A 121,896-nucleotide genomic window follows, 5' to 3' on the forward strand; every position below is an offset into this window, starting at 1 on the left:
AGCTGCGCTCCACGGTTCCAACGACCGTCACGGGAAGTAAGAAGGAACTGAGGGGGCGCTGGGTCGGCAGGGGCATATATCCGGCGCCATAAGGGCGCCACTCCAGGGGGCGCCTCAGCCGACCCACCGAGTGTTGCTAGAGTAAAAATCTTCCGACGATCGTGCACGCAGTGCGTGCACACCTAATTGGAATCAATATGAGCAAGCACTCGAAGAAGAATATGCCGTTAGCCTTCTTGGCAACAAGGGCACACTGTTGACTCATATCCAGCTTCTTGTCCACTGTAATTCCCAGGTCCTTTTCTGCAGAACTGCCGCTTAGCCAGCCTGTGCATGGGATTCTTCCATCCAAAGTGCAGGACTCTGCACTTGTCCTTGTTGAACCTCATCAGATTTCTTTTGGCCCAATCCTCTAATTTGTCTAGGTCCCTCTGTATCCTATCCCTACCCTCCAGCGTATCTACCACTCCTCCCAGTTTAGTGTCATCTGCAAACTTGCTGAGGGTGCAATCCATGCCATCCTCTAGATCATTAATGAAGATCCTGAAGAAAACCAACCCCAGGACCAACCCTTGGGGCACTCTGCTTGATACCAGCTGCCAGCTAGACATGGAGCCATTGATCACTACCCGTTGAGCCTGATGATCTAGCCTGCTTTCTATCCACCTTATAGTCCATTCATCCCACCCATACCTCTTTAACTTGCTGGCAAGAATACTGTGGGAGACCGTATCAAAAACTTTGCTAAAGTCAAGGAATAACACGTCCACTGCTTTCCCCTCATCCACAGAGCTAGTTATCTTGTCGTAGAAGGCAATTAGGTTAGTCAGGCATGACTTGCCCTTGGTGAATGAATGCTGACTGTTCCTGATCACTTTCCTCTCCTCTAAGTGCTTCAGAATTGATTCCTTGAGGACCTGCTCCATGATTTTTCCAGGGACTGAGGTGAGACTGACTGGCCTGTAGTTCCCCAGATCCTCCTTTTCCCCTTTTTTAAAGATGGGCACTACATTAGCCTTTTTCCAGTCATCCTAGACCTCCCCCGATCACCATGAGTTTTCAAAGATAAAGACAACTATGAGACAGCTGAACTCAAAGCCATGGTTGGCTGCTGTGGTTACTGAATAGTATCTAAGTTTTGTGTGGACACAATCCATGTTTAGAGTCAACCATGTCACAAACTGGTTACAAACTTGGTTAGAAGTTACAGGACCACATTTTCAAAAGAACTCAGCACTCAACAGCTCTCAGTTAGGAATCCAAATGAAGTGGTTCAATACTGAAGCAGCCCAACAGGAGCTGCTGGATGCTTGAGCATCTTTGAAAATCCAGCCCCAATGATGGGTGTTGAGCACTTGAAAAATCTGGCCCAGCATGCAGAAAGGGCCAAATGAGTAGAATTTAGCCCATGTCTCTTTGTAGGCAGGGGGAGTAAATCAAAGCACACAATGGCTGGAGAAGCAGGAAGATCTGGATCCAGGCTAGAAGACAGCTTTGTATTAGGCAGAGTCAAGGACTAAAGAGTAGTGAAACAGCATGTCAACGCAGGCTGCATTTTTCTTCTAAGAGAAAAGGAGAGTGCTGGAAGGCTTTTTCAGTAGAAGAAAAAAGTCTGTGTCCAACGGTTGTGAAACCCAAACCCCATCCACGCCAGCTCCTGTAAATGATGGGAAGTGATGAGTAATTGTTCCTGGATTGGGAGGAGAAAATAACCAGCTTTTTCAGGGTGACTAAAAAATCCATATGAAAACATGAACTCCCCAAACTAACCTCATCTACAAATGACATTAAATTTGATGACAGGCTTACGCAAAAGGGAGCCACTAGTCATATCCTGCAACCCCTACCCAGGCAATCTTCTAGTGGAGTCAATGGGAAATTGTCCAAGTAAGGATTACAGGATTTGTCCCTAAGGAAGTGAAGGGTAGAAATTAACGGTTTGGGAGGCAGGGCTTGGAAAGACTGTCACAACAGAAAGCACCAACAGAAATCATCAAGTGGTTTAAAGTGATCACTTGAGGTTCATGCCAGAAAAGTGTCAACAAATGGAAAGAAATTCATAGAAAAGCAACAAAATGTGGCAAGAGTTGCAGGGAGGGCGTTATGATGAAAGTTATGACAGAATGAACAGGCAGAAGTTATGAAAATGCAATCAGCAAGCTGGACAATAGGTAAAATTTCATATGAGCAAGATCTGGTAATCCGTGGAAGTGGTGGAAGCTTCAGCGCTTGAGTCACTTAAAACCAATTTTACCAGCATATTGCTGTGGGCTGGGGACCATGCCTTTCTCTACGTAACATTATATACAACACTGAGCACATTGATGGTGGTCAATAATTATAAGTTCTTACATTGGGAAGCGTGATCAGACATTCAAAAAGGCAATCATTGCACTAGTCTTTATAAAGAAATAACTTTTACATGGATTATAAAGTAATCCATTAATTATTAAAAATATCAGTCCCCTTTCCTTTATTAACAGCACTGAATTAGATCAAATCTCCCAAAGCCAGAGAAGCAAAGCAGTTTTAGAATGACAGATCTCTAGATACTATGGTGATGTATGCTTTAGAAATTAAGACATTTGTTTCCATAATACTTTTAATTTACATAGCGACTTAGGATCTCCTAGATCTCAAAGCACTTGTCTTACATTTCTAAGGTGGGATTTTTCAAAAACACTTAATGTTGACCTAACTCTGATCCCATTGAATTGAGGAAACAGAGTTAGGCCAATACCAAGCACTTTTGAAAATCGCAACTTGGAAATTTAAGAAAAAAAGTAGCAGCTAGATGCATGACTCTCTTCAAAGTGCTAGAGAATTTGTCAGAAATTGATTGGATTTCCCACTGTCCCCTGACTCGCTGTGTTATATAAAGGTCAAGTCACTTGCTCTTACTCCCACAATCTCAGCTACAGTCTAAAACCTAGCAGAATCCAAACACATTAAACTGTATGAATGTCAGAACAAAACAAAGTTACATGGCCTTCATTAAACATTTACAGAGTTCTACTGTACAGCATGGTCAAACAAACAAACAAATCCCAGCTTACAGCCAGTCTTGTTTAGTTAGTGTTATTGGGGGAGGAGGGGAAGTAATTTTATTCTGAAAGGAAAGTGAAACTGAGGTCAGCGTCTTTTAAAAAAAAAAAAAAAAAAAAAGGCCCAACTCCATTATCTTGTTTGCTATCCAAGCTTCCACTGAGCAGTTGTTTTCCTTCACCTTAAGCGCTCAGAAACACAAGCGATAGGTGCTATAGAAATCCCTGGCAATGGTGTATGTGCTAAAAAAGCCTTCATACTCTTACAACAGGGACAAGTGCTCAGAGTTCAAACAAGAGTCCTATCCAGCCCTTCATTCTGTCTTTCATTCCCTGACTTGCATCCATTCTGCAGAGAAATCTTCGGTGAGCTTAAACACAGAAAGGAAGCTTACAAGAAGTGGAAACTTGGACAGATGACTAGGGAGTATAAAAATATTGCTTGAGCATGCAGGGGTGTAATCAGGAAGGCCAAAGCACAATTGGAGTTGGAGTTGCAGCTAGCAAGGGATGTGAAGGGTAACAAGAAGGGTTTCTATAGGTATGTTAGCAACAAGAAGAAAGTCAGAGAAAGTGTGGGACCCTTACTGAATGAGGGAAGCAATCTAGTGACAGAGGATGTAGAAAAAGCTGACGTACTCAATGCTTTTTTTGCCTCTGTCTTCACATACAAGGTCAGCTCCCAGACTGCTGCACTGGGCAGCACAGTATGGGGGGAGGTGAGCCGCCCTCAGTGGTGAAAGAACAGGTTAAGGACTATTTAGAAAAGCTTGACATGCACAAGTCCATGGGGCCGAGGGTGCTGAGGGAGTTGGCTGATGTGATTGCAGAGCCATTGGCCATTATCTTTGAAAACTCATGGTGATCGGATGAGGTCCTGGACAATTGGAAAAAGGCAAATATAGTGCCCATCTTTTTAAAAGGGAAGAAGGAGAATGCGGGTAACTACAGACCGGTCAGCCTCACCTCAGTCTCCGGAAAAATCATGGAGCAGGTCCTCAAGAAATCCATTTTGAAGCACTTGGAGGAGAGGAAGGTGATCAGGAACAGTCAACATGGATTCACTAAGGGCAAGTCATGCCTGACCAACCTGATTACCTTCTATGGATGAGATAATTGGCTTTGTGGATATGGGGAAAGCGGTGGAATTGGGATCAAGTCAATTAAGTTATGCCAATGAGAGAGAGCGAACACATTAGGCTCTGCATTTTTTCTTAGTTAATGGAAAGATAGGGCCAAATCCCCAGTGGGTGTAAATCAGCATAACTCCATGGAATTCAGTAGAGTAACACTGATTCAGCTGGAAATCTAGCCCAGTTTCTGATCTCTCACATGGATACAAATCAGGAGTAACTCCTCTGAAACAGATGCAGTTACAATGCCGTAAACTAGCGCAAGTGAGATCACGATTAGGTTTAGAATATCTCAATCTCCCTTTTCAATATCTGTTTGTCTCTCTAGATCACGTGTTAATTCCAACATGCACAACTTCAGCAAGCTCATCTCCAATTCTCTTGACTAATTCATCAGTCTTCTCTGTAACATCTGCAAACCTTTTGTCTCCAGTAGGCTAGTCAATTTTTTAAATAGATACCTATGCACAAAACATCAGGCCTGATTCTGATCATGTGTATAATAGTTTAACATCAATGTATCAATTGATTTCAATGGAGCTACTCCAGATTTACACCAGCGTTAAAGTGAAAGCAGAGTCAGGCTCACTACTGGAGCTTCTAAAACCAGCATATCTTTTCATATTACTTTGTTTAGCACCACAGATTGTCTGCGTTCTGCATTCCCATTCTCTGAATTATCCTCAGTGACATCCAATGCCACAGACCTATCTGTGACTACCATTACTCCATTCATCTCTTCATTACAGTCTCCTTCTTACTCCAACTATCAAATATCCACACAGAGCAATGCAAAAGGCAACAGTCCAAGGCCAAGCTGTAGTGTGATATGCCGTATGAGGTAACTAGACTCAGGACAGCAGCAGAGATGAAAGCAAAGATAACTGTGGAGTAGAAGCCCATCCCAACAGACAAGGACAAGGCCAGGCCCAGAAGGACATAGAATGACCCCCAGCCATCAGCTGGCTTGACCTAGAGTCAGAAGAAACAAGGTACATGAGCAATACAGAGGGCCAACAGGATGTTATCTAGTATAAGGAAGGTAGCAATAGGGTGGAAGCAAGACTGCCACCATTAGTGATAAACAGGAGGCTGGTTAGAAGACAAACACACTTGAAGGAAAGCGAGGCCTAAAAGATCACAATGGGCTGGCAGTAAAGGCCCTGTCCTACGGTGGGCCACGTACTAGTAACCTCTGGCACCAGCAAGTCAGCAAACACTTGCACAAAAGACAACAAAAATTGTTAAGTGGAAAGATGTAGCAACTAAATGGAACTTGTAGGGAGGAGCACAGACTGCTGCTGGGAAGAGTACAGAGTAGGCACCAAGAACTCAGATTGTGTGCACATGGAAAGAATGCATACAGATGCAGCATTTCTGTAAATAGTTCTCTTAGTAAAGTCAATGTAGTTTTACAAGCATGGAGTCTTTTCCCAGCACATGGTACACTAAATAGTTAAGCAGCATACCTGCACTGATTTGATATTCCATGGTCATACAGAAGAGTATAACTTACACTCAGGATGGAACTGCAGGAGACACAACCATCAGGAAGGTGCATGAAAGGTGTAGTTGGTGGCCACTTCTACCTTTCACTGTCCTGTTAGTTCCTTTCCTGTGATGCTCCTTACACCCCCAAGGTGAAATCCTGGCCCCATTGCTGACAACAGGGCCAGGATTTCATCCTCAATGAGCGAGTTACACTCATTTTATGCACTCTCTGAATGTCAACCTAATGTAAGTTACAATTTTACCACTTCCACCCAACATGAAACTTACATTTTGTCACTGTTGACTTTGGCCATCCTTCCAGGCCTTACTTACTTAATGCAGGCCTGTATTTGGCCCACAAAGTGTAGCTTCAGTTAATAGCATTCCTAATGGCTTAATTTTTGCCAGTATACTGCCAGCATTAGTACTGCTTGTTGCCTGCATACAGGCCTGAAGGTACAGCACTAGAAGACTGTTATCAGACACACCAGGATTAGTATTATCCATGCATTAACATCCAGTCACACAGCAGAACCAGCTGGGGGCTGCATAGACCTTCTGGTATCAAAACAGCTCCCACTAGCTCAGCCTTTGATAGCCTCGTATTTAATCCAATAGGGCTTCTTTTCTTTTTTGTTGGTTCACAAAAAAAAGAAAACACTTCCCTCATTCAGTGCAGTATTTACTAATCATTTAATGCCTTTTCTCTGGCACAGCAAGAAACTGACCTTTTCCAAAGCCAGTCTCTGCTGAAATGCTAATGCTCTGCTTGCAGCCAGCTCAGCAAATAAGAACTGAGGGTACAATGACCTCCTGTGGCAATTTCTGCACATAACTGAACAATTAGCTTCACCTTATCACTAGCATGAGACTCCAGGGCAATTTTTTCCATAGGTTTTTATTCCAGTACTGAATTCCTAGTAGCCATTATTTTCTGAAACTGGGTGTTTAGGGAAATGACTGTTCCAAGGGAACTATTCTTCAATGAATGAACCTGGATATAAATGGGGTTTTAATGATTGATTTTAATCCGATTTAAAACAAATAAGTAATCTCTGCTAGCCGTGACATTGGGACATTTGCCATTTCTATGCAAGCACCAAAATGCTGCACTGAAGACACTAAAAACATTGCTTTATTTTTGCCCCTTAAAATATTTAGCAAAGCAGTTTAGATCTACAAATCAGTGCATAAATATTAACTAACTAATCCTCACAACCTTCCTATGAGGTAGGGAGATATCAATATTTTAGAGATGGAAAGAATTAGTCTCAGAGTGACTTACACAAGATCACACAGTGAGTCAGGAGCAGAGTTGGGAAAAGAACCCAGGAGTCCTGATTCCCAGCTGTGCTTTAACCACTTGACCATGTTGTTTCTACAAGATTCCTTTTCATAAGATAGGCATTGATTATGAAAAGGTATACAGAGTAAGTCTGCATTTAACAATTGTGGTGTGCAGTTTTCCTCTGTCGTTTTTATTTAATAAACAGATTTGTTTTTAAAAGGCCTTAATTCTGTATGCAGGAAAGGAACAAAACCAATTCAATACTAATCACATTTTACATACAATTTAATTATTATGAAATCTGCTTAAATAAATGTAGAATAAAGAAAAGTTACCCTATGTGGAATTCAAAAAAAAAAAAAATCAGTAAGCTCCATCACCAAAACAACGTGCTGCACACAGGAAGCTGCAATATACAAAAGCTAGGTATTATTAAAAGAAGTTAGAACCCACATCATTAAAAATGTAACCACAGGGACCACTGTTAAAGTGAGGTAACCTGCATTTCTGAAGTGAGTATCTAATAAATGATTTCGCACAATGATTAAAATGTTACCTGCTATTAATATTTGAAACTGCATCCTAACTGAAAAACTACAATTAATTCTACATGCCAATTTTATTTTCAGGCCCTGTTGAAATGTTCAATATTAAATGAATCAACATCTCCACCCTGGGTCACTATCTCAAGCGAAGGAAGGCAACAGAATAAAACACTCAAGACCTAAAAGGCACCATTTCAACAGCAGGTTCAGTTTCAGAAACTTTCAATGATTCTAAGCGTGGCAAGGAAGACAACGTGGTGACCTGTCAAACTACATTTTATGTCCATGCCAGGAACAGGTTCAATAATGCAAAAGATTGATTAATTTTAAAATCAAAACCACTGGTCACTCTTGGGAATAACTGACAAGGAGATCTCGATTTAAATCTTAATTAAAATGTTTTTAGCTGTGACCACATCATTCCTAATGCCCATTTTTGTCCTCCTCTACTATTTCATTGTGCAGTGTGGTATAACTGTTAGTCCCTGCCTGAGGAAAGTCAATCAGGCTCATACCCTCTGCTATCACGTTCAAGCTTAAAATTTCCCTATAGTTCATGAGGAAAAAATAGAACACTATTTGGTAAAGCCGAGATTTTTAGAAACAGGAGACTAAAGTTAGGCTCCTATATGTCACCGGATTTTCACCCAATAGCTGCCCATGAAATCAAGGTAGTTTCTGATAGTCAAAACACTTGAATGTCAGTTCACTTAGGTGTGTAAATATGTTTTGAAAATCTTGGTGTAAGACTCCAAGGAACAGCCTGATGGAAATCCTTGAAAACATTAAAGGAAAACACACTCTGCAGTCTCTGAAAACCAAAATTTAATACAAATTAGTTGATCCATTTTTTCCACAATACCCTTAAAAAGTAAACCCTTTTTTCACCGACTTTCCCAATTCCACTAACGTGAGGCCAACTGTGTAAATGTAAGAATGCACGTTGTGACATACCAGATTGCTTTTTCCAGCATGAAAGGGTATATTCATTCCATTGTTTAATAACTGTACTACAATAGACTCCATAGCCTCAATCAGGATCTACACCCTGTTATACTAGGTACTGTATGCTCACCTGAATACATACCTCTGCTCTGAAGAGCTCTCAGTAAGGTAAGTGAAACAAAAAGGGGGCAGTTACAAACACACAATTTTTAATCATAAAATCCAGCAGGGCTATAATTGTCAACCTCAGCTGAGACCAAGCATTGATTGGACACAGAGACTGAATCATCCTTGCATTGTTAGAGATGGCCCCTCTAAGGTCAGAGTTCAGGCACAGACAGTACAGCGTAGGCAAATTTGATCTGCTGCTGTTTGTGCCGCATCTATTTTATGCACTAATAACCTCCCTTCCAGTGCTGTCAGTTCAGCTACTACCAAAGCCCTAAAACAGTCTTATGTTCACAGCAATTAAAACTGTTCTTATAAGTTGCAGAGACTTTCTCCTTTGAATTCATACTTGGGTTTCAGTGATTTTGTATTGCATTCTGGAACTGGCTGTATACAATCTCCCCCAGAATTCTGATGTAATCTGTGATGTTTTTGAAAAATATTAATTATAACCTGGACCTGCTGATAACATGAAGAGCTTAATTATCATAAGATTTTGAACAACAATACTCACATGATCACGCCAAAGTATTAAATCCTGGCAGATGAAACCTAACGGATAATTGCAACTTGGTTAAAAATAGGTTGCTAGTGTCTGGTGTAGATTTGGCAAGAATATTTTCAAGGTTTCTGTTGCATGTTTAATTAAATCTAAACTGAATCTTCAATCTCTGACACTGGCTTTAAATGAACTCAGTTTCTGGAGCTAAGATCTTAGAATGTCTTTCCTTTTGCCTCTGCAGTCCTGGACAAGTCTGGAAAAGATATGGAATTAGTAATTCATTTTCCATATTTTCCATGTGTGGGAAATCTGGACTCAGTAATACAATATTTAAAAAAAATTAGTGAATTTATATCCTCCGAGAACTTGACATATATTGACATCAGATCAGCTCTTGTATGAATATTACATAGCTCTTGTATGAATATTACATATTGCCAATCTACGCACAACTGTTACACGATACTGAAAGCCAACAATTTTAATAAGTGCAAAAAAGTTTCTATCCATTTTTATTTTTCCAACATGATTCTAGTCACACAGTATAAGATTCTATCTCAAAATTGACAGGGAACATGAGCACCATTATAATAAAATCCTGTGACATTAGAATATTTGCATTCAAAAGCCAAGTGTATAATTACATATTAAGAAAAAGTATTGAATGCAAAACAATACAGCACAAAATACAGTACATATTTCAAGATGTGTGTACTAAATGGTTGATGGTGTTTTCAGAATTTGAAAGAAAAATCACCATTACAAAGATCAGTGCATTAAAACAGTGGTTGCTCCACAAAGTTCTCCCCTTTTCATTGCAGGAAGACCAACATTTAACCAGAGAAGAAATTAAAACAACAGCAGGAGACTGCTAGTTAAGAACAACGTAACTCCCACCATGACAACATTTAAAAGTCTAAGCACATCACATTTAAAAACACAATTTAAAACCTAAAGCCAGCTTACATAGTTTTACTTTCTATTTCAACATTCAACAAGTGGATGCTGGCCTCTGCAGGGAAAAAAAAGGATTTACTGGCTACCAAAAACAGATTCCTAAATTTCAGATATAAATTATTTTTCATATTGGATAATTCTACAGATCTTATAACTTTGTATAGGAAAAGTTATAAAACAAAAAGAACAAGCGCTAACAGATGGAAACTCTTAAATAGCTTTACAAAATGACACAAAAATGGCAGACACAGAAGTTTGTTGAAGGAGCATTATACTTTAGGTTTGGTTTTTGATCCAACTCATTCAGGGCAAAGCCCCAATATACTGGAATTATCAAAACACGTTTTTGTACTTTGATGTATGGGACTTTATGTAAATTAATTCCCTCACCAGCAGAAATCCCTTCCCCTCAATATCCTCTTCCCCTAATTGGGAAGAAGCTGCTACAGAATGTACAACTTCCCTTGCAGACTCTCAAATTCCACTGAAAAATACAGGAGACCAGTTCTGATAAAACCCCTAACTACATGGGAATTAAATATAAATTAGGGACAAAACAGGAAGAGTGCTCTATGGGAATGTATTACGCTAATCAGAAACAGGAGTAGTAATTAAGGGCTCCTGGGACTCTTTGTAACTCTTGTAAACTGTTCTGTATAACACTGAACAGGCCCACTGGTTTATGAAAATAATCTATACATAAATTTTGTAAAACAAATATTACAAAGTGTATTTGTTCCTCACAATTTGTTAAAGCAACAACACTGAACCCCTCCTCTTCAGACACCTTGTAAGAAAGCCGAATTTGAACCCAAGCTCTGATCTCACAGATGTTTGGAACAGTTTGATTCTGTTTGCTCTTCAAAAGGATTATAAAGTGCTCAAAAATTCCTTGACCTGCAAAAGAAGCAAATATTTTGAATCAAATGAAGTGTATTTATGAAACAGATCTACGAGAACTGTCTTTTCACCTCTTCACTGCCTTATACTGTACAAGGTGTAATTACTGGCTGAAATAAAATCTCATGGCAAAGCATGTGATTTTGTGGCCAGAGTTGCAGAAAACCAAGATTCCTGAAGTTCAGTAGGTGCAGAACCCTAGGTAGCCATAACATTATACGGATGTGGAATTCTTCAGTGCTTCTAAGACATGTGGAAACTGTCCTAAACTGCAACAAGATTCTTTAAGATCACATCTAAAAGTTGTTACAGAAGATGAACGGATTCAACATGTATACAAGTTCAGAAAATAAACATTTCAAATATATGAACACTAAAGAGCTCCTATGCAGCTATTTTAGAATTTGCTCTTCAGGATTAGAGATACAGTAGAACCTCAGATTTATGAACACCAGAGTTACGAAATGACCAGTCAACCACACACCTCATTTGGAACTGGAAGTACACAATCAGGCAGCAGCAGAGACCAAAAAAACAGTACAGTACTGTGTTAAACGTGAACTACTAAAAAATAAAGGGAAAGCAGCATTTTTCTTCTGTAAAGTTTTGTACATCACCTGCACTACATCGGTCACCTCTGTACGCCTTCTGATCTCCTCATTCGGTATGTGATCACGGAGCGATATCTTACACATTCGCCTTTCCATTGCTCTCTGGGTAACAGCGAATTTTTTCTTCCTCCACTTTCGACGTTGACCAGCTTTCTGCTCTGTATAGCATTGCTGGCAGAACAGTGGAATTAAACAGTTCATTCATTTTCTTCATGGGCAGCTCATCATCCGTTAGATACAAACATTAGAGAAGGCGTACAGAAGTGACCGATGTAGTGCAGGCAATGTATGATGCAAAGCGGAGATGGGCCAGTAATGTAGTCCACAGGCAAGACAATAGGTGGACAACCTGCATTAGTGACTGGATCCCCAGAGACCACAAACGACTGCTGGGCAGACCGATCCCATGACAAAAATGTTTGGCCAGAAATGGAAAAAATGTGCTCGCAACAAAATGGAATGGTGGAGTGTTGACTTGCGTTCGTGGAGGGACGGACGAGGACAAGCCGGACAAAGAAAGAAAATTCAGCTTTGAAACTTTACTAAGTCAACGTTCAGTTGTAAACTTTTGACAGAACCACCATAACATTTTGTTCAGAGTTATGAACAACCTCCATTCATGATGTGTTCATAAATCTGAGGCTCTACTGTGTGCAAAAACAAATAAAAGAATATCCCTAGCAAAAGCTTAGCACATTTTAAGATGCGTGTCCAATGGCTTGACTCTGTAGCAGTGTGTCAGTGCTATGCTGGAAATGGGTTGAATTCCAGTTCCTAGTCTCTTTCCCCCTGGGCTGGTGAGGAAGCGTATTCAATCACCACAGTCAGGGTGTAACAAGCTCTAAAGTCATCATAGACCATGCAGGCTATTTTACAGGTAAATGACCGTATTTCCTAATGGATAAACTAAGACCAAGAGGTAAGTCACCTTGTGAGGTAAACAAATCATTTCTCAGAGAAACTGGACAAGCCTTACTGCAGTGTGAAATAAATATTACTAGCAAATTTAAAGACAATATAAAAGTATCTGAGCTATTGAACATTTACTGAAATGACTATGAACTAATTGGCCAACACCACACATGAACAATTAATATCCAAGTGAAAGTTCAACTTGTTGGTCTATAGCAGAAAAATTATCCCTTTAGCATTAGCTAAGAAATGGACCAAATTGATGTAACAAAACCCTTAGCTTAGTTTCTCCCAAACTACTCAAAGAAATATATTTGATCCAAAAATGCAACAGCTCCATATTATATTCCGCATTATTTCCCAAATAAATTGAGAAACTAAATTTGAAAAGCAGCCAACGTGTTTGCACACCTACTAACTGCTTTTCAGTGGCATTTTTGTCTGCTTCTTTAACAAACATTTTTGTAGTTATGTATGACTGTAGTAGAATGGCAGCAACATAAGAACAGTTTCTCTCTGTCAAGAACACACAAGATTATTTAACCAGTGTAACATCAAGCTGGAAAATCATTTACAAAAGAAGAAAACTTGATTGTTTAATGTTTAAGAAACATGCTTAATGTGTAAACAGTGAAGTATGTTTTATGATTTTATATATCTCCTCCCTGCATTAGTAGTTTTATTTTTTAATTACAGTCTTTCAATGGGCTTGTATACTGCCAGTGTCACAAATAAGATTTATATATTTACTCAAAATTTCCCTTTTTCCAAATGGTGAAATCCACAGAGCCTACAATGGGTCTTCTCTCTGCTTGCTGCTTTGGGTCAGAACTCAGACATGTTAGTTACTGACTCAAAGTGGTGATAGTAGTGGGTTGAATGGGGGAGTGATTCGTATTGCTCAGAGACTCTAGGTGCATATATTGTGAATGTACATGCATTCACACACACACAGGCAGTTACCAGTGGTGGTCTCCAATGTGCCTTAAAAAAAGCTTTAGGTTAAATATTGCTCAGAAAAATTATGGTGAGAGACTGTTTTGAAGTTACAGACTGCTGTTCCAAAGTATATAGTTTTCTTTTAACATAAATGTGATCTTGTATTGAATGTATATCAACATGTTTAAATAGCAAAAAGTTGGTATTTCCTGTTAAGTTTTACCTTTTCAATCATATTTTCATACTGGTCTTTGTTGCCTTTGAAATCTTCATTAACATCCAGTGTTAAGATGGGTACTTCTTCCAGGTATTCAAAATCCGTCCTATAAAGAAATAGGGGTGTAGGGATAGGAAAAGGAGAGAAATTATATTAATTGCAAAGTAAAAATAAATCAAGTCTTCATCACAGCAATCTTAACAATTAAAATCTTCCAGATTGGGAGAACTGCGGATCTTAATAAATTATATCCATAATTTTTAAATACAGGACCCTAAAGCTAGATTCCTTGCTTAGGCTCCTAAATAATTAACCTTGAATTTACAGTGTGCTGAGTGACCAGCATCTCTAACTGACTTCAGTAATGTCCAGGCTATGTATCCCAGTGAATTCAGTTCTGCAAACTGCTGAATGCTCTCAGCTCCAGCTGAGGTGAACATGAATTGAAGGGCATCCTGGACCCCCAAATGATGTTCAACACCCTGTGAGACTGAGCCCAATAAGACATTTACAGATATAGTTATAAGAGACCCAAATGCATAAGATACTTGATTTTTAAAAGCCATCATGGTTTGACATATTCAAGGACAACTGAAGTCTTATTTGAAACCTTGTGGAAAGACACTGGCAAACACCTTCACTATCAAATGTTTCCAGGCATGCATTAGTCACAAAAAAAGCCTACCGCAATGTTCTATGCTGAAGCCAGCTTTCATGTTTGTAGTGAAGTTTCTCCAGATATTCAATAGGAATTTCTTGTTCTTCATCTCTTCCACGCAAGTAAATCCTATTTAAGCATTTCTAAAAGCAGAAAGAAAAAAAAGTGGACCAATTTACAAGAGAAGAATTAAAATCCAATTTATTTTCAACCCCCTGAAGCTTTTTTTTTAAAATCCCAATACCCTACACTCTTACCAAAGATTACCACCCTTAAATTAGTGAGTGAGTTTTGGGAGTACAGAAAGACTCTTCCATGTTTAGCTGACGGAGGCCAATGAGGTGGTGTTGGTTAACTGGCAGAAAAATGGTAAAAAAAAAAAAACAATATAAGAGAAACTATGCATCAATTCTTCAACATTGGCACTTAAAAGGTTCACTTGATTATTGAAAACAACATAAAAAGTTTTTTTGTGGAGCCATGTTCCCAGTCAATTATATCCTTTTATTGGGGAATGTGAACAACTATTCTTGAAAATTATTGTTGCCTTTGTGGACACAAAAAGTAAATCTTTCACTTAAAGACAAAATATAAAACAAAAGTTCAAGTTCATCCTGCAACCCCAGTACACTAATAAAAAAAAGTTTATTTTTCTGTACTCCATACAATAAGGAAGTGATGTGTTAAGGGGCAGGTTCAATTAAAAGTTCCAACAACATTTTTTTGATTTTTCAGACCTTGTGATATGTAGAAAAGTTTTACTGCTGACTTATTAAAAAAAGGTATTTACTTATATTACTTTGCACTTCTGGCACCTTTTATCAGAAGATAACAAAGAGTATTGCCCTGAGATTATTTTTATCATCTTTTATAGGTGATGTGCAAAAGAGATGGGTTTGTGCCCTTTATTATGGTTTATGAAGAGAGCCAGAACAGTTAAAATAGAAGGCAGAAGAAAACGGTCTCTATAGCATTAGAAATTCATGTCTTGTCTAGTTTCTGGAGAACTATGATGATGCCATCAGAAGAGCTAAGAGTTGAAGAAAAGGAATTTTTAGTCAGCCTGTTTAAAACTTGTTTTGCTGACATCTACTTAATTCCAAAGGCTCATGAGCCCTTGGGAGAAATGGTGTCTCAGCAACCCCAAACACTCCAATGAACGTGAGAGTTCAGAAAATATCTTTGGAGCCCACCAAGAGGCCCTTTGGCAAAACAGGGGAAGACCAAACTTGAAATTCCCAATTATTGTAAAATAAAAAATACTCTTATTTTTCCAACACACACACCTTTTAGCTCTCTCTATAAATAAAACAGCAAAAAAGGGGCAAAAACTCAAAAAAAAAAACAAAAAAAAAACTTTACTAATTGAGAACCAGGCACAGAGAAATCAAATTTGCTCAATATCACAAATCATCTCTGTGGGAGAGCCAGCAATAGAACCAAGAATTCTTGACTCTTGGTCCAGTGCTTAAGTAGTAGTTTGCCTATCACTCCTACTATGAAGCTTGTCTATAGCTTATCTAAGTATCTACAGGTTTAAAGTAGCATGTTCAAATAATTCAGGCCAAAACCTGAGATTTTCTTAAAATGCTAAGATTGCAAAACTCAGTAAGAATAGAATGCGTCAGTGGCTTGATATTTGGTGGTGGTGATGGGGCAATTCAAACTTTTTATTTAGATATTCCCCTGTAGTGATAGAAACCCAAACACCACAGCATTATGCCAGTACGTTCAGTGCAAGAAGTGCACTTGACTGGTCTAGATACATTGTCCTAGCTGAATGAAATGCAAAAAAAGTCAATAGCATAAATGATGTAAAGCAGGGGTAGACAACCTATGGCACGCGTGCCGAAGGCGGCACACGAGCTGATTTTCAGTGGCATTCACTCTGCCTGGGTCCTGGACACTGGTCCGGGGGGCTCTGCATTTTAATTTAATTTTAAATGAAGCTTCTTAAACATTTTAAAAACCTTATTTACTTTACATACAACAATAGTTTAGTTATATATTAAAGACTTATAGAAAGAGACCTTCTAAAAACGTTAAAATGTATTACCGGCATGCGAAACCTTAAATTAGAGTGAATAAATGAAGACTCGGCACACCACTTCTGAAAGGTTGCCGACCCCTGATGTAAAGTATACTGGATTTTTAAAGTTCTTTTTATTTTAATAATCTAAAGTATTATTTGAAAGGATTTAAACATATGTCTGTCTCTAGTTTACAGTGTTCCTTTCATGTTCTTATATTTTTCACCTGGTTGTGTAATCACTGCAAACTCAGTAATTATGATCAGGAATGACAGTCTGAAAACCTTCTTGTTATCTTTTCACAAGATGTAAATACACAAATTAGTCATACTTTAAAGGAACAACAAATAAAATACAAGGCCAAATATGAAAACATAACAGGGTGTGGGATTCAGAAGAATGAACACAGGGCTCTGCGATGTTGTAACACTAGATGCCAAAAGCTAAGTGCCTTTGATACAACGTGCACAAAGGGAAGGGCACTTATGTATTTCTTTACAATTACACAGGGTGCAATATTTGCAAGAAAGATGCTTACTGTAAACTTATAGTCTGTTTTGTACATACTATAATATTCTTTATTTATACAGGTATACTATTTATGGGGATATTCTAATTTAAATTGAACTTTAAACACTGGAGTTTCCATGATCCTCAATGCTAGTGTAGCCTTATACCCCTCCCCTTCCCCAATCCAGCATTACCTGAACTTAGGAAGAGAGAAAATGTAAGGTGTTTGCCTTGTCACAAAATAGGAGTCAGGAAAATTGAAGTATCCCTTGACACATCAGCACCACCCAGAGCAATCTTTAAACACACAGATGCAGGAAGACTTGCAAAGATGTGAAGAGCAGTCCCTAAGCTTTCCAGGAATACATTAGACACATTAAATCCTGCCTGTACAGGTGACCAATTAGTCACACAATAGCTCCACGTTCTTCTGTTGGCTTTGCTAAGGCCCACAGAAAGCGATCAAGCCAAATCTACACCATACCTTATATGGTGTAGATTACTCTATAAAGTGAGAGTACCCCTCCATTCATACAAATACTTTGACATTGCTCTTATCTACTCTTATCAAGAAATATGTCCCGGACTGGCATAGGATTCCAAAAAAGAGCATTCTTCCCCCTAAGGAATAGTTACAGCAGTAGTAGAAAAATGCAATAAGGAAAGAGCAGCCCAACAGTCTTAACTGTGGTTAAATGTTTATAGCAAAGGGCTGGAAATTAGGACACCTGGGTACTATTCCTGGCTTTGCCTCTGACTGTGACCTTAGACAAGTTGCTTACGGCCATACTTTCCCCTTGTCACAGAACAGATGGGCCTATAATCAAAGTCAAAAAAGTAAACAGCTATATGGCATCATATAGGAGCAAGCAGCCTCGACCATTCTCTCCTTGCCAGGGACAATCACTGAATAAAGTATGCATCCAGGCAAAAGGAAAGGAGTCAGGAACAGGCCACCTTGCACAGTGAATGCCCTTTCTCAAGGCAGCAGTAAAGATATTTGCATTGGAAACGAATACTGACGAGGGCTGGTAATAAAGTGTCAAAACTATACTGACAGAAAATAGGAAAATTTGAAACCCATCCCTCCCCCAGTCCAGGTTTTCCAAACAGCTTTTAACACTGACTATATCAGCAACAGCTACACCTACATATCACATGAACCACATCAGAAAGGACAAGAACCTGAACACCAGAGAACCTATGACAAACAAGGCAAATGAGGCAGCAAGGCTTGCATCGGTATGGGCTTCAGAATGACTGAAAGCCAGAAAGAGGCACTTCTGATACCCATCTGTGACCCCAAAATCCATGGAATTTCCACTGTTTTTCCATTGTAATCTCCATCCAGCGTGTGGATTTTAGTACATTGCTCCCTGCCCACTAGTCCTGTGTTCTTTTGGGCAAAGTGGCTGAGCTCTGAATCCAAGTCATCTTACCTTCTCAGGCAGAACAGCTATATTGTCTCCTTAATCTCTATATGCTTCAGTTTTCTTTATCATCTCACAGGAGCATTGTGAGGCTTTTCTAATGTATGTAAAGCACTTTGAGATTCTTGATGATATAAATAGGAAAAATATTATTTCTAGGCATTTTCCTGGACAGAAGTCCACTTTCTCTTCCCCAGCTTTATTTCCCAGACAGCTGTGTTGCCACTAGGTGACATGCCTGGCGTTGGTGTTTCAACACGAGCAGTCACAAGTTTAAAGATTCTGATACAGACCACTTGGGCTGAAGATTTGCTGGAAAGTAACTGAGATTTCTCAAGAAAACAGTTTTGTGGATACCTTAAAAATACACCACTTTCTATGGAGTATTAGAGAGTGCAACCTGGCAAAATAGTTCTACGCTCATGTAGGCAAAGATTTATAGGCAAGGCTCAGAGCTCAGATTGGTCAATCTGATCGCACTCTCATTCTTGCTAAATTCATAAAGTTTTATTTCTCACCTCAGGAGTGGCTCTGAGATAAATGATTCCATCTAGTTGAAGGCTTTGACCAAACTGTTTATTCATCCATTCATGCCAATCTTGGTAAATTGTCCATTCGGTCTCATTCATGCAATCAGATTCATATAAATTAGATGCAAAAATATACCTAAAACCCAAAAGATTTATTGAACAATGAGGAAATGTAAGTCATGTTATTTAAGTATCCAGTTCAATATGCTCTGCAATATCTAGGAATAAATGGATGAGCTACTTTTGTAGCCTGATTGATGTTTAGATTGCAAAAAACTCAATTGTCCATGAATAGTTTTGCTAAAACCTAACAGTTTTGTTCCACTGGCTCACCTGAAGGAGTCAGGTGACCTTATTACTAGATTGTATTTAACCCTTTGCTCTCTTTCTAGATGGCTGCAGTCTTGCCACCCACCTGGTCCCCTTCCCCGTGCTATTTCAGTTGCAGTTTCCCACAGAGTCATGCATAGCGGACATGTTCAGGGTTCAAACATACGCTCTATTACCTCTCTGCTAGATTCACCACCTTTTGGAGACTGCAACAAGAGCATTTAGGCCAGTACACATAGTTCCTCCACTGAAATCTGTCACACCATGGTAACTGGCTAAGACTATCCTCATGCACTATTAACCCCAAAATTGCTGACATGGGGCTCAATAGTGAAGTTCAACCCCCTGCAGCCAGGGGGTTTCTCCCCTCAACCCTGCCCCCGCTTTTTTAAGAGGACAGAAAATTACATATATTTACTATAATTCAGTTAATAGAACAAAGTTATTGTTTGAGTTGGTAAAATGACCTCATTGTACAATAATACGGAGAGGAAGTGAACAATGGATTCACTGATATCGTAAACTCACCAGAGCCAGTCACAAACCACTGGTTCTGAAATGCTTATGAAAGCTCATCTGCTTTCTAGTCATTACAAGGATTCTCCTACTCAGCCAAGTGTCTTCAAATTAAACATACCTGTCACTATACACAGATCGCTCAAAGAAGACCACAGGGTTCTCCACCTCTCTGATTTTCCCATTAAGGGATTTGAGCTGAGCCCGGATTCTGCTCAGGCAGGCATACGTCTGGAAGGTGAAAGACCACCGGTCCGGTTTCTCATACATCATCTGGAGCACATTCCCCCCACTTTTCTGTGACGTCGTCAGCTCCTATTTTTAACAAAGTAAGTCACTCAATGATTATGGGGTCCAACTTATCTAATTTAGCTCTAAAATGCCCAAAATTGCTTACCATGACAAAATGGTGTAGCCTCTTTTTTCAAGCCTAGAATTGTCTCCACCTACTCTTAATCTCCATTTATAAAAGTGTGTGTGTCATTTGCACACATCTTAACTCCCTTTGTTGTGCTGAGGTGTTGAAACACTACAAATTGCATCCTGCACTTTTCTGAGACCCCCTGCGACATTGGGGCATAGTGTGTGAGAGCAAAACGCAACCGGTTTATATTTGGGAAAACACAATTATTAACTGTGCAGCATTTTACCTTTATACACCTATGGGGAAGATTTCACGCAAGGGTTTGCATGTCATATTCACCTCAGGCATATTGCAAAGCATGAGACACCAAATGTCAAATGCCTCAACACTTGAGTTAAATTCAGCAACCAATTATGTGTTTTGGACAAATAGTGTTCTGTTCCTTTTGTTGCCTTCAGGGCTGTTGTAGCCGTGTTACTCCCAGGATATGAGAGAGACAAGATGTGTGAGGTAATATCTTTTATTCGACCAACAGAAGTGGGTCCAATAAAAGAATTACCTCAGCCACATTGTCTTTCTGTTACTATAACATTTTAGGAACATCTTACTCATTTGACAGTATTTTTCATCTTTTGGAAGCATGGCAAATTGTTTCTTTTGAACAAATATTCCCAGGGCATGTCAGCTTCTCTTTGAGGAACAGCTTCAACCCTTGTCAATTTCAAGAACTACTGTGTCTACATTAGCCTTTTTACTTTGTTGCTATTCCTGGTGGAGCTCCACAGGTTAGTCTCCACTATCTCTTGGCTATCTATGGTGAAGCCATTGTTGGCAACAGCATTTTTTAGGAAGAAAAAAAAAGCCTATGGATATGGCTGAACATGGATACTTTCAGCCTACAGTGTTTAAAATGCTTGGCGGTCTTAGGAGTTTTTAGTCACTATTTACAAACAATCTTTTAAACAAAATGAAGAACTGGCAGTACACAAAAAGCCAATCCCACACTTGCAAGCACTCCTTTTGCTCTGACACAGCAGTGTTAAATTTAATATCCAGCTGGCTTACCACATGCCATCTGTTATAGTTCACTTGATAACAGCTGCAGACATGACATCTAAGCAGATGGCTATATACACTCAACTTGTCATATGAGGACAAGAACATATTCCCCTATACACAGAATTAGAAATCTTCCTCTCTTAGCTGAATGAGTTACCTTTAGATTTTATTTAATTTTATTGTCCTGTATCATCATTAACAGCTGGAATGCCACTGCATGCAAATTTAGAAAACAGAACTTAACTGTGGGACATGAGCACTGCATGCTTTACAGCTTTTCTAGTAAAGATGACCTGACATTCAAACACAAAGCCCTTAGTTTGTACAAATGGATGTGGCAGCAAAAGGACTTAATCCATACTTTCTTGACAAAATTTCAGTGTTTGGACTCTAAGGAAAAAAGCATGGCTTAGGCGCTAATAGCACAGCACTTGGAATGCAGAATACTGGGCTTTAATCTAGACTCTGCCACTGACTTAATGTGTGACCTTTGGCAAGTCACTTAAGCTTTCTATGCCTCGATTTCCCTACATGAAAAATAGAAAATACTTCCCTACCTCATGTGGATGTTTGTAAAATGCTTTGATATCCTTGGAAGGTAGGCATTATATAAACACAAAGTATTGTAGTGAGTCCTGTTAGTGCCTGCTATAGTTAAGGTCACAACACAATTTCTATTAGAACCTTGTGTTTTTATAAACTTAAAAAACCAAACAGCTTTCCAAAACACACACACATTTTGGCCCAATATGCTTTATGCTTAGTCTGTTCCCAAAAGCTCTATTTATGTGGAAATTTTGAATAAAATGCCTTTATCTGTTTGAGTAATAAGACTGTGGAGGGGTGAGAGGAATACACATAGGGCTATATAAAGAAAATTACAAATTTTGTCTGGTCATAATCTTTCTACTGTGTGTGGGGAGCGGGGGTAGAGTGGAAAGGAGTGCCTTTGTTTTATGAAAAAAGTGGCTTTGATTTAACAAAGGTACAATTAAAAATGACTATGTAATGTGGACATCAGAAAACTTACTAATGATGATAATTACTATTTTGCACTTCTGTAATGGCTTGCCTCTAAGGACTTTTATAAAATGAGTACACGGACAATTTTTATAAACAGAGAAATGGGGAGCAGAAACTTCCCAACTCTGCCACTGACCTGTTGTGTGGCCTTGGGTAACAGAATCCAGGTCTGACTCCCATGCTTGTATTCTAACCACTAGAACACACTGCTCCCATCTGTCTTAAGGTGAGCATATAAATATATTTAATGTGCATGTATGCTCACTAGTTACCTAGACTATCCCAGACAAACACTTGTCAGGGATAGTCTAGGCATACTTAATTCTGCCTCCGCACAGGGGGATGAACTAGTGACTTCTTGAGATTCCTTCCAGGGCTAAATTTCTATTATAAATGGAAATATATCTGCTTAAGTTACACAATTAAGCAATATTCACTTTTCCTTTTAAATTTTCATTATTAATTAGCTGTAAAACTATAGTTAGATTGTTGGCATTTCAGTTGTAAATTTCTCAGTCAAAAATGCTATATGTTAAAGCTAAACTCCCCAGGATAATTTTATTATAGGCAGCTGTTTTTTGGCTACAAGTAACATTACCACATCGATGGCCACAGATACCAATCCTTGACTTGAAACAGGCAGTTAGAGGATCTCAACCATTATGAGCATTCATCTCCAAAAACTTGTTCATTGCAACCCAAAAGGGCTGTGAAAAGTTGCTTAGTTTGGATGATCTAGTACAATAACAAGCACATACTCTTCCCCATAAATGGTAGATGAGGCAAATGCCTTCACTGTTTAAAACTTTTGTTTAGTGCGTCAAAATACATTGTACTATTTTTTACATTTGAAAAAGTTCCTTTATGGCTCAGTGATAGCACTACTGTGCACAGATATCATGACTTGTGCCATTAGGTGGAAGCCATGAAGCAAGCTGAAATAGTGATAGATCCAGGTTTAGAATGCAAAAATCAAAATCAAAACCAGATTATATAAACAATTTAGTCAGCAGTTCACATTCTTTTGCCAAAGGTTTCAGAAGATATCTCCTGGGACATCTGAACTATTCTATGTTTTATTCACAGAGCTATATTAACAAATCTGAGTTGTCTCTTTCTAATACTTCCTTGTCGTGTTTTAGGCTATGGCTACACTACACAACTTTTAGCGACATGGCTGTGCCGCTACAGCTGTGATGCTAAAAGGCACACAGGGTAGCTGCTGTTTGTCAGCAGGAGAGAGCTCTCCTTCCAACAAAAAACTTCCACCCCACACGAGCGACAGCAGTTCTCCTGCCGACAAAGCGCTGTTCACACCGGCGCTTTTTGTCGGTAAAACTTTTGTCGTTCGGGGGTGTGTGTTGTGACAAAAGTTTTGCCGATGAAGTGCCAGTATAGACAAAGCCAGTGGTGCACAAGTGGGAGAGGCTGCGCAAGCAAGGACTGGCATTTTTCCATTATCTGTGCTGATTAGGTGTAAATGATGTTTACTCTGTAATACACTTGTAAGTCTCGACAGCCGAAAGGATTACTATACTCCCCATACCTACTCTGTCTTAAACATGCACGAGTGTAAACACACATTCCATTTGAGCATCACAGGCTTGCTTAATAAGGGTCAAAACCTACAAAGGTGAAAGGAAGTCAAATGAATATGATGAGAGTTGATGAAACTGTTACTATCACAGGTATATATACACAGTTCATATTTCTATTACTGTTTGATTAGAGTAGAAGAGGCCTTGATCCCAAAGAAGCAGTTTCTCCTTGCTCAATAATGGGCAAATAATATGAAATACTAATCTCAATAAAAATCAAAGGCTATCATCATACCTCATCATCCTCTTGGCAGCTTTGAACATTGCACCATCTTTCTACAGGCTCAGGAACAACTTCCCATTCCTGGCTAGCTTGTTTGAGAATATTCACAAATGTTGATTTTCCTGCAGCTGTTGGAAAAGAGCACAATAAATACGTCTGTCAGAAAGTAATGGAAATGGTTGTTAGCCACTAGACACAACATTTTCCAGGTTCCATCAAATGCAACCTCCGCTTCCCATGCATCACTGGTTTCATGAGAAGACCTCCCCAGTCCATTCTCCTCCTACAATATTACAGCATCCATATGTAGATTAGGTCTTGGAACAAGGTACAACGCCAATGAGATCAAACAAATCTCTTTTTCCCTTGTCTGTAACAACCATCAGTTGTATAATATTTTCTGTAAAATTTCTGAAAATATAACCTGACCCTGACCTTGTGTGCAGACTATATTCTATAGCAGAGTAGCAGAAGCATGTTAGAACATATTAAAAAGGGAAGCTAATGATTATGGGGTGTTCATTGTGGAGCTAAAACAAGGGGGAAAAGTTTACATTAAATACATCACTATATTCGTCACCTGGAATGAAATGCTATACTTAATGTCACAGAACAATTTTCACAAATAGCTTTTTAATTATTCATAACTTTCTAAGTTATGAACTAACTAAGCAAACATAATAGTTTCAGAAAAAAACAGAAAAATAATTTTCACCATTTTTCTATAAGGGTGAAAAAACTTCTTCTCGCTACTGTCAAACTGCCCCCCCCCCGCAAGAATGGATGAACATTAAACTTAGTACATGAATTATCCTCACTAAGCAAGTATGAAAAACCAGACATTAAGTTATTAATGAATGGAAACTGGCAATTGTGCATGCACTGCAGAAAATTTTAAGTCTGAATGCTTGAATCTAGGAATGAACTGCTCATTGAGTTCTTTTGTAAGTGCCCATGTAATATAAGTTATTAGCAGCTTAAGTTCATATCCTATACAATACTATGTATGGGCAACATAGACAAACTATTGTGGCTGTAGACTTTAAACTTCCGCATTTTCTGATTTATATTTTAACTGTGTGCATTTTTTGTGTGACAATGTTTTTTGTGCATTTGTCAGTGTGACAATGTTTTCTATCAATACACCCAGGTGCCTCAAGATGCTTGGACCTTGTCTTCACTAGAGAAAAAATGTAAACCAAAGGCTTCCCCTAGTTTACTTCGAGTAGCTAATATGGGTTAAAAAAAACTACAAGTGCCTTGTTTTCATTATTTTAACACGGGTTAGTTTAACATGGGTTAAAAATACACCTTTTCCCTAGTAAAGACAATCTTGGTCTATGTTAGTATTCTAGGTGAAGTGACATTTAAGTACTACCGACACATCCTACTTCATCTTTTTGTTTAGTTAATTTTTAAAAGTAAATTTAATTTTTCAGTGTACCACCTAATTTTTCTTCTAAAATATTTTCAGGCAAGTAAGACAGCTTTTAATTAAGAAATGTTAGGGCAACTGGTGGTCTCCCTGGTAAAGTTGCAAAGGCACCATCATGTCATTTGTCCACAAGCAGCATCAGTTACAAAGCCGGGAGATTAGTCTGCCACAAAGCAAAAAAATGGAGTGTTTCAAAACAAAAAAAGGACATTAAAATGAGAATAAATAAGGCTACCAAGAGCTGGCAGAGGAATAGGTGAAGTAGTAGGAACCATAGGAAATTATGATCTCAATTCCTACATGGAGCTCTGAGGCCAAAAAGGTTTAGCTCATCCTGTCACTGAACAACCGGAGGCACTCCCTGGCCTTCAGAGCAAGTTAAACTGGTTTCTCTTCACTAGCATAAAATTCAATCCATGGAAAATCCTGAGAAACAAAAAAGGTCAGGAGACTAACTTGGAGAAGGAGATAGTGATCATTATTTATCAGGATTAAAAAGGAACTAAAGGAATTTGAGCTGATCATATCTACTTGCACAAACATTTCTGATGCCCCAACTCACAAAACAAAAATCTGGCAAGAATACCACAGTAAGAAATATATTTGTTTAAACCAGGAACTTGAATATAGCAAAAGATAACATCTTCAGTTTTGCAATCCAGTACTTGTAACTATTACCAACTTTCCAACTTACTTCCTGCTTTGTTTTCCTGGCGTATATACCTGTAGGATAAGATTTCCTAACCTAAGGGCTTGCCTCAGCGGGGAAACTGACAGGAATAGCTGAGATGAAGCTCTGTGTGAGGTTTTGAAAGCTTGTTGTTCTCACCAGCAGATGTTGGTCCAATAAAAATATTATCTCACCCGCCCTGCCTCTCTAAATATCTTGGGACCAACAGGGCTACAACACCACAGCAGGAACAGCTATTGTGGAGTAAGCTAGTCTGCAAGGGCTCCCCGTGTGGCCACTCTATCGCAGACTGAACATGGCTTTAGTTCAGAACAGTGTGTGGACACGGGGAGCTGTCCCAGTCCATTTCCCCAACGCAGTCACAGCCTGAGGGATGTGGAAAGGGCGAATGTTTGTAACGCGCTGGGCGGACATACAACGGGGTGTTTTAAACGTGCCCGTGAGGAACAGCCAAGGCCAAGGCGTGGAGCGGCTGCAGAAGTCCCCGTCCTACGCGCAGCCCCCACCGTGGCAGATTTGCCCCCACAAGGCTGAGGGCGGTTTGAAGGCAGCACTCGGGTTTGCTGACAGGGAAAGGGACGCTCCGGGCTCGGGGGGCCAGCGGGGACCGGGCCAGCGGCTCCCGGCTGGAGGCCGCCCGGGAGAGGGGGGGGCGCAGACAGAAAGGGACAATGTTACAGGGGGAACCAGAACATCCCGAGGGTTTATTAAAAAAAAAAAAAAGGATTTTAACCGATAAATCAATCAAAAATCCGAGAGGCCCAAAGCCCGGCCCCCGGCTTCGCGCCATGACCCACTCGCTGGCTACCGGGCGGGCTCGGAAGGAGGCGCCCTGGACAGGTGATCCCAGGATGGCAGCGGCTGGCGCAGTAGCCAGGGCAGGCGGCCGGCCCGGCAGGTCCCGGCGCTTCCCGCCAAGGACCGAGGGATGGCGGCGGGTCACCTCAGGGGAGGGCGGCGCGGGACAGGTGAGCAATGGCGGCTCCTCAGTGCTGGGCCAGGGCCGCGCGGCGGGGGGAGGCCGGGACGGGGAGGCGCTGCGGGTTCTCACCGATGTTGCCCTCTATGGCGATCTTCTTGACGCCGCTCTGGGCCCGGCCGCGCTTGGGGGGGGTGGCCATGGAGACGCTGCTGCGGCCGCGCGACTGCTGCCGAGCCTTAGCCTTTGCTCTAGCTCGCGCGCGCTCGCCGGTTGCAGCGTTCGAATTTGGCGCGCGGGGCTCGGGAGGTAGTTATAGATCGCGGTGACGTCACGGGCGCGTCTCACATCGCGTCCCCTCCCTCCGCGGGACGAAAGGTCGGCCAGCTGTTCCCGCGGCGGAACGTCTGGGTGCCCGCCAGGGCCAACGGCTGTCAGCGAGCGAAACGGCCCCGCCTCCGCATTGGCTCGCGGGCTGTTTGGGGGAGGAGGGGCAGGCTAAGCGGCTCCCTCCCTCCTCCAGCCACGGACGGCGTGCGAGCGAAAATCAATCGATTACAGAGCGACGGAGGAAGGGAAGCTGCTGAGTGCCGAGCGTGTCGCTCGCTGAGTGGGCCCTCTCCCGTTTTTCAACTCAGTCCAGCTTCCCTGTAGTCCTTATGGCACACGCCATGGCCAGTGCTTGGGGGTAGAGACATTCACCACTTTGAGTTTAGGGCAAAATTACCTTAAAAGGATGTTTGTTTTCACACTCCAGTCACTCAGAAACCATGGATCAGATTTCCTTCCCTCTTCCCAGAATCATTCACCTTGGGGCTGAGAGCCACTAGGGAAAGGTTTAGTCCTGAAAGAGAATTTTTCAGACTGGAAACAGAGGGTTACAATGGAAGTTTAATTGACAGCTGTAATAATAGCATTCTCCACAGGCAAATACTATAACACCAGGTCAAATTCATCATAACATATATTCAAGATCTTGATTGCCAATTCATTATGCCCCTGTGTGTGGTATGTTTGGTCTTAAAGTGAGGGTTTTTTTAAATTTTGTTTAAGAATATCCCTCTAGGAAGGAAGGAAACAGTCATGTAAGTCTTTCCGTAAAGCATTTACAAATTTCCACTTCAGAACAATGTGACTTTCACTTGTTAATTGCCAAACAGCAGCAAGCAGAGAAAGAAGCAAATAGAAAAGACAGTGAAGAAAAAGTTATCTGGGGGCATATGGTGAAGACAATTTTTAACTTCTTAAGTTCTGATGGTGAAAAATCTTGAATTGCCAAAAACAGAGTGAGAGAATTGGCTAAAGCGTCTTTTGAAACTATAGCAATGTTTTGATCTTTACTTGTGACAAAGTTGCATGATAATTCTTGGGTTCTAATACTGTGCCTAGGAAGAGCCTGCACTGGGTGTTTGGATGGGTTAGATGAGGTACATACTTTGGGTCCAGTCATATCTAGCGTATCCCTGACAGGTGTTTGTCCAACCAGTTCTTAAAAACCTCCAATGACAGAGATTCCACAGTCTCCCTACATACTTTGTTCCAGTGCTTTTACTATACAGTTTCTACTTTGAATATCTAACATTTATAAATAACAAGTGTAATGGCCTCAAATATAAATGTAAATCAAATTTAAATGAACTTTTTTACATGCAGTCAGTCCTTTCTTACTCTGCTTCTTCCCATTGTACCCATGCATATTTCTCTGTGGAATCATAGAATCATAGAATATCTGGGTTGGAAGGGACCTCGGGAGGTCATCTAGTCCAACCCCTTGCTCAAAGCAGGACCAATTCCCAACTAAATCATCCCAGACAGGGCTTTGTCAAGCCTGACCTTAAAAACCTCTAAGGAAGGAGATTCCACCACCTCCCTAGGTAACCCATTCCAGTGCTTCACCACCCTCCTAGTGAAAAAGTTTTTCCTAATATCCAACCTAAACCTCCCCCACTGCAACTTGAGACCATTACTCCTTGTTCTGTCATCAGGTACCACTGAGAACAGTCTAGATCCATCCTCTTTGGAACCCCCTTTCAGGTAGTTGAAAGCAGCTATCAAATCCCCCCTCATTCTTCTCTTCTGCAGACTAAACAATCCCAGTTCCCTCAGCCTCTCCTCATAAGTCATGTGCTCCAGCTCCCTAATCATTTTTGTTGCCCTCCGCTGGACTCTTTCCAATTTTTCCACATCCTTCTTGTAGTGTGGGGCCCAAAACTGGACACAGTACTCCAGATGAGGCCTCACCAATGTCGAATAGAGGGGAACGATCACGTCCCTTGATCTGCTGGCAATGCCTCTACTTATACAGCCCAGAATGCCGTTAGCCTTCTTGGCAACAAGGGCACACTGTTGACTCATATCCAGCTTCTCGTCCACTGTAACCCCTAGGTCCTTTTCTGCAGAACTGCTGCCTAGCCATTAAGTCCCTAGTCTGTAACAGTGCATGGGATTCTTCCATCCTAAGTGCAGGACTCTGCACTTGTCCTTGTTGAACCTCATCAGGTTTCTTTTGGCCCAATCCTCTAATTTGTCTAGGTCCCTCTGTATCCTGTCCCTACCCTCCAGCGTATCTACCACTCCTCCCAGTTTAGTGTCATCTGCAAACTTGCTGAGAGTGCAGTCCACGCCATCCTCCAGATCATTAATGAAGATATTGAACAAAACCGGCTCCAGGACCGACCCCTGGGGCACTCCACTTGAAACCGGCTGCCAACTAGACATGGAGCCATTGATCACTACCCGTTGAGCCCGACGATCTAGCCAGCTTTCTATCCACCTTATAGTCCATTCATCCAGCCCATACTACTTTAACTTGCTGGAGTGTATCTTTCTCAGAGTGGTTGATTGCTCATCAAGTAGCCATGAAAGTCTTTACCAGATATGTACAAGCAGGATCCCTTTCAGCAACTCAACAATCAATACCATGTCATCCTTACTTCTGCACTGCTGCTGGCAATGGCACTGCCTTCAGAGCTGGGCAGTCAGCCAGCAGTCGCCACTCTTCGTCCGCCCAGCTCTGAAAGCAGTGCTGCCACCAGCAGCAGCAGCATAGAAGTAAGGGTAGCAAACCACTAAATGTGCATGCTGTTATTAGGGCATGCCAGAAATTGCAGTTCTACCAGAGTCGATGTTGGAAAAAGGACGAGCAAGGAAAAATCATGGACATTTGTTCATATTTCAAAAATCTGCCCAGCCAGAGATTAGAGGACCCCAAAAGAGGTCACGTCCAGGAAAACCTGGACATATGGTAACCCTACTCCAACCCCAAACCTTCCAAATGAAACTGCTGCAATAACTGAATAGGTCACAACAAAATTAAATTCCTGACGTCAGGACAGACATGAGGTAAGACATGAAATAAGAGCAACAGTTATGTACTACCAGCTAAATTTAGCTTGTACCTGGCTGTAATCAGTCACAATATAATTAGCCTAGAACAACTCAGGTTAACAACTGTGTCTTCAAAAACCCAGCAATGTATGCATACATTGTTAATAAGGGCATCATTTTCAAAAACACCTAGTGATTTAGGAGCCTAGACCACATTTTCAAAAGTGACATAAGTACTTTTGAAAGTCAATGGCACTTTCACTCCTAAATCATTTTTTAAAATATTAAAGTCATTTCTGAAAATTTTTACCTTAGGTGACAAACTATTTAATATTTCAAAATTAGTGTTGCCTTAAATAACAGAATTTAGAGAAGAGGGAAGAAAGAGGGAAACGTAACTTAAGGACTGCAATATCAAACCTAGAACAATAGACTCCTGGTCCATGATTTGGACTCCTCGGTGCTATGGTAATACAAATAATAAACAACAGCAACTACACTAGGCCGGAAGTGACTTTGCTTATGTTAAACCTCCAAACTTGCCCATTGTGAACTAAATGTTTCCAGAAGTCTGATCAAACTGAGATTTGGCCAAGTGCTCAGGTGATTAAATAGAAGTGACTCCTGCTTGCTTATGAAACCATTACAGACACTGGTCACGTTTTCTTTTTCAAATTTGTTCAAGTGTGAAAGTTCTCCATTTACAAATCTAGCAGCAGGACTTAAATCATGTTGTCTGTGTCAAGAACTTTATCTCCAATTTCCAGGGGTGGGGTGGGGGGGTGTTTGTGTCTCAGACCATTTTTTTTAATAATATAAATCTGGCTTTATGTTTGAGGTATCACCTTTGAGCATTTGGAACACAGTAAATGTTGAGTGCTTAGATTCATTCAGGACACAGATTACTTTACCTCATTTGATCTTCTTAGTGTCCCAAAATGCTCCTAGATAGGCCACTTAAAATACAAGTGTGACCTGTTTTGAAATCAATGTCAAAAGTTAAGATGTTATCAGTGAGTTTTTTAATTCTTAGCAAAGAAATGTTGCAGATTTTCTCTCAAAATTTTGTAACATTATTCTCTCTGTTAACTTGGATACATCAGCATGAAGATATAGCATCTAAAAATGGAATAAAATACTTTGGCCTCCTGTACATGCAGTTTTTCAGGAAGGTATTTATTTTTGCAGTTTTTTTGCTGACCCCAATAGTTGGATTTGTTGAGAGATGTATCCAGATGCTGAAGTCTGTAAATTAAATGCTAAAAGCTTATGTGCAATTGGTTCCTACAGAAGGAAGTTTTATGGAAGGGATTACAAAAGCACAGATGGATTAAAATAGCATTATGGTTTTAAGTAGCTCTCTTGTATACTTCCTATGAAAGCTGTATAAATGGTTGCATATTGGCTCCTTTTGAAAAAAAGCTCCATGTAGCCTTTAGTTTAAAGCTTACAGGTTAGGGTTCTTAAGCGTATACAACAATTTAAATTGAGCATCTAACACAATTTGGATTCAAACAAAATGAGATAAAGAAAACTTGTTTAGAATGTCATTGCAGAAAACATTAAAATCCCTAACACGCTGCAGACTTTGTCCTTGAAAATTTTTGTTTCCTAATGAATGACTGTGATGCTGATGTCCACTCTGATCAAAACCGTTGGTTCAGTTGAAAACTGACAAACTCACAGCTGGAAGTTAGGCCAATCCACTTGTGTGTTAGCAGAAGATCAAAAGAGGCTGTTAAATGTGTGTGAATGTGTTTGGCGTTTAAACTTCATAAAATTAATGAGATTTTTGATGCATTATTTTCACTTATCTGTACCTTGTTAATATTTTGCATGTTATATGACCCCCAATATCTAAAATAACCCTCCAAGTATGAAAGAAACCTTGTGTAATGCAAATGAAGTACAGTAACGCCTCACTTAACGTCTTCCCGCTTAACGTTGTTTCAAAGTTACATCGCTGCTCAATTTGGGAACATGCTCGTTAAAAGTTGTTCAATGTTCCCTTATAAGGTTGTTTGGCTGCCTGCTCTGTCAATTGCTTGTAAGATTCAGTGGAAGAGCAGCGACTTTACAAGGGAGCACTGCACAAGTTCCTCTTCTCCGTCTCCTCCCCCTCCCTCCCAGCGCTTCCCTGCCGCCAAACAGCTGTTTGGCGGCGCTTAGGACTTTCTAGGAGGGAGGGGCAGGAGCGGGGAAGCGCAGCTGTTTGGCGGCGCTTAGGACTTTGGGGTGGGGGGAAGGAGCGGGGATGCGGCTGCTTCGGAGAGGAGGTGGAGTGGGGGTAGGAAGAGGTGGGCCTGGAGTGGAGCAGGGACAGAAAGAGGCGGGCCTGGAACATCCCCCGGCAAAGTCGGCGCCTGTTCTTCTCCGGGGAAGCTGCCGCTGCAAAGGTGCTTCCTAGTGTCCTTGCCTGCAGCGGGCTGTGCCTGTGTGGGGTAAGCCAGGGCACTTCCAAACCACAGTACAGTACTGTACAGTATATAATGCCTTTTGTCTGCCCAAAAAAAATTCCTTGGAACCTAACCCCCCGCATTTACATTAAATCTTATGAGGAAATTGGATTCGTTTAACATCGTTTCACTTAAAGTTGCATTTTTCAAAAATATAATTACAACGTTAAGTGAGGAGTTACTGTACTCTTATCAGAAAGGTCACTTCAAAGTGAGTCGTCAGTGTGGAGCATTCAGAGTTCAAAGACTCTAAAGCACCTGTCTCTCACCACCACCAAAGAAAAAACCATGTGATAGCTATAAATATGGATATAAAGGAAAATCCTTCATCTCTGGACTGTTTGGATTCTAATAAGGCAGAATAACTGAATGAGAAGATGGAGATTCTCCAGAATTATTCTGGGTAGCCCTGGGAGACTTTTGGGAAACTGGCAGATTTATATCTCTGCTACCATCTGGGATTAGAGACTGTGACTCACCTGTACATATTTTTACCTGCTTTAACTTCTCAATAATTTTCATTTCTTTTTCTTAGCTAATAAACCTTTAGTTAGTTTACTATAGAATTGGCTACCAGCATTGTCTTGGGTGTGAGATCTAGAATGCAACTCAATCTGGGTGTGTAACTGGTCTCTTGGGAGTGGGAGTAACCTGGAATATTTGTGATTTGTGTGTGTATAAATGACCATTTATCACAGAGTCCATCTTGCCTGGGTGGCAAGGCACACTGGAGTATCTAAGGGGACTGTCTGTGACTCCATTATAAAATTATTGTAAGACTTTAGGAGTTCATATTTGTTACTGTCTTGGGGAAATCTAATTATAGAACGTACCACCAGTTTGGGTGTCTGCCCTGCTTTTGACAGTCTGCCCTGAGGTAGGCACTCATGATTGTGAGCCACTGTAGACAGCGTGACAATGCCATCAAAGCATGGGATGATAAAGGATGTCTTCAAGGGGAAGTCACGTAGTTACCACTCAAGATTCATCAAGACAAATCCTAGAATCCATGAGTCGCATGCAGGCGGTTAGTCGTGAAAATACTCAACTCCTTCTGAAAGCGCAAAATTTGAGAACATTATATAAACCCAGGTGTACAAAAGGAACTACATAAGACAATATATTTGGCTAGCCACTTAAGGTGACCAACTTTCTTGTACAATACCAATACTAGTTAATATATGGGCTGATTTGTCGTTTTCTTGTTTAATTTTTAGTGTCTGTGATTTGTTATTCTGATTCTTTTAAAATTAACTCTAATTTGACAAATATTTATTATTTGTAGTCTGGTAGTGCCTAGAGGCCCCACAGGAGACGGGGGCTTCATTGTGCTAGACAGCATGCGTACATAGTAAAAGGCAATCCCTACCTCAAAGAGTTTACAATGTAAATAGACAATACAAAGGCAGAGGAAGGGAAGCATTCTTGTTAGCTGGGATTACATGGGTGGGTAGGGAAGAGGGGAGTGGTCAGGAGGTTGGAGTACTGCAAGGGGTAGGATGGCTTTGGAACCCCAGACATATGGCTCCTGTCATGCTTAGCTATGGGCAGAGGGGAGGCGATGTGGCTTGCATGGAGTAGAGGTGTTATGAAAAGTAAAATCTTAAATCTCAGATTAGTGCACAAACGGAATACCTCTTGGGAATGTGTATTGTTCTAATTTGTATAAAATGCATGGCTATGATTTAAATGACAATCTGTATGAAATAATCTATGTAACAAAGCTTTCAAAATGACCCCAGTAGAGATGCCAACACTTCAGATAATGGGCGAGTAAGTCTTATCAAGTGGTACTGTGCTGAGTCCAATTTGCATTTCGGGTTTCTCCCACTTTTTCTAAGTTACCATTTCAAACCATGAAATAAGGAAAGGAGAGGACATCAGGTTCTTTTATTGCTATTGGGTCTGCCTGTAATACAAATATTCACAAATTCAAGTGGGGTAATTACAAAAATCTAATTTGTAGGTGGAACGTTCATGTGTGTACAATATGCAGCTATATAACTAACTGAGTTCTATCTACAAATCAGAAATATAAGTTAAACATGTCTGGGAAGAAAAAAGACAATCATGGTCAAACATAGCTATTTATTTTTTTTTCTTATAAACAGCATTCAGTTTCTTACTGAAAAAACCTAGAATTTAAATATTTTTTCATCCCATCACATACAGCAATCTGTATACATTATTTACATCTCTCAAATAAACATGTTGCAGATTTTCAGACATTCAACTTTTTCTTTCTAATCAAAAGCTGTTTTGATCTAAAACTAAAATACCAATCAATAAAGCCTACAAACTGAAGCAATATTGGCACGGTTAGCTTACAGTACGGATTCCCATCTTGCATTTAATATTTTACACCTATTTTTTCTTCCAGCTGCTTTAAGATGTATAAAGAAGTGAATATGAAGGTTACAGTGTCGCTTTTGCAATATCCTTTTGCCTCCAGCAATTAATTTTTATTCAAACCTCATTCACTTTTTTGCATTCTTCTCTCACCTCCATTGCACATCAAGATATTGCTTCCAGTGGTAGTATTTAGCAGTACAACTCCAGCATATAGGAAGAATCAAAACAGCAAAGAATTAAGTGTTCCCTCCAAGATTTGTGTCCCAAAATGTCCCTAGTTGCACAAGTACAAAAATAATGAGTACAGTTTAATGGTTATAAAAATTAATTTCCCCTAAAAATACAGTAATCTATGAAGAACAATTTAAGGAGCGTTCTTAAAACAAAAATGAGCTTTTTGAAATTTAGTCATTTTGCAGTCTTCAATTGTTAAGAGGAAATTATATTTTAAAAGAAGGAGAAAAAATGTGCGTAACACTTTGAATGTCCATGTTAGTTATCTACTACAAAGATAAAACATCAAAACTTTTACACAGTTTTAAAACCTCAACACTAGAGGTGCTAGTGATTCAGTTTGGAAAACTCAAATGAAATTACCAATCAAGAAAACAAGGCTCTAAATAATGGTGGGAATTTTCTGGTGGAAGAAACAGGCAGGTCTATATTCATGCTGCACCTTTAACAGTCCAGCTGAAAACGGTTGTTTTACATACAGTAATATAGCACTCCAGAAAAAAAAAAATCACCAGTGTTGGGTGGCACAAAAAACTCTCTAAATGAAATATTTTTAATAAAACTTTGTATGGTGATTCAGGGAAAGGGGGCTAAGAAAGAAAAAGGAGGAATCTGGAAGGTAAAGAAAGTCAATAGCAGCAAATAGGCATCTTATACCTGTGAAGTGAGTTTCAGAGACAGTGTTCAGTTCCAAAATATTAAATAGACGACAGTACCCCTCTGTTTTCTATCAAGGTAAATGCAAAAGTTCAAAGTTCTACATTGCATAGTAAGCAGTAAAATAAACTAGAGACACTTGCAAACAGGCTATTTGCCCCCTTTTAAAATTTGTTTTCTTTCTCCCCCTCTACCATGTTGGACATCAATTCAGCTACCAGCAAGTCAGATGTGGCACATCTTCTCCACTTGTGCAGTTAACTTGAATCCCTGACTTGACTATGAAAGACTTAAAAATGTCTGTGATTGGAATTTATCTACTATCCTAATTGTGTAAATTCCCTGGACCAAATTCACCTCTGGCATAAGATAGCAGAACAGAACTAGTACAGTATGCCAACAGTGATCTCATCTCAAGGTAGATTACTTCCTGAAGTTACCACCCAAATCGTCAATATGATCAAACACGCTGGTAGCTGAAAAATAGCAAAACCTGTTTAAAACCTTATTAAACTGTAAAGCCTTAACCTATACTGGGAGCATAACCAGGTCAGCTGTGGCTTGCATGGTTCTGCTCCCGGTGTTAACAAGGCCTAACGCTCCAATGTTTAATATCAAAACAATGAAATATCTAACAGAGTATCCCTTTATAACATGGATCTAGACTAGTGTTGTGGTTTGTTAACGTTTTTTAAAAGATACTGTTCTGTTACCAAGTTTACGAGAGTCCAGCTGAGTTTAAAAACCAAGATGACTTTTGCTTAATATTTTGAGGTGCCCAGGCTCTACAAGTGTAAACACACTCAATTCTGGTCCCAAGTCTTTTGCTAAAATATTTGAAAATTAAAGCTGCAAGTATAATACAAAAAGGGATACTCTATCCCTGCACTGCATTAGTATCTTGGATGCTATCTTCAAAGATTAGTATAATTAAAGAATATTCAAACAGCTTTATTTCAGACAGTGATCTCCAGGCTTTTATTACATATCTAGAAGTTAGTGTTAAAAAAGGTTTCCACCAACTATTTTTCACAGTCCACATTTCATACTTTGTGTAAACTACTCATGTCTTAACTTCAAAAGGTTTGTCTTCCCTATTCAAAGATGTAGTTTTAAGAGCCAAAATTATATGAACAGTGACAGAATTAATGGCCTTCTGGATGCCAAGTAACAAACACAGCAGAAGAATAAGATGCCCATGTAAGACTAATATTCTACATATTAAATTCTAATATATGAGAGTGTGAACTGCAGAAGAGTGTCCTGAATTTTTATAGCTGCTGTTTTAAAATTGAGATCAAATATCCAAATTGAGGAGGCAGACCGTCAAAATAAATATAGCTACTGCTCAGCTACAGTCTGCAAATCCCTGCTTTTAAGTTTTGGATTCTTCAGGACATTAAGCTTTCTAATCTATTTCTGATTAGATCATATAAAAACACCTTTTAGTGCTCCATGCATTTTTAAAAAAATATTTACCATGCCTGCAGGCTCTCAATAGAGAATGCTAATCCAAATAATCACAAGTAAACTGTGTTTTGAAGGGGCTTTCTGGTTAACACCGTTCTCATTTAGATATACAGCAAAGCACTGACTATGGCCATGTCTACATTACAAACTTACATCAGCATACAGCTGCTGCAGTTAGTGCATCGCTTGTGTGAGCGCATACGGGGCTTGTTGTGTCAGCAGAGCGTGTACTCACCAGGAGCAGTTGTATCGATGCAGACTGTGGTGCACCATGGATAAGTATCCCACTGTGCAACTCGCCACCATCCGGTGCACTGTCTTTTAGGAAATTTTGACAATGTTTGATACGGCAGAAATGAGTTGGGCAGGGTAATTGGAAGCATGGGGTCAACTTTCCAGTTTGCAACGGTCTCCATCCCATAGCGCCATCTTTATCCCATAATTTTGGAGACTTTTTTTCAAAAGCCCACAAACCCGTGTGGCTCTCCTTGCTGTCTGCCATCTCTGACAAAAGCATGGATCCTGCACACCTCTGCACTATTTTAATGAGTATTGCAAGCACAGGGTGCACGTTCCTGCAGTAACTGCTGAACCACAAGAAGAGATGCGGGGAACAGGACGATTCCTTGAATGACAGATTGCTGTGGGACACAGAGGACCAATTCAAGGTTCTTGTTGGCATTCACGGAGCAGCTGCAAATCGTGGAGCACTGCTTCTGGGCCCAAGAAACAAGCACTGACTGGTGGGATTGCATCATAATGCAGGATTGAAGAAAAGAGAAGAATTGAGGGGGGATTTGAGAGCTGCTTTCAACTACCTGAAAGGGGGTTCCAAAGAGGATGGATCTAGACTGTTCTCAGTGGTGGCAGATGACAGAACAAGGAGTAATGGTTTCAAGTTGCAGTGGAGGAGGTTTAGGTTGGATATTAGGAAAAACTTTTTCACCAGGAGGGTGGTGAAGCACTGGAATGGGTTACCTAGGGAGATGGTGGAATCTCCTTCCTTAGAGGTTTTTAAGGTCAGGCTTGACAAAGCCCTGGCTGGGATGATTTAGTTGGGGATTGGTCCTGCTTTGAGCAGGGGGGTGGACTAGATGACCTCCTGAGGTCCCTTCCAACCCTGATATTCTATGAGGTTTGGGATGACAAGCAGTGGCTGCCAAACTTTCAGATGTGTAAGGCCACATTCCTAGATCTGTGTGCTGAGCTCACCCAAGCCCTCCAGTGCAGGGACGCCAGAATGAGAGCTGCATTGACAGCTTTTGATACAGTCTCCCACAGTATTCTTGCCAGCAAATTAAAGAAGTATGGGCTGGATGAATGGACTATAAGGTGGACAGAAAGCTGTGTACATCATTGGGCTCAACGGGTAGTGATCAATGGCTCCATGTCTAGTTAGCAGCCGGTATCAAGTGGAGTGCTCCAAGGGTCGGTCCTGGGGCCGGTTTTGTTCAGTGTCTTCGTTAATGATCTGGAGGATGGCATGGATTGCACCCTCAGCAAGTTTGCGGATGACACTAAACTGGGAGGAGTGGTAGATACGCTGGAGGAGTGGTAGATACGCTGGAGGATAGGGATGGGATACAGAGGGACCTAGACAAATTAGAGGACTGGGCCAAAAAAAATCTGATGAGGTTCAACAAGGACAAGTGCAGAGTCCTGCACTTAGGACGGAAGAATCCCATGCACTGCTACAGATTAGGGACCGAGCGGCAGCAGTTCTGCAGAAAAGGACCTAGGGGTTACAGTGCATGAGAAGCTGGATATGAGTCAACAGTGTGCCCTTGTTGCCAAGAAGGTTAACGGCATTTTGGGCTGTATAAGTAGAAGCAATGCCAGCAGATCGAGGGACCTGATCATTCCCCTCTATTCGGCATTGGTGAGGCCTCATCTGGAGTACTGTGTCCAGTTTTGGGCCCCACACTACAAGAAGGATGTGGAAAAATTGCAAAGAGTCCAGTGGAGGGCAACAAAAATGATTAGGGGGCTGGAGCACATGACTTATGAGGAGAGGCTGAGGGGACTGGGACTATTTAGTCTGCAGAAGAGAAGAATGTGGGGGGATTTGATAGCTGCTTTCAACTACCTGAAAGGGGGTTCCAAAAAGGATGGATCTAGACTGGTCTCAGTGGTAGCAGATGACAGAACAAGGAGTAATGGTCTCAAGTCTCAAGTTGCAGTGGGGGAGGTTTAGGTTGGATATTAGGAAAAACTTTTTCACTAGGAGGGTGGTGAAGCACTAGAATGGGTTACCTAGGGAGGTGGTGGAATCTCCTTCCTTAGAGGTTTTTAAGGTCAGGCTTGACAAAGCCCTGGGTGGGATGATTTAGTTGGGGATGGGTCCTGCTTTGAGCAGGGGGTTGGACTAGATGACCTCCTGAGGTCCCTTCCAACCCTGATATTCTATGATTCTAGTAGTATAGGGCAATGGCACAGTTGGCACTAAATACCGGCACCATTTTCCACAGGCAGTGGTGATTTTAGCTGATATTTCACTCCTGAGGGTAACAGAGGCAGAGAGAACACAGCTGCTGCTGGTGTCCAGAAGCTGCCCAGGCCCGTATGCTGCTAGCCTGCGTACTGCAGTGGTGCCTGCTAAAGTTATCGCTGACTGGTGTGGGAAAGTGTCCTACCGTGGCTGTAGAAATAAGGCTGCCATCCCTACAAACCATTGGCAGACGATTGCAGAGTTCCTCCACGAAAGTTTCATTGAGATCTCCACAGAGGATTCAAGGGACATCCCTGCGCACATAAACAAACTGTTCTGTATTCCCCCCACCAACTCTAGAGCAACTCTGCCTCTCTTGGCTGTATCACTCCCTCTTCTAGCACAAGTAAATTAATGATAACTCAAAAGATGTGCCCTGCTACTTTGAGGTGGGAGCATCTCTGTTACTGAAAATTAAACTACACACTTATCTGAGCTTTCTTCCCCTGCATCGGGCTCTCCTGTGCTCAACTGGTGGGACTGGCTGGACTGTGCTGGAGTCAAAAACAGGTCCTGGCTTGCTGTGCAGCTGGATCCCCCCAGCATCTGTCCCCCGTACTTCTCGTCCTCTTCCTCGTCCACCACCTCCTCCTCACTGTTCATGGCGGGGGTCTGTGACTCAGGCTCCTCAGAGGTATCCATGGTGCTTTCAGAGAGGGGGGTGGTTTCTCCACCAGATATAGCATGCAGCAATTTGTAAATGTGGCAGGTCTATGGCTTGGCAATGGATTGATTGTTGATGGCCTTCTGGTATGCCTGCCACAGCTCCTTGGCTTTCATGTGACACTGCTGCTGGTCCCTGACGTATCCCTTCTCCTGCATCCCCCGAGCAATCTGCTCATAGATATCCACATTTCTACTGCTAGTTCGGAGCTGTGCCTGCACAGCCTCGTGTCCCCGAAGGCCCAGGAGATCCAATACCTCCTGTGTATTCCAGGCAGGAGCACATCCAGAGCATGGAGGCAGCATCATCAACTGGGCAGTTCCACTGAACAACGGAGAGCTGCTAGGTGTGCTCGCCAAGCCAGAAAAAGGAATTTCAAAAATGAATGGGGCTTTAACAGGTGGGAGTGGGGGAGAGACGCTTCTGGCCTCTGTGCCACCTGAACAGCGGAATTCACAATGGTGACCACAGTGATCAGTGCGGGGCAGCTGCTGGAGGACAGTAACAGTCAACGTAAATAACGTAGTGTCTACACTCACAATGCATCGACCTAATCATCAACCATAGCTCTATGCCGCTCAGGGAGGTGGTGTTATTAAATTGGCATAGCAGGGCACTTATGTCATCGGGAGCCACATTTAAGTGAAGACACTTGCACAACGAGGTCAACATATGATGCCTTTTGTCAACATAACTTTGTAGTGTAGACCAGGCCAACGTCTAGTGCCTTCTAGAGATGCGAGAAGATTACCAATGGTCAAAATCTTTTTCCTCTTGCCAGAAGCATAATCTGCACACTGAACACCCACACTAGCCTGTAAACCAATACTGATTACAGTAAGCTCAGCAAAGCAGTTTTCAGTGGAAATGAAAATTAACGATGCAGATGCTGTTAGCTATTAAAAGCTGCACCATTTATGCCTCCATACGATTAAAAGCCTGTCAGTGTATTTCCATTACAAGCCCCCAATTTTCAGCTACAAAATGTTCTTCAGACTGAAGCGAAGCATAAAAGGCCACAGACCCAAGAGCAATTTAAAAATGTAGTTTTCTTCATGTCTGAAGTGCATTAGAACAGTTTGTTCAGTTTAAGTTTTAGGGGAGGACTCTGCCCTCTGAATAGTCAGATGGATGCCAGCACCATTTAGTCTGTTGAGTAATTATCCAGGAACTAAAGAGACCCTCGGACCATAACAGATCTACAGTTAATTATAGCTAGAGTTCTGAAACTGGATTTAGTATCTGGATCAGTTGTCTACCCCATCCCACACACGTGAATAGCCCCCAAAAGCAAGGAAATAAAAGTATTAAGACCAATACTCAGGCACCGATTTGTGCAGCTCAGCCTAGATAAGTATCAAGTTCCCTGTGATCTTACTTAACATAGGAGACCAAGACCAGCCCCTTTTATGTGCACAGCACAGTTTGCTGGGCGGGACGGGGGGGAGACACACACACAGGGAACCTCTTTCTCCAACACTTGAATGAGAGGTGGGGGGACTGGTTCTTGCACAAGCCAGTACACCGCAGTCTCAGAGTGGGCATGTTCTGACACTAGGGAGTGCATTCAGACGTACAGCCAGCTAGTGCATGCACTGCTGTCTGAAGCACATCCAAGCTGCCCTTGCTGTGGACTCCTGAAGTAAATTACACATTGCTATGCTCTTCCTAGTAGTACTGGCCCAGAGCCTATAAACTCTAGGAACAGTGAGTTAGTAAAACGTTGGGTGTGAATATTCCAGTTATAGGAAAACAAATTGTGTTCGTACCCTTTTTACTTCTTTCTGATGTAGGAAGATCTCAAAGATCTTCTTCCCAAAAGCAGGTAAGGGGTTCTGTTTGTTTTTTTCACATAAGGGAGAGACTGGAACATCAGCAATTGAGAGGAGAGGGGATTTTAGTCTGACTTTTTAAACCTGTTTTTTGTTCAAATACTTGAAAGAAAATCAATCTGTGTGAAAGATTCAAACATCTTGACCCTTTAACTGTGGGCTCAGAAAGCTCCCACTCCGGTTTTTCACGGAGGCTTCCAGAAAAAACAGGAAGCCGAGACCTGACATTTCTAATATGAGAGAGCAAAAGAATGGCAGCTTCTTCTCCTTTTCACCCCATTTTTTGGGAACATCTTTCAGACCTAGATATATCACAAAGAAGGGGAAAAAAAGACAAACCTAATTGCTTCCCCCACTCCTTGGCAGCTTGTCTTTAAGGCCGATAAAATCCTGTGCTGTAATTTGACCTATAAATCCAAGACGTAGATCAGCTAACAGACATGCAAGGGATTTGTATATCTTAAAGAAACATTTTGATGAAGCTGAAGGAACAATGTCTGAATGATAATTATAATTTTAACTTCTCTGCTGCCAACAATTGCTGCCATACTAGTGTAATCAATTGTAAGATACAATGTGAGCTCAGCTTACAAATTAGTAAGGGAAGCTCAGGTAACAGCTATCTAAAACTTGGCCTTTCTATAAAGGAGATGCAATGAACAGACTATCAAGGCAGTTTGCTAGTCCATAGCTGGATTCCCAGAGCTATGCTTAGTTCAAGAAACAAATAAGGTTACGATATTAGTAATCGGTGAAGCAAATAAAAAGTCAGCTAATATCAGCTTTTGCTACACTAGAAATCTTTTGCCCAATTGGAGGATATTTGTTTAGGTAAAAGGTTGTTTTCAAGCTTCAGATGATTTTGCTCAGTAAGTAAGTAATAGTAAAGCAATGGAGTTTCCTATTTCAAGAATGTAGGCCTGACTTCCAAAATTAAGTGTGTATGTAATCTGTTTATGCAAATACCAGTTACATCTGCAGGCACAAATGGCCAGTTACAAATTTTGCAGGCTCTTTGCATGTGTAATTGTGTTTTTCCATACATAATTACCCACTCCTAACTATCAAAGTCAAAAATGTGTGTCAAGCAGGTGTGTGAAATGTTTGCATGGTTTCAGGATATCCTGCAACACTTCTATTGTTCTGTCACAAACTGTAAAAATCTAAAGATCACCAAGGTTCAAGAGCCATGGTAGTGCATAATAATAATAGCTAGTTCTTTTATAGTGCTTTTCATCTTTAGCTCTCAAAGTGCTTTACAAAGGAGGTCAGTATCATGGGTCAATTTACGTCTTTGCATCAAAATCATGTAAAATCTGTGGTTCTGCTAAGTTATGATGCAAGAGCAGGTGAAAACTGGCTACTTTTTCATTTTGAGATTTGGCACCTAGATACTGATGATACTATGGGGATGGCACAATGGCACATTGCAAATGTGTAAGACAAATGTATTTGAAGCCAAAATTGGATAGATACAAAGATACACAGACTGAAAGCAAAGATACATTCCATATGAATTTCTGAGATGGGAACCCCCTGAGTTTCACATAGCTATAACACAGAGATGTCCAAATAGTAGTCTGTGGACCACTTTCAGGTGGTCAATGGAAATGTCTTGTCACATGGTACTGGTTCTCCCAGTTTCCAGTTTGAGAGAAACAGGACCAGAAAGGGAGGGAGATATGAAAAAGGAGATTGTGTGATTGTTTTCTCAAAAAGAACAAAAGCACTTGCCACACTAAAAACAGCTAAAATATACAAATTTTACTTAATATAACTTTCCCTGTGTAAACAATTGCTATAGTTACCACAGACACCTCATACAATTATGAATGAGATGGGCTGTGGGCCTTCTGATTGCAAATGGAAAGTGGTCCACAAGACAATCTTTCTACAAAGAGATGTTCTCTTATGAAAAAGCTTGAGAATCTGAGCTCTAATCTTGAGTTAGCTTTTTACTGTTCACATTTAAATGGCATCACTCTAGTGGATTTAAAACAAGATTTTTCTTAATATTACCTACGTGTCATTTTTGATGATGAATAAATAGATCTTTCCTTCTCACTGAAGACACTTTTGCAAATTGGTTGGCTCATTTGGGAAATACTAGGAACTTTATTAAAGGAAGTAATGTACCTTACAGTACATTAGGCTGGCCTGAGTTGATATTTGTATTAACAAAATAAATATATGTAACAAGCAGTGCAAAATTACAGTGGAATGGAGAGCCAGCCCTCTGCTATCCTGGGTTGTCCATGGTTTTAAAATCGTTATCATTTAGGTCTGGTGACTAGGACATGAGCTGAAGTGTCACCATCACTATAATTTTTTATTTTTACTTTTTTTGGTTTTTTAGAAATACCTAGTTTTGAGAAGCTTTATATTCATCTCTCTTAAAAAATGGTGATGCTGTGTATTAAAAGCTGGAGATCACTGATTTAAGTAAGTTATGGCTTTTGTACTTTAAACATATATATTCTAAACCAAGCATCAGTAAGTGTCCTGGGTAGGTTATATTTTCTGTTTCCAGCAATGTTCAGTATTGTGTGTGCTTTGCACCTCAGAAGTGAGTCTGCCAAGGCACTTAGAGAATGTAAGTTCTTTTAGGGACTTCATGAGAATGGGCTACAATTGACACAAAACAGAACCCATCCATCAGCAGTGTCAAATCTCCCAACAAGCATACTTCCTTTATAAACACTCAAAATCTACTAAAAATCCACAATGAGAAAAAAAAAAGCCATTTACTGCATGTCACTAAAAGACAAAGATTTCCCCTAATAAAAGCACAAAGAATGGATCTTGGCTGCCTGTAAGAACAGAACAAGGTTTTGTTTTGTTTTCAAAACAGAACAAAACAAACAAACAAAACCCCCAGAAATACCACACGCTTGCTATTTCCACAAATCCACTTCCTTTTATCTATCCTTGGAGGTCAGTTTTTCAATCAGTTCTTGAAGTGGAGCCAGTTCTCTTCTGTCAATAAGGTTGAATTCCTGTAGAAGAGGGGGGAAAACACCATTTTACTTGAACAGACAATGTAGTGTTAGTACCAGCTTTACATTTAATTATAAAGTTACCCTGCAGTTTGCAATCGTCCAGGCTTACCTGTTAGCCATTTTCAACATGTAGGTAGCTGGTTCAAATCCAATCTAGGTCACTAATGACTAAACATGGTTACAATCAGAAGGCTATTCAGCAGCCTATGTGAAATGAATTAGTGCACTCAATAAAGTGCCTGGTCGAGCTATATTCCAAAAAAAGATTTTACTTCACACTCAGTAAACTCCCTTCTCAGATCCTGTTCTGCATTAAGGCCATCCAACAATGCAGCTCAGACAGTATTCCCCCTTTTATAACTTCTAAAGGGCCACTTCCTTGATGGAAAAACAGTAGCAGCCAGTAAATGCACTCTCTGCAGCTTGAGTTCAGAGTTTTCTTCTGCTACTGGCTGTGAATTAAGGTTTTCTTTGGTACTTGTCTGTCTTGTGGAAACATGTCATAATCCACTGTTGCAATCTGTTAATACTTATAGCAATAATTATACCCTACAATACCAATAAGGTAGCATCTTGGGCTTAGAGCTGCCCAATTATGTAAAAACACCTGCTTCTATACCAACTGCTAGAAAACTCAAAGAATGGTATTTTTATATATCGACATTTTAATATATGCTGTCTTCAGAGTAGAAGGCAACCATTATCACAGCATTCTTATGCTAATTTACCTGAACAAAAAAAATAAAGTGCTTGAAGGATGTGTTAAGATGTGCCTCTTCTTGTAGCTGGATTACTGGATCAAAGTGCTGGTGGTAAATGTGAGCATAAACTCTAAAGAGACGCTTTAGAATGGTCTTTGCCACTGACATGAAGTTCTTTGGGAAAGGAACACCTAAAAAGAAACAAACGGGTAAGCGCTTTGGGGCAAAAACTGGGTCTTCATAGATTTTAAAGCCAGAGGGACGATTATGCTCACTTAGCACATAACACAGGCCATGGATTTCACCCGTGATTCCTACATCAAGCCCATAACTCCTATCTGAGTTAGAGCATATGTTGAAGAAAGACATCCCATTCTTGCTTTAAAGACTTCAAATGATGGAAAATCCCCCGCGTCTCTGCGTAAATTGTTCCAATGGTTACCCTTGCTGTCAAAAAAATTGCACCTGATTTCTAGTTTGAATTTGTCTAGCTTCAGCTTCCACCCACTTGTTATGCCTTAGTCTGCTAGATTAAAGTGTCCTCTACTATCAGAAATCTTCTCTCCATATAGGTACATAACTATGATCAAGTTACCTCTCAACCTTCTCTTGGATAAACTAAATAGATTGAGCTTCTTTTGTGTCTCACCTTACGACAGACTTCAAATCATTCTTGTAGCTCTTTTCTGAACTCTTTCCAATTTATCAACATACCCTTTACACTGTGGACACCAGAACTGGACGGAGTATGTCAGTAGTGGTCTCACTAATCCCTTATACTGGGGTAATAAAACCTCCTTACTCCTACTCAATATTTCCTTGCTTATACATCTAAGGATTGCATTTGCTCTCTTAAGCTACTGCATCACATTAGCAGTGCATGTTCACTTGGTTATCCACTATGACCCTGTTAGTCATTTTCTGAGTCACTGCTTTCCAAAATATAGTCCCTCATCCTATTAAAAAAAGTCGTCATATATACTTGAACAGGGCCAAACAAAATGGAGATCCGAGCCCTCTGTGCACTGCAGTAAGATCAATATTGAATAATTAAAAAACACTATTAACATTACTGTTAATAATAATAAAAGCAGCTTTCCTCTCCCCCACTCGCTGTGCCCAACAGCTCTGAACTGAAGCACTAAAGCAAATGCCATCTTGCTAACAGGTTCTACGTTGCCACCTACTGAGCAGGATATAGCTGGGAAGAGGGATGACTTAAAAAACAAAACCTATTATAGGTTCATTGCACCTGACTAAAACCATGAACAAGTAAAAGCAAAAGCCATTTGATTTTGACAGATGGTCCATTTTTTAAAATGGGCTGTCATTAGCTGCTTGCTGAATAGTGCTATGCATTTAAAGAAGCCTCCTCAAAACAAAACAATTCCCAATTTATTTGTAAACAATAAGTTCTGTATTCACGATCAAGGGTGCAAAGCTGACCCAGTAGGGGAATGCCTCCTTGGGGCTATGCGTCTTTCCTGCACAGAAATTTATTTTGGTATTTGGGAAAACTCTATATTCTGCAAAAAGATACTGAGGATAGGGTACAGGGGTTGGAATTACTTTTCCTCCTCTCCTATTTCTCTAGAGCAACACCCTGCTTTTTAAAAGGAGATAGCTGAAGAATCAATGAAAATACAGTTGCTTATTAAATAGAAACACCCTTTTTCTACATCCTGAATTTTAACAGGTTTTTATTAAGGATTGCTCTTTTATGTATCATGTCTGATAGCCAGGCACACAAATTGTACCTGCTTAAACAGATGCAAGTACCTTTCAGTGTACTAATAAATTGTTCTTTAACTGTCCTACAGTAGTCACTAATCATTTAAATAACAACTCAACATTCAACAGTTCACTATTTCTATTTATTGCTGAGTTCCCTTTGGGGTTGAATCAATATTTTTTCCTTCCTGTAAATTCAGACACAAAGCTATACACGCTTTTCAATGCCAAGAGATCTTAATAGTCCTGTACAACAGGATGCTGATTTCACTGTTCATTTTTACCTATTTTGGATGGAAATAGTGTTTCGTCATCCAGCTGATCCTGGACCCAAGTCATCAGGTAATCAATGTACTTTGGTGCTGAGCACTTGATTGGTTTCTTTATGTTTGTCCCATCTGCCCAGTGATACTCGTATCTGGGTTGGAACAGAAAGCAAAGACATCTCTTTAACACACAACTGAGTCATTCATACAAAAGCCTTGGAAAGGTTTTTTTGTTTCTGTTTAAGGATTGAACTTGATTTTTATAATGCTTTTAGAGAGACACACTCCTGGTCCTTCCCTGTCACCAAGGGAGTGAATATATTGCCAACCCAGGAATGAAAAGGACTGCTGAGTGCTGCAGTGCTAAAGTCCTCCCAAAGGAACCAATGAGCTATATTATATTCATATATATTCCTATAGTATATTATATTCCTCTAAATACAAAAGAGAATGATACTGCCAGTTTAAAACCATGTGCTTTCAGAGAAAACATCGTTACCTATCCTACAAATCTGATCATAAATTATGAGAACTGAAATAATATAAATAAATCTTATTAACTTTTAAACAGCTTAAGTTTAGGCTTCATTTTTTTCAGCTTGGACTGAAAATAGCCTAGTCACTTTCATTTTCTATTCTTAACACAATAGCAGAATGCTGTGATGTTTGAGTGGCAAACAGCAGGGGAATGTTTGTTTAAAAATGTTTCCTCCAGAATTAAAATTATAAGAACAATTTTATTGGTCATACATCTTTATAAAATATGTTTAAAATATATTTGTTTAAACAAGAGCAAAATTGTGGACACAATTTAATCAGACAGTGCCTGTTTTAAACAATTTAAGGTGTTTTGTCAGTTAAATCAGCAACTAGGAGAACCTTTTCACAATAATTTTTAGAACAGAGATCAGTTACAGCAGTAAACAAGACTAACATTTATTTACACATTTCTCTTGGTTTATCAAATCATGGATAGTTCTTTGAAAACATCTAGTCAATGTATAGCGGCAGTCCAAAAAGCTAACAGAATGTTAGGAACCATTAGGAAAGGGATAGATAGTAAGACATCAATATCATAATGCCTCTATATAAATCCATGGTACGCCCACACTTTGAATACTGTGTGCTGTTCTTGTCTCCCCATCTCAAAAAAGATATATTAGAATTGGAAAAGGTACAGAGAAGGGCAACAAAAATGATTAAGAGTATGGAATAGCTTCCATACAAGGAGAGATTAAAAAGACAAGACTTTTCAGCTTGGAAAACAGATGACTATGGGGAGATATGATAGAGGTCTAAAATATCATGAATAGTGTGGAGAAAATGAATAAGGAAGTATTATTTACTCCTTCACATAACACAAGAACCAGGGCTCACCCAATGAAATTAACAGGCAGCAGGTTTAAAGCAAAAGGAAGTACTTCTTCATACAACGCAGTCGACTTGTCAACTCACTACCAGTGGATGTTGTGCAGGCCAAAACTATTCTGTAACTGGGTTCAAGAAAGAATTAGATAAGTTCATGGAGGATGGGTCCATCAATGGCTTTTAGCCAAGATGGTCAGGGAAGCAACCCCAGGCTCTGAGTGTCCCTTGCCTCCGACTGCCAGAAGCTAGGAGTGGCTCGATAATTACCCTGTTCTGTTCATTCCCTCTGAAGCATCTGGTATTGGTGCTATCGGAAGACATGATACTGGGCTAGATGGACTATTGGTCTGACCCAGTATGGCCGTTCTTAGGTTCTAGCATAGAGAGAAATCAAAGAGTCTACCTGCATGTTAATGAGTTTACCAAGAACTGCCCAGTCCTAACACTGATTCTGGCAGAGCAGACCTTCAGCAACCCCAGCTCTAGGGGAGACCTGGGGTAGTTACCAGCTCATCACAGCTTCAGCTCAGAACATGCACAATCATGACATGTTTACCCTTTCATTTCAAGAGCAGGTAATTAGTAGACAATAGTTTTTTCCCCCAGGCATACATTCAAAAGGGTGTGTCACTTGCATTCCCCAGCTACTTCCTAGGAAATCCAATCCATGGGTATTGTCCTAAAAAGTCCTTTGAACTTCCGCATACCTTCCAGAAATTGCATTAATCCCGTCTTCCTGCTAAAGCACTTCCATACTAATCTCACAATAATACATAAACATTTGCATTTCTAATATAATGTACCCCAAAGATAGCAATCCTAATTCAGAAAGGTTTAACTTAATTCAATGAAGTTCATTCAGGATACTACAGGATACTGTCAGGGTACGTCTATACTTACCTCCGGGTTCGGCGGTAAGCAATCGATCTTCTGGGATCGATTTATCGCATCTTGTCTAGACGCGATAAATCGATCCCAGAAGTGCTCGCCGTCGACGCCGGTACTCCTGCTCCGCGAGAGGAGTACGCGGAGTCGACGGGGGAGCCTGCTTGCCGCGTGTGGACCCGCGGTAAGTACCTTGTAGTTCGAACTAAGGTACTTCGACTTCAGCTACGTTATTCACGTAGCTGAAGTTGCGTATCTTAGTTCGAACTGGGGGGTTAGTGTGGACCAGCCCTCAGTCTGTCATATAGTGACCCACACCATTTCTTGAAGCATCGCCTTGTTCCTCTGAGGTCTTTTGTGCATGTATTGACCCTGCTTAGCTTGTGTGACCTGACAATCTCGGAGTATGAAGTGGTATGACTTCTAAGAAATAGTAAAGATATACTCTCTTCCACAACACATACTATAAGTGGAAATATGCAGAGATAATCTTCAAATACTCTGACAATCCCCACATGTCTGGCTTCATAAAAGAAACTGGACTAAAACTTTGAGATGGTTTGATCTATAGCAGCAATAAAGTGTGGGTACCAGTAAGAATACTGGGTGCTGTATTACATTTGGTACTTCTAGGGGTCACAAAGCTGATAAAAATCAGTGTTTTCCGCATGATTAAATGTATTAATCAAAACATTATTCTGGGACTGAAACTTCTTTAGAGGGTTCCCAAAATATAGAGCAGCAGCATTAGGGCAGTTATGGAAGATTATAACCAGACTCATACATTGACTCAAATGAGTGAGCAAGCACCTACATCTCTAGTAGTAAAACAAACATTCCATGCCATTGCCATCAACTAAAACTCAACCTTATGGTTGGATTGGTCTTGTTTGAAAAAAAGAGAGAAAACCCCCAACACCTCTGTAATGCTCATGGATCATGTTATAATAGAGACAAAATGATATTTAGTGGGTAGAGTAGGAAATATAACACTTACAGTGACTAGCTGTAGGATCAAACAGCCCCAAATGACATTGTTAGGATTTACCAGGATTGAGATAGATTAGTTAATCGTTCTTTCTATTCACATATGCTAATGATTCTACCTAAATGTGAAAATATGCCTACGCACTAAAGATAACAAGACCAACTCCTCCTCCACAGAATTCTTATACGCACATACACTTTTTCTTTCCAATAAAAATACCTTTGAGAAGGCTGTAGAACAAAACTATCACTTTTGCTAAGCAAAGCACCCATGCTAGGTGACTAGGATTAAGATTTTTAAGGGTATTATTATATACATAGGAACTTTATATATAACATCTTTAAATCCCAATAAAGAGATATTAATTTGACACAGTTTAAAATACTGTATTCAGTTTTGACTCTCCCATTTGCCAAGAGACACTGGAGCAAAGGAAGAGGTCAGAAAAAGGTAAGTGGGTTGGCACACTGCTGAGAGAGAGGAGCTATTAAAAGAGGCAGATTCAAAGGAGGATATATAACTGTTCTCACAGCAGACATGTAAGGCAGAGGAACAGAAATTTCATATTTAAGTTTATGAGCTTAGGCCAAAATTGGGATTTGTGTATACTCTTCACTTCTAAAAGCCAGGCCTCTTTTGTGTAGGTGCCTGAATACAGAAGTGCTGAGCACCCACAAATCTAACTGAAGTCAAAGGGATCTTTAAGTGCTCACTCAGAAAAAGAAAAAAAAAAAAAAAAAGGCCACTTTTATGAAGATACCTAAATTTGGACTTGGAAGTCTAACCCTAGACATCCAGATGTGAAAATTGTGGCCTTCATGTTTTTTCCAGTGTGTACGTATTGGCAGACATGAAAACCAATGAGAAAAGGGGAAAATGAAGCAATAACTCAATTTCCCCTCCTTCCTAGTACCTTGTAAACATATTACTTTAACAATATATTTTATACAGACGAATAACTTTTCAATGTGCTTGTTCTGCTTATGGTTCCATGACAGTTGATGTGGCAAATATAGTAATGAGGACTGATGATTGAAAGCAGGTGTAGCTCGTTTTGGTTGGGTTGAGGAAAGAATATGGGTATGAATAGGAGACACTGTTTTAAGACATGAGTAAGTGAAACTTACTATTTTCTTTCCCTCTTTTTATTTTTCTGACAACTAGCCATACAATGGACGACTGGGTAGTGGAAAGCAGAACGTAAGGACTGTTCCTGCTGCTGCTACTGACCTCAATGGGCATGTCTACACTAGAATTTTTACCGGAGTTAATTGATTGCTCGTTGCTCAAGGTACCTAATATGCTTGTAAAGGGCTAGTCTGGTAAAACCTCCAGTGAAGACCCGGAGCCACAGGAACAGGACTGAGCCCATAGTGCATGGTATGTAGATGTGAAGAACATAAATTGACCCTTGGTTAATAACAGAAATCATTCCAGTCTTATACCTGCAAGCAGCTCCCCATCTCCAAGCAAGATCTCAGGCCAGGGAGGTATGCAAAGAACCCTAGTAAATAACTTCCTGTACTTAAAGGTCCCTTCCTAAGGGCATGGCTACACTCGCAGATGTAGAGCGCTCAGAGTTAAACCAGCCTTCGGAGACAGCAGCAGGGAAAGGGCTGCCGTGTGTTTACACTGTCAGCTGCAAGCGCAGTGGTGTGACCACATTAGCAGCTCTTGCAACGCCACAGAGAGCAGTGCACTGTGGTAGCTATCCCAGTGTGCAAGTGGCTGCAGCGTGCTTTTCAAATGGTGGAGGGGGTGGAGTGTGACAGGGAGTGTGTATGTGGTGGGAGAGACAGTGTGTTTTGGGAGGCAGAGTGTGTCAGCATGCTGTCTTGTAAGTTCAGACAGCGGCAGGGGGAAACCCCATCAGCCCCCGCTCCCCCTTCCCCACACACAGCCTGCCTCGGCAGCAGCAGCAGCAGCATTCCACAGTAATGGTTAGCTTTGTCCCGGAGCAGTTAAGCATGCCGGCTGTCAGAAACGGAGCTTTGAAAGGGGATATCCCCATGCCTGCAGCTGAGTTCAAAACAATGACAAGAGTGGCCACTTGACTTCAAGGGATTATGGGACATTTCCGGAGGCCAATCACAGTGCAGTAATGCAACACGTCATCCACACTGACACCTGGGCATTTCAGCCAGGGTGCAGCAAGCTCTATGCTTCTTGTGGAGGTGGATTACCAGGAGTGCTCCAGCTGCAGAGTCCAGGCACTCTAAGTGCCTTGCAGTGTGGACACCTCAGGAGTTAGGGCGCCCAGGGCTGATTTAAGGTGCGCTAACCTGCAAGTGTAGCCAAGGCCTAAGATAGCTGCTGGAAAGAGGTAGTGAGTGTGAGCTGCAGAGACCCCAGACACAGAAGCCCAGAAGCTGCTTGCATTTAAGGCTTGCCCAGAACACAAGGTAGGATTCCGCATGTCAAAAAAGTGCTTTAGCCCAATCTGTCCACTTCCAGGGGGTTACCTCAAATATTTATCTTGGGATTTGCAAAGACTAAACCCTAATAATGTGCAGCAGATGCACAAGACTCCATACCCATGCCAGAGGGAAGGTTATTTTCACACATCAGTGGATCTTCAGTTTGGTTACATATTTCATAAGCTTCTGAAAACAAACCTTTCAGTTTTGCTTTGAAAACTGATAGGATGTCTCAGTGATTTGCAACAGTGAACCATTTATATGCTACATGTTTTGTGCATCACTAATCAGATATTTGTTTCCCATTTAATATAACTAAATAGTGCTACACCCATCTTGTCAAAAATTTATGGCAAAAATCTACATATCTTGCATTTTTCAGTTTTTCTAGAAGGATGTTGCAACCAGAGAGCAGGACACAGGAAGTTAACATATGTATTTTTGTAGTGATTAACTAGAAGGTTGCATATAATCCAAATTAAATAATAAATATCAGTAACAGTAGTAATACATACTTAGCATATATTGTGCTTCACATTTGATGATCTCAGAGTGCTTTACAGTATTGGTAAGTATCATCCCCATTTTAAGTTCTAAGAACTCTCCTTCCTTCCCCCCCCCCTCTCCTCCCCCCCACAAAAAGGTGCCTGGCAAAAGTTTCTCAAATTAGCTCACTTCAGCTTATGAGACTCATGGTCCATGAAGGTCTACTTCTGCTTTATTTATTTTTGTCAATACTCCCTGTTTTCATTGTCACGGCTCAGAGCTAATTGTACCTTTGATTACTGTCTGTCTTCCCGAGTGCAACCCTCTTGCCTTCACCTGTCGCAGGATGGAATCCTGCAATTTTCCCACTCTCAGATTGGGTCTTGTATACCACCTGTGATTCCGCAGCCAGCGAGCCCCACTATTCTTCCCTTCGCGAGCTGTGACCAGTGTGAGAACACAGGAACATAAAACAGCCTTTCCAAAGCAAAGTATTACTTAATCTCATCAATAGGAACAAAGCATAACAAAAGCAAAGGGCTCTTAACACAAAAGCCTACATGCATAACTGTCTTACCTAAAGTGTGGGTAGACCTAGCTGATGTGACACCCCCGTTTCTGGGAATTGCTGGCGGCAGGCAGCTGGGCTCTAGCCACGAAATTGACAAGAGCGCCAACAGCTGATGTAAGTAACGCACACACTGCGTTGCCCTAACTACACTGACATAAGCCTTATACCTCTCGTGGAGGTGCAGTTATTATGTCGGTGTAGTAGGACACTTACATCAGCAGGAGGAAGGCTGTAGTGTAGACACTGCCTTATGTCGACCTTACTGTGTAGTGTAGAGCAGCCCTTTGTTACGGTGTTGGGCGTAGTAACTGTTTATTTTTAGGCCGTGAGGCACGTATAGAGTAATTGTATAAAATACTATCTGGCCTTTGGACTTAATAAAGGAATTTATGGTTATATTAGTGTCTGGTGGTCTCCCACATTAATATTAATAATTTCTAACATTATTAATAATTCCAACATGCTAGAGTACATCCTCCACCCTTTGGAAATATGACAAGCAACACCCTAACGATCAGACAGACATAACATGCACAAAATGTTACAGGCAGCTCTCACATCCTTCACATTATTTTACTTATTTATTAGAAATAGTAGCTCTGACCGTGACTCACCTGAAGGAAAAAATTCAAGACATGGCCTACATAGTTTTTGACTTTTATCATATCACTTTTGATTAGAGGTGGGATTTTTAACCACTATACTTTACTGGTAAAAGTCCTAGTGTGAATGCAATTATACTTGAATAAAGGCGCCTTATACTGGTATATCTTAGGCCATGTCTACACAGCAAACTTTTGCCAACACAAGTTACGTCAGCATAAAGCTGATGCAGTTAGTATACCACTTGTGCACATGCATACTTGGTTCCATGTGTCGGCACTGCGTGCACTCAGGAGTGCGTGTGTTGACGCTCGGTGCGGTGCGGGTATCCCATTGTGGTGGGATGTAGGTGCTTGGTCCCACCATTCGGCGCACTGCCTTCTGGGAAGATTTGGCAATGCAGTGTATGGCAGAAATGAGTCACTCAGGGGTGACCTGGGAGCAAGGGATCACCTTCCAGGCAAGCAACTTTCTCCGTCCCATAAGGTCATCTATATCCCATAATTTTCCTACCTTTTTTAAAAAATCCCACAAGCCTGCGTGGCCCTCCTCGCTGTCTGACATCTCTGACAGAAGCATGGAGCCTGCACAGTTCTGCACTATTGTATTAAGCATTGCAAACACAGAATGCATGATCCTCTGGTATTTGCAGAGCTGCAAGAAGAACCAAATCAGCAGAGAACATGACTATTTCGTAGAGGTCAGATGCTGTGGGACACAGCGAGAACCAATTCAAGATTGTTGGTGGTGTTCAAGGAGTAGCTGCAGATGGTGGAGCACTATTTCTGAGCCAGAGAAATGAGCCTTGATTGGTTGGATTGCATTGTAATGCAGGTTTGGGATGATGAGCGGTGGCTGCAGAACATTTGGATGTGCAATGCCACATTCCTGGATCTGTGTGCTGAGCTTGCCCCAGCCCTCCAGCGCAGGGACACCAGAATGAGAGCTGCACTGACAATGGAGAAGTGAGTGGCAATCACACTGTGGAAACTTACAATGCCTGATTGTTACCGGTCAGTGGGAAATCATTTTGGAGTTGGAAAATCCCCTCTGGGGGCTGATGTCATGTAAGCGTGCAGGGCCATTAATCGCCTCCTGCAGGACTGTGACTCTTGGCAACGTGCAGGACTTAAGTGGATGGATTTGCAGCAGCGGGGTTCCAAAACCGCAGTCGAGTGACCCCTACGCATGTCCTATTTTGACACCAGACCACCTTGCCACAGCGTACATCTACAGAAAGGGCTACTTTTCTATGGTTATGCAAGTACTGCTGGATCACCAGGATGCTTCACCAACACCAAAGTGGGCTGGTCAGGGAAGGTGCACGACACTCGCATCTTAAGAACACAGGAATGTTCAGAAAGCTACAAGCAGGGACCTACTTTCCCGACCAGTGGATCACCATAGGCGATGTTGAAATGCCAACAGTGATCTTGGGGGACCAGCCTACCCTTTGCTCTCCTGGCTCATGAAGCCATAAACCAGCCACCTCGACAGCACCAAAGAAAAATTCAACTACCAGCTCGGCAGGTGCAGAATGACAGTTGAATGTACTTTTGGTAGACTGAAGGGAAGCTGGTGTTGTTTACTCACAAGATTGGATCTTAGTGAGAAAAATATCCCAATGGTTATAGCAGCCTGCTGTGTCCTGCATAATATCTCTGAAGCAAAGGGGGAAAAGTTGCTGCCAGGATGAAGAGCAGAGATAGAGCGGCTGTCTGCTGAGTTTGAACAGCCAGACACAAGGGCTATTAGAAGAGCTCAACATGGAGCTATATGGCTCTGGGAGCCTTTAAAAAACCACTGACAGTAAACCACAGTAATGGGTTGTGATTTACTGTGCTCTACCTGAGCCCGGCTGTCTTGGGGCTTGTTAGGAATTGTGGAGTGCTGTACATTTATGAATATAACAGTGTCAATGCACCTATTTATTTCATGGTGCTTGCTGTACATTTATGACTATTACACTGTTTGTCACTGATCCTGTGAGTTGTGTCAGACCGTACAGCAAGTGGGTGCTTTCACTACCATTAGGCATTCTGCAGCATATGCTGGGAACTAAAAGATTAATTGTTTTCCAAACAATAAAATTTTATTGAGTAAGACAAATATTGTAAAAAAAATTCTGTGCCAATTAAAAGCAAATGCATTAAAGCCTTAATAAATTTATGGAACAGAACTTAAGAAGTGGAAAAAACATTCAGGTCCATGTTAGCTACACCCAGCAACCATGGCTTTCACAGGTCAGTGGATGTGAAGCTGTGGTTCTCCTTAACATTCCTGTAGGGAGGAGTGGTAGGGTTCGGGATGTGGCCCCTGATGCCATGTGGAACATTGAGGGGGATGTAGGGAGGTGTTGTAATGGAGTTTTCCATGGACTGCAAAGGGAGGCGAGCCCGTGATTGTTGAACCTGTAGGTTCACAAGAGTCTGCAGCATCTGTGTTAGTTGCCAGAGAAGCCCCATTATGTCCTGGTGCATCTCCCTCCCTTTCCTTTTCCTGGTGGGACTCCTGTGCCTCTCTCCTGTCAGGTCTTTCCTTCTCCATACAGTCGGCAGTATTCACCCTCCAGGCCCTCTGCTCATGGTCTGATGCAACACTGGCTTCCCAGATCTCACTGAATATGTCATCTCAAGTCCTCTTCTTTCTCCTCCTTCTCTGGCTCAGGTGTTCCGCAGGTGTGGAGGGGAAATCCATCAAGGCTGAAACAGCAGCAACTACAGAAAAACATCCAGAGATACCATTGTCAATATAATGACAACGGAAAGCCAAAGTTAAGATTCAGAACTCCCTTCCCTCGCTCCCCATGAGTTTTAAACAAGACATGCTTATTGACACTGCTGCTTTGGAATGTTTATGCATGGCACCACTCACAGCACCAGTCATGGTGAGTACGGCCCACCAGGGAAATGAGGAGGGAATTGCTCCGTTGCATGGAACTACGAGTAAAGGGCAACGGTATTGAATACTGGCACTGTTTTCCACAGGTGGTGGTGATTTTAGCTGATATCTCACTCCTTAGGGTAACAAAGGCTCGGAGAGCACAGCTGCTACTGGTGTCCCAAAGCCACCCAGGCCAGTATACCGCTAGCCTGTTTCCTGCAACGATGCCTACCAAAGTTATTGCTGACTGGCGTGGGAAAGTCCTACCCGGAGGAAAAAATAAGGCTGCCATCCCTAGAAACCTTTGGGAGAGGATTGCAGAGTACTGCCATGGAAGTTTTATCAAGATCTCAGGAGGATTAAGGAGACATCCTGGTATACACAAACTGCGCTGCATGGCCCTCCTGCCTAATTCTACAGGGGAACGAAAAGCAGGTAACTCTACCTCTTATTGTTGTACTGCTACCTCTTCTGGAGTGAGTAAATTAATGAAAAGTCAATAGGTGTGTCTTGTTAAGCTGGGGGCACATCATTGTAATGGGAAATACTTTGAAACACTTACCCAAGGTTCCTTCCGCTGCATCGGGCTTGCCCATGCTCAACTGCCAAGGCTGACTGGACCTCAAAGTGGAGCCTCAAACAGGTCCTGGCTCGTGTCGTAACTGGACCCCCAGGTCGCATGTCCCCCATCTTCCTGCTCTTCCTTCTCCTCCTCTTCCTCACTGTTCACAGCAGGGGCCTCTGACTTGAGCTCCTCAGAGGTATCCAAAGTAGTCTACAGGGTGGTAGTGGGGTCAAGAATGGCATGCAGCTCTTTGTAAAAGTGGCAGGTCTCCAGCTCGGCACCAGATTGACTGTTGGCCTCCCTGGCCTTCTGATATGCCTGCCACAGCTCCTCTGCTTTCACACAGCACTGCTGCTGATCCCTGTCGTACCACTTCTCTTGAATCACCGATGCAATCTGCTTATAGATGCCCACATTTCTACAGCATCTTCTCCACACAGGTCAAGGAGAGACAATTATCTCCAGGCCAGAGCATGTCTGGAGAGTGTAGCCAGCATGGTCAGCTGGGCAGGTGCACACAACAATGGAGAGCTGGTAGGCATGCTCACCAAACTGGACAATCAGGAAAAGGCATTTCAAAAATATACAGGGCTTTAAAGGAGAGGGCGGCCTTCCAGTCTCAGTGAACCCTGGGCAGTGGAGTTCACAACTGTGACCAGAGCAGTCAGTGTCGAGCATTGTGGGACAGCTGCTGGAGATCTGTTCAGGTTGACACAGGTAATGCAGTGCCTACACTCGCACTATGTCAACCTCAGCACAATGATAGCTCAATGCCACTCGGGGAGGTGCTAATACTGCCTCACTGTAACAGAGCACTTACATCGGCGGGAAACAAATGTAAGTGTAGACACATGTGCAACTAGATTGACGCAAGGCAGCTTATGTCAACCTAACTTTGTTGTCTAGACCAGGCCTTATTTTCGTATGGAAAGGGGAACAAGCTCTGCTAGTAGAAGACACTTTTATATTGGTATAACTGCACCACACTAGGCTGGTTGCATGGGTAGACAAGCACTCTTCTAAATCTTTATCACTAACTTAAGCCCACCAAGTCAACACAGCATGCTTGCTTCTAATCAGATAAACAGTATTGCAGATGAATAATTTCACTGTATTCCTTAACTACATATTACAAATTCAGAGTTCATGTTGCATATGGAAGTAAAAGCAGAGAGAGGGGGAAGATGCACACGTACACTTTGTTATAAAATATTTACGTGTAATATCAAGCTCTTTTCAGTATACAGAAGATTTGTTTCCCAGTTTATTTTACATTAGAATGTCAGGTATTTTCCGCTCTGTAAGACACTGGACAGCTGCAGAACTAGCAGAAGTACAAGATGACATGTATCAAGTAAGTCAAACTTCAGCAATTGAGAGGGGGAGGGATTTCTAGTCAGACTGTTTAAAACTGTGGTTGATTATTTTTGTAATATCTAGTTAACTAAAACACATGAAAAAAAGAAAGCTTTCCGTATCCCCAACCCTTCATTTAGGGGGTTAAATGGATACCAGTCTGCCTTACAGAGACTTTTTTTTGTTAGAGAACTCCCACTGGGAAAGATCAAATTGGACATTCATGATATTTCTAAGATTGGGGGCGGGGGAGAACCTCAGTGTCCCGTCCTCCCCCGCATCCCCACATTGTCAGGTCTTCTTTTTATATCATAAAGCAACAAGAGAGGGCACAACATTTTCTCCATCTTTGTAAGTCACCTTTAATGCAAGAGGAACTGAGCATTATCACACATTTGCAAATAGATCTCAAAAGTTGCACTCTCTCAATAATATATAACAAGTATTCTTACTTTGGGCCAGCTGACATCACTGGGCAGCTCTCTTCTGTACAGAAGTCTGTAATGGTACCATAAAGCATATTGATCTGGTTGAAGAAGTCCACAGCTGTAAAGAATTTAAACAGTCAGTTAGCAGTCTGGTAACAGTCTGCCAACAATGCAAACTTCATGCAGTTCTAATTACAAAATTCCCACTGCTGAACAGGTGTATAGAGTTATGTAATGAAGCTTCCACATTGTTAATTGCTTTGTAAATATTACAAAGGAAATGTGAGGCACAGACAAAATAGACAGTTGCGTGTAAATGTTATATTAAAGTCCATCGCCATACAACGATTTCTGTTCTGCTGGTTATGAGCCAACTATTAAGAATTTATGTTTTAGCCTTTTAATGTATTTAAAAACATTGCACTTCATTTAGCAGTGCATTTCATTGAGTATTTGTTTATTTTGGGGGTATGCTTATTACACATTCTGGGAGAGAGCTGTCTGAAATATTTAATAATATTGCACCTTTCGCAAGGAAGGAAAAGAGTTACCATATATAATCTATCTTGGTCAACATTTTTTAAAATAGAGCCTAAACATTTTTTTTCAAACTTGCTGGGCACCCAAGCAGCAATAGGAGGTGCTCGGTGCTTTTTAAAAATCAGGCCTCTTATTTAGGAGCCTAACTTTAAGCTCTTGTTTTTGAAAGGCTTGGCTTCTGTAATCAATTTATAAAAATAAACCTACTTTTCCCCCCATTGACTGATCATGATTGCAGTTGGCACACTCCTTGTTGCTCCAATGCCACGCAAAGGAATGCTGTAGGAGCATATTTTGTCTCAGTTCAATGTAAATTACAGGCAAAATTAAAACAGGAGAATCAATCACAAGCTGTATTTCATGGAACAAATTTGTGATTGGTAACAGCTAAATACTTCCGGTTCTATGCATAACACTTCATCGGGATAAAGGTTCCATCTGTCTTCCCGCAATTATTCCCATCTGCCTTCCACCCAGGAAGAATCCAGCTACTGTAACAGTCTCTGCTGGCGAGCTCAAGTAAGACAAATCCACAAGAAAAGATGATCTATGATATTTTACATACAAAAACAAACAAACAAAATTGATGTGAAATTTAGACAGATTCAGCTGCAATTTACAAAATCTATTACAGTAACTCCTCACTTAACATTGTAGTTATGTTCCTGAAAAATGCAACTTTAAGTGAAACGATGTTAAACGAATCCAATTTTCCCATAAGATTTAATGTAAATGCAGGGGGTTAGGTTCCAAGGAAATTTTTTGGGGGCAGACAAAAGGCATTATATACTGTACAGTAGTGGGGAGGTGCCCCTGGCTTACCCCTGGGGCTCAGGGCTGGGGGTGCAGGGTCTGGGAGGAAGTTAAGGTGCGGGAGGGTGCTCAGGGTGGGGTGCGGGGTCTGGGAGGGAGTTAGGGTGCGGGAGGGCGCTCATGGAGTGGGTGCAGGAGGAGGCTCAGGCAGGAGGTGCAGAGCACTTACCTGGGGCAGCTCCTGTTTGGTGCAGGGGGTGTGCAGGTGGCTCTGTGCAGCGTGGCACCGCCCCCATGGCCGCGATTCTGGGAGCTGCGATTCTGGGAGCTGCCCCCCCCCCTCCCCTGGCAGGCAGGGCCACCCGGAATGCAGGGGCTTTAGGGGCTGCAGGGCCCTGGGCTAAGGGGGCCCCGGGGCCCTGGCCTGCAGCTCTAAAGCCCCTTTCAGAATGCGGCCCTGCAAGCACAGGCAGGAGGACTCAGGAGGAGCAGGGGCAGCCGCGCAGCCAGCGGCCGGAGAAAAGCAGCGCTTTCCCCTTCAAAGCTTCCCCACTCGCTCGCTCCCTCCCTCCCAGAAAGTCCTAAGCGCCGCCAAACAGCTGTTTGGCGGCGGGGGAAGCGCTGGGAGGGAGGGAGGGAGGAAGGGAGGGGGAGGAGGCAGAGGAACTTGTGCAATGCTCCCTTATAAAGTCAGCCAAACAACGTTATAAGGGAGCATTGCACAACTTTAAACAAGTATGTTCCCTAATGGAGCAGCGACGTAACTTCGAAACAACGTTAAGCGGGAGGACTTTAAGTGAGGAGTTACTGTATTTCATGGTGTCACTGCTAAATGAAGTTTCTAGCCCTTTTGGCTGCATGGCTAGTTTTGACAATGTGAACAGATGCACAATTAGTTTTGTTTCCGTCTGTCTGCAGACTCAACAAAAGCACTGCGGGTACTTCTACACAGCAAACAGCAGCCCATGGCAGCATGTCTCAGAGTCTGGCTCTACAGAATCAGCCTTGTGGGGTTTGCACTTTGGCACTAAAAATAGCAGTGTAGACATTTGAGCTACGGCTGGAGCTCAGGCTCTGATGCCTAGGTACGGGGGTGGGCCTCAGAGCCCAAGCCCAAACATCTATGCAGCTATTTTTAGAGCTTTAGTGCAAGCCTGAGTCTGCAGACCTGGGCTCTGCAATGGGTTGCTGCTTGCTGTGTAGACGTACCCTTAGGGTATGTCTACACAGCCGACATTAAAGTGTTGCTGCAGCAGCTCCAGAGAGAGCTCTCCCAGCGCTGTAAAAAAACCACCTCCGCGAGGGGAATAGCTCCCAGCACTGGGAACGTGGCTCCCAGAGCTATAGCACTGTCTACACTGCCACTTTACAGCGCTGAAACTTGCATCGTTCAGGGGTGTGTTTTTTCATCCCCTGAGCGAGGAAAGTTTCAGTGCTGTAAGTGGCAGTGTAGACAAGCCCTAAGAGACTTAAGACCTTCCACTACTTATCTTAGTTGGGCAAGGTGTGTGAAACTAAATTAGGGCCACTTCTATGCCTGTGTCATGCTGAGATGGATCCCCAAAATACTCAATTAATGCCCTCATTCAGTGAGCTTGACAAACAAATCATGTCTTTAAATGTCATTTGAATGAGTGTTCAGCTAAGAATAAGGCTCTTCGCTCCCAATGCACAGGTAGCTGAATATCCTAGTGACTCATCTTTGGAGCATTCAGATAGACATTTTTGTATTGATAGCCTTCATTAGAAGGTGACATTTACAGAGCTATCAGTTACAAAATGCATCACTCCCACAAGTACAATCTGCAGACCGCTAGGGAGCACTGTGGGTTTTGCAGTCTTTACATGAAACATCATGCTCAGCCATTTCAGTCTCACTGAACCTGTTATCCAAGGCGGGGGTTGAGCTTGGGGCAGGGCACTAAGAAAATAACTTGCACTGCTCAGTAACAAACCCCCAGTGAAAGGTCTGAACTTAAGGGAGTTCTTTTGGGCAATCCCCTCATGGAAAAGGGATCCACACCCAGAACTCAAGGATTGTCAAGGTAAGTATCTGAGGTAGGGGAGAGGACAGGAGAGATCCTTTAGGCTCCATAAATGACACTTAAGGAAAGTTACTTCATAGACTATATGCAGAGCATGCCCAGCAAATTCCTGCCAGTTATTTTAGTTCATCCCACTTTTCAGTTGATGTAGTAAACACAGGCTGTAAACTGCATTGTGCAAGCACAATCACCCAGGAGCAAATCAGCTCAAGACTGGTGGATCATGTGTTTAGTGCACATTCTTTGGAGAATCAGTAGCAGCAAATGGCAAGACATCATTCAGGGAGGGAGGGGGAAGGGGAAGAGGGAGGTAGTCATGGAAAGGGAGGGTTGTTAACACTTCTTGGGGGGAAAAACCACACCATAAATTATTAAAATCTTAATAGGAAATTTTAATATCAAAAGAACTGCAAGCAGATTTTGTATATTGCAGCCAATTTTGAACTTTCCAGTCTTCAAGAGCTGTTAATTAGGTTTCCAATCCTCACTCCCCCAAAACCCCACTAACCCCGATGTCTCCTTAAATGCAGACATGCCCAAATCCACACAGGCTTTGAAAGTATGACTGTTATTGCTTTGAAGCCCACATTCTGAGTTTCAAAAGGGCGTGAAGCATATCTCCCAACCTCCAAATTCATCAGTGTGTGACAAACAAGCACAATGTGGGCCACCCGTTTTTGACGTATGTTATGCAGTGCCTTAGCCTGTTAATTTCCCCTTTTCAGTCACAGAGCTGAAGGTTGTAGTGTTTTTTTTTAAAAGCAGTTTCTCCAGTTATGGAAGTGTGTGTTATCTGCTGATTAAAACAAGTAAAGAACCAAGGTTTGTGGGTTTTATTTCCACATCTGTCACTGTGTCTTTGGGGAAGACATTTAAAATTTTGTACCTCAATTTCTTCCTTCTCTGAAAAAAGGAGAATAGCAGGCTTCTCATAAGGGGTTTTTAAGCTCATATGTTTATTGCACATGTAGGACGTTAAACCCAATAATTTAAAAATATTTTAGTTTTTTTGCCTTTCAACTTCATTGAAAGTTCCCACAATAAAACTATTTCGTAAAATGGATCAACTATTTGACACACATATGTAACCCATTGGCACAAACCATCATAGAGGTCAAGTTCTGGCAAGATTCAAAAAGGGTTAGGCATTTATATGGATAAGAAGAAAATCCACAATTACGTTAAACGATACATAAACCCTCATGCATCAGCCAACCATCCCACCCACTGTTCGGGATAAGGAAGAAACTTATATGGGCAAATAACTCCGTAATTACCCAATTCAGGGATCCTACCATTTTCCTCTGAATTACCAAATATTGGACACGGTCACGAGACATGACATCAGATGAGACATAGCACCAGTCTAATCTGGCAGGGCAATTCCTAAATTCTATTTTTCTCCTCCATTGTTCTTTGCCCAGCAGTTTTGAAACGTTGCCCTCTCTGCTCCCTCAGACTGAGGCACACTGCTTTACTTGTACAGTTGTGCCTGCAGCATGAGGAGAACATACCCTTCTACTAGGGAGGGCACACAATATTAGGCCTTCTTTACATATCCTAAACAGGTAACAAACCCAATGTTTGTCCTTTACAGGCCACCTTTAATAGGCTTTGATGGTGGCAAACTGGAGAGCAACTGAAAGCAGGAGTAGTATAACTGGTATATGAAGCATCCTTGGTAATGTTTAGTCACCAAAATTAGTTTGCTTTTTAGACAGTTTAAAAAAAATCTATTCATGCTAAATTTTGTAAACGACCTATTTCGATGATTTAAATATTCCCTTGTAATGTTGGAAACTCATACCGTAGCATCGTGCGGATGCATAGGAGCTAGAAGGTCAAGCTGGGCAGTATTGCTTTACTGTCCAAGCAGCATAAAATGTGGAAAGGAAACACACTGTTTAAAATATACATTCGTCCAAAGTACTATTTATACTGCACACCCATGTATACAACATTGTGCAACAGGGGAAGCACACCAAACCACCAAGTTCCTGCCCTGAAGAGTCTACAGTCTAAATGCAAAACAGGTAGAATATCAACATTACATGGGGCATCCGATTATTACAGCCAAAACTCTCCATGAAATGTAGGGCTGTAGGAATTTTTGATGGAGGGGGCTGGCTCCCTGAGTGTTTGTTCCAAGATGATGGGGCACCAGGAAAGGCAGTACAAAGGAGATAAAATGAGTGATCAGGAGAGGCATGTGCAAAATATAAAGGATGGGAGTTGTAGGCAGGGATGGTATTCAAGAGAGCTTTGTAAGTGAGGAGAACCTTGAACTTACTACAGAAGAGAGGAAGCCAGTGTAAATATTCAGAGGGGGAGAAAGAAGAAGGGGAAACATGGTTAGAGCAGGCAGAAAGGATGATAATTTGGGCATCTCTTTTGCATAGACTGGATGGGAAGAAAGTGATAGGAGAAACAGCAAGGACAAAGTTATAGTAACCAAGTCAGGAAGTTACCAGAACATAGACTAACATCTTGGCAGGAACAAAAGGAAGATATTAGCTTTGGAAATGTAAAGAAAAAGCTTAGAATTTGGTGAGGGCAGACGAAAGACATTCTATATATACACATTTATAATCTTCACATCCGTTTTAGACTTGATCCTGAGTAGTATTCATCCAAGCAAATGTTTGAAACTCAATGTGGAGAAGCATGTACAGTTGAGAAACACAGCTCTAGCTGGAATCTGAAGGAGTAAATCATCCTAGGATGATACTTAGTTATTTGCTAGAAACAGTGTTGGTGTTTCCCCTTCACTGCTCATCTGATTTGTGAATGAGCATTTAGATTTTAACCACAAAGAGAAGCAATTCGTTTTGGAAAACCCCATAATTTCACCACATGCATCAGAGGGGTTTTTAGCTTGAGCCACTTAGCTGCTGTGAATTCTAACAGACACCACGGTTCTGCTCTTTCAATTACAGTACAACACAGACTGACCAGTGCATTAAGAACCACACACTGTACAAGAGACAGCTATGCAGTTGTCCTTATCCATTATCAGACACATCACTGCCCACCTCATGTAAAAAAGGTCAGTCAACTTACTATTAACTGCAACCCATTCATTTAAATCTTCACCCTCTGGCAGCATAACGGCCATCCGGAGATTACCGCTTCCAAGCGTGGCTTCTGCATGTTTTAACAGCTCATACTGGTGAGACCCCTCCGGAATGTTTTTCTTTGGTTTAAAGGTTTTAGAAGAGCGACTACCACTGTGAAGGGGAGAAGAAAAAAAAGATGTAAAAGAACTTGTAGGAATTGAGGGGAAGGAGCGAGGAGCAGAGAAGTTAAGAATCAGTGTAGCACTAGTGTGAACACCTTCCCCCCCTCCCCGATTTTTATTTAGATCAAGCAGGATCTTTACAAAAATAAAGAGCTACAAATTACAGAACTGACTCATATTTGTTAAACAATTGCTCGGAACTCAGATTACTTCCTATTTCACTGTATTCTCATCTATTAATATTATTTCTGAGCCAGCTGGAAAAAGGGGATACCCATCCTACCATCCATCTCATTGCAAGCTGGGTCAAAGTTAAAACCTTAAAAAGCAGCTTATCAGAATCAAGATTACCACATTTTAAAGCCACAAAAAAGAAATTCTCTCCCACCTCCCAAAGATTAAATGATTAGAGCTGAGCAAATACTAGATTTTTCGGTTCAGGAGCCAAACAAGAAAAACTGAAAAAAATTCCAGTTTGATTTGAACCAACAATTTTTTTCACTGAATCAGAAGACTTGTAAAAATTTGATTTTGAAAAAACTGAAATGTTTTGAGTTGACCCGAAAGGACATTTTTTCAGTTTTTATATTCATTTCGAGTCGACCAAAACATTTCAGTCCAATCAATTTTTTTTTTCCCCAAGTTTTTTGTTTTGATTTCGGCCTTTTGGGGTGTTTTTCACCTTTTGTGTGTGTTTTGTTTTAAACTGGCCAGATTCCAAATTGAAATGTTATTCAAAGTAAAAGTCAAATTGAAACATTTTGACCCTTTGAAATTTCCCCCCTAACTGATGCTATTCCCCCAATTAAGCAAATAGTTTCAGACCCTGAAAAATGCATTTTTTGCTGAAATTTTTTTGCCTAGCTCTACTGAGGAGACAGCTTGGGGGGGTGACAAGGAAGACTGGAGAGACGGTAAACCCATTACATTTAAAATACTTTCTTTCACTGTGGAAAAAGGGTAACATTGAACAACTCTGGGAAAAATACATTTAAAAGCTAAAATCAGCCTGTTCAAGACCAGTTGTAGTTTCACTGTATAGGGTGTAGTGTATAGGGCTCACTGAAAATACAGTACATCACACTGAAGTGGCTGTTATTTATGAAGGGTTCTCAGATGATTAAAAACAGTGCAGTGGTCATATTAATCTGCCGTCAACCTATTTACATGCAAATATTTGCCTTCCCTAAAAAGATGGTGTGAGGCATGGCTAGAAAAGGTTAAACATCCTGCAAAATAAACAACCCTCAAAAGACATGTGGGGAGATAATATTTGTGGTTTTGTGTATTTACATATGTATGAGTAGGGTCCTCCGACAATGTAATCAACAGTCCCTGTCTATGCTGTATTCTGATAATTCAGAGGTCAAAAGAACATCCTATCATTTAAATGAATTGTAAATCTCTGTATTCATCTCTCTTTGAAATGTATAGCAAATAATCTGCTAATGGTGGAGGAACAAGCAAATTGCCTTATGTTAATTCTATAGCTAAGTACCGGTGATGGACCTCCTTCAAAGTCATGCTAATTACCTTTTGAACTCCCAACTTGTCAAAAGACATGAAATTGTATACAAGATCCTTGGGTTCTGATTCTGTCATCTCAGATCTGCTTAGGCTTCATCAGGGGAAGTTTGAGTCGCAAGACTGAGGTCCCAGTTATGCTGATAAGCCCTGAATACGACATTTGGACACTGGACTATTACCTATGAACTATTTCTGAAAGAACTCTTTGCAACTACAAAGCTCACCGTCTCGGCTATGAATCTGAACCTCAATAAATTGAACTCATGTCTGTATGTATATTATCTTTCACCCATACTCTCTCTGTGTTGTTTTTTAATAAATTTTAGTTTAGTTAATAAGAATTGGCTGTAGCCTGTATTTGGGTAAGATCTGAAACATTCATTAACCTGGGAGGTAATGTGTCTGATTCTTTGGGATTAGTAGAACCTTTTCTTTTATATGATGAAATAAGATTTCCAGAAATCATCATATTTGACTTAGGTATCTGGATGGAGGCCTGAGGCTGGATCACTTTAAAGGAACTGTGTTGTTTGGACTTCTGAGTAACCAGTGAGGTAATAAAGAAGCTGTTTTGTGCAGGCTTGGTAAATCTAAGGGTATGTCTACACTACGAGAGTAGTTCGATTTTACTTAAATCGAATATGTGGAATCGATATTACAAAGTCGAACGTGTGTATCCACACTAAGGGCAGTAATTCGACTTTGTGAGTCCACAGTAACGGGGCAAGCGTCAACATTGGAAGCGGTGCACTGTGGGCAGCTATCCCACAGTTCCCACAGTCCCCGCTGCCCATTGGAATTCTGGGTCGAGCCCCCAATGCCTGCTGGGGGAAAAAATGTGTCGAGGGTGGTTTTGGGTAACTGTCGTCATCCAACCGTCACTCCCGCCCTCCCTCCCTGAAAGCGCCGGCGGGCAATCATTTCGCGCGCTTTTCTGGTGAGTGACAGCGCGGACGCCACAGCACTGCGAGCATGGAGCCCGCTGCGACCATCGCTGCAGTTATGGCCGTTGTCAACACCTCGCACCTTATCGTACACCTTTTCCAGAGGCAGATGCTGAGAAATCGGGCGAGGAGGCTACGGCATCGCGGTGAGGACATGAAGTCTGAGAGTGGCACAGACCTCTCGCAAAGCACGGGACCCCATGCCGTAAACATCATGGTGGTAATGGGTCATGTTGATGCTGTGGAACGACGATTCTGGGCCCGGGAAACAAGCACGGACCTGTGGGACCGCATAGTGCTGCAGGTCTGGGATGAATCACAGTGGCTGCGAAACTTTCGGATGTGGAAGGGAACTTTCCTGGAACTTTGTGAGCTGCTGTCCCCTGCCCTGAAGCGCAAGGACACCCGGATGCGAGCAGCCCTGACTGTCCAGAAGCGAGTGGCCATAGCCCTCTGGAAGCTTGCAACGCCAGACAGCTACCAGTCAGTCGCGAACCACTTTGGCGTGGGCAAATCTACCGTGGGGGTTGCTGTGATGCAAGTAGCCAACGCAATCGTTGAGCTACTGCTGTCAAAGGTAGTGACCCTTGGAAACATGCAGGTCATCATAGATGGCTTCGCCGCGATGGGATTCCCAAACTGCGGTGGGGCTATAGATGGAACTCACATCCCTATCCTGGGACCGGACCACCAGGCCAGCCAGTACATTAACTGAAAGGGCTACTTTTCAATGGTGCTGCAAGCACTGGTGGACCATAGGGGACGTTTTACAAACATCAACGTCGGATGGCCGGGCAAGGTTCATGACGCTCGTGTTTTCAGGAACTCTGGTCTGTTTAGACGGCTGCAGGAAGGTATTTACTTCCCGGACCACAAAATAACTGTTGGGGATGTGGAGATGCCTATAGTGATCCTCGGGGACCCAGCCTACCCGCTAATGCCCTGGCTCATGAAGCCCTATACAGGCGCCCTGGACACTGAAAAAGAACTCTTCAACTACCGTCTCAGCAAGTGCAGAATGGTGGTGGAGTGTGCTTTTGGACGTCTCAAGGGGAGATGGAGAAGCTTACTGACTCGCTCTGATCTCAGCGAAACCAATATCCCCATTGTTATTGCAGCTTGCTGTGTGCTCCACAATCTCTGTGACAGCAAGGGGGAGACCTTTATGGCGGGGTGGGAGGTTGAGGCAAATAGCCTGGCTGCTGATTACGCCCAGCCAGACAGCCGTGCGATTAGAAGAGCCCAGCGGGACGCGCTGTGCATCTGGGAGGCTTTGAAAGCTAGGTTCCTCAGTGAGCAGGGTAACCTGTGACTATTAAGTTTGTTTAAAGAGAAGCTGAACCTGCCCCCGTTTCTTTACACAGTTTATGTTGACTATCCTCTGCAGCTACATACCCCGTTCACCCCGTCCCCCCACTTCCAACACACGTTTAAAAATAAAAAAAATGGAACTTTGTTAATGAACACCGTTTTCTTTATTATGGGTTTCGCGGTAAAGGGTTGAAACTGGGACGCAGACTGTGGTGGGGAGCGGGCGTAGTGATGGAAAGAACGCTTATAAACTCGAGGAATGACAGGCTCCTGCTCCTAGAGCGGTCAGCAGTGGTGGACTGGTTGTTTCAACGGAGCCTGCCACCCCCTCCTTTTCAGGACTCTGTGTGTGGGGGCTATGTGACTTTGTGGCGGGGGAGGACGCTGTTGCGTGGCTCTGTGATCCAGGATAAGGACTGCTGCATAAGATCTCTAACCGCCCTCCCCCGCCACAAACTCACATAGCCCCCCCACACACAGAACATGAAAACCACCTCCCAGACTGACCAGGGTGCCTAGTGACTGCAATGTGTGTGTGACCTGCTGCTGAACATGCCCCCCTGTTTGTACCCTGGTAAAGGTGACTGTCCTGTCCAATTACCAACCCCCTTCCCTCCCTTCAAACACACTGTCCTCTAAAAGAACATGATGGAAACAGTAATTAACAGAAACATATTTTTTATTAGCAACTAAACAGTTAGGGGATGAAACTGGGCCGGGGGCTTGGGTGAGGCGGGAAGGAAAGGACTTATCAAATTTTGGGGAATGAGAGCCTTCTGTTACTTGAGCAGTCTGCAGGGGTGGAGTGACAGTTTTCACGGCCCCTACCACCCCTCCTTCTTGGGACTTTGGGTGAGGGGGGTATGGGACTTTGTGGCGGGGGAGGGCGGTTACAGATAGACTGCAGCGGGGCTCTGTCCTCCTGCCTCCGGTCCTGCAGAACATCCACAAGGCGCCGGAGCGTGTCCGTTTGCTCCCTCATTAGTCCAAGCAGCATTTGAGTCGCCTGCTGGTCTTCCTGACGCCACCTCTCCTCCCGTTCAATGTGTGATCGATGGATTTGCGACATGTTCTCCCTCCACTGGGTCTGCTGGGCCGCCTCGGCTCGGGAGCAGCCCATAAGTTCTGAGAACATGTCGTCCCGTGTCCTTTTCTTTCTCCGCCTAATCTGCGCCAGCCTCTGGGAGGGGGATGCCAGGGTAGGTCGGGAGACAGTCGCAGCTGTGGGATGGGAAAAAGGGAATGAATTCCTCACAAAGATAATTTTTTGTGAACAATGAACATAGTCTTTCTCTGTGAACAAGACCATGCACAGCACCTATCACATGCGCACTCAGGACAAGGTCGAATTTTTGGCCTTCGCATTCAGTGCCTGGGGTCTTGCACTGGAGATCAGACAAGCGGGGCAGGACAGCGGAATTCGGGTAGCAGGCTGACATGGTAAGCCGTAGACTTTTGGCTGCTTAAAACTTAAATTATAGCAGTGCCCTCCTTTCACGTTCAAAGCAATGCTCCTAGCGTTGGCCAGTTCCTGCTGCCGGCAATCCGGCAAGCATGAACTCTGCCCCGTCCCACCCCCTCGCGGCTGTCCCCAGGAAAGATCCCTGTATGCTGCCCCTCTCCCGCCTCCACCGCGTGGCTGTAAACCGCCGGTTACAGTTCTGTAAAGGAACAGGCAAGCAGTCCCAACAGTAACATTCCCCTAATTCTAAGCAGGTCACCATGAGCGACATCACTCTGCTGAGGATTTCTGGGACAGAGAAAGAACGCATGCTGCGTGAAAGCCAGCAAAAACCAGGGCCGTATGCCGCCATGCTCTGCAAGGCAATGATCCCAGAGTACTTGATGATAGCCTGGCGTGGAAAAGTTTCCTACCACGGAGGACACAATAATGCCGCTCTCCCCAGGAACCTCATGCAAAGGCTTTCCAATTACCTCCAGGAGAGCTTCGTGGAGATGTCCCATGAGGATTTCAGCTCTATCCCCGGACATATAGACCTTCTTTTCCAGTAGCTGCACTGGCAAGGACTAAAAAGTAGAGCACCTAGGGCAAACTAATCATGATAAACCGGACATTGTTAGATTCTTTTGCAGTAGTTGCACTGCCAAGGACTAAAACGTGAAGCGCCTAGAGCAAACTAATCATGAAAAACCCATTGTTAATATTGTTAATATTCCTGTTCTGTTCAAAATAAATGTTTACATGTTTTAAACACTTACCAACTGATCCTTCCCCTGATTCTGGCTCCAGGTTAACGCTGGGGATGGTTGGTAGGGGATCTCTGTGAGGGTGATGAAGAGATCCTGGCTGTCGGGGAAATCAGCGTTGTAAGCGCTGTCGACTGCCTCGTCCTCCTCATCTCCTTCCTCATCTTCCCCGTCCGCTAACATCTCCGAGGAACCGGCCGTCGACAATATCCCATCCTCAGAGTCCACGGTCAGTGGTGGGGTAGTGGTGGCGGCCGCACCTAGAATGGAATGCAGTGCCTCGTAGAAACGGCATGTCTGGGGCTGGGATCCGGAGCGTCCGTTTGCCTCTTTGGTCTTCTGGTAGCCTTGTCTCAGCTCCTTGATTTTCACACGGCACTGCGTTGCATCCCGGCTGTATCCTCTCTCTGTCATGGCTTTTGAGATCTTCTCGTAGATCTTTGCGTTCCGTCTTTGAGAGCGTAGCTCCGAAAGCACGGACTCATCGCCCCACACAGCGATCAGATCCAAGACTTCCCGATCAGTCCATGCTGGGGCCCTCTTTCTATTCTGGGATTGCATGGTCATCTCTGCTGGAGAGCTCTGCTTCGTTGCCAGTGCTGCTGAGCTCGCCACGATGTCCAAACAGGAAATGAGATTCAAACTGCCCAGACAGGAAAAGGAATTCAAATTTTCCCGGGGCTTTTCCTGTGTGGCTGGTCAGAGCATCCGAGCTCGGACTGCTGTCCAGAGCGTCAACAGAGTGGTGCACTGTGGGATAGCTCCCGGAGCTATTACCGTCGATTTCCATCCACACCTAGCCTAATTCGACATGGCCATGTCGAATTTAGCGCTACTCCCCTCGTTGGGGAGGAGTACAGAAGTCGAATTTAAGAGACCTCTATGTCGAACTAAATAGCTTCGTTGTGTGGACGGGTGCAGAGTTAATTCGATGTAACGCTGCTAAATTCGACATAAACTCCTAGTGTAGACCAGGCCTAAGTATTGGAATAACCACCAGCTTTATGGGGATTGTCTGCCCCATTCTTTGCAGTTCACCCTAATTGAGTGACCACAGCTGGCCCCCACTGGGACCCCAGTCACAGATGGTAAGTCTCACACAGCAGCTCCAAGTACACTTTATAAAGAATTACTATTGTTTGGATCACTATTAAAGTATTAAAATATACTTAGCCACAGAATTGCTACTGCAGTGCTATGGTTATAGCTGAGCTGACACTTCCACTTCCACTTCCAACCCCTATTTCCATATATTTCTCAGAACATTTCTTTATGGATTTCATGAAGGGTTTTCACATCTTCTTTCAGACTAGAAGTAATATTTGGGTGGAAATTTTTATAGCAATTGGAAAAAATTTCTAGGTGGAAAATTCTTGCTTTTTCAGTTTTAGACAAATCCAGATTATTTAATGTTTGTGCTTGGATAACTACAAATGGCTTTTTAAATACTTTAAACTTGGTGTGCATGTGCTGCTGAACAAACCGAGCCTCAGAAAGAAAATTTGGATAGAATTAGAGGAAATTTAGTTACTTCAGTTTTAAAGAAGGGTAATGAGCCAGCATAGCATATTAATTTCCAAAATGTTAGAAAAATGCACCAAAGTGTGAGGCTCCAAATATTTGCAGAAGTGGATTTCATAGGAACAGCCAATATGTGGAACCATAAATGATTTCTAAGGCCTTGTCTACACTACGAGAGTACTTCGATTTTAGTTAATTCGACTATGTGGAATCGATATTACTAAGTCGAACGTGTGTGTCCACACTAAGGACAGTAATTCGACTTTGTGAGACTTTGTGAGTCCACACTAACAGGGCAAGCGTCGACATTGGAAGCGGTGCACTGTGGGCAGCTATCCCACAGTTCCCGCAGTCCCCCCTGCCCATTGGAATTCTGGGTCGAGCCCCAAATGCCTTCTGGGTAAAAAAATGTGTCGAGGGTGCTTTTGGGCGCCTGTCGTCATCCGTCCGTCACTCAAGCCCTCCCTCCCTCCCTCCCTGAAAGCGCCGGCGGGAAATCAGTTCGCGCGCTTTTCTGATTACTGACAGCGCGGACGCCACAGCAGTGCGAGCATGGATCCCGCTGCGACCATCGCTGCAGTTGTGGCAGTTCTCAACGCCTCGCAGCTTCTCCTCCACCTGTACCAGAGGCAGCTGCAGATCAATCATGAGAGGAGGCTACGGCACTACCGTGACGGCATGAAGTCGGACACTAGCTCCGACCTCTCTGAGAACATGAGACCCAGCGCCCAGGACATCTCGCTGTCACTGGGTCTTGTTGATACTGTTGAACGGCGATTCTGGGCCCGTGAAACCAGCACGGAATGGTGGGACCGCATAGTGCTGCAGGTCTGGGATGAATCCCAGTGGCTGCGCAACTTTCGCATGCGGAAGGGGACTTTCCTCGAACTGTGTGAGTTGCTGTCCCCTGCCCTGAAGCGAAAGGACACCCGGATGCGGGCAGCCCTGACTGTCCAGAAGCGAGTGGCCATAGCCCTCTGGAAGCTCGCAACGCCAGACAGCTACCGGTCCGTCGCTAACCAGTTTGGCGTGGGCAAGTCTACCGTGGGGGTTGCTGTTATGCAAGTAGCCAGGGCAATCGTCAAGCTACTGCTATCTAAGGTAGTGACCCTGGGAAACGTGGAGCTCATCAGAGATGGCTTTGCCGAGATGGGATTCCCAAACTGCGGTGGGGCTATAGATGGGACTCACATCCCTATCCTGGCACCGGACCACCAGGCTAGCCAGTACATCAACCGGAAGGGCTACTTTTCCATGGTGCTGCAAGCACTGGTGGACCATCGGGGACGTTTTACCAATATCTACGTTGGATGGCCTGGCAAGGTTCATGACGCTAGGGTGTTCAGGAACTCTGGTCTGTGTAGACGGCTGCAGGAAGGTATTTACTTCCCGGACCACAAAGTAACTGTTGGGGATGTGGAGATGCCTACAGTCATCCTCGGGGACCCTGCATACCCGCTAATGCCCTGGCTCATGAAGCCCTACACTGGCGCACTGGACTCAGGGAAAGAACTATTCAACTACCGGCTCAGCAAGTGCAGAATGGTGGTGGAGTGTGCTTTTGGCCGTCTCAAGGGCAGATGGAGAAGCCTACTCACTCGCTGTGATCTCAGCGAGACCAATATCCCCATTGTGATAGCTGCTTGCTGTGTGCTCCACAATTTGTGTGAGAGCAAGGGGGAGACCTATATGTCGGGGTGGGAGGTTGAGGCAAATAGCCTGGCTTCTGATTACGTCCAGCAAGACAGCAGGGCGATTAGAAGATCACAGCGGGACGCACTGTGCATCAGGGAGGCTTTGAAAGCCAGGTTCCTGACTGAACAGGGTCTCCAGTGACTTTTTACTTTGTGGACACAGATGCTGAACCTGCCCCCGTTTCTTTACCCAGTTACTGTTGACTATCCTTCCAAGTTACATACCCCCTTCCCCACCTTCCCAACAAATAAAATCTGTTCTGTTCTGTTAATGAACAAGGTTCTCTTTTTTACTGTTTTTGCGGGAATGTTTTAAACCGGGGACGCAGACTGTGGCGGGGGGCGGGCTTACTGTTTTGATGCAAATGATGCTTCTAAAGTCCGGGAATGACAGGCTCCGCAGTGCTGCATTGGTTGTTTCAACGCAGCCTGCCAGCAGTCCTGGGCGGGACTGGATGTATGTGTCGGCCAAGTGACTTTCTGGCAGGGGGCGGAGGGTAACAGATCCCCTGCTGCGTGGCTCTGTGATCCAGGATAAGGACCGCGGCATAGGATCTCTAACTGCCCTCCCCCGACACAAAGTCACAGATCAACCCCCTCGCACCCCAGAACAAGAAAACCGCCTCCCAGACTGACCAGGGTAACTGGTGACTGTGCTGTGTATGTGTCCTGATGCTGGACCTGCCCCCGCCTCTGTAGCCTGCTACAGGTGACTGTCCTGTCCAAGTAACAAACCCCTTCCCCCCCTTCAGACAGAATCCCCTCCAAAAGACACTCTCGGAAACAGTACTTAACAGAAACCGATGTTTTATTACGAACCGCACATGAAAAGGGGGGGTGGGGGAAGGAAACTTGGACATGGGCTAGTGTGAGATGGGTAGGAAAGGACTTTTCAAACTTTGGAACGAGAGCCTTCCATTGCTGCAGCAGTGTGCAGTGGCCGACTGACAGTTTTAACGGCCCTTGCCGCCCCTCCTTCTTTGTACTTTTGGTGAGGGGGGTGTGGGACTTGGTGGCGGGGGAGGGCGGTTAGAGATAGACAGCAGCAGTGCTCTGTCCTCCTGCCTCCGGTCTTGCAGAACATCCACTAGGCGCCGGAGCGTCTCCGTTTGCTCCCTCATTAGTCCAAGCAGGGTTTGAGTAGCCTGCTGGTCCTCCTGGCGCCACCTCTCCTCCCGTTCCATGACTGCTCTGTGCATTTGTGACAAGTTCTCCCTCCACTGTGTCGTCTGGGCTGCCTGCTCTCGTGAGCACTCCATAAGTTCATAAAACATGTCTTCACGAGTTTTTCTCTTCCTTCTTCTAATCTGCGCTAGCCTCTGGGAGTGTGATGCCAGGCTGGGTTGGGAGACAGTCGCAGATGTGTCTGTTGGAATGGGAAAAAGGGAGTAAATTCCTGAGACAGATAAATGAAGTTGCTAACAAAGAGCATAGTCTTTCTCTGTGAACAACACCATGCACTGCACCTTTCACATGCGCACTCAGGACAAGGTCGAATTTTCGGCCCTCGCCTTATGTGTCTGGGGTCCTGCAGTTGCGATCAGAGAAGCGTTGCAGGACACCTCTACTTCTGCTGCGGGAAAACATGGTAAGCCGTAGACTTGTGGCAGCTTAAACATGTAATAGTAGCACTGGGCTCCTTTCGCACTGAATGCAAGGCCACTCTCTGCTGGCAGCAATCAGGGAAGCATGAGCTCTGCCCCTGTCCCACCACCTCGCGGCTGTCCCCGGGAAAGATCCCTGTATGCTGCCCCTCTGCCGCCTCCACCGCGTGGCTGTAAAGCAGTCCAAATACTAACATTCCCCTCCCTAATTTAAAGCAGGGCGTCATGTGTGACATAACCCTCATGAGGATCTCGGAGACCGAGAGGGGAAGGATGCTGCGTGAATGCATGCAGAGGCCTGGGCCATATGCCGCCATGCTGTGCCGCGCACTGATCCCCGACTACCTCATGGACTCATGGCGTGGGAACGTGTGCTACCACGGGGGACCAAACAAGATTGCCCTGCCGTTGAACCTCGTGCGCATGCTGGAGCGGTACCTCCAGGAGAGCTATGCGGAGCTATCACAGGAGGACTGTCTGTCCATTCCCGGGCACATTGACCGCCTTTTCCTTTAAGTTGAGCATAACGGACTACAGAGTGGAGGGGCCGTGTTGTGGACTAATCATGAATATCCGGACAGTACTTGATTTTCTATACATAGTTAGTAGAAAAAAGTTTACTAAGCCAACTAAATCATGAACAACAAATTACTGATATAGTTATTATTCCTGTTTTGTTATAAATAAAAGTTTCTATGTTTAACTGAGTGACTGAAAAGCCCATTCTTAACAATATAAATATTCCACTTATGTTAAAATGAAATGTTTAGATGTTTAAAGCACTCACTGCTTGATCCTTCCCCTGATTCGGTGTCCGGGGTAAGGGCTGTGGACGGTTGGTAGGGGATCTCGGTAAGGGTGATGAAGAGCTCCTGGCTGTCGTTGAAATCAGCGGTGCAAGCGCTGTCGACTGCCTCGTCCTCCTCATCTCCTTCCTCATCTTCCCCGTCACCTAACATTTCCGAGGAGGAACCGGCCGTGGACAATATCCCATCCTCGGAGTCCACGGTCACTGGTGGGGTAGTGGTGGCGGCCGCACCTAGGATGGAATGCAGTGCCTCGTAGAAACGTGATGTGTGGGGCTGGGATCCGGAGCGTCGGTTTGCCTCTTTGGTTTTTTGGTAGCCTTGTCTCAGCTCCTTGATTTTCACGCGGCACTGCGTTGCATCCCGGCTGTATCCTCTCTCTGCCATGGCTTTAGAGATCTTCTCATAGATCTTTGCATTCCTTCTTTTGGAGCGCAGCTCTGAAAGCACGGACTCATCGCCCCACACAGCGATGAGATCCAAGACCTCCCGATCAGTCCATGCTGGGGCCCTCTTTCTATTAGATTGCACGGCCAACTCTGCTGGAGAGCTCTGCATCGTTGCTAGTGCTGCTGAGCTCTCCACGCTGTCCAAACAGAAAATGAGATTCAAAGTGGCCAGACAGGAAAAGGAATTCAAATTTTCCCGGGGCTTTTCCTGTGTGGCTGGTCAGAGCATCCGAGCTCAGACTGCTGTCCAGAGCGTCAACAGAGTGGTGCACTGTGGGATAGCTCCCGGAGCTATTACCGTCGATTTCCATCCACACCTAGCCTAATTCGATATTGCCATTTCGAATTTAGCGCTACTCCTCTCGTTTTCGAGGATTACAGAAGTCGAATTTAAAAGAGCTCTATTTCGAACTAAGTAGCTTCCTGGTGTGGACGGGTGCAGGGTTAATTCGATGTAACGGCGCTAAATTCGATATAAGCTCCTAGTGTAGACCAGGCCTAAGTGATTTTAGAGCAGATTTATGTTGGAAAGGGAAGTTACGTTCTTTTTGCTTCTAGTGACCAGACGGGGGAGGGGGAGGGAACTAAGTTAAATCCAGACACTATGGAGCATCCAAAGCAAACACCACCCAATATTCTTCTCTTGTAAAAAGAGCCCTTCTAATTTTTCAATGTATCATCTGTTAAAGGGTATGGCTTTCAAAATTTTCTAATAGTGCAAACTATTGTTATGCAGGTGTTTGCGTGGTACAGGAGTCACAAAAAGATGAGACCGCACACTGCCAAGGCAGGGATGATGCTTGGAACAATGTTTGTTTGGCTACATTTTCACCTAAAGCATTGTAAATAAACTGTCTCTTTTCCTTTGTATTTTCCCCACTCTGCAGCATCACAGAAAAACAAACAAACATGAAAGATAACACACTTGTTTCTACAAATCCTAAGTATTAAGAAGAAGAGACATGCACATGAAAGTGTGCAATGAAGATAAGTTTTTAAAGAGTTTGATGAGTAAGGAATTACAGGAACTTAATGTTATGTAGCAAGCATATGATAAATTGCCAACTGTGTCATTAGGTCTTTTAGCAGCTAAATCTCAACAAGGGAAAGGGAAGAAGCAAGTTACTGAAATTGGAGTTTATTAATCAGTTGCTTAAATTCTGTTGAACGGGAAGCCTCTTAAAGGAAGAGAAGAACCCTTGTATAGTTGAACATTTACACTGAACGTGACTTGGGCTTCTAAGGCCTAAATCAGGCCTGCACAACACGCGGCCCGCGGGCCGCATGCGGCCTGCGTGGGCCCACTGTGCGGCCCGCGGGCAAGCGGTGGGGGGCGGTTTCCGGGTTCACCCCCTGCCCGGGGGGCCCGACCTCACAGCCCCGCGCGCCGCGCTCTGACTGCCCTGACAGGGGGCGAACCCGGCAGCCGCGCTTCTGACTGTCAGGGCAGTCAGAGCGCGGCGCGCGGGGCTGAGGTCGCCCCTCCCCCCCGCGGGCAGGGGGCGAACCCGGCAGCCGCGCTTCTGACTGTCAGGGCAGTCAGAGCGCGGCGCGCGGGGCTGTGAGGTCGGCCCCCCGGGCAGGGGGTGAACTCGGAAACTGCCCCCCACCGCGGGCTGTGAGGTCGCCCCCCCCCCCCGCACACGCGTCGCCATCTCCCGCGCCTCCTGCCTGGCGTCCAGCGTCACTTCCGGGGCTGCTGAGGCGGGAAGCGCTGGCTGGGCACGAGGCAGACCTGGTAAGTCCGAGCGAGGGGGGAGGCATCCGGCCTGGGCTCTAGCCGCAGCTCACGGGGGCTGGGGTCAGGGGGATGTCCGGGTCAGGGGGATGTCCAGCTCAGAGGGGCTGGGCTCAGAGCTAGGGGTCAGGGCTGCTGGGGGATGGGGTCGGGGGGTGCTTAGCTCAGAGGGGCTGGGCTCGGAGCTAGGGGTCAGGGCCGGGGGGGGGCTGGGTTCAGGGGGTGTCCGGCTCAGAGGGGCTGTGCTCGGAGCTGGGGGTCAGGGCTGCTGGGGGATGGGGTCGGGGGGTGCTTAGCTCAGAGGGGCTGGGCTCGGAGCTAGGGGTCAGGGCTGGGGGGGGCTGGGGTCAGGGGGTGTCCGGCTCAGAGGGGCTGTGCTCGGAGCTGGGGGTCAGGGCTGCTGGGGGATGGGGTCGGGGGCTGCTCAGCTCACAGGGGCTGTGCTCGGAGCTGGGGCTCAGGGCTGGGGGGGGATGCCCAGCTCAGAGAGCCTTACCATGCTGCTAACCCCCGCCTCCCCCGTCTCCCAGAGCCTCAGCGCGCCGCGTCCAGGAGCGGCCCTGGACAGCGCTGCAGCGGCCTGGCTCCAGCGGGACGTGAGCTCCCGCTACTCGGCTGCAGCTCGCAGCCCCGCCCTCTTACCACACGGCTCTGAGCGGGAGGAGCTCAGGCCTCTCTGGAGCAGCGCCGCTGCAGCGCTGTCCAGGGCTGCTCCTGGACGCGGCGCTAGGATGACCAGACGTCCCGATTTTATCGGGACTGTCCTGATATTTGCTTGTTTGTCCCGCGTCCTGAACGATGTTCGGTCGGGACACTGGACAAACAAACAATTTTGCCCTCTGCTCCGGCGCACAGGCGGAGCCCGGAGGGGCTCTCACCCCCCCCCCCGCCCCACTCCGCCTCCTCCTTCCCCCATTGGATCTCTCCCCAAATCCCTGCCCCCAGCCCCGCCCCCTCACTGCCCCATTGGATCCCGAGCCGGGCCTGGGGAGGAGATGCCCCTGTGCAGCAGCCTGGGCACACGGGCCATGGCCGGCCGGGGCCGGGAGCGCTGCAGTGCAGCGCGGCGGCTGCTCCAGCCCTGCAGCCCACGGGGCAGCACGGTGCGTCCGGGGGCAGCGCGGAGCGGGCAGGGCCCGGGTGGGCGGCGCGGCCCGGGGGTGTGGGCCACCCATCAGAGACACGCGGCGGAGAGGGGCTGCCGGGGCGAGACTTGTCCCAGGCGGGGCGGCCGGCGTACAGGGGCGAGGAGCCGGTCAGGGTCCCCCAAACCGATAAACTTCCCCGCCGCTGCCGGGGAGCCCCGCACCTCTCCCGCTCGGCTGCGCTCCAGCGGGCCGGGGGGCCAGAGGCTCCGCGGGAAAGGCAGCTAATGCCCCCGGACCCTCCAACGGCTGGATGAGCTAATTCCCGAGAAGACCAGCAGGAGGCGCCGCCGGGGTGTGTCCTGCTTGCTTACACGGGGGCTGGGCGGCGCTGGGGGGGGGGAGATGGGGTTCGGCGGGGCTGGGTGGCGCGGGGGGGGGGGCGTTTCAGTACGGCCGGGGGGTTTCGGCCCTCGGCTATTTTCTTTGGAGTAATATGGCCCTCGCCGCTTTACGAGTTGTGCAGGCCTGGCCTAAATGGTGTTGCACCACTCTGCTTTTCTTTTCTGTAAAGCTACAATTTTCTTCCTTAAAAACTCCACAAGTGACAACTTTTTAAAAATAATCTGAGATTCATAAAACTAAGACATTTAAATATTTGTCACTCTCCAACTTTTGGCATTTAAGGTGGCTTGCAAAAAATGTATTACTGCCCTTTCTTGTTGCTTTATGATTAATAAAGAAAGCCTGAAGGTAAAATTAGTTTCCTTTCCTGTAATTTTGGTTTCTCACAGTAAAGTGTCAGCTATTTTACTGTTGAGCTGTCCCTACCCAAGTTCCTAGTTTGGGAGTAACTGCTTAAAGTTCTTCCTTTGAGCTGGGTTTATAAAATAATTATACAAATTCATGGAGGATAGGTCCACCAATGGCTATTAGCCAAGATGGTCAGGGATGCAACCCAATGCTCTGGGTGTCCCTAACCTCTGACTGCCAGTAGCTGAATCTGGACGACAGGGGACGGCTCACTTGATAATTGCCCAGTTCTGTTTATTCCCTCTGAAGTACCTGGCATTGGCCACTGTCAGAAGACAGGATAGTGGGCTAGATAGACCATTGGTCTGACCCACAACAGCCATTCTTATGTTCTTCTTCTCTTGGTATTATCTTGTGGAGCAATATTACAATAACGTTTCCTGATGATTTTTAACTTGAGCAAGCTGATGTTGAGATTTTGGAATAGGTAGTTTCTCCTGATCTGTTGGAGATTACCAGCCTTTTTGGAATTCCCAAATGGAATGGAATCATTATTATCCTTATTGTCTGAAGACCCACTAGGAAGATTTTATCTGGACCTTCATCAGGACAAGAAGTGAATTACAAAGGACAGGGATAGCACATGGGGCATATATGTCTTTTTTCTGTATAAGCCCATTTTTAATAACAAAATTCTGTAGATTAAAAATATATACAATTACCATGGAACTGTATTTGGGCACAATATAACCATGCTGGCCAACTCAACACATTGTGAGATGAATGGATTTTAAATGTATTCTGGGAGGAGAAGGAGGGATCCGGGTTTGCACTTGAGTCAGACTTTTATAAGGTTATAAGGCTACAGAAGGTTATAAAAGAACTGTGCACACAGTAAGCATGCATACCACAGCAGCTCTCAAACCCATGGAGGAATATCCAAAGCCAAGTTTGCAAGAACTTTCAGTTTTAATAGTTTAAAAAAAATACTTAAGGACATCTGCTCCACCCATTGGAAACTAACTTCCTAGATTGGGAGTAGCCCTGGCTTCAGTGCAGAAAGGAGGAATCCATCTTTGGTACCAAGAATAACGTATGGTCTTTGTAATGGGGTACTTTGTATCACTACAAAAATGCCCTACTAATTAAATTTTTCTTGTCTGGATTCAGGAGAGACATGGATGGCTCTGTGATGGCCAAGGTTGAGTGGATCAACTTGACCAAAGTATCCAGTCATTATCACTGCAGAAGTTGCCTGTTTCATCTGAATCAGAATGTTTTGAGGGCTCACCCTCTTTGGATGGAGGTTTTGGTGCTAGCTTGCAGGAATTCCACTGGTGCCTAGATTTGTAAGAGGGGATATTGGGCTTGTACGTTTTCTGTTTGGCTTTCTTTTTCTCAGCATTAGGCTCAAACGAGAAAGATGAGGAATCCTGTTTCCTGTGAAATGATGAAAATAGATGACTGGGTCTCAGAGGAGGGGGAGAATTCTCCAATGAAGACGCAAGAACTTTCTCCAGGGGAGAGTGAAGAAGTATGGATGGGAACCTGTAAACAGGAAATGGAAAATACGGAATAACCCCAAATGTGATCGGATCAAGAGGAAAGATGAGAACACCCAAGTCTTTCAATCAAAGTGGCTGTTGAGGTACATGAACATCTTGCTTGAGAGGATCAGGGTACAAAACTGGTGAGAGAAGCTAAACCCCTGGGGCCCTCCTGAACTGAGCAATCTAAAGTTTAGAGGGTGTAGGGAAGTTGGGATATATAGAGGGAGACTGTGAAGAGGATCAAGCACTGGTGCCAGAGTCATCCTTTGGGCATGAAGGGCAACAGTAGCCTGTTCATGTGGCTCTTTCTGGAGTCCCAGAGCTTTCCTTACCCCGCTAATGACCTTATTTGCTAGCTTGGGAAGCACTGTGGTGGGTTCTGGAGGGAGAAGCAGACTTGGCAGGGGAGTCTCAAACTGCAGCAGGTATTGGACACTTTTGTAGTAGCAGCTGACTGCAACTGCAATTAAGAGTCACTGAGTAGGAACAGGAAACAGGTGGCTCTGATGTAGACCACTTCTAAAATGCATTCAATAATATTTGTGTTTCACCTAGAGCATAAAAGGTATGAGAATCACATCTCAAATAAGATAACTGCTGTTCATAGGCGGAGAAGAGGAGGAGGAGAAACCACTGCTGGAGCAGCCCTCCGCCCTCATTTATTGCCAACCAAATTGGGTTCAAACTAATGCAACAGAGGTGGAAAAGGCACCAAAAAGGCCTGATAATGGAGTGTTCTCAGGAAAGAAGAGGAAGCTGATGCTCCCCACGGTACGTGGATCTCTCACAAGCTGTACAGTCAACATGCCAACAGGGGGAGTGGCAAGCAAAACATCCCCAAAAGCTCCTGGCAATTGCTTCTGTAGGAGCTCGAGTGGACAGGATAACCTGATAGTAATAGCCACAGTGATGGATCCAAAATACAAGAGATTATTAAAATAGGTGTTAAGTGTTAAATAGCGACCAAACATCATATCCTCTCTCAGTCACTCAGGTTTCAGGCGCATGCTGCCAATCATCCCACTATTTCTCCAGTATGGACAAGGAAGCCAACTTCTGGTATTTCTAATGGAAACCAAACCAATGCCTTTTGAAAAACAACCAACCAACCATCCATCCATCCTTTCAGGTCTTCTTTCTGCATCATAAAGCATCAACAAACAACAACAAAAAAGGGTGGAGGGAGCAAGAATACCCATCCACTCTTTGCAGGGTGCCTTCACCCACCCTGGTCTGCAACCCTGGCCAACGTTTTACCAATATAAATGATTAATACTGAAAAACCGTAACTGCTGTGACTAGTCCGGTGCTTTAGGCAGAATGTACACCCTAGTTATATAGACTATGCGACAGATGGATCTCTGTGGGACGTAAACAACTCTGATTTGTAATTTAAGATACAAAAAGAGTGGATCTTGGCAGGCAGATTTAGAAGCAAAGAAGCTAGCTGTACAAAAGGTATATAAAATTCTTCAGTGTCCCACTCAAGACTTCATCTTTGTGCTGGAGGGGATGGGATCCGACAAAGAAGTGAAGAAATTCAATATTTGATAAAGAGGACAGATGAACGGTTTGCTTTTACATAATCATAGAATAAGTACAAAGCATAGGTGAGGCTTCCGGGACAAGGAAAGAGCAAGTGTAGATAAAAGATGGGGGGGGGGAGGGGGCACTCCTAAAAAGGGACTGCAGCCATACGTAGTTCAGGCTGAGAGCTCATCAGCTAAGTTACACAGGCTCAGGCCTCTTCAATCCCTGGGTGGGAGACCTTCCTTAAAAAAAGGAAAAGTAGGACATTTTGGCAATTCAGTAGGTAGCAGGTTGAGTCAGTAAACCGGTATGTTGGTCGGGTGTCTCTTTAAATGAAAAAAGTACAGAATTGTAGACTTGAAAAAATAAAAGATTAACCAAGCCCCACATTAGCAACAAATATGCACCCTCAACCTCCAAATACATACAATCACATCTTGGTTTCTTCCCCTGCCTACCAACCTGGTCAAAAACCACATTGATAAACATGGTCCATGTGACTAAATACAATCAATTCCCTGAGTTACAGACCCCGCACTGCCATTCTCCTATTCCAACCCACAATCTCTGTGCCACTACACAATCCAATCATTTCCAGACAGCAAGAGATGGTGTAATGTAATATTTGCGGAGAGGGAGAAAAGGTAAAGATTCAAAGCCACGAGGTAAAGAGAGGAAGGAAAATCCAGGACAGTGGTCATAAAACGCTACAGAAATATTTATAATGTTGAGGCCGGTTTATCATTCCCATGCGACTGGGAGATTAAGCACACAAGAAGTCTTCCAATTGCATTCATGAGGTCACATACTGTACATACAGTAGAGTTTAGAGCGGCAAGAACCTAGTACAGCATCTCTATGCCAACCCCCTTCCAGGGCAAGTTTGTTCCATGCCAGATGTTTTCTTGTGCTTTGTCCAGTCTGGTTTTAAATGTCACTACTGACACGGTTTTGACTACTTAACTGTCCTGGTGTTCTCCTACTTACCCGAAATCATCTTTTTCTTAATTTCATCGCATTACTCAGTTATACCCCCACACCTGTTTGCCACGCTTAGTAACTTCTCTTCCTCAATGAAATTAAGCAGTGTCAAAATAGACTGTAAAATCCACCACCTTAGTCTTTGCATGCCCACACTATATATGCTTTCCAAAACTGAGCAACAGGAGGCAGCTAAAAATCCACTTAACCCCTTCTATTTGTTATAAATTGGTTTGTGTGAAATGAGATTATAAAAACTCTTATTGTCTCATGTCAGCTTCCCTAAATCCTCAGACACAAATAACCAAGTATATGACTACAGAGTGTTTTGTTTGGTGGCCACCGAAATGATAGATTTATTATCATCATTGTGCTAACCTAGTATTATATAAAAATAAAGTCAGTTTCTTTTGTGTCCCGATTTAAGGTTTAAGATTATTTCATTGTGAGCCAGTATGTGAAACTCCCCCTTGCCTGTTTCATTCCCTAAACTGTCAAACTCAGGTGAATGACATTTACTCATGGACAAAAGAGAAATAAAAGGAAAAGGAATTTCTCATGTAAATGTAATGCTAAAACTTCCATTTTTCTTTTAAATTAAATAGACGGATAATTGTTCAGTAACCGTATTAAATGCATCAAAGAATGAAAAACACATCCAAGTATCACGTCCTCCCCAATATTTGTCTCAGTCAACTTAATGAGTTTCTTCTCAGTTGACCTAAGTTTCTACACATTCTTGAGGTTTTAAGTACATTTAGTTCACCTGATTCCCACCTCAAACATTTCTAGAAACATCTCTCAACCTGTTCTATATTTGGAAATAACTGCAGAGATTCAGCCTCCAGATGCAGATTTATCTACGACTGAGCCAGGCAATATGTCTAGTGGAATGTTAGGCAACTGACTCACTAGCCAAAAAGTCACCAGGCAGCCCACACCCCTCAGCCAGACAAATTCTTCCCAAATCATCTACTGATGGGGAAGTCTGAGTGCTAGAGCCTACACCCTTTTCCTCCTAGAAATATGATTCTACATATCTGAAAAGCAATATTCTCAGGGTGTCTTGCAAACATCAAACGTCATAATCCATTAAACCACTTGGATAGCCTACCGTGGTAATCTAGATTCAACATCTGATGGAGGTAAAGCTATCAAGATCCAAGTACTAAGTATTTAACCTAAATTCTTGCTATCCTTAATTAACACTGGAAAGGGATTACCAAAAAGAATGCCTACCTAAAACATCTCACTCCTAAGGGAAAACTCTAGGAAAGGATTGTCAAACTCATTCAGTGAAAACGCCCAATTATATTTTAATTATGTTCCATGGGTTGGGTCTTCAGAGTTTGGGCCATCTACTCATTATTTGCAGTACATCCAGGTAGGTTTGCACAGAGATTGAGGATAATCTATGGCCCTTATGCAATAACTAAAACTTCAAGGGCATTTTCACTGCAGAGTTAACTCATGCTCTTGCTTGGGTGTTGCCTCTTCTACCCAACTCCCATTCACAAACACACACAGCCCTCTGACGTGGGTGTGGTAGTGCTTTACAGGCTGTCTGGTCCATCCTGTAGCATAGGCTGAAACCCAAGTGCCGCTTACACTCAGGGTAGTAACTTGTCCACTTTGCAGTGAGGACACACACTAAACCACTTAAGTGCTAGTAGTCCTCCAGTGCCTTCCCACAATTCCTCGTATGTGCCCAAAAGGAAGATAAGATCTCCCACAATTCACTGGAAAGACTAAGAGCAGCTCAGCTTACTGCAGCATTAAGAAAAGACAGTTACCTGTTCCGTAACTGGTGTTCTTCGAGATGTGTTGTTCATGTCCATTCCACATTAGATGTGCGTGCTCACCACATGCACTGGTGCCGGAAGTTTTTCCCTCAGCAGTATCCGTAGGGGACCAGCTCTGGCACCCGCTGGAGTGGTGCCCGCATGGTGCAGTATAAGGAGCGCTGCCAGCTCTCCTCACCCTCAGTTCCTTCTTGCCGGAAACTCCGACAGTGGGGAAGGAGGGCAGGTCATGGAATGGACATGAGCAACACATCTTGAAGAACACCCATTACAGAACAAGTAATTGTCTTTTCTTCGTCGAGTGCTTGCTCATGTCCATTCCACATTAGGTGACTCCAAGCAGTTCCCGTGGAGGCGGGTAGGAGTTCACGGCTGCGCAGATTGTAGTACAGCTCTGCCGAACACAGCGTCGTCTCTGGTCTGCTGAGTAATGGCATAATGAGACGTGAACATGTGGACCGAGGACCACGTCGTGGCTCTACAGATGTCCTGGATTGGGATGTGTGCCAGGAAGGCCGCCGAAGAAACTTGCACTCTAGTCGAATGGGCTCTGACGATCGGCAGTGGCGGGACCTTTGCTAGCTCGTAACAGGTCTTTATGCAAGAGGTGATCCAGTTGGAAATCCTCTGCGAAGAAACCGGAAGGCCCTTCATCCTATTCGCCGTAGCGATGAAGAGCTGGGTCGATTTACGGAAAGGCTTGGTACGCACCAAGTAAAAAGCCAAGGCCCTCCAGATGTCCAGATGCCTCTCCTCACTGGTCTTGTGCGGCTTGGGACAGAACAGTGGAAGGAATATGTCCTGGCTCATGTAGAAGCAAGATACCACCTTTGGCAGGAAGGCTGGGTGGGGCCACAGCTGGACCTCGTCCTTATAAAACACTGTGTAAGGCGGTTCCGAGGTCAAGGCCTTTATTTCTGAGACTCGTCTCGCCGATGTCACCACCACCAGGAAAGCGACCTTCCAGGACAAGTAGGAAGGGAAGCAGGAGCCCAGCGGCTGGAAAGGCGGGCTGGTGAGCCTGGAGAGGACCAGGTTAAGGTCCCTCTGCGGGACAAGGGCCCGTACCTGCAGGTAAAGCCTCTCGAGGCCCCTCAGGAACCTGACAGTCGTCATGAGAAAAGACCGTCTGACCTTGGATCGGCTGGTAGAACACAGAGATGGCCATCATTCTGATGGAAGAATGTTCCAGACCCTGATTCCTGAGCTGCAGTAAGTAGTCCAAGATGGACTGCACTGAAGAATGTGAGGGAGAAATGCTGTACTCCAATGCCCAGTGGGAAAACCTCGTCCACTTGGCCAGGTAAGTTAGTCTCATGGATGGCTTCCTACTTCCCAGGAGGACCTGCTGGACCTCCTCTGAGCAGGTACGCTCCTCCAGGTTCAACCACGGAGCATCCACGCCAAGAGGTGTAGAGACTTGAGGCTGGGGTATAGGAGCAAACGGTGATCCTGTGACAGCGGGTCCGGACAGTAGGGAAGGGGCCAGGGAGAGGCCTCCACCATGTTCATGAGCATGCCGAACCACTGCTGGCAAGGCCATGGAGGGGTGATCACGATAACCTGTGCCTTGTCCCTCTTGATGTTTACTAGGACCCGTCCGGACAGTAGGGAAGGAGCCAGGGAGAGGTCACCACCATGTTCATGAGCATGCCGAACCAGTGCTGGCAAGGCCATGGAGGGGTGATCACGATAACCTGTGCCTTGTCCCTCTTGATCTTTACTAGGACCCGGCTGACCAGAGGGATTGCATACATCAGACCCTTGGACCACAACATGAGGAAGGCATTGGAGAGGGAGCATTTGCTCAGGCCCTGCCGGGAGCAAAACCGATGGCACTTTCTGTTTCGCCTGGTGGCAAACAGATCTATTGGGGAGTTCTCCACTTCTGGAAGATCATGCAGGCCACCTCCGGGTGGAGCCACCACTCGTGGTGAGAGAAGTCCCTGCTGAGGCGATCTGCTACAGCGTTCCTGATGCCGGGGAGGTGACCAGCTTCCAGATGGATGCCAGGGCTGATGCAGAAGTCCCAGAGATGGAGAGCCTCTTGGGCAGAGAGCCGAAGAGCGCACTCCTCCTTGCCTGTTGATGTAAAACATCGAGGCGGTGTTGTCCGTCAGGACTCTCACCACTTTGCCCGACAGGTGTGGCAGGAAGACCCCGCAGGCCAGCCGGACCACTCTGAGCTCCTTGACGTTTATGTGTAACGTTGCCTCCTCCAGGGTCCACATCCCCTGGGTCCGGAGATGTCCGAGGTGCACCCCCCAAACGAGGTCTGAAGCATCCGACACTAGCTCGACAAATGGAGCAGGACTGTCGAACTGGACTCCTTCCAGGACCTTCTTGCGATCAGTCCACCACTACAGTGAGGTGAGACCCGCTGGGGGAATGGTGACGATCTTCTCCAGGTGGTCCCTGGATTGGGAATAGGTTGACGCCAGCCATTGCTGCAGAGGCTGCATGCAGAACCTGGCATGGCGGACCACGTATGTGCAAGCTGTCACGTGGCCTAGCAGGTGCAGGTACACCCTGGCCGTTGTCAGGGGAAATGCGGACACTTCCATGATGAGATCCGTCAGGGCCTGAATCCTGTCTAACGGCAGGAACTCTCTCGCCCGGGTCAAGTCAAGCACAGCCCCGATTAATTCTATCCTTTGAACTGGAACTAACATGGATTTTTTGTGGGTGACCAGTAGTTCCAAGGAGTGGCACGTGGCTTGTAGTACAGCGACGTCATGTTGGACCTGAGCCTTGGAGCTGCCTTTGACCAGCCAGTCATCGAGGTACGGGTAAATTTGGAAACCCCGACACCTGAGGTAGGCCGCGACTACCACCATGCACTTTGTAAACACCCTTGGTGCTGTAGCTAGGCTAAACAGAAGGACTGCAAACTGCTAGTGGGCCGAACCCAGCGTAAAACGGAGAAAGCGTCTGTGTCCTGGGAAGATTGCTACAAGAAAGTATGCGTCTTTCAGGTTGAGGGCGGCATACCAGTCTCTCGGATCCAGGGAGGGGATAATGGAGGCCAGGGAGACCATGGGAAACTTTACCTTCTTTAGGTATCTGTTGAGGTCTCGCAGGTTCAGGATGGGACGCAGACTTCCCTTGGCCTTTGGGATCAGAAAATACCAGGAATAGAAACCCTTGTTCCGGTAAGGAGGCGGGACCTCATCCACTGCCCCCAGCTGTAAGAGCCCCTGAACCTCCTGCTCAAGAAGACTCTCATGAGAAGGGTGTCTGAAGAGGGACGGGAAGGGAAGGTGGGAGGAGGGGTGGAAATAAATTGGAGTGTGTAACCGTGCGCCACCGTACTGAGGACCCAGTGGTCCGAAGTTATCGCCGACCATGCTGGGAGGAAAAAGGAAAGGCAGTTGCAAAAAATTGGTAGGTCGCCCTCACACGTACCCTCAAAATGACTTTTTAGCTCCTTGCTTGGAGCGGGTCTAGCCCGACTGGGCAGAGGGTGGGGGCAGGTGGCTTGTGCGCCGTCTATAGCCCTTGGGCTTTTTGTGCAGCGGGTCCTGCCGGGGCTGGCTCTCTTGCCCCTGGGATAGTTGCAGTTTGAACCGCTTACGTGCTGGGCCCGGAACGTAGAGCCCCAGGGTTTTTAGGGTGGTTCAGGAGTCCTTCAGCCCATGTAATTTGTTGTCCGTCTGCTCCGCAAACAGGGCCTGGCCATCGAAGGGGAGGGCCTGAATCGACTGCTGAGCCTTGGAGGACAACCGAGAGAGGAGCAGCCAGGACGCTCGCCGCATGGAGATGGCGGATGCCATGATGCAGGCGGCTAAGTCTGCCGCGTCAGATGCCGCTTGAAGGGCCGCCCTGGCAGAAGCCGTGCCCTTGTCGAAGATTGCCTGGAATTCTTTACGGGAACCTTCCAGGAGGACATTCTCGAACTTGGCCGTGGCTTGCCACATATTAAAGTCATAGTGGCCAAGAAGGGCCGGTTGCAGTGATCAAAGGGCTTAAAGCCTGGGGAGCGAGGCATGCCCTGTCCCCCGGCTAAGTCCCCGACGGGACTAACAAAACTCTAACTACTGCTAAGGGCTAACTAACTCAACTACCAACTATGTACACTAACTTTACAAGAACTCTAGTTTGTACGAATGAAGCCTAAGCAACGCTAGTAAGAGCAGTGAATGTTCCATGCACCATCACTGGCGGCAAGAAGGAACTGAGGTTGGGGGCAGCCGGCGGCACCCCTTATATTGCGCCGTGCGGGCGCCACTCCAAAGGGTGCCAGAGCCACTCCCCTACGGATACTGCTGAGGGAAAAACTTCCAGCACCGGTGCATGTGGTGAGCACACACACCTAATGTGGAATGGACATGAGCAAGCACTCAAAGAACCACCATGGAATACATCCCAAAGTTCCAGAAGTCCTAATGCCACTCATGAATGAGTACAGCACCATAGTGGGCCTTGTAACTCAAGTATGGCTCACACCCAATGTAGTCTAACCAGCATGCTCCACCCTGGGTTCTCATCACCGGGGTTAACTCTGTAGTAAAGATGCATCCTTACGGTATATTTACATGGGAGAGACTCAAGAAAGTTAAGGCGAACCAACTAAAGGTGTAAAGTCAATGCACAGAAATTAAAGCATGTTAAACCCCTATGAGGTGCTTGGTCTCTGGAATGAAGTAGCTGTAGTTCACTGTACTTTAATCCTCAAGGAGCTTCATCTTCAAAGAGTTTTCTTTGAAATTATAAGGACCAGAAACTTACTTTAAAAAAATTAAAAATAAAAAAAAAAATCTGCAGAATCTGATTCTATTGTAGGAGCCATCAGCATACTTTAACCAGGCCAGATCCAGTCCATGGACTAAGTGTTTGATATCACTTTCTCTAGCGTCACCCTGGGTACTTGTGTGTTTTTGATTTGTGCATATGATTTGCTGTGAGGACGACATAATCTTTATTTTTCTCCCCAGAGATGCAACGTCAGACATACCAACTTCAACAAGGCGAGCTGCAGGACTCGGGGAAAAACTCTCAAGAGAGATTACTGCAGTACAATTAAAGTGAGTCCCTCAAAGTAGCTTTCTAAGCAAATATTTGTGACAATTTGGCACAGTCTGAATAAGCATAATTCAGACAGTTCACAGAACATGTACCTGGGGCTTGGACAGCTTGGTTTTGAAATAATACTTAGAACTCCGGCTTTTCATCTTCAAAGGACTTTATAAACATTCATTAATCTTTATAACATACCTTTGAAGTAAGCATCATTACCTCCATTTTACAGATGGAAAAACTGAAGTAGTGAGATTAAGGGTAAGTCTACACTACAATAAAACACCCACGCCTGGCCAAGGTCAGCTGACTCAGGCTCACAGGGCTACAAAATTGCAATGTAGACATTTGGGCTTGGCTGGAGCCTGGGCTCCTCCTCCTCATGGGGTCTCAGAGCCCGGGCTCCAGTCTCAGCCCAAACGTCTACACTGCTATTTTATAGCCCCACAGCTGGAGCCCCGTAAGCCCAAGTCAGCTGCCCCGGGCCAGCTGTGGGTGTTTTACTGCAGGGTACTGCACATACTCTAAGTGATTTGCCCAACTCCAAAGAGGAAATTTGTGCTAAATACAAAATTAGAACTGAAGTTCCTGGCTCCCAGTCACATTACTCATACGGTGCTTCTTTTTAAAGTGATGCACAAAAACACTAGACAGGCAGAACTAAACTCCAGATAATTAACCATTTTAGACTATCAAACATGAAGCATGCTGGGCTTCAAATTATACAGCTTTGCCAAAAATAGCCAAAGAAACACTTCAATATTGGAGAAAATGTTAGGCCCTGTCTAGATGAGGTAAATAAGTGATTTTTTAACACATACTAGCCAACATGCTTTACTTAATGTGTTTTTAACCCTAGTGTTAAACCCTTTCTACATGAGCTGCTAAGTAGCGTTCAAAAACATGTTAATCATAATGGGCTAGCTAACATGTTTTAAAACTCCATCTATTTTACTAATCTAGACAGAGTCTACCTCTTTCTACCTGTTGCAAAAGAGATGGAGATTTCATCTGCCATGGTGGTTAGCTGTGACAGTAATGTCATTTATTTCCAGTGGCACCAAAACAACTTATGTTAGCTTGGTTATGTTCCAATATGCCATCTCCCTATAACTAACATATCAGCATGGGGTAAATATTTTAATATCTTTAAAAAAAGAAATCAATAGGTTTGGCATTTGGATGTGTTGTCTCCATGGCAATGAAGGTATATTTGAAGGACAGCAGGAAATAAAAACTTTACATGCTCAAATCTATACTTAGGAATTTAACTTAAACATTTTTATTCATAGCACTGATGTGTCACAACATTTCTACTCTGAAGAGAAAAGGTAAGTGAGCCAGGTGTTTTCAGCTTCCATTTAGTTCATTATAAGCCACTTTATTCTGTTCACAAAGACAGAAATCTTAATTTTTTTAGCTGTGCTCCTACATGCTAAATTAAATCTGTTCCATCCGACCATTTTAATCTGGATGTAGCAAATCAATGCAAGAAGTTAGAACAATTGCCTAACTTTACAAATCATCCATTCCTCTGGTTAGCCGTCACGCAGCATCTCGAGACAAATTTTAAAAAAGAAAAAAGGACACGGTGAAGCAGCAATCACTTGCTCTTTATGGCGGTCACCATGGATCTAGCTACCACAAAGTCCTCAGTTGCATGTTTCTGACATGCTGTCCCCAACAATGGGTCATAAAAAGTTCTTCAACTATGTTCAGTATGACTAGGTTCCCAATAATCCAGATGTACTTAAATTATACAGATAATATTTGATGTGTGGGTTTACTTACCAATAACTTTTAATAAAAGTGAACATCAGGAACATTAACAGGATGGACTAAGCTGTTCCAAATATTATAGTAGTACCAAACCAGCCAACTCAAAGCAATAATAGACTGTGGGTGCGCTAATCTAGTCAAACACTAAATCCTTATTGAACAACAAATTGTGGCAGTGTAAATATTGCTAGGTTACCACAGATTAAAAAATAAATATATATTAAAAAGATCACAACCTCCAGAAATGTAAATACATCCTCTTGCAAAGGCTACTCTGTGGGTTCGGAATAGAACTAGAGACAAATTACTTTCTCTCCCCAGTAACAACCATTGCAAATAATCCAGATTTCTATCCAAATCTGGAACCACAGAGTTTAAAGATTGGGAGAGCCATGGAACACATATGGTTGACCAGTTTTTCACCAAAGAAGCTTTTCTAGTTTATTTAGAAATCCAAGCTAACTTTAACTGGCCCACTTCTCCTATGGTACCAATACCTTCAAGTTAGGCATTATTTTTCTCAGCTTCCTAGAAAACTTGTTTCATACAGAATACAAACTTTAATAGGGGTTTCTAGTTGATGAGGAAACAAAAAAAGTATAACTAATTTATATCAATCTTTGGAGGCGACTTTCCTAAAAGAATTGTCCATATATAACACAGTGGGAAAAGATTATGGACAGAGAAATTACCCCAGAAAAATGAGCTTTGATATGAAAAAGAGGACCAGCAACCTCAGTCTGTAGCACGATAAAATAAAATTTCTTTAAAGATACTGTTTCAATGGCACCTCACGGCATTAAAAATATTAAAAATAGAGAGAGTTAATAGAGATAAGTGTTGGAGATACTGTGGTGATAGAGGTGATTTTATGCATATACGGTAGACATGTCTAGTCATTAGAGAGTATCACGAAGCAATTCATAATGAAATATTATAAATTGTTGGATATCTGTTACTAAAAGATCCTCTGGCAAACCGCCTAGCAGAAAGAATTACACTCAAAGAAATGAAGAATTAATCTCTGATTGGCTAGTAGCCACCGGACTAGCAGTAGCCTCTCACTGGAAAGAGAAATAGTCCAAAACTACAGAAATGGTTCCAAAAACTATGGGAGGCTGTTGTTTTATGGAAAAAATAACACATCCATTACATACATCTTGTATGCTGTAGAATCTTGCCTGTATGCTCGGGGTTATACTGATCGCCATATTTGGGGTCGGGAAGGAATTTTCCTCCAGGGTAGATTGGCAGAGGCCCTGGAGGTTTTTCGCCTTCCTCCGCAGCGTGGGGCAGGGGTTGCAGGCTGGAGGATTCTCTGCGTCTTGAAGTCTTTAAATCACGATCTGGAGACTTCAACAGCTGAGTTAAGGGAAAGTGGGTGGGTCAGCTTTTGTGGCCTGCATCATGCGGGAGGTCAGACTAGATGACCATATTGGTCCCTTCTGACCTTAAAGTCTATGAGTCTATACCCAGCACAACAGAGGCCAATTAGCTGCTTAGACATTTGGTCACCATTTATTCAATATTCAAAGTATGCCTGTCTGCAAAAACACAGCACCCCTGTCCAATTTTCTTGAATATTAACATTAAATAGACAATACAAGTAGAATCAGTAGTTTTACTCAATTTGATAAAATCCACAGAAACAACACATCCTGGATGATGTAAAGAGGCTCACTCTAATATGGTTCTCAAGCTTTTATATTGGTGACCCCTTTCACATAGCAAGCCTCTGAATGTGACTCCCCATTATACATTAAAAACACTTTTTTTATATTTAACACTATTATAAATGCTGGAGGCTAGGCAGAGGCTGACAGCTCACGACCCCCACATAATAACTTCAACCCCAAGTTTGAGAACCCCTGTTTACTTTGTTAACTAGAGAGATCTGATTTTATTAATGCGCAAGATCTCTCTAAACAAAAGCTATTGTTTCTGATATTTACATGGCAGTGATTTGTAAACCGCTAAAACTTCCTAAATAAATAGTTGTTAAAAAGGAACATCAAGTTAAGTGGCAAAATGTGACCTAAAATATACAATATACATTTTTAAAAGTTTTGAATGCATTTTAGGGGTCCTGCAATTGATCTTCTTTCACTTCCTCTCTGCATGCTGAAGCCCCGCCCCCGTTCAGGTAGATTCCTACAGCACAATGGTAAGAGGCCAGTGGGATCAGCAGCATCTGAAGAGGTGGCAGCCTTTAACAAAAATCACAGGAGAGGGGAAGGCGAATCAGCTGTCTCCCCCACCCCTCTAAGAATCTGGGGCAACTCTGGGGAGTGGGGGGGACAATCCCACCCCGCAAAGACTGGGGGGACAACTGGGAGTCAGGCAGGGCCACCTGTGCACACCTAACAACCCACCCACATACATTAAATGATGGGGCACGTACACACACACACGCACAAATTGTAACATGTTGTAATTTTCCTACCAAACCCCTTTTTTGGGTAAAACTATTATTTTTAAATAACAGAGAAAATTAAGCCACAAATCATGGGAGTGATCCCAACATTTCATTTCAATGGAACAAGTGTGAGAAAAGCAACATTTTACCCCAAAACTTTCTGTAGGCTAGTATTATTTTTACTTCCGTATGTAGCTCCTGACCAAAAGCAGAGCTCTAGTTCTGTTATGGTCTGACTGGGAAAAGAGAGCAGAGTGGGAAGGATTTAGCGTTTCTGGAAATTGGATAGCACTCAGTCTCAAGGCCTTCTTAGACTCACTGTGCTCGTAAAGGACCATACAGCAGTGCTATTGAGGAATGACTTCCTCAATCCTTGGCTAGGCCAGAGAGAGAGCACCGGTTCACCTCAGACATGGACAGTAACACACATTTTTGCCCCCTCTAGATTTGTAGTACCATACACTAGTTGGGACTGGCTGTGTGAGTCACTCAAACTCCAGCTGGGATAAAATGATGCTGCCTACCTTCTGGGCAAAAAGAGAGACTGATGAAAGCATGTGACACCTGTACTATACTTATTACACTGCTTGTGGATCCATGTCCCAAAGAAATTATTTTTATTGCAATGGCAAGCTTGGCAGCAAGTGCTGCTTGATTCACAGATTCCACATGCAACAATCTCACCACACATTAAGTCAGCAATTTAAATGATGTGGATTAAAAAGAAGATTCATTTAACATTTTGAGAGGACAAAGCCACATGAGTAACGTGACATAGTCCTTGCACAAGTCTCTTCCATTCAACCCCCCAAAGCAGCACCGCCATACATTACTATAAACTAGGGTGACCAGATGTCCCGATTTTATAGGGACAGTCCTGATATTTGGGAATTTTTCTTATATAGGTACCTATTACCCCCCATCCCTGTCCCGATTTTTCACACTTTCTATCTGGTCACCCTACTATAAACTATAACAGTTCAACAGCCACTCAGTCTGTTCTCAATGTCCTGGGTCAGTGCACTGACTGAAGGCAATCAAGACAGTCTACTACAAGTCTCAGATGTCAAGATGAATATTCAGTGTAAAATCTGCCCACAGTTTTACCAAACAGACAAACTGGACAGCGGGAAGCAGACCACTCAGTGAGCATACAGTGCAAAAGGCAACAGCAGTTTTGTTATTTCATTTGTTTCTGAATTATCACAGTTTCAAGGGCAAGGTCTGACTGTAGTTGGAAAGAAGTTCCCGATATAATCCAAAGCATTCTAAAAAAAATAGTTTGTGATTAGTTTGCTGAAGAACCATCCTTGAAAATTAAGAACTGATAAGACTGGTTGAATACATGCACAGACCAAATGAACAATGTGCAAGACACGAAAATTGGCTGAACAAAGAATAGCCAGAGGCTCCATCTTTTCTCTAAATACAAAGTGTCTGACTAATTTGAAGCCTATCCTCCTTCCCTTTTGGCTGCTGGAAGCAGTATTGCCAACCCCAAGCATTCAAAATGGATGAGTCAGGTTACAAAAACCTCATAAGATTTTACAAATATAATATATTTTGGGCTCTTAATTTGCTGTTTGTTATTTGAGCCTTCCGGGTACACACAGATCACATTTTCAAGCTTTTCTCTACAACCATGAAGTCTAGAAATGTGCTTTATTTAAAAAAAAATTAAAGATGGGATTCTTCCATAATCTCCTCTCTCTATGTGCTGGGTTTGTATGTAAAACATCAAATATTGCAAGACATGACAAAATCGCAAGTACTGACAACACTGCAGAAGAGGTATTCTCTCTCTCTGTATTCCTGCTTCCTAACCTAAGAGTTTCCAGACTGCTCAGGGAGGAGGTTGGGCCTGTGCTAATCTACCCAGCCTCTGTTTTTTAAGGCACTAAAAAGTGTTTGTCTGTAGATGTGTGAAGTTAGCACAATACTGGTTTACACTCCGTTCATGTTTGGAAGGTTTTCACCACAACTCTCAGGGCCAGAAAATTCTATTTTGTGTGGTGACTATGAAAAAAAGAGAGATGGGAGTAGTAAATGCTTAGATTCTGCATAAATTGATAGCTCTCACTTGGAAAACCTTCCTACCCGGACAACATGTGGGATTCCTCAGATATCTGCCCATATATCTCCATCCTGAGCAATATTAATAAATGCTGCTTGCTAACACAGCACATTTCCACCAAAAGCAGAGAATTTTATACCACACCATGAGGAAAGTATAGATCAGTCCCATTTCACAGGGAAGGTAAGTGACCCTCCCAATATCACACACAGATTAAAGCAGCAAAGCCTGGAAAATAACTCAGAACTCCCATATTCTGACCACTAGAATAGACTCTGGGATATCCCCTTTGCTATTCTAGGCCTGGACTTTCTAATGAAGGGACGCTCCCAGTTGCATCAAACTGTACAGTAGTTTTCAGAATAGCAATATACATTTGGACCCAGGTTGCAAAATCCCAAGTCATTTTCACCTGTAACCCAATTAGGATTTGAATCCAGGTCTTCAAAGATGACAAATTAATAGCCTACTGTACTCTCTTACTACTCGCCTGAATTATTTAGAAAAAATAGCGCTTATGCATGGCCATTTTATTCTGCTTCCAGTCTCAGTACGAAGTGTCAGTTTTACTTCCTTCTGTTTCCCATCAAGCAGTGGCATTAAACTGATGAGACATACAGATGTAAGATACATGCCAAGAAAAAACAGCCAATGGAAACTTTTAATTTATGACATAAAGCTGTCAAAAACACATCCCAATATTTTGGAGAAGGGGCTTGAGAAGGGGAACATCTGTGGAAATGAACAGAATGCCATACTAGCAAGTTACGAACGAGTTCACCTAGACATCCCTTCCATTCACCACGGTTTGTTGTTTTTAGATTAATGTAATTCAAGGGTAAATGCTTTTTTATTCTAAACTGCAACTGGCAAAAGTCTGGTATTAATTTTTAATCCCTTGTATCCTGCATCCTTCCTATTACACACACACCTCTGGATACAGTCTAGTTGCTATTTATTGTTTCACCTGCCATAAAATAAAATGGCAACTGCAAGCCCTTTGATAAATGTCTTGAAAAGCTGCCATTTCCCTTAGCTGCTAATATCTGGTATAAATGTAACCATTGTACCTAAAGTAAAATGTCGGCGCTCTAGACTTCAAACAATAACTTGTTTGGGGGACGGAAGATGTGCTGTTCCTCTCCTCAAGGCTAATAACATAGTATTCTTACCTAGAGACAGCAGCAACCAGAGTTTTCAACAATCTCGTCATTCAGGAATGCCTTTTACCCTTTCATGCGAGGTGCACGCCTACTGTATACCAAGGCTTCAACCAGTTGTTGAGGTTACAGAAAACTTGCACCAGCTTGCACCTCTTCCTCATTCCCAACTATTTCCCTAGGACTTGTCAAATTTTGCAACCCACGCAACAAGAATTAAGATTTTCCCCATAGATAGGTCCACCCTGTTGTAGTAGTGATATTCAATGAGCCTTCTGGCTAATCCTTAAGAATAACTATGTGATACTACAGTGAAAATACTGATTTGGCTTCCAAACATTTTCAGACAAACTCAATCACACTGCCTGCATCTGTAACTTTCACTCCATGCGTCTGAAGAAGTGAGGTTTTTTACCCACAAAAGCTTATGCCCAAATAAATCTGTTAGTCTTTAAGGTGCCACCAAACTCCTTGTTGTTTTTGTGGATACAGACTAACACGGCTACCCCCGATACTCAATCACACTGTATTTCATTCACAGCTCCTGCACACTTCAAAATAAGACAGCTTTCCAAATTCTCATGTGAAACGCTTCCTGGAGATTCTGCTGTTTGACCCCACTGTGCCAGGAAGGGAGCTTCATTTCCTGGTTCGAGCGCCTGCTCTTGCCCACTTTAAACCGAAGACAATGCATGACCACACCTTTCTTTCTGGCTTAGTGCCCAAGACCTAGGTCAAGGAGGAATGTTACAGTACGCAACCTGAAAAAAGGTTGGTCAGGATACTCAGAGTGTGTGTGTATATTTAGCAACTCCTACTTCCCAGTTCCAGCCTGTTCAACTCCTACGTACACTTAGAAGTGAGCAAAAATGCTGCCAACGCTTGCAATTTTATTGCAAGTCTTCTGATGTTTTTCTTAAAGCCCCAACTCCTCAAAGTCATGTGATTCTGAAAACCTCAAATTTCAGTGAAAGAAGTTAGTTTCTAGCCATCATGATTGCTAAGAAAAACATGAATATGTCAACTCTAAAGCCTCAAAAATTTTGAGGCAAATAAAAAGAACCCTGCATTTATAATTTTTAAGCCAATTATGATTTTTTTAACACTTGGGATTGGCAACACTGGCAAAGTAACAGATGTTATTTGTTATGGAAGCGCTTCTTAAATTTCTGCTAGGTGAATTCTAGACTTTGGCTTTGCTTTTTTGATGTAAAGCAAACCCCAAGTCTAGAATTCACCTAGCAGAAATTTAATGAACATACAAATGTCAGAAAGAACATGCCTGTGTTAGAAAGAAAGAAGGAGCAGGTGTTGTCTTTAATATTGGGTTACTGAACACCTTATCTTAAACGAGGGCAGAAGGATGGCTTTGTGGTTAAGGAACTATACTAGGATTTATGAGATCTAGGTTCAACTCCTGGCTTGGCCATATGCTTCCTATGCAGCAAGTCACTTCGGCTATATCTACACTACAAGCTAGGGGTGTGATTTCCCTTGCTCATGTACACATACCCACGCTAGCTTTCAATAGGCTAGCCCAAGTATAAACAGCAGTGCAGCCGTGCTAGCAGCGGCAACAGAGGCATGGCTGAGCCATGCCAAGTACAAACTTGACAAAGTATGTACTTGACACAGCTAATGCTGCTACCATGGCTACACTGCTATTTATGTTTGTGCTTGCTCACGGAGAGCTAGCGTGAACAGGTGTACACGAGCAGGAGATTCAGACCCCTACGAGCAGGAGATTCAGACCCCTAGGTTGTAGTGTAGATGTAGCCTTAGTCTCTGTACCTGTTTTCTAACCTGCAAAAGGAGGATTACACTTACCTTACTTCTCAGAATATTGTCATCAATATTTGTGATGTTCACAGTTACTATGGTGATGGGAGGTCACAAGTACCTAGACAGAGTTGTGGTATCAATAGGAATGTATAGGGTTTGCTGCAGCATTTCTCCATAGTGCAATGCAAACAAAGTGTGGCATCTAAACCAGGAAATAGGCAAAGGTTGGATATGCTCACACCCTGGAATAAATGCACCCATGTTTTTACATGTGATCATTTCATGTACTTTTGACCTCTGGGGAACTTTCAGAGAGCAATGCAAGTCAGAGCTGGAATCACTGGATACTACTGTACCAAGTTCCACACACTGTAAAACACAGCTGAACTGACTCCCGGAAGAGCCTACTGGTTGTAAAAGTGGCTTAACTTTATAAAGTTTTGTCCACAGTAGCACAAACAGCAGCACTGAAGAAGGGGGAGTGAAGAGAAAGTGAAGCTGACAGGATGATTCAACAGGGAGGAGCTGAGATCAAAAAGGCAAAAAGACAGCAGGTCACAATGAAAAAGGCTACAGTCTTACTTAGATCACCCAGACAAGCAGAAATGAAAGGAGGGGGCGCAGAGGGAGTGGGGGGAGGAATGAAAAAATGGCCATGTTACTTATTTATCTCCCTTAGATTCTTCCACAGCTTTTTCCTCATGGCCTCCCCTACAAGAAGACTACAACATTACTGATTGAATGGTTATTATGCCTATTTTTTAAAAGGTACCATATATTTCATCATTATACATTAAGATGAAACAAGTGGCTATTCAATTTCATAGACTTTCATTTATTACTTGATAGCAACAGACTATGCTACAGCTTTAAAAGGAAACCAGCAATAGCCTGTTCATTAATTAACACAAACTATACAAAGCCTAACAGCCAAGGGGCAGCCTGTGGGCCACAAGCGGCCTTCAACAGCAGCAGTCAGTAGTGAGTAAAGCCTTTAAACAGTGCAGGTCTCTACACAGCAAATATTGTAGCAGCAGAGCACTTAGTCAATCGCTTCCTGGTGCTCCTGTCGTCACAGATTAAAAAGAGAGACAGGAGATAAATCAATCACAACATGGAGATGAAGTTTCCTTTTGGCACAACACACACTGAAGAACTACAATGGACCAAGAAGTCAAAGAGTTGGCTGGGTGCCATGTCAGGAAGAGGGCAAGGGGCCCCTGAAACTGCTCTAGCAGCCAAAGCAATTCAAGCTTCCCACAGACGTTGGCTCTTGCAGGTACAGAAGGTAGGGTTTATGCTGCCCTTCCCACCCAAAACAAACTGATCTACAATTCAAAATGTCACATACAAATAAAACAAACTTACTGTATTTCCCTGTATTCTGAAGGAAGGGAAGAAGAGAAAAATAAGACAACAGTTCAAATGTTCAGTGTTTGTTGCTCTGTGTTGAGCAGCAAGTGCTCTAGGTGGAATCAAACAACTGGTTGCAGAAGTACAAGTTTAATCTCTAAAAAGCATCCAGAGCAAGGGGGGGGGAAATACTTTTCACTGGTTACAGGAAACAAATTTCTTACAGTACCTCTATTACTTCACACTAGAAAGTGAATAATACCTTATAGATTCAGAGTAGTTAGAAACAGAAGAAACCTGTCACCTAGTCCATCTCCCTGCTAGTACAGGGTTGTTCCTTACAGTACATTTCCTAGGGTTTTGGCCAGTCTGAGCCAAACTGAGAAGTTCCAAGTGATAAGGCTTCCACAGTTTCCCTAGTTGTGTTATTCCACAGCTAAATAAATCTCACTGTCAGGAAGTTTCTCTCTTAGCTGTAGGCTCTTACTCTTAGTAATACCCTTATATATCACACGGAGTCTCTAAGCATCTTTGATGTTTAAGTCTACACACATATAAAGGATGCAATATTTCCTACATCCCTGTAGTTGTTTTCCAGGCTATAGGTATTTTGCTCTTTTATACTTTCCTCATAAGTCAATATTTCCAGCCTCTTCTCTGAATTCCCTTCAGTTTGACAATAACTTTCTGGTAACAGTGTCCACCACTGAATGCATTATTACAGGTGCAGAAATAGCAAATATGGGAGAACCAATTAACAGTTTACTTGGCCTTTCAAGAAGTCTTTGACAAAGTCCCTCACAAGAAGCTATTCAGGAAATTTTACTACACATCTTTCTAATTCAATTTTATCTAGCACACTTACTTCTAAGTCCCTTTTTATTACTTCTCTATACTTATTGATGTGTGCAATTCCTCCCAATCTACAAGCATGTTGATGAAATTCATGTACGCTCTGGAAGAGGGGGAACACTTGAAAGTGTTAAGTAAGACCACTCCTACCTCTGACCTTCACTAGCTCACTAGACACCTCTTGCCCCAACTCAATGAATTGTTGTTTGTCATTACTTTTTCTTTATGGACTTTCAGACAGTTTTAAAAATGACCTGGAATAACTTTTTCAAAGATAGTTTAAATTAATTTTTCAATTAAATCTGTGAGACAGTTCCAAATTCCTTCTAGAGTCTAAATATATCTATTGCATTCCCTTCCACTAAGTCTATTATAAAAAGCAAATCAAGTTTGTCTGGCATAATTTCTTAATTACAAACTCCATGTTTCCTGTTGTTCATGATTTCACTACTCTCTAGATGTCCAGTGACTTTTCTATCTGTAGTAAAATGAGGAAAAATACCAAGTGAAATTAGACTTGCAAGAAGTTAAACTGCCAGGATCAGTTTTTGCTTATTTGAAAACAATTTTTAAAAATCAATACTTTGCTTTCTTGAAGATTTCCATGATTTTTCAAATAGAATTGTCAGTAGTCCAATAAATTTGTTGGACAATTTCCTTAATATCCTAGGATGTATAAGATACGTTGGACCACTTGTGTAGGCTCATTTTTTCAAGTATTCATTTACCTATTCTAAAATTGATAGTAACTTTTTTATTTTTAAATATATGAACAGAGTTGGCCTTCCTAGTCTACTGTTCAAACTTTGATATTTTTCTACAACAGATGTAAAGAAGGGGTTCAACATCTCAACTATCTGAGTCACTAATTTAATTTTACTTATAATTAACAGGACTACTTTCTCCCTAGTATTACTTTTTCCACTTACTATGTTTGCATAGGTCCTTATTTCTTTTCACTAGCATTAACTTGCTTTTAAAAAAGTCATAGGGCAAATTCAAAACAAGAGTTAAATTTTCACCCAGTTTTATTTTCAAAATTACTTAGAGGGAAAGAGTTGGACGATCTTTGCTTCCTTGACAACCTGTAGGTATTAAAATATTCAGAACAAGGTTCCTCCCTCCTTTCACTGAAAAGGTTCCAAAAATTAAAAGTTTAAACGCAGTCAAGTTTTTCCACCACAAGCATCTGGGTACGCAAACATGGCAGAGGACTCTGGGAATCACTCAGTAATGTCTGAATATGCTAAACAAATCAGCCAAGCAAGGTTAAGCAATAAATCATTCAGATTTCTGTGAAGCCCATCTTTCCCTAAACATAAAATCTGGCCTTAAAAAAGAAATTGGAATACTTTAATATTTCTACTGTACTTGAATGTAAAGTACATTCCCCTTTACAGAAGCGGAGCACAAGATAGTTGTAAATATCAGACCATCAGAAAAGGTCCATATGCCACTGAGAAAGATTCCAAGTGCATCCTGCAACAAGAATGAAAACTAAGGCCATGCACCATGCAATTTATGCAATGGCAGACCAAGATTAGTTGTCAGTAAAAATAGAGCCCTGCAACAGAACAGTATTTTTATAATGTTAACAAATGCCAACAACATGCTCAGTACTGTACAGAACATGGAAGAAAACACAGTCTCTGCTCTGCAGATTATACAGTCTAAATATTAGACAGCAGTTCTGTTAGATTTGTCACATACAGGTTAAACACGCAGAACAGAAAAAGTGTAGAAAGAAGGTCTAGACTGCTTGTGGGATTATAATGTCAGTATGCTTTCAGAAGTCTTGACACAGAAAATTCTTGCAGAAGAAGTTAGTTCTGAAGAGATTCAAGTGTAGAGAGGGAGGACACTTGGCAAACGTTTGGAAAGGCATTCCATACAAGAGTAGCATGGGTGAAGTGACAAGGGACAGGCAATCAGGAAGATGGAGAGATACAAGCATGTGCACAGACATGTAGGGATCTGAGAGGATGAGGAACCTGCACTTAATGCAATGGCAAGAGTGAGACAGTGGAGTGTTTCAAAGAAGGCAGTAATGTGGTGGGGCCATGGGATGAAGGACAAATGGGTACAAATAAGACAGACAGGACAACACACATGCCCAGTGTCCACAAGAGATCAGACATGAAGATTATAAATCACCATTACTGATGATAAAGTTATGTAGATTCCAAAAGAAATTTAAAAAAACAACAACACAACAAGCCCACTTTTGATACCAAGTCTGACTGCAACTATACAATAGATATGAGAAACATTAAAAAAGGAATAATGTTTGTATGTCATTTACAGACTCATATAGGTCTAGGCTAGATGATTAACAAGACTTTCCCATTTTTGACTTCTCAGTGCTGGAGTGTTCACTACAATACTTCCCCCGCCCCCCATTCGTTATCCAGTCAAGGTGAAAATGTTTCATACAACAGGCTTCTACCTCTTCCATTGAGATACTATTCTATAATTATACAGATCTCATCGATAAGAAATTTCAAGCCAAACTATTCTTAATGTCACTTCATTATTTCTAGTTATATTCCTTTGCAGCCTAAATAATTTCTTTGTGATATTAACATCCTTCAAATCTATTTAGACACAACATAATGGAGGGCAGGAAGCATGGATTTTCAGAACTCAAACTGTACACAAATTCTTGAAGTTAATGAATTAAAGAGCAAATTAGAAACAGCAAACAAAACTGAATTTAAGGAACCGATTTGATATTGTTAGTGCACAAAAACAACTGTAACTGATCAGCACTTTTTTGAAAAACACTCTGTGAATAGCTAAGGCAAATCCAACCGGACACACAAACGGTTGACCTGCAGAGGCAGAGTTTCTTTTGTTACCATGCTATCTAGATAGTTTAGAAATAGGGTTCAAAGCTTTATTTATTTATTTATTTTTAAGATATCAATAAGAAACAGTTAAGAGATTTGCAAAAAAGAGATGCATTTCACAAAGGGTCACACTATTAAATACATGTTTGTAATTCTACCTCTTTCTATACGGTAAATAAAACTGGCTGATGATACAAACATGGAAAACCAGAAAAAGTAGTGCAAACATCATGTAGAAACCTGAAGGTACACACTTAGGTATGTCTACGCTACAGCAGCACAGCTATGCCTCTGTAGCTCTGTAGTGTAGATACATCCTACATTGCTGGAAAGTTTTTTTCTGTCAATGTAGTAAATCCATCTCTCCGAAAGATGGTAGGTAGGTCAATGGACAAATTCTTCTGTCAACCTAGCTGTGTCTACAATAGAGGGTTAGGGTTAGGTTGACCTAACTACATTGCATAGGGCATGACATTTTTCACAGCCCTGAGAAATGTAGCTAGGTCAAGCTAATTATTAGGTGTAGACCAGGCCTTAGATTACACTTCTGAGTTGATTAATGGTACATAGTGTTCACTTAAGGAAATAAAATAAAGACTAAAATAATCAGAGGCAAGAGATTAAGGGCTTGTACACACTACCACTTATGACAGTATAGCTTATGTCACTCAGGGGGCGTGAATAAGACACCCTCCTGAGCGATGCAAGTTGCACCTAAGCACCGGTGTAGACAGCACTATGTTTGCGGGAGAGCTTCTCCTGCCGACATAGCTACCAACTCTCATGGAGGTGGTTTTATTATGCCAACGGGAGAGAGCTCTCCCGTCGGCATAAAGTGTCTTCACCAGACGCGCTACAGCAGTGCAGCTGCACGGGTATAGCGCTTCTAGGGTAGAGTAGCCCGAAATCAAAGCACAACAGAAAGACTTAAGGGATAGGAGGTGATTATGAATCACCTATCAGAGATTCTACAAAATCTATACTATAATATACTACACCACCACCAAAGCTTCATTACATAATCCTCAATATTTAATGCAACATGTACCAGATTTCATATCATGATATAACTAATGTCAGCTAAAATTGCTTGACTCCTGCAAAGAAGTATCATATAGTTAAAACGAAAATACAGATGCCTGAACAAGTGTTACCTACTATCATTACAACTCACAAGACAACAGAAGAGACTAAGAAAAATATATCTATTTCTCTTTTTTCTGTTTTACTTTGTGCTTTTGACAGCACTTTTTGTACACGGTCAGTTTCCTGTTTTTCCTGTTTACTTATTCAGATTCCCCTGCTTGACACACACAATGCAACAGAGGAAAGAATAACATTTAAAAAAAAATATAGGAAAATGATTGTAAAACCATAAAATATAAGCCAGCAGAATCAAGGACAGGAAGTGCACCAGAAGTTACTTTAAATTCATGTTTGGAATCAGATGAATTTGAAAGTTTATGTTTTTTAAGTTTAAATAAGATCTTTGTGTAGCCATAAAATGTGCTGAGAAAGGATACAAGCGTACTAACTACCAATTTCATTTATTGGTCTTGAATGGAAAGTTCTGAAACCCTAAAAGTATTACCACTGCATTTGACAATGGAAGACTATAAATGAGGCTTTGAAGTAAAACAAGAGCTGAAGAGTGCAAGTTGGTAGAAGTCTAACTATAATCAGAAGTAGTCAGACCAAATGTGGGTTATTTGTATTAAATTTAACAAAGGGAGCCCACCAGAATGTGCTTTGGGCCCAAATCCTCTTCCTTCAAAAGGAATCCCGCTTAACTTTTAGCAAGAGCATGTCTCTACTGCAGCTAGTTACCTGACTATTTAAGAATCATTGTCTCTCCCTGTCGTAAACAGAACAATTAGACTTGTAATAAGGACAAGAAGTTCAGGGATTTTGAAAGTGTATCTGTAATTTAGTCAACTTTGCCATTGAAAGTGGCAAATTCCTAGATTTAATAGGACTGTATCCCCAGGACACACATAATGATCCCTGTAGGGATATTGCCATATTCAAAAAGGTGCGATGAAGGGCAACCAAAATAACTCAGAGAGAGGGGACGAAGCTATACTGCTTAGAGTAAAGAGAACCAAGACGGGTAGGATCACAGTAAGTATATAAATGGACTGATGCTAAATGGCAGCTGTGGACTGTAGTAAAGGGGGAGAGAGAGACTAAACAGAGGGTAAACAAGTGAGGCAGAAATGTCTTCAAACAAAAGACAGATGGAAATTTGGAATCAGAAATACTTCAAGAGGAAACGAGATTTTTTTTGTGGAGGAAGGGAAGAATGCCTACAACCTTCTAGATATTTGAAGTTATATTGAAGTGATATAAGTCAATGTATTTAAGGTCAAGGCTTAATAGACCAAAAGGCTCTTAATGTCCATATTTTTTCCTGCAGGCAAGTGGAGAGGGAATGGGAGAAGAGAATGGAAGCCATTCACTTCTGAATCACAAAAAATTCACTGCTTATAAACATTTAGACACACAGTCTCAGGGGAAAAAAATACTTTTACATTCATTAATTACAAAAGAATGGGGGTTTTGTCTTTATGCATTTGAGACAATGATTTTGTACAATGAAAAAATGAGGAACTGCTGAGTCAATTCACACATTTAGATGGAAAGAAAAGCCACCAATTTAACAGAGCACTACAGAAATGTGTAACAAAGTTGAGAGCTATAGAATTGGAGACTCAACCCACTACTGGAAGCAATGCTTCCAGTCATTTAAAATATAATTTCTGGTAGAAATGATGTAATATGTGAGAGTGGAACTGTGAGACTGCTAACAATTTAGGAGAATTCTAATCAGTAAGTTAATGATCATATTCACAAGAACAGAATGATGCACTAGTATCAGGATGATGTTCTGAACACCTTAGCAACAGGAGCTACTCCTGCCCCTCCAGCAAAACTAACAGCAGCTCTGTGGTACTAGAAGACTGCAGTGCTACTTTGTAGACAGAGTGGGGAGTTCAGAAAAAAAATCTAAAGGGGGTGGAGAGGAGAGAAGTAAGGTGAATTTTCTCTGAAGTGGGGCTTGAAGCATCCACCAGGTGTCTCTAGATCCTCACCCTCTAGCTCTTCTTCCCTTCTACCACACTTCTGTTCCCACTTCCAGAGTCCCTGTATAGACCTTAATGTGTTCTGGATGCACCTGATGTGTCAACGTGGGAGTGCTGCTGGGCCAGCCTTGGGAAAGTGAATGCAGTAAGACGGTTATGCTGAAAAATGGGCTCGTCAATCTAGCAGAGAAGGGTATAACATGAGCCAATTACTGGAAGCTGAAGCTAGACAAATTCAGATCGGAAATAAGGGATAAATTTTTAACTGACAGTAATTAATCATTGGAACAATTTATCAAGGGTCATGGTGGATTCTCCATCACTGACAATTTTTAAATCAAGATTGAATGTTTTTCTAGAAGATGTGCTCTAGGAATTATTTTGGGGGAAGTTCCATGGTCTGTTTATACAGGAGGTCAGACTAAATGATCACAATGTTCCCTTTTGGCATTGGAATCTATTAATGAAAAAGCAGGTCATATGAAAAGCACCTCCTGTAGAGAAGTGAAATGAATAGAAGATCCATCTTGTAATCAGTTATATTTAAACTGGTCCATACTCAAAATGGCTGGACACACACAGTTTGAGAAAATTCAGTCAGAACCACTGCATGTTACTATAATACTTCAGAGTATATCTCTATAGGAGTAATCTCATTTTTAACCTTCAATGTATTTCTTCGTGAAAAGATGAGTCATACAAAGGGTTTACTCAGGAACAGCTTCCACTGGAGTCAGTGAGAAAAGTAAGAAGGAACAAAAGAACTCTCATCCACACTTTCAAAGGAGTTTTTAGATTTTTTTCAGCTACCTTTTGATAGCTCAGTCTCTGCTGTTCCCCAGAGCAGAGGATAATACTCAGCATGAAATGCATTCCAGTAGTTCTCCTTCAATGATGCTAGCAGTGTCATGAAACAGATGATCTAGAGCAGTGGTTCTTAACCTTTACTGCAGCCTGCACCCCTTTGGTTCTCAAAATATGTTCTCACACCCCTTATCAAAAATTGTTTAAGTAGGTCAGTTCTTTAAACCTAGATATATCATAACTATAGAATGATACAATTTGTTTGTATATTACAGTTATCTTTAAAAAATGTATAATGTTAATAAATACATAGGTTTGATGAAACAAAGTAGTTGTTCTTACGTGCCTGTGCTTAATTTGTGTTTTCTATGATTTACCTTCTAAAAAATTCTGGCATGTCTCCCACCCTCAGAAAGGGCATCTCACACCCCCAGGGGGTGCGTGCACCCCAGGTTAAGAACCATTGATCTAGAGCAACTCTTGCCAGTTACGTGTTATTGCCACAAAAGCAAAACCAGGTACAGAGCAGGCAATGTCAAGCCAAACGATGATTCTACAAGATGTTTCTAGATGGCTATGTAAAAAAAACCATGAGAAGGCAAAGCTAAACATTGGATTCATGCAATCCCACTCAATTTAAATGTAATGGGAAGAAAATAAAAGATGGTCTGTAGGATGTGACAAAGGAATATTCACTCATTGCCAGAAAGGGATTCTGCAACAACTGATGACTGATGACCTTCCTTGCTCTAATCCTCTGACAGTAAAGTTTCTCATACAGTTACATCTCATTTTTTTCAGCAAGCTCACTGTTCCCCAGATTTAGTAGGAATGTTTTGGTTAATTAAGCAATAAGACATGCCAAGGCATATGTTGCAGTTTATTTTATTTGCCGGTAAAATGTCCTCTTAATATCTCCAGTACCACAGTATTTCCTATTGTATACTACTGCAGAGCTAAGATAGACTAAATTAATTAAAAATAGCCTTCTAGTTTTTCCTTTTTAAAATAAAATCAAGAGAGGTTTTATTTTCCTAGTTAAGTTTCATTTACTTATTTTCTTTAGAGTAAAGTTGAGCACTGAGGCTGCAAGTTAAGTACTAATGGAAACAACAATAGTCTAGTGCCAAGGGAGGATAAGTAGAGGTCTAAACACGTAACGGAATTGTCAAGATTTGCTAATATAGGCAAGCAGTTTCATGAACATATCCGATTTGTGTCAATGTACCAGAATATCACCATGTTTATGAAGTTTTAAAAAAGTAACATTTGCAACAACAGTTAATATACAATCACTTCCAATACCCATCTTCATCCCTTTGCAAATAGGGGACAAAAAAAATGTACCTCTGGTGTCTTGTTACCACAATCTCCTGTAGAATGGTACAGTTCTCAGTTCAAGGACTCAGTACAGTCTTATCAAAAACGCTTAGGATGTACTTTCAAAAGAAATATTATTAAAGGATCAAAATAACCAATGTTGCACACAGAAATCTTGCCTTTGAAAGTGGTCAGGGTTCTGTTCTTATTTTCATTTTACAACTATAATAGCTAGTAGTATAGGCTCAGAAAAATAAACATCAAGGGGAAATTAGAAGTATGAAACAATTTTGGCATAAAAGCACACACTTAGGAAGTAATTAAGATGCAGTAGTTAAAATTGTGGTGGTGAAGATGTAAGAAATCTCCACAATGAACTATTCATTTCTTTGTCAATGTCTTTTTGTTTGTTTGTTTTATAAACTAATGCTTCTTTACCCACTGGCATAAATAAATAACAAAGCCCAACAGCAGCATCCATTCAGTCCTTCATTTACGTATCTCAGAAGATTAAATTATATGTGCAGAAGTCTTTCAGTTGTGATCTCTGGACTTTAAAATTCATTGCAACATCACTAATATCATGGAGCTTTAAAGTCATCCCCATAATTCTACCACTCCCAGGGTAGTACTATTTCATCTTGTAGCTGGGACCTGGGAGCTCAAATGAGCATACCACACAGCTTTGGCTCCATAGCTCACCAATAATAATCTGAGGGAGAAGGAGCAAGAGCTCAAGCATGGTAGACACAAATCTATTTGGGGGAAAAAAAAGACCCTACAGTTCTTTGTAAGAGCATATGGGGTTCCCCGCATCAGGAGGTATTTCAGTTTTTATTTTGGTTCAATGAATGGGGTGGGGTAGTGGCACTGATGAAGGAGAAAGTCTGTCCCAGTAGCCCAGGGCTTGGGAGCAACCCTATGATAAGGCAGTGTATGTGTAATACTGAAGAAAAGTTTTCTAGAACTTTTCTGAGTTCCCAAGGGATTATAAAAGGGAAAATAAAGCAACAAGCATTTTAAGAGACATTGTCAAGACAGTCTGATAATTGTAAAATAAATTATATTAAATATGGGGCAACTAGGAAAATGGGGGTTTTCATTTAGGTTTTAGTACTGTGTTGAGCATTAGGGTTTCCGACAGCTTTCAAAGAAGGGATCACAAAGGGATACAAAGTGAAAGACCGGAGCTGCCAGCATGGGAGCAAATCCTTGGACCCTGACCCTTTGAAAATAGGAGCTTAACAGAAGTACTCAGAAGTGCTGAGTACTTTAGCTACAGCATTTGAAAATACTTTGTTTAAATAATGTTAAACAGATTTTTGGTAAAACCCATAATCCAATCATCTTTATAATTACTAAAAATCCTTACTGTGAAATTAAGTGTCACAAACTGGTTCCATATACCATAGCCTCAAGAGGGATTATTATCAGGACTCTTTGGATGAGGCTGTGGCATATGGAACCAGTTGGAATTATTTAAGCTCAGTACCAATGTGGACACAAGAACAAATGGATATAAACTGGCCATCAGGAAGTTTAGACTTGAAATTAGACAAAGGTTTCTAACCATCCGAGGACTGAAGTTCTGGAATAGTCTTCCAAGGGGAGCAGTGGAGGCAAAAGACATATCTGGCTTCAAGACTAAGCTTGATAAGTTTATGGAGGGGATGGTATGATGGGATAGCCTAATTTGGGCAATTAATTGATCTTTGACTATTAGCGGTAAATATGCCCAATGGCCTGTGATGGGATGTTAGATGGGGTGGGATCTGAGTTACTACAGAGAATTCTTTCCTGGGTGTCTGGCTGGTGAGTCTTGCCCACATGCTCAGGGTTTAGCTGATCGCCATATTTGGGGTCGGGAAGGAATTTTCCTCCAGGGCAGATTGGCAGAGGCCCTGGGGTTTTTTTTGCCTTCCTCTGCAGCGTGGGGCACGGGTCACTTGCTGGAGGATTCTCTGCACCTTGAAGTCTTTAAACCACAAGTTGAGGACTTCAATAGCTCAGATATAGGTCAGGGGTTTATTACAGGAGTGCGTGGGTGAGATTCTGTGGCCTGCGTTGTGCAGGAGGTCAGACTAGAAGATCATAATGGTCCTTTCTGACCTTAAAGTCTATGAGTCGTGACACTTTAATTTCACAGTAAGTAAGGTTTACTTGAGATCTGGCACTGCTGCCACCAGGGCTTGGAAAATTCCCTTGCATATGGTGAGTAGGACGCTTTCCCAGCTAAGTTTCATTAGCTTCAGCAAAATCTAAACTCTCATGAGTTTCAGTTTTTAAAAAAAGGAAGTTTCTAGCACCTTATAGTTGCAAAGAAAACCTTCCAAACACAAACAGAATGTCATCAACACGGGTGTCCTTCAGAATCTGCACACAGTGTGTTCCAATGCCTTTACAGTACTGTAGCTCTGAGGTCTCCCAAACTGTAGCAGAGTGTAAACTGAACAGATGGTGGGTTTTCACAACTGTTATTGGGAACCCAATGAGCACCAATGAAACTGACCAGAATCAGGTCAGTTTCATTCTGCAGCACCTTAGGAATCTTACAAGAAGCATCACTGGGAAGGATCCCCCAACAATATAGGTTAGGGACAGATAAAGTAGTGGAAACTCCCCCCAACCCTCCTATTGCAGCAGCCAGGACAGTAGAGCGGGAGGAGGAAAGAGAGAGAGAGATTATTGTAGGGAGCAGAACAATAGACTGGCTTGACTTCTGGCAAAGCTGAGAAAAGTAGAGAATAGCCAGACAGTTCTTCAAGACCATTGAGTGGGCTAGAGGAGGCACAAAAGACAGTACTTATCAGTCTAAAGTATATGTATTCTGTAATGTATCTGCTATGAAATGTGTTTATGATTTTTATAGTTCTGATTTTGAAGTGGACCTGCAAGAAGTAGTGAAGGAAGGAAGGTGGGAGAAGAGTAGAGACACATTCCCTTTTTGGCCTCCATATGTATAAAGGAAGCCTGAATTTAGTAGATTTAAAAACAAAAAAGTCAGGTCGTATTTATACATCACGAAGAAACAAAAAACGATATCGTCAGCAGCACATTTTTTCCCTTTGTTTACAGGCCACATTCACACTGATGTTTATTGGGAGATTGCTCACATAAATGTTACCAATAAATAATGCATACATCCCAACAAATATAAGCTTATCCCTCTTAACTCCCAGAAATTGTTTCCTACAGCTCTTTTTCGACGGAAATCTGCACTTGTCAATTCTGACTGCTAATTTTAATAAAAAATATGAAACTGTATATTGGCCTGATGGATGGGGGGGTTACATAATCTTAAGGGTACACAACTGTTAGATAATAAATACTTTAGAGTCCTGAATTATGACAGGGATTTTTATTAAAAATCATTTTTTGATGTAGCTTCTTTGCTAGGGCAGTTTTAGTAATTCAGGATAGCAGTAGCAAGTTGCCAGATGGTACGCCTACAGAACTATCTTTAATTTCTTCCTTGGAGATGCAGACTATGATTTCTGAAACTCTGCTGTAATTTCTTTTTGAAAGGAATCTGTCAAACTTTTTTATTTTTTACCCAGCTTTTGATAGCACGACCTGTTAAAGAGTATATTCTATCTCTCTTTTTTTGCTCCCCTACAGATGTTTACAAGGATCTTTTCAACCCTGGAAATACTGATTATACAGAGAAAACAGTGAAAGTGACAACATGCAACACTGCTGTCAAATACAAGCAGTAAATAAAACATTTTTTAAATTCATTAACTTCTCTCAATGATAACATTAGATATTATTTTTGGTAATAGTAGGTACACTTTTATTTTAAAAGAAATGCTATTTTCAAGTTGAAAATGTCACCTTGAATTCTTCCTACATAGCTAGATAAGAGTGAGCCAAATTCACTCCATGCTGACCACTCACTGACCCTATCAAAATAATGGAATAATCATGGGTCTGATAAATGGAAATTGAGAATATTCCTCACATTACAGGAGGCGCTCAGCACCCAGCATCACTGCTGTGTTATTTGGAAACCCAGTTGACAAAGAGAACGTGGGATTTTATCTTGTGCTTCAGTGGCAAATTGGAGAATTACAGCATTTACTGAAGATATAACCTGCACTTGTATAGAGGATTGGTACATCACCATATGGTACACCTAACAGAAGCATCTTTATAAAACCTTCATAATAAAACTGCACCAGATAAATATAAAAATGTGTAACCAGCTGGAAAATAAAAAGAGAGCACTGTATGATTGGACTGGAGAAAGGGGGGAAGGAGGGAAAAACACTGTTACCTGCAGCAGCAATTAAGCCTTCTCCTGAAGCTATGTTTAAAAAGGTGTGTTTATTTTGTAGCCTAAAAAGTGAGTGAGATATCGAATATGTAAACACATTCATGTGTTATATAAGATTTTGTTTTTGATGGGTGTAACCAGGATAATAAAAGATAATTCCGGGGGGGGGGGGAGGGAGAGAGAAGAATCGAGGAGACATAACATTAACCTTTTTTAGGAAAATGCTTGAAATATCTAAAATGCTTGAAATATCTACTTGCCAATAGGAAGCTGAAAGGTGGGGAAGAGAACAGGCATAAATTTCTGCTGTATTTAAACTTTAAAAAAACATTTAAGTTTCTAGACCTTAAGATTTGAAAGAAACTCTTTCAATTATAAGCAAATGCAGTGCTATCCTCCTGAGTCTGCAGACAGCTCCAGTACCTTTGCTGCTGTTCCTAGCTTTGCTGAGCAGCAACAGAAACAGGCACTGAAGTTATTCGTACAGGAAGTTGACCCTGACCAATGGAGACTAGGAGGAAATGGTAGAGTAGCAGAGACCTGTTTCACCCCATTCCAGAAGCCAGAAGGCTCTGGAAAAGGAGAAGAGACAGAAGTTTATCTTTCTCTTTCAGCAGCCAAAGAAGGTAGAGCTTCACATTTTACTGACACCAATTAGCCAGGGGCCATGGATTATGAAATCAACGCCCCCATGACACACACCAGTATCCAAGGACAGCATTCTGGTGTTACCCTCCCTCATTCCCAGCAACTTGGGATGGTGGAGAAGAGGCACAGCTAAGCTTCTAACCAGGACAGTGCCCCGGCCACCCAATAATCTTTTGTATCTACCTCTGACTAGCAAGCTTGGTCATTCAGCTGATAGGTATCTACCAATTCTAGCCTGGACTAAGATACTGCATCTGCAATTTCAAGTGAATTGGGTTGGTGTTGGCAAACTTAACCAATGTAATGACTAGATTTATAAAAGGAAGCTAGTATCAATCTTAATTAGAGAGAGAATAGTGTCTCTCCATGATGAGAGAGTCACTACTACTCCAGTTCCCAAGAGGAAAGCATCTCCTCCCATGCTTTTTAGAATTAGGCCAACCATATGGCATCTAACAGTTATCAATATAAGCCTTCACCAACTTTCAGATACCATGCCACTGGTCCAGCAAAGACTTATGTATGTGCTTAATTTTAAGCACCAGTAGGTTTTGTAAATCGGGGCCTAAATGGAGTTTAACTATTAAATGGTATCTTTTTCAGCTGTGTAATTCCACCCTCTCCTCCTTCTTTGGAGTGCATCTCAGTTTAGTTAATAGGTCACTGAACTGGTTTACATTAATTGTCTTAAGTACCTTCTTTCCACTCCCAAGGGGAGAAACAAGGATCATTCAGTTCCACTCTAGTCTATGAAGCTGAATAGCAAGAACATAAGTATTACATGTGTCTGATTTGTCACTAATTCCTATAGGATCTTTGTATCCTTGCAGTAAACAATTGCCTTCTCATTATTATCCATCCAGTCAGCACCTTCTTACCTACTTGTCTTGCTATATTTATAGCAGATGAAAGGTAGTCATCTGCACAAGGAGTATCTGAATCCTTAATTAACTTTTAATTCATAATGTTTTATAAGGCTGAATAGACTACATTAACACATCAGCAAAAATACCTCATGGTAAAAGGTTTTTGCTGCACATATTTTTATTTAGTTTGAAAAGAAAAAGTCTAACTTAGTACCTTCATAGTGTTTCCCTCTACAGATTTTTTTTCCCCGTCTACAAATTTTTTTTTTTTTTACGAACACTGGCCTATTTCCGTACCAAATATTACCAGTTGAGCAAATTCAGAATAGTCTTTGCAGAGTAACATTTGAGAAAGTCTCACTTCTCTATATTAATGGAGTGCAGTGATTTATTTCCTGTATTTTTTTCCCTTTAAACCTCCCCCTCCCTTTTCGTTTTTTTTTTTTTATTTATTTACAGGCTGGAGGAACGAAATATGCCAACATGTTTCCCTCTATGAAAACAAACTGTGCCCTCTGCATGCCCGAGAGATATTTACAAGGCTGTCTGGTGGTCCCAGTCCTGTGTAATCATGAACTCCTAATTTTAGAAATCTACCCTTTAAAAAAAAAAGTTTAAAAAAAACCCCAGGACTCACAAGAACCTCCTCCCCATTGCCCCAAACACTAGGGTTGATGTTAAGATACATGTAACAGGAATAATAGAACACCATGTTACACCAACACTTGTATGGCTGGTTCGGGGCCAGTATAGAAAGGAGGATGGGGATTTCTCAGGGTTATTGTCCAAGATGTCCATTTCTCTACAGCAACGGCTGTACTCGCTGCTGGCCTTAGCCAAAACCAAAGAAATAAGCCGTGTGTGCTGGTGGCAAGGGCGACCGTGCTGTGCCTACTTTAATCGCGAGCAGCCCTGGCAGGGAGAGCCAGGCACGGCTTTGGGGCGCCGGGAGAGAGACAGGGGAGCCAAGAGCCGGGCGAACGGGGTGAGCAGAGCGCCTATGCTGCGAGAGGGACCCGCTCATGGTGGCTGTGAGGAACCACTAGGGAGCCTCTGAGCGGCTTCCTAAGCACAAGGCAGCAGCCCGGGGCCGGGTACCGCGCTGTACACAAGCCCTGGCTGGCTGCCTGCATGGGAGACAGGGAAGAAGGAAGGAAGATGGGGGGGGGAGCTCCAGGGCAAAGACGCAGAGACGGGGTGCGGGGGGGACCCCGACCCAAGGCCCGGCGGGGAGGGGGGGCTGGCGGGGGCAGCACGAGCCCGGCGCTACTCACAACAAGAAGCTCATGGCGCAGGCGGCGGCGCGGGACCAGCGAGTGGCTCCGCTCTCGGCTCCCAACGGCAGCGGCCGGCGCAGGGGGGCGGGGGAGAGCGCGGGGCGGGGCGCGGAGAGCCGGGGCCTCCCTCCGCCGTGCGGGGCCGGGATCCCCGCAGCCAGTCCGCACGGCGGCTGCCCCGGCAATGCCCTTAGGCTCCTCCATCCCCGCTGCTTCAGGCCACCCCACCTCCTCCCCACACACTGTCCCCCCCACACACCCTGACATTGCCCCCAGACACCCCCCACTGCCCCCAGCATCCTCCACCACTGCCCCAAACACCCCCCCTCAAACACTGCCCCCAGCATCCCTGCCGCCCCCAAAAACCACCTACCACTGCCCCCACACACCCTGACATTGCCCCCAGACACCCCCCACTGCCCCCAGCATCCTCCACCACTGCCCCAAACACCCCCCCAGCATCCCTGCCGCCCCCAAAAACCACCTACCACTGCCCCCACACACCCTGACATTGCCCCCAGACACCCCCCACTGCCCCCAGCATCCTCCACCACTGCCCCAAACACCCCCCCTCAAACACTGCCCCCAGCATCCCTGCCGCCCCCAAAAACCACCTACCACTGCCCCCCACACACCCTGACATTGCCCCCAGACACCCCCCACCGCCCCCAGCATCCTCCACCACTGCCCCAAACACCCCCCTCAAACACTGCCCCCAGCATCCCTGCCGCCCCCAAAAACCACCTACCACTGCCCCCACACACCCTGACATTGCCCCCAGACACCCCCCACTGCCCCCAGCATCCTCCACCACTGCCCCAAACACCCCCCCTCAAACACTGCCCCCAGCATCCCTGCCGCCCCCAAAAACCACCTACCACTGCCCCCACACACCCTGACATTGCCCCCAGACACCCCCCACTGCCCCCAGCATCCTCCACCACTGCCCCAAACACCCCCCCTCAAACACTGCCCCCAGCATCCCTGCCGCCCCCCAAAACCACCTACCACTGCCCCCACACACCCTGACATTGCCCCCAGACACCCCCCACTGCCCCCAGCATCCTCCACCACTGCCCCAAACACCCCCCTCAAACACTGCCCCCAGCATCCCTGCCGCCCCCAAAACCACCTACCACTGTCCCCCACACACCCTGACATTGCCCCCAGACACCCCCCACCGCCGTCCCAGCCGTTCCCCACCGCCCCCAGCATCCTCCACCACTGCCCCAAACACCCCCCCTCAAACACCGCCCCCAGCATCCCTGCCACCCCCAAAAACCACCTACCACTGCCCCCACACACCCTGACATTGCCCCCAGACACCCCCCACCACCGTCCTAGCCGTTCCCCACCGCCCCCAGCATCCTCCACCACTGCCCCAAACACCCCCCCTCAAACACTGCCCCCAGCATCCCTGCCGCCCCCCAAAACCACCTACCACTGCCCCCACACACCCTGACATTGCCCCCAGACACCCCCCACCGCCGTCCCAGCTGTTCCCCACCGCCCCCAGCATCCTCCACCACTGCCCCAAACACCCCCCCCTCAAACACTGCCGCCAGCA

General features: G+C 43.1%; 2 protein-coding genes across 2 annotated transcripts; both read right to left on the bottom strand.

Annotated features, from left to right (window-relative positions):
- Positions 1 to 10,943: 10,943 nt before the first annotated feature.
- On the bottom strand, positions 10,944 to 27,170 carry DCK (deoxycytidine kinase). The gene is made up of 7 exons (XM_065405429.1): positions 27,101 to 27,170; positions 23,936 to 24,051; positions 19,778 to 19,971; positions 18,799 to 18,946; positions 14,338 to 14,453; positions 13,659 to 13,758; positions 10,944 to 10,970 (listed from the first exon to the last, which is right to left on the bottom strand). The coding sequence occupies exons 1-7, from the start codon at positions 27,168 to 27,170 to the stop codon at positions 10,944 to 10,946; spliced, it is 771 nt and encodes a 256-aa protein (XP_065261501.1).
- A 17,956-nt stretch (positions 27,171 to 45,126) lies between these two features.
- Positions 45,127 to 120,383, bottom strand: MOB1B (MOB kinase activator 1B). Its single transcript, XM_065404993.1, has 6 exons — positions 120,327 to 120,383; positions 67,094 to 67,260; positions 60,720 to 60,813; positions 48,164 to 48,297; positions 46,176 to 46,339; positions 45,127 to 45,444 (listed from the first exon to the last, which is right to left on the bottom strand). Exons 1-6 carry the CDS (start codon positions 120,338 to 120,340, stop codon positions 45,367 to 45,369), a joined length of 651 nt encoding a protein of 216 aa, XP_065261065.1. The 5' UTR covers positions 120,341 to 120,383; the 3' UTR covers positions 45,127 to 45,366.
- Between the last annotated feature and the right edge of the window lie 1,513 nt (positions 120,384 to 121,896).

This window comes from Emys orbicularis, chromosome 5 (genome assembly GCF_028017835.1).
Source record: "Emys orbicularis isolate rEmyOrb1 chromosome 5, rEmyOrb1.hap1, whole genome shotgun sequence".
Taxonomy (NCBI): Eukaryota; Metazoa; Chordata; order Testudines; family Emydidae; genus Emys; species Emys orbicularis.

What these genes read in the sequence shown, in the direction of transcription:
- DCK (XM_065405429.1), bottom strand. Translation starts at nt 27,170, where the DNA reads ATGGCCACCCCCCCCAAGCGCGGCCGGGCCCAGAGCGGCGTCAAGAAG. An exon ending in CGCCATAGAGGGCAACATCG is followed by an intron (nt 24,052 to 27,100) that starts GTGAGAACCCGC and finishes CTTTTCCAACAG; the next exon opens with CTGCAGGAAAATCAACATTT. An exon ending in GCTGCCAAGAGGATGATGAG is followed by an intron (nt 19,972 to 23,935) that starts GTATGATGATAG and finishes TGTTAAAAATAG; the next exon opens with GAGCTGACGACGTCACAGAA.
- MOB1B (XM_065404993.1), bottom strand. An exon ending in GTGATGTCAGCTGGCCCAAA is followed by an intron (nt 48,298 to 60,719) that starts GTAAGAATACTT and finishes GTTCCAACCCAG; the next exon opens with ATACGAGTATCACTGGGCAG. An exon ending in ACTATTTCCATCCAAAATAG is followed by an intron (nt 46,340 to 48,163) that starts GTAAAAATGAAC and finishes GTTTCTTTTTAG; the next exon opens with GTGTTCCTTTCCCAAAGAAC.